The sequence below is a fragment of the Magnolia sinica genome, chromosome 5, assembly GCF_029962835.1.
Source record: "Magnolia sinica isolate HGM2019 chromosome 5, MsV1, whole genome shotgun sequence".
Taxonomy (NCBI): Eukaryota; Viridiplantae; Streptophyta; class Magnoliopsida; order Magnoliales; family Magnoliaceae; genus Magnolia; species Magnolia sinica.
Genome location: NC_080577.1, coordinates 7,951,225 through 8,095,403, shown reverse-complemented (window position 1 = coordinate 8,095,403; position 144,179 = coordinate 7,951,225). Strand labels below are relative to the sequence as shown.

Here is a 144,179-nt window from a genome sequence, read left to right as displayed (position 1 = left end):
ACGCCCCGAACTCGGAAACCGGGCTCACAAAATTCCCGATCACCGAATCCGGTGCCGACAGCCTCCGTAGAACCCCATTCTCGGATCCCGACACCCATTTACCAGGTTCCGATCCTGGGATACTACAAGGAGGGTTTCAAATCATTAGTCTGATTCATAATGAGCATAACAAAAGCATAACCCACAATCAATAAGCACAAGAACACCACTACAAAATCCACTATGATCAAAAACTTTTTAGTACAATGCGACAAAAAGGGAAAATACAATGTAACAAAAGAAGCAAACTCCAGAAGCTCCGCTGCACGCTCCAACTACAGCGAGACTATGGCTGCGACTACGTCCTGGCGTCACCTGCACGCATCAATCGTGCATAAGCTTATGGAAAGCTTAGAGGGTGGTGTAAGTGTGTGCGCAATATAAACGTACTCAAAATGCAAGGTCAGAGTGATGTGGAAACATGGTAATGAGCACATGAATGCAATCAGCCGTACCAAGGCTATGCGGTGCAAGATATGAATGCCATCGGCCAAAAACACGGCCATGCGATGTGAAATGCAACTCAAGCATGCCAATCCTCAACATGTATCAGTACAGTTCTCATTCAGGATAATCACCGGGGTTCAATACACTCCAAATGGCACTGTCGCTCTCCTAGCCGCACAGTCCAAATGAGCGTAAGAAACCTCACTATCCGCCTGACCAATAGTCTGCCAATACCTATCCGGCACGTCGATAGCGGACCCATTCGCGAGCTGGTCAAACTCAGCCTAGTATTGCCCCCTACCCTCGGGCGAGTAAGGCCACACTCCTTCCCAACCGACCACGACACAGTGGGAGACACGGCCTCCTGGTATTCGGCCTTCGTGCGCTCGTATATCCACTCGGTCTCGACGTTGGAGTCATCCTCTGGTACCATCGGGTTTAGGGACTTTCACCCAGGGACATCTATAGTGCCCGTATGCTAGAACCAAACATTTTCCGGTATCCAACCCAGCCATCCACGATGTGTCTGTGGAGGCTATGGCCCTGATGTCGCTAGGGCATATAGTAACTACAATCACACAAATGCAAGTGCATGAGTCACACTATCAGTCATGCAACAGTCCTGTATATACCATGCACTTATATGAGGCAACTCCGCCTATCAGGGAGCCCATAAACAGTCTATCCAAAGGTGTATGCTATGATCAGTCATCCTCACATCAGGCATACATATGATGCGAATGATCATGAATCATGGATCTATACTAAACATGTATAAAGAGATGAGCTCTAGGTATAATGGAGATGACCCTATACGGCCTACTTACCATAATTATGGGCCTATCAGTGGGCCTTAGGGAGAGTTATAATGCGGACATTTAACCAACATTATCGATTCAATGTGGACATCAAACCAACATTGCTCCCAAGGAATGGCCTTCCATAAATCACACATTGTAATGGGCCTTTTATACATCTAATTGGGCCCTGACCCAAGGACCCAAGTACATCAAATGGGCTACATAACATGAGCCCCATATCTATATCAAGGTGGGCCTTAATGGGCCTCATAATGTGGGCCTAATACAAATCAAGGTGGGCCTCAACAAGGACCACTAATGCATGAAAATGGGCCTCCATAATGGGCCTTAAATTATCTCCGCAATAGTTGGGCCGTTGGATGAAACACATACATTATGATGGAGCCCACACTAATAGAGAGTGCGGTTGACAATACTTACCTAAGTGGGGCCCACCAAAATGCTCGGGGTTGATGATCGAAATTCATCACCGTGGGGGCCCACAGCTGGAGCCGTGAGGCCCCTTATAATATATATATTTATTATTATAATAAGTATTATTATATTCACATGGACAGGGGGTCCACTGGGAGGTGGTCCCCAAATCCAGTCCACTCATTATGTGTGTCCCACTTGGCAGAGGGTACGGACCAAGTTTTAGTCGTATCCAAATTTCAGGCAGGCCCCACCAACAATTTTATATGTTTTAGGCATATATTCACCTGATTTTTTTTTTTATTATTTTTTTTTGGATGGTGTGGCCCACTTGAGATCAGTATACGGTCGATTTTTAGGGACAGACCATAATCAAAGGGGACCCATCAAATGCTCGGTGTTGATGTCCGAAACACATCACGTGGGGCCCACAGCTGGAGCCGTGAGGCCCCAGCGTCCGTCCGCCCGTCACTCAGCAGCAGCAGCGCTGCTGCTTTAAATTTTTTTTATTTTTACTGTTTTGGGGCCCACCGAGATGTGATTCACAATCCAGCCCACCCATTATGTGGGTCCCATATAAATGACGGTACAGACCAAGTTTCGGCAACATCTAAAACTCAGGTAGGCCCCACCAACGATTTTTATATGTTTTAGACATGTCTTCACATGATTTTAAATGATGTGGCCCACCGGAGTTCCATATACGGTTGATTTTTGGGGTAAGCTAGTGGGGACCCACCAAATGCTCGGGGTTGATGATCGAAATTCATCACCGTGGGGCCCACTGGCCGTGAGGCCAGCCGTCCGTCCGTCACTCGGCCCGCTTTGCTTTAAATTTTTTTTTTATTATTTTTTTGTTGTTTTGGGCCCAGAGATGTGATTCACAATCCACCCGCCCATTATGTGTATCCCACTGTTCTACCCGTCCAGACCTAGTTTCACCTCCAAACTTCAGGTGAGTCCCACCGAGTACCTTTTTATGATCGGCATGTCTTCACATGGTTTTAGATGGTATGGCCCACACGATTTTCAGATCGCCTCAAAATTTTGGCTCAGCGCCTAAAATGATCGGGGAAATAGGTGGACGGTGTGGATCACATACATACATCAAGGTGGGGCTGTATGAGTGGCCACCACTCCTCTTGGCTAGCCCGTTAGCACAGCCCACGTCAGTTTACACTTCACCGTTCGCCAGCGGACGCTGGACGGCATGCATGAATACATTAATGTGGTGGGTCCCACGTAGATGTGGCCCACCAATACTTATACATAATATATATATATATATATATATATTATATTATATTATATATATAATACATATTATATTATATATATTATATATATTATATAAAATATAACATATATTTACATATATAAAGCATTTGACCCACCTAAACGGTGGATGGTGTGGATCATCACCTACAATAAGATGGGCCGCACCGTCTAATGTAGATGGACGGGTAGATGTAACACATATTGGTGGGATCCACACCATCACAAAGGAAGAGAGAGAGAGAGATAGAAAGAGAGATATAAGGTGAGATAGAGGAACCCCGCCACTATGGGCCCTCTTGAATACATCACATACATCCAAATGGGTCCCACCAACAAGTGGGCCCTAAAATTTAAAATAATGGCAATTCACCCACCTTATCTTCCTTCTTCTTGGTCCCTTAGACTCCAATGCCCCTCAGCTTCAACTTTGATGGAGGATGATGGACTCTTGATGGTGGGGATGAGAGATGGGAGGGTGTAGATGGATGATGGAAGGTGGACCACACTTGAGAGGGAGAGGAGGCTTGGACGTTTGGGGCTTGGGGTTGCTTGGAGAGATATGAGAAAATGAGAGAGAAAATGAGAGGATGGGAGTGATATGAGGTGATGGAGTGATGGGTGTAATTAATGGGGCATGGGTTTGTTTGAAAAGTGAGTAAAGGAGGGATGGGTGAAGAGAGAGAGAATTGACTTTGTGAAGAAAGAGGTATGGGTTGTTGTACTTGAGATAAGGTTGCATTTAATGATGATTGATGGGACTAATTGTGTAGAGATTCCCTCAAAATCCGCAACGCGCGGTATTTCTTCGGAATAAACGCTGATCGGCATCTTCTTACCTGGGTATCGGTTCGGTGCGCAAGTCACGGCGTTGGAACCGCGGCGACGACGCGATCGCCAAGACATAAGTTTCGGATCGAGCCGACGTCGGTGCGCGGGACCTGGCTTAGGATCGTGCGCAAACACCGAATACGGTGCGAAGGTTGCCGGAATTTGACCGGAAGGACCGCGGAAGTTAATGAAATGGTACGGATTAGGACACGGGTCTTACAGCTCTCCCCCCCAAATACAAATTTCGTCCTCGAAATTTAAACAATCATCATAAGAAAACATAAATCATAATAGAAGAGGAAGCAAGGCATCGCCATATAAATACCAGAGACAACCTATAACATACAACATACAATCAATCATCAAAAAGATGAGGATAGCGCTCTCGAATCTCAGCCTCGCGCTCCCAAGATGCCTCATCCACAGAATGGTGACCCCACTGAACCTTCACCAAGGGGATGACCTTGGTTCGAAGGACCTGCTCCTTCCGATCAAGGATACGAATCCGCTCAATGTAAGAAGCGTCCTCACGAACCTCCAACCGCCAATCAATAACAGAACTATGTCCAACCACACTTCCTCAACATAGAGACGTGGAAAACGTCGTGGACGCCAAGACAACCGAGATGGTAAGGCAAGCCGATAGGCCACGGCACCAATGCGCTCGGTGATCTCGAAGGTCCTATGAATCTCGGGGCAAGCTTGCCCTTCGCTCCAAATCTAACTACGCCCTTCATGGCACTACAAGAAATATGGTTTTTACCGACGAAACTTTTACCGACGAAATTAATTTTCGTAGGTAAAGATGACTTTTACCTACGCAATCCTCTGCCTGATAATAGCCTCTGATGTCTATCGCACAAGCTCGGGACCTAGGAGACGCCGCTCTCCAACCTCGGTCCAACAACTCGGAGATCTGCACGGTCGCCATATAATGCCTCAAAAGGAGCCATGCCAATGGTCGCCGATAGCTATTGTTGTATGCGAACTCACCAATCGCAGATGCTCATCCTGCCTACCACCGAAGTCAATCACGCAGTTCGAAGCATATCCTCAAGGATCTGGTTGACCCTTTCGGGCTGCCCATCCGTCTGCGGATGATACGCGATCGAGCCGCAAATCGTCAAGTTTCTCTCAAAACTCCTCCAAAATCGAGACGTAAACCTCGGGTCTCGGTCGAAACGATCGAGACCGGTACGCCGTGCGCCTCACAATCTCCTCAATGAACAACCTTGCAAGCCGGTCCCAAGGCCAAGTCGCACGAATCGCAAGAAAATGTGCCGACTTCGACAGACCACGACAACCCGGATGGCGTCATGACCGCTCCGGCGAGTCCTCGGCAAACCCATAATAAAATCGTGGATACGTGCTCCCACTTCCACATCGGGACGCTCAACGGCCGCAATAGACCAGGGGGTCTCCGATGATCGGCCTTGACACGCCGGCAAGTGTCACACTCGGCCACAAACCTGGCAATCTGGCGCTTCTCCCCGCCCAAAAATACCGCCTCCTCATATCACGGTACATCTTCGTCGAGCCAGGTGGATAGAAAATCGCGATCGATGTGCCTCGGTCATAAGATCTCTGCGCAACTCGGGAATATCCGGACACACAATCGGCCTCTAAAGCGAAGTCCACCATCGGCACCAATCTGCCAATCTGTCTGACTCCGGATGCTGCCTCTGCTCAATAACCTGTAACGACTCATCTGCCACCGAGCCTCGATCACCCTTGCGACAAGAGATGGTTGAATCGACAGGCTCGATAATCGAAGATAGAAGACTGCAGACCAAAATCAAAGTCGTACTCTGCTATATCCTCGAGCATCTTCCATTCCTGAATCATCATATGTGCCACCAGGCCTCGTGGCTGACGGCTAAGGGCATCCGCCACCACATTCGCCTTGCCTGGGTGGTACTGGAGGTCAAAATCATAGTCCTTCAGAAGCTCCATCCAGCGTCTCTGTCTCATGTTCAGCTCAGACTGAGAAAATAGGTACTTCAAGCTCTTGTGGTCAGAGAAGAGCTCGAACCTAACCCCATAGAGATAGTGTCTCCACACCTTCAGTGCGAAGACGACTGCTGCCAGCTCCAAATCGTGCGTGGGGTAGTTCAGCTCATGAACCTTGAGCTGACGAGACGCAAATGCTACAGGTCTACCATGCTGCATCAGGACAGCACCCAATCCAATACGCGAAGCATCGGTAAATACCACGAATCCATCACTCCCAGAGGGAAGAGTGAGGACAGGAGCGGACGTCAGACGGTCCTTCAGCTCCATAAATGCTCGCTCACAGGCATCGCTCCAAATAAACTCTGCGCCCTTCCGAGTCAACCTAGTCAACGGGGCTGCAATACGGGAGAAGCCCTCAATGAAACGCCGATAATATCCCGCTAAACCAAGGAAACTGCGGATCTCGGACGCAGTCGTGGGCTGACCCCACTGACGCACTGCCTCAACCTTCGAGGGGTCCACTGCGACACCCTCCCTCGTCACCACGTGACCGAGGAATCTCACCTCCTCCTGCCAGAACTCACACTTCTCCAGCTTCGCATATAGCTGGTGGGCACGGAGGGTCTGCAAGGCGATCTCCAGATGCTGCATATGATCCTCACGGGTCCTCGAATATATCAGAATGTCGTCGATGAAGACCACAACAAACTGATCGAGATATGGACGAAAGACCTCGTTCATCAACTGCATGAAGATCGCGGGTGCATTGGTCAATCCAAAGGACATGACCTGAAACTCAAAATGACCATAGCGCGTCCTGAAGGCTGTCTTCGGGATGTCCTCCTCTCGGACACGAATCTGATGATAACCAGAACGCAGGTCAATCTTCGAAAAGAACTGTGCACCCTGCAGCTGATCAAATAAATCGTCTATCCTTGGGAGCGGGTACTTGTTCTTAATCGTGACCCGATTGAGCTCGCGGTAATCTACGCAGAGCCTCAACGAGCCATCCTTCTTCCTAACGAAGAGTACCGGCGCTCCCCAAGGTGAACTACTCGGACGAATAAATCCCAACTCACGCAACTCGTCCAACTGACGCTGCAGCTCACGCAACTCCATCGGTGCCATACGGTACGGGGCCTTCGAGATAGGCGCAGTACCGGGCACAAGATCGATCTGAAACTCGATATGACGGCGAGGAGGCAATCCGGGAATCTCCTGGAATACGTCGGGGAAGTCGCAAACAACCGGCAACCGATCAATACAAATGGCCATAGGCTCCTCGACTGCACAGGACATCAAGCAAGACATCGGCTCTCCTCTAGGCTCGGCGATGAACTGGAACTGCGGCAAGCCTGGTATGCAGAATGTGACTGTCCTCGCAGAACAGTCCAAGATAGCGTGATACTCAGCAAGCCAATCCATGCCCAAGATAACGTCGAAATCTGTCATCGGCAGCACAAACAAGTCAGCAGGCAAAAAGATATCACCGACAAGAACCGGGCAAGATGGACAGAAACGGCCCAATACTGCGGTCCTCCCCAAGGGCGTCGATACGATCAATCCCTCACTAGTAGACTCTGTCGGCAATCCAGTCGATCGGCAGAAACCCTCGGACATGAATGAGTGAGAAGCGCCAGAATCAAATAATACTCGGGCGATGCATGAAGAGACGGGAAGTATACCCTCGACGACTCCTCCGGATGACTCATGGTCTCGAGCCGCGTAGAACCTAAGCTTGAGCCGGCCGGGAGGTACTGTCCCTCTCGAGGTCCCCAGTGCCGCTGCCGCCTCTGCGGCGGCCTATACCTGCGCGCTCGCCGCTGCCGGGCCTTGGCCGAGGTGGCGTGGTCCGCCGCCGCCGATGGGGGCCGTGGCCGAGGCCGCCGCCGAGGTCGCCGCCGAGGCGCCGAGAGGCTGCTGTGGTGCTCTCGGCGGATGTAAGTGAGGCTGCTGTGATCCTCTCGACTGCTGGAGATGAGGGCGAGGGCACTCGGACAGCGATGCCCTGACCCACCACATCCAAAACAAGTCCTCGCAAACGGCCCTGGGGTGGCACTGACGTGCCGGGCTGGGGCCCGGTGCTCTAAGCAAAGCGGGTGGCTCCTATACCTCTGTGGTCGCCGCCGCCTGAGCTACCGGAGGGAGTCTCGCCTCTCTCGTCTCCTCCTCTCGATCTCTGTCGGCTCGCGCGCCACCCACTCGCCTCGTAGATCCGAGCCCTCCGCACAACAACAAAGGTCAAGCTCGAGCCAAATCACACGGCCTCGAAGACCGTAACGTAGGCCGCTCTCGAAACGGCGGGCCTTCCGCCCCTCATCATCAATCATATATGGCGCAAACCTCGACAGCGCCACGAAACGAGCCGCGTACTGAGCCACGGTCATGTCTCCCTGCACCAAAGTCTCAAACTCTAGTACTCTCTGACGTCGAATATGGTCAGGGAAGTACTGCTCCTCGAATCGATCTATAAAATCATCCCATGTCCAGACGTAGTCGGGTCCTGCGACGCAGGTAACCGAGGTCCACCAGTGCTCGGCCTCGCCCTGGAAAAGGAACACTGCCAATCGAACTCGCTGCTCGGCCGTACATGACATGGTATCGAAGATCTTCTCCACATCAGAGCGCCACCTCTCAGCTGCTGTCGGATCTGGCTCGCCCTGGAAACGCGGAGGGTCAAACTGTCGGAACTCTCGAAGTAGGGCACTCGCGCGCTCCTGCTCTGCCTGGGCCGGTGAAACAACCGGGTGTCTGCTCTGCCCCTGGAGTGCGGCCGTCACAGCCTGCAGCATCTGCTGCAACTGAGATGCACTCACGGATACGGTCGGGTCCGCACCGGTCTCTGGTGGAGGTGTAGTATCCTCAGGATGGACAGTATGAATCTCTGGTAAAGGGGCGACATCCTCAGGCTGAGCGGTAGGAATCTCTGGTAGAGGAGCGACATCCTCAGGCTGAGCGGTAGGAATCTCTGGTGGCGGAGCAGGTGTCGTAGGTGGTAGTGCGGGAGCCGCAGGTGGTGGAGCTGAAGTCTCAGGTGGTGCGGGAGTCGATCGGGTCACTCTCCTACGCGCCATGTCCTACAGGAAAGAGCGAAGGTGCCTATCAACTTAAAGGCTCTCGAAGGCACGCACGTTAAGGGTCTGTAATAAGAGATCGCTAGGCTATCCGAACTTAGGACTTAAATCATTCATAGCAGACATGTAATGTTGTTCTTGGTTATTCCCGAGTTATGCTCTGATACCAACTTCTGTCACGCCCCGAACTCGGAAACCGGGCTCACAAAATTCCCGATCACCGAATCCGGTGCCGACAGCCTCCGTAGAACCCCATTCTCGGATCCCGACACCCATTTACCAGGTTCCGATCCTGGGATACTACAAGGAGGGTTTCAAATCATTAGTCTGATTCATAATGAGCATAACAAAAGCATAACCCACAATCAATAAGCACAAGAACACCACTACAAAATCCACTATGATCAAAAACTTTTTAGTACAATGCGACAAAAAGGGAAAATACAATGTAACAAAAGAAGCAAACTCCAGAAGCTCCGCTGCACGCTCCAACTACAGCGAGACTATGGCTGCGACTACGTCCTGGCGTCACCTGCACGCATCAATCGTGCATAAGCTTATGGAAAGCTTAGAGGGTGGTGTAAGTGTGTGCGCAATATAAACGTACTCAAAATGCAAGGTCAGAGTGATGTGGAAACATGGTAATGAGCACATGAATGCAATCAGCCGTACCAAGGCTATGCGGTGCAAGATATGAATGCCATCGGCCAAAAACACGGCCATGCGATGTAAGATGCAACTCAAGCATGCCAAACCTCATCATATATCAATACAGTTCTCATTCTGGATATTCATCGGGGTTCAATACACTCCAAATGGCACTCCTGCTCTCCTAGCCGCACAGTCCAAGTGAGGGTAAGAAACCTCACTATCCGCCTGACCAATAGTCTGCCAATACCTATCCGGCACGTCGATAGCGGACCCATTCGCGAGCTGGTCAAACTCAGCCTAGTATTGCCCCCTACCCTCGGGCGAGTAAGGCCACACTCCTTCCCAACCGACCACGACACAGTGGGAGACACGGCCTCCTGGTATTCGGCCTTCGTGCGCTCGTATATCCACTCGGTCTCGACGTTGGAGTCATCCTCTGGTACCATCGGGTTTAGGGACTTTCACCCAGGGACATCTATAGTGCCCGTATGCTAGAACCAAACATTTTCCGGTATCCAACCCAGCCATCCACGATGTGTCTGTGGAGGCTATGGCCCTGATGTCGCTAGGGCATATAGTAACTACAATCACACAAATGCAAGTGCATGAGTCACACTATCAGTCATGCAATAGTCCTGTATATGAATCCCGCCACTATGGGCCCTCTTGAATACATCACATACATCCAAATGGGTCCCACCAACAAGTGGGCCCTAAAATTTAAAATAATGGCAATTCACCCACCTTATCTTCCTTCTTCTTGGTCCCTTAGACTCCAATGCCCCTCAGCTTCAACTTTGATGGAGGATGATGGACTCTTGATGGTGGGGATGAGAGATGGGAGGGTGTAGATGGATGATGGAAGGTGGACCACACTTGAGAGGGAGAGGAGGCTTGGACGTTTGGGGCTTGGGGTTGCTTGGAGAGATATGAGAAAATGAGAGAGAAAATGAGAGGATGGGAGTGATATGAGGTGATGGAGTGATGGGTGTAATTAATGGGGCATGGGTTTGTTTGAAAAGTGAGTAAAGGAGGGATGGGTGAAGAGAGAGAGAATTGACTTTGTGAAGAAAGAGGTATGGGTTGTTGTACTTGAGATAAGGTTGCATTTAATGATGATTGATGGGACTAATTGTGTAGAGATTCCCTCGAAATCCGCAACGCGCGGTATTTCTTCGGAATAAACGCTGATCGGCATCTTCTTACCTGGGTATCGGTTCGGTGCGCAAGTCACGGCGTTGGAACCGCGGCGACGACGCGGTCGCTATGATACAACTTTCGGATCAAGCCGACGTCGGTGCGCGGGACCTGGCTTAGGATCGTGCGCAAACACCGAATACGGTGCGAAGGTTGCCGGAATTTGACCGGAAGGACCGCGGAAGTTAATGAAATGGTACGGATTAGGACACGGGTCTTACATGGGCTATTCATGAGTAAATGGAATGCAATCTAAATTAGACCTATACACAGTAAGTGATCCACATCCACAGGGCCATATCAGACGGTTCGGATAATCCGATCTATCTAATATATGGGCGAGTTATCATCCATGAACAACAGGGTGACCCATGCAATGGGGACGAATCACCACAATTTAGTATTCGTGATAAAATTTTGGTAAGAGGGATGGATTTTTTTTCTATCTTTTGATGCGGCCCACCTGATCAATTTCACGGCCATTCAACCTGCGTTAGAATGGTTGGGACGCTCTTCTTACTGTATTTTTGCGATTTCTTCATCTAGGCCATGATCATAGGACATTTGGGATTCCAATGGACGGTCCGGATCGGACCGTCGAATCATGATAGTGGCCCACAAGAATCTGACGTGAGGCTTTGTTCGGGAGTCGCGGCAACAGGGAGCATTCCCTCTCTAGGAAGCACGGTAGTTTGACCGTGCTTATACTTCTAGTGTAATTCCGCTGCACATGGTAATGTGCATGTGCATCATGGGTGGGGCCAACAGAGCTATGATGAGATAAATCTGTTTCATCCATTTGTTTTGCTGCCTCATTTAAGGCGTTGAGTCCGAAATTGAAGTGTATCCAGAGATCAGGTGGGCCCCACTTAAGGATTTAAGGGGCTGATCTGACCGTTGGGACACTTTCACGAGGATCCGCGGGTTGAAATTTAACGTGTACGGTTCATTTATGGTCCTCAGGCCACGTATGGAGTTTTGAACCGATCAGATGGTGAGAACCCTATGATCTTACATTATGGACGTCTTTCCAGCCTGTTTAAAGTGAGTGGCTGGAATTTCTCTGATCTCCGGCATGTAAATCCTCTATCTTGGTCCCATGGAGTCCCGTCCCATGCCTTGATGATGCTTGAGCGTTAAATTCATGCTTTTAATACTCTTTCTCAATTAAAGCTCCTTATTACATCCTGCAACAAAAACACGATTAAATTATAATATTAGGCATTATCGTGTACGTAAAATCAGGTAGTAATTGGGGTCTGCTATACAATATTCGACCCTCAACATGACCTCAGTATTGAAACAAACTCTATCTACCAGTGGGCCATGAGTAGGAACCCTATTTCACATCAATATTATTGTGACTATAATCCAGATATTCAATTTGGCTCGAACAACTGGGTTCTACATGGTTATCTGAATTGATTGTTAGTTTGAGTAGCAATTCAGTTGATTAATAGCAGGTGCTGTCTGATTGGTCTTTATAAAGTATGGTAAAGGAGACTGGAGAAACATTTCTTGGAATCTCATCATCACGAGGACCCAAACTAAAATAACTAGCCAGCCTGAGAAGTACTTTATAAGAGCGCGTTCAAGGGGCAAGGATAAAAGAAGTGGTGCATTCATAACATCAGGACCATCAATCTCCATGTCATTTGAATCAAGCCATCCAAATGAAGGGGGCAGCATTTTGCACCCAAATGGCACCTTAAACGTATGGGGATCCATTCATGCTGCCTCCTTATGGGATGTCTTCATTGTTAAAATTGAGTGTTGAAAATAGTTTAGACTATGCAAAGTAAAAAAATTTTAAAAAGAAAAAAAGAAAGAAAAGAAAGTTAAAAAAATTTATTAGATTGTTGAGTCGAAGCGTGATATCACTCGGCTTGAAATCGAATTTGCCCTCTTTGTAGAGAGTTTCAAGTGTAACAAGATTGTTTGGACAATCGACCTCTAGGATACAACAACTACAACTCGACCACAGCTCCACTTGGCAGTCATACGTTTGCGAGGAAACGATCCAACATAAATCTCAAGTCCCCCAAAAACTTAAACCTTCTACACCACATCCCCACATGTAACTTCATATTTCTTTTACATTTTTCGTATATGAAACTATTTTCAATGCAAAATACACAAGAGATAAGGAATTTTTTATTTTTTTTAAATGTGGAGAAAGTTTTAGCAGAAAATTTTGAAAACACTGAAAATTTAAAATTAGCTTTAAAATTACAACATTCATATGGGCTGAAAATGCATGCACAAAATTATCAAAGAGCCATCCTTCATTAATCTCTCAGGTCGTTATGGATACAATGAATTTTTTGTTATTTTTTCATAAATTCATGATCCCATTGAAATGTGGAATGTATTATGTTCTATTTGTCCTGGTTATTATGTGAATATTTTAATGGGACTTGGAGTAAAACAGGTGAAAATTTGAGCTTATTGTACAGTACAAATCAGGTTGGCGTGCACATGCTGTGTAGCAATCATGGTGACTTTTGCAGCTTCAGGATTATGTTTTTTTGTGAAATTGTGTTACAGCAATATGTGATATTATATTACTTTTTTAGGTCCTTCCTCATGCCTTAGTGGTAGATCACTCACAAGAGTTTCAACATGAAGTCATGGTCTGAGTACCTATTGTGGTGAAATTCCACTGTAGTGTGACGGTGTGGGTGTGTGTGTGTTTGGGAGTGAGCGCGTGGAAAAAAAAAATGCTGAAATTGCTGGAAGTGTGCCTCAGGCCATCCGAACAATGCGTGGATGGGCTTGTTCTTTCAGCAAAGGGTGCCGGCGCACTATCTGAATTGATAGTCAGGAATGGCTCCTCTGACAAGTAATGGTTGTATGAACTCCAAGATAGATATGTCTGAGGGCAATTTTACTACCTTCTTCACATGTAAGCATGTGATTGTCAATCAGACACTCCAAAGCCAGAAACATATGGTACCATGAGGGCAATCTTACTACCTTCCCACTACAGAAACTTCCTATGGGGGCAAAGGCAATCTGCGTCCGGAAAACAACCTGAGAAACATTATGTTAAAAACTCTGGGAGTTTCCTCTTATGTGTTGGTTTTAGTGTGTGTGTGTGTGTGTGTGTGTGTGTGTGTGTGTCTATATATACACACACACATACATGCATATATGTTTTTGGTAAACAGTCGCCTTGGTCACTGTAACCCCCTTTGTGAGGAGGCACCGCTTCTCCTGAAGTTAGGGGACTATTTTGCCAAGTTTCTTTAAAAGAGTTGTCTCTCGGCTTTTGGTATTCTCTACCTACCCACCTGTGTTGGTTTCGGGTACAGCCGTACAGGTACCCTGTTGTTGAAGGTCGTTCAAGCTTTTCTTGGGAGTATGGCATGGTTGCTTCAGTGCCGCAGCACCTGGCACTCGAACATTGGCTCGAGGAATTTCCTCTACCCCTTCTTACATATAGAGAGAGGGCTACAACCTTACGAGTCTTATTGAGTTTACTTCGAGTTAAGCTAGTTTCTCATAGACCCAACATGAAATCTCATTGAGTTGACTAGGCCAAAATTCGAGTTGAATTGGTGAGTTTTAGAACTATGGTTGTAGTTTATGACTATCTGGATCATTTAATCAAAAGCCGGCCCTTACAACTGGAAACTGGACGCGGATTGGGTACTACCCTGCTAGTCCCTAGCTAGGAATGGACAAGAATTCTGAGAGGCCACTGTGATGTATGGGTTTTATCTACACCGTCCATCCATTTGTCCATATCATTTTAGCATAAAGACCAAAAAAGGAGGCACATTCAAGACCCAAGTGGACCACATCACAGGAAGCAACAATGATAATGACAACTACCGTAGGCACAACGTGATGGTTAATACCCATCCAACCCGTTCATGAGATCACATGGACCTGGATGAAGGGGAAAAAGAAAATCAGCTTGATCCAAAACTTCAGTGGCCCTCAAAAGGTTTTCAACGGTATTATGTTGTCCACTGGAACCTTGGAGCTGCCTAATTTTTGGGCTTGCACCTAAAATGATGTGGAAAAATGGATGGACGGTGTGGATTAAACTCATCACGGTGGCCCCTCAAAGCCCATGTCCGTTTCTAGCTAGGTACGGCAGTGACATGACCCAATCCGCGTCCTGAAATCTCAAACAAGCTGTGCAAAGCCTCCCATCCACGATTTAAAAATAAGAATAAATAAATAAATAAAAGGCAATAGCAGGGGTAAAAATGTCAATAACTTCAAACCTCCATTTTGAAATCACAAGCCACAGAATTCCAAGAGGTTAAGCGGCGAAGTCGTTCCTGAAACAAGTAGAAAGAAAACAAGCAAATCTCAGCAGCTGCCATATGGACATGAGACGGGATCGAGCGAGTATGAGTCTACATCAAATGCTCCGGCAATGATGTTTGAGGGTCAGGCCCACCAAGACTCGGCCTCTTAGACTCATTCTCGCTCGATCCATCTCATGTCCCTGAAAACCTGTCTTGAACATTGCACTGTCAGCCTCCCTTCCAGACGAGTAGGCTCTGCACTCCCAACCAAAACCACAACAAAGAGGAAGCACACGAGAAAAGTTTCATAGTCCCCATTTCACTTAGGCCTCATCAAATGCTGATGTAGAGAGGCATTGAGCATCCCATCTAATATATATATACAAAATTTCAAAGCCTTACTTTCTTAATTTAACTTAGTGGGGGCTCAAAACATGGGTTAGTGGTTTTACTTTTTTACATTACTATGCTTGTCTCAATCAAAAAGCCGCTGTAAAAGAAGGGCCCGACAACCGACAGTTTGTCTTTGCTTAGCGCACAATTCATCAAGTAAAAAGAAGAAGAAAAATCATTTAGTAGACTTCTTTATTTTTAATTGATAAATTATGATGGTGGAAATCGAAATAGAATTAAACGGAGAAAGAAAAAACCAGACTTAAAAGCATGTATCAGATATGCTTTCCGTAAAGTATTATTTGCTCCTTTTCATTTCTCATTTAAACTTCTCTTTGAAGTAAACCTTATAAGAGGATAATAGTTTATTTTTCTTCAAAATAGATTCACGCTTGCAGCTCAAGGCATTTCAGATTCACACACACATACACTTTTACACACACGCGCGCGCGTTACAAGGGCGCTAGAACCCATGGCCTCAATGTTGAAACACACTCTATCTAGTACTACACCATGGATTGGAACCCTATTTCACATCCATATTATTGGGACTATAATTCAGATATTTAATTTGGTTAGAGCAAGTGAGGTCTACATGGTTATCTGAATTGATTGTTGGTTCGAGACACAATTCGGTTGATCAATCGCAGGTGGTTTTTGATTGGTCTTTAAAAAGTATGGAAGAGGAGAATGGAGAAACGTTTTCCGGAATCTCATCATCACGAGGACCCCAACTAAAGTGACTAGCCAGGATCAGAAGTATTTTATAAGGCAGTGTTCGGGGGCAAAGGATAAAAGAAGATGGAGCATTCATAACATCATGATCACCATCAATCTCCTTCTCATTTTATTCAAACCGTCCAAATGAAGGGGCCACATTTTGCAACCCTACGGGACCTTAAACACAGTAATCCATTCATGCTGCCTCCTTATGGAATGTCTTCATATGGGCTGAAAATGCATGCAAAAAATTATCAAGAAGGCATCCTTCATGAATCTCTCAGGCTATCATGTAAGCATGTGATTGTTAGACACTCCAAAGCCAGAAACATATGGTACAAGATACAACCATGAGATGTACTTACATGCAAGTTTACCTAAAAAAGTAAACAGAGGACCTGGATTGCTTGTGCCCCCGAGCACAGGAAGTTCCTGTTATGGGAAAGCTGTGTGGGGGCTTAGAGCTGGATACCGAGCCAAACTAAATCGAGCTTGGCATAGCTCCGCTCGGCTTGACCAACAGGCTACCTAAGCTGGAATTCGGCTCGGCTTGATCCTTGAGCCAGGCAGGCTAGCTCGGCTCGGTTTGGTCACAAATCTAATAAGCCCAAGCTGAGTTCGAGCTCGAGCTTTTGAACTTACTTTGACCTTGAGCTTTAATGCATAAAAGATAAAACCCAATTCATCAACCGGTTAATATCATATATGTAGAATTAAAAATAAAAGATGACTAATTAATTCACAAATTCATTAATATACTAATCAATCCACTAATTCACTAATATACTAATCAATTTATAAATTTACTAATGTACTAAATAACTCACTAATATATTAATCAATTTATTAATAAATTCACAAATACATTAATCAATTCACTAAGGTGATCAAATAGTGGCAAACTAAGGTTTACCGTGTTTTCCTCAGAAAAGGTGGTCGGACAGTGGCTGACCAAATAGTGGGTGTCAAGTCTATGTAAAGGCAGGGGTCTAAAGGCGAACGGACAAGATCAATTCACTAATCAATTCACAAATATATTAATCAATTCACTAAGGTGATAGGATAGTGGTGGACTGGACAATTGTGGCCAAGTCTATGTAGAGGCGAACGACTGGACAGCGGCCCAGAGGCAAACGACTAGGCAGGGGGCCAAAGGAGGACTGGCAAGAGTGAGAGAGAGAGAGAGAGAGAGAGAGAGAGAGAGAGAGAGAGAGAGACTGAGAAAAGGAGATTGAGAGAGTCGAGACTCAAGACTCGAGAGCAGAGGGCCAGAGGCAACAAGCGAAGCAGACAGTCGAGCAGGAGGCTAGAGGGCCAGATGCTTGGGACAAATCCACTCCATCCCTCAGTTTTGCAAGACCACAGTGTAGCAGAAATCTAAAAATCAGTAATATCCAAAACTGAGATACACACACACACACACACACACAAGTAGGATTTCACCACAATGGATACTCGAACGCATATCCTCGTGTTGAAATTCTTGTGAGACAGGGTATGAGTAAGGACCCACTAACATCCAAAACTCATGTAGGCCATACCACATGAAACAGCAGGGACCCAAACATCCACAGTTGAAACCTTATTGAAGCTGACCGTGATGTTAATATACTATTATTCTCGTCCTGATATAAAACTTTTGTGACCTCCACAAAGTTTCCAATGGTGCGCGTTCAATCCCTATTGTTTCATTTGTTGTGGCCCACATCAGTTTTGTATCTTCCTGATTTTTAGATTATCAGCACAAGAGTTTTGGATTTACCTAATTTTTAGATTACCAGCATAATGTGGTCTCGCAAAAATTATGAATGGAGTAGATTTGTCACTGGAATCTTCATGGGCCCCACACAGCTTCCCACTACAGGAACTTCCTGTGGGGTGCAACGCAATCTGCTTCCGGAAATTAACCTGAAAAACAAGATGTTAAATACTCTGGAAGTTTCATCTTCAAGTGCACTGTATTGGTTTTAAAAAAATTGAGATACAGCTGTTTTCCCAAAACAATAAAAAAGAATAAGAAGAAAAGAAGAAAACGACTCTAAAGTTCTTGCTTTTGCAAAGTTACCGGGTCAAGCTGAGTCGTATCAAGTTGGCCAAGTCATCCATCCAATCCTACAAGCCTTGTCGAGTTTAGACCGAGTCAAGCTAGTGAAAAAGTTTTTTTATAAACCCAGTGCAAAATCTCACTGAGTTGACTCGGCCAAGTTTCAAGTTGAATTAGTGAGTTTTAGAGCTATGGTTGAAGTGGATCGATTATCTGAAAGCCCGCTCTTACAATTGAAAGCCAGACGTGGATTGGGTACTACCCAGCCTGTCCCTAGCAAGGAATGAACAACAGTTCTGAGGGGCCACCATGATGTGTGGGTTTTACCCACGCTGTCCATCTATTTTTCAATATCATTTTAGTATGTTAAGCCAAAAAAAAAACCATATCTAAGGCCGAAGTGGACCACATCACAAGAAGCAACTGTGATAATGACACCCACAGTTGAAACCTTCCTACGCCCCAAACATGATGGTTAATTGCCATCATAAGGTCACATAGACTTGATTGAAGGGTTTTTTTTTTTATATAAAGACGAAACAGCTTGATCCAAAACTTTTGTGCCGCTAAAATGTTTTCAACAGTATTATGTTGTCCACTTGAGCCTTGGAACTGGTTCATTTTTGGGCTTATACCTTAAAAATGATATGGAAAAATGGATGAATGGTGTGGATAAAACTCATGCATCACGGTGGCCCCTGTTCTTTCCTAGCTAGGTACCTGCGGATTAGGTACCCGATCCGCATCCTTTAAAACCCAAGCAAACCGTGCAAAGCCTACAGGCCAATATCAAAGGCATGGGTAAAAATGTCAATAAATTCAAACATTCCTTTTGAAACGGCACGTCTCAGAAATTCCATGACGTTAAGCGTCTAAGTCGTTTCCGAAGCAACTATGAAGAAAACAAACAAATCTCAGCAGCTGCCTTGGGACACGAGACGGGATCGAGCGAGTATGAGTCTACAGCAAATGCTCCATCAATGATATTGTGGGTCTGGCCCATCAGGGCTCAGCTTCTTAGACTCATTCTCGCTGGATCCGTCTCATGTCCCTGAAAACCTCTCTTGAACATTCCCTCCCTTTCAGACGAGGAGGCTCTGCACTCTCAACCAAAACCACAACTAAAGACGTAGCGCCAGAAAAAGTTTCAAACTCTCCCATTTCACTTCGGCCTCACCAAATGCTAATTAATGTAGAGAGGCATTGAGCATCCCATCTGATTTATAAACACAATTTCAAAGCCTACTTTTCTTAATTTATCTTAGTGGGGTTAGCTACATCTGGGTTAGTGGTTCTTTTTTCTACGTTACTATCCTTGTCTCAATCTAAAATCCGGCGCCTCAACGACCTTGCTGTAAAAGGACCTGCCAACCGACAGGTTTTCTGTGCTCAGCATGATTGTAAGCACCATCCATTGTTACCACATAACTCATCAGGAATAAAAAATAAAATAATCATTTAGCACAGATTTCTCTGTTTTATCCCTAGCTATTGTCAATCTAGTCAGCTGCATGCATGGTTAACCACATGCATCTTTATGTGGCGTGCAGATTAGGTACGGCTCTGAGGGCCACTGAGGGGCTACCTTGATGTATGAATTTTATCCACACTGTCCATCCATTTTTCATATCATTTTAGATTAGAATCCCAAAAATAGAGAATATCTAAGCCTCAAATGGACCACACGGTGGGGATTAAATTCCTACCGTTGAAAATTTCTTAGGGACCACAGAAGTTTTGGATCAAGATAATATTCGTTTTTTCATTTCATCCATGTGTTTATGAATATATCAACAGGTTGGATGGAAAATAAACGACACGGTGGACCCTAAGAAGGTTTCAATGGTGGGCGTCCTTAGCACCTCTGCTTCCTGTGTTGTGTTCCACTTGAGCCTTGTATATGCCTTATTTGATGTTCAGTAGTTCTAAAATGACATGGAAAAGTGGATGCACGGTGTAGATAAAAGTCATACATCACAATGGCACATCAGTAGCCCTGCCAGGACACGTCAGGAGCTCCTAACAGGCGGGGGTGGCACCTAATCCGTGCCCATTTATGTGATGCTGGAAAGGGTTATCTGATGGGAAGCGGATTGCGTAGTGAGTTACTCACTAAGCTTGGCGTACGGAGTAAATTCTGTGGGGTCCATCATAATTTATGTATTTTATCTGCTCCGTCCATCCATTTTACTAGATAATTTTAGGGCTTGAGCCCAAAAAATGAGGCATACCCAATGTTCAAATGGACCACACCACAGGAAATGGTTGAATTGAACATCTACTGTTGAAACCTTCTTGGGCACACAAAAGTTTTGGATCAAGCTTTGTTTTCCCTTCATCCATTTCTGTATGATCTTATGAATAGGTTTGATGACAAATAAACATCACTGTGGGGCCTAGAAAGGTTTCACCGGTGGAAATCATTATCCCCACTGTTTTCAGTGGTATGATCCACTTAGATCTTTGGATATGCTTCAATTTTGGGAGCAACCCCTTAAATTAAATGGAAAAACGGATGGACAGCGTGGATAGACCACATACATTCAAGGTGGGCCCAACTGACTCTTACAAGGTAGGGGAACTAGTCTTCCACTCAATTCTACTCATTGGTTTTAAATCTCAATTTTCCAAGTTGCTGTCATTCAGATACAACCCTCAGGAAAATTGCTATAGAGGCAATGTAGAGGAACCCACTTAGCAATTTGGGTTTGAAAGATTGCAGAGGAATATTGTCAAAACAGATGTATTCAATCTAAAAAAAAAATTCTTTGGATTTGCTTGATCGGTCGAGGTCCGCTTGACTCAAAGTCCAACGAGTTTGGTTTTTTGGGTGTTGTTGAGGGTCAAATATTGCATACCAGACCCAGTTATTGCCTGGATTTATGAACATGGTACTGTTTAACGGCCCGATTTAATCGTGTTTGTGACGCAAGGTGTACTTACGAGCTTGGATTGAAATAGGATGCTAAAAGCATGGATTTAACCCTCATTAGTTACCAAGGCAAGGGACGGACCACAGGGGACCAAGACCAACGGATTTACACACCCAAGATTCAAGAAAATCTGGTATTTCACGCTAAAGTGGCCCAAAATTCGTCCAGAAGGCAAGATCACAGGATTCCCACCATCTGTTCAACTCAAAACTTTATATATGGCCTGAGGACCATAAATTAACCGTATATATAAAATTTCAGCCATTGGATCCCCGTAGAAGTGGCCCAACGGTCAAATAAGATACTAAATCATTGATTTGGGGTCCATATGGTCTCTAAATTTGACTCAATTTTGGACTCAACGACTAAAATGATATAATAGAACATATGAATGGAATAGATTTCTCAAAACATCAAGGTGGGACCCACTTCATGTGGATGGTGTACACAGCAGGTGTACACCTGCTAAGTACCGAAATAGCCAAAGCCGGTCAGCTTACCCTGACCTGATGCTGGCTCCAATTCAAAACCAAAAACAAACAGGGACTTGCGATCCTCTTTTGTGGCCCACCATCACGATTCTAAGGTCCAATCTGGACCGTTCATTAGACCATCATGGCCCATATTACCATTTCCTAGATGGAAGTATTTCAAATGACAGCAGATATCGATTTTTAACCGTCCAAACGCAAGACAGACGGCAGAGCAGAAAATCGCGTGGGCCACACCTAATCTAACCCAAAACCAGTCAAATCCAACTGGTTTTTCGTATTGAATCTAATGGACGGTGTGGATTTTCAAAACAACAGCCTAAGAGGGCTCCACCGAGAGCTCAGTGTAGCGCCTGCGAACAGAGCTTGCGTCCGTGAAAAGCGAAAAATCTGGGATTTTGGGCCCCACCGTCTCTGATCAATTCGAAAATTTGGACCGTCCATCGTGTAGGCCAGACAAAAACATCCCAAGGGACGTTGATCTTTTGGAAAGAAAGCAAGGGAAGTGGGCAATTTTCGGCTCGTTTTCTTAGCTGCGTAAACATATTTACGCAAGGAAATTCTTCGCTGCGTAAAAGTTTTTTGTCCAACTTCCACTGCTACAGCTGTCCACTGACTCTCCCAGCCGACCAACCTTGCTGGTTCTATATAAAGGAGAGGAGAAAAGAAGGAAGGGGCGGAATCAAGATCAAGGCAGCCGTGGAGGCTTGGACGTGTGGAGCGCCAGAGTTTTCTTTTCTTCCTTCTTTTTTTCTTTAGTTGTTTTGTTTATTTAAGAGTCTTTGGTCCACCATGTTTGTGATAGGCTAAACCTCTTAGCTAGGGCTAAGAGGTGAAGCTTGTAGCGTGATGGGAGACCTTTTTGCTTATGCCTTTTGTTTAGACTAAACCGATATTGATTTTAGTTTAATTAAGGGAAAGTTTTTAGTTTTTAATGGTTTGTTGTGACTAAAATTACAATGGGTCTGCAATAGCTTTAAGCATGTTCCTTTCCTTGTTATGTTTATGACGTCAGGAAGCCTTGTTGTTCACGATCATCTCCTGAGCATGGTCGGATGACGATACCCTTCCTAACCTTCATACATTGTTGATTGGTTGGTAATTAGTTTAATTTTGTTGTTTACTTTGTCTCCTGGGCATGGTTTGGTGATGAAATCCATTCTAATTCATATACCTTTCATCTCTTGAAAACTATATCAAAGGAAGTTCAGTCTTGATTTCCATGGTTACACTCTTCAACTGGATGAAGATGGGACTCTAAGTCCAGTTGAGTTCTTCAAGCAGGCATAAGATCTCCCTGATCTCTACAAGTTAATCCTCTAAATCCCTAGTTTCCTATCTCTGATTTCTCTAAATTTTATATTAATAATTCACTATTATTCCCCCAAATTCAATCGATTTAGATTTCATCTTAGTCTAGTTCTATTTCTACTTAGTTTCAGTCCCTTGGGATTCAACCTCGGTCTCACCGAGTTTATTACTACATTACAAACCTATACTTGGGGAGTGAACAGGTGTCCATCAGGCTCGACCAATTGAGGCTCAGGCTCGACCGGTCGAGCGGGTTGCTTGACCAGTCGAGGCCCTCCTTCGACTAGTCGAGGTTACGCAGATCATGCACGGACTGCGTAAATTTGAGGCGGTTTCTAGACTTTTTCAAAGGAGGTGCGTAAGTGGAGTTTCCTAAACTATAAATAGGGGTCTATATGGCTATTATAAGGTATTCTAAGGCTTTCTAAAAGTATTCCAAGGGTTTTAGGGTTATCAAAAGGTGTAACAAGGGTGAGATTCGAGGTTGTTCGAATCGAGTAACTCCTCTCTCTTATAATTTCTATTTCATAATGGATTTCTGTTGCTTTGTGCCGTGGTTTTTCCTCGCAAGGGTTTTCCACGTTAAATCTTTGTGTTCTCTTGTGATTGTTTGACATTATTAGATTACTATCCTAGATCTAAATTTGTGTGATTCCGCAACACAAATCCCCAACAAGTGGTATCAGAGATATTGTTAGAGCACAGATCTAAATCTGCAGGATTAGTAATAATGGGAAATGGCAAGTTTGATATTCAAAGTACTCGGGCAAAAATAATTTTGAGTTATCAAAGGTTAAGATGATTAGCCAGTTAACCAAGCAAGGCGAGATTAAGGCTCTTGAGGAGCGAAAATCTATCATGAAATATGATGAATGCGAAAACCTTAATAGTAATGCTTTAGCCTCTATCCGTTTATATCTCACGGATGAGGTTCTCTATAATGTTTTGAGGGAAAAAACTGTGGCTAGTTTGTGGGCGAAGTTAGAGAACATCTATACAAAGAAGTCTTCTGAAAATCGCCTACACTTGAAGCTATAGTGTTATAACTTCAAGATGGCAGAGGGTGGAGATCTAGAAGCCCATATCAGCAACTTTAATAAATTGATGTACAAATTGCTGGATATAGAGGAAGTGGTCAAAGATGAGGAACAGGCATGTATATTATTGAATTCTCTTCCTGCATCATATGAGTCTTTCAGGGACACGATGTGCACTGCAAATAAAACCCTAAGTGTTGACACCGTTATCTCAGCCCTTCAAGGGAAGGCTATGAGAAAGCTAAATGACGACATAAGGGCATCTTCCGATGCACTGATTATGAGGGGCAGAGATTTTGAGCGAGGTACAGGATCTTCAAGACCTAGATCCAAATCCAAGATGTAAGCCCCGTATCCTAGACCGTACCATTCCATAGGCTTCCGCGGTCTTCCCGGTCGAATTCCGGTAACATTCGACCCTCATCCGGTATTTGCGCGTGACCTGAATTCTCGTGCCGTTAACCCGAGTCGACTCAACCCAGGACTTATACCTTAGCGACCGCATCGTCGCCGCGGTTCCGATGCCGCGACTTGCGCGCCGAGGCGATACCCTAGTTGGGAGTTGTGGGTCAGCGTTCGGTGTGAGGAAACACCGCGCGTGCGAATTTCGAGAGAATCTCTACAAGGTGTCACATCAATCAATCAATCCCATCAATCCCATCATGTCAAGTACACATCAACTTTCACCCTTTCCCAAGCAACCCCCAAAGTCAAAAAGCTCTTACACAACCTATGCTTTTCTTACACCTTTTGGCCAAAAAAAGTCAAAAAGTTCTTACACACCCATCCCTCTCTCTCCCATCCATCACTCCATCACCCATCACTCCCTCTCTCTCTCCCTTTACAACTCTCTCTCTCCTTCTTTTTTCAAATTCAATCCAAGCAAGAGCTCCTCACGTCCAAGCATTTTCCATGGAGAGAAAAATGCATTTGTGAGGCCCACCTTTCCTACCCCTTCATCTCTCATCTCAACCATCCATTTCTCATCTTCCTCCATCAAAGAGAAGCTCAAGGAGCTAAGGAAGCCAAGGGAGCAAGAAGATCAAGCGGTGGGTGTTTTGATAGGGTAGATTTTCATGTTTTTAAGATGGGCCAAGTGAGGCCAACCGATCAATGGTTTGGATCTCACTTTGGACCTTAAGATGTGGCCGATGGCCCACTTGGATCATCATGATCATTCCATGATGGGGCCATTCTCCATGGACCCCATCATGATGTTTATTTCTTTGCATGCTTAGGGTCATCTAGACCGTCTATTTTAGTGGAGAAGGGATCTCCACCGTTGGATTACGATTTCATGGACCCACATGTAATGGGACCCACTTGATGTATGATTTAGTGCAAGGGAGGGCCCATAATGCCGGGGTCCCTCCATCACGCAGGTCTCACTCTCTATCCCTCTCTCTTTTATTTTATTTTATTTTATTTTTTGTGATGATAATGAGGTTATGTGGCCCACTTGGATGGACCCCACCATGAAGTAGGTATTCTATCCGGCCCATTTATAAGTGGGGCCCACCTTATATGTGTAACACCCACACCATCCATCAGTGGTGGCCCACCTAAGCAGGCCCACCTTGCATGGCCAGACCGTCCAGCGTCCCTGGACGCTGGACATTGAATGGGAAAACACAAATACTAGCTTGGTTCAAGCTTTGGGTGGTCTATTCATGTAGGTCCCACCTTAATGTATGTGTTAAATCCACACCATCCGTTCCTTTCCCAAGCCCTTTTTAGGCGTTGACCCGAAAGATGGGATCAATCAGACCTTCGGGCGGGCCATACCATAGCAAATGGTAGTTTTCACCATTGAATCATTCCCTGTTGTTTCTATATACCGAAACAGGCCCAATATTGGGCTTGTTTTGCTTGTCAGGAGCTATGAAAGGCCGTTGGACGGAGTAGATCATCTAGATGTGGACCCCACTGGTAAAAACCTCAGATATATCAAAATTTTAAAAAAAAAAAACAACTGCAGCTGCTGCTGCTGTGTCAGACGCAGCTGCGCTGCCTGCGCACGCCAGCGCCCGGACGGACGCACGTACAGCCATTCACGGCTGTAGCCGTGGGCCCCACCTTGATGTTTATATACCATCTGAACCGTTCAAAATCAGCCTGATCCAAGACTCAGGTGGCCCACACCGTAGGAAACAGTGAGATTGAACCTCTACCTTTGAAATCCCTTTGGCGTCCACAGAAGTTTTGGATCAGGGTGAAATTTATTTTTACCCTCCATCTAGGCCCACTTGGCCTTATCAACGGGTTGGATGGCATGTCAGCATTGTGGTGGGCCCCACATGGAGCCCACAGGGGTGTGTGTGTTTTAAAGCCACCGTCCAGCCGGACGGTGGAGCCCACTGTGAGGTGTGTGCGTGCGTGTGTGGGTGGGTGCATGCGTGTGTGTGTGTGTGTGTGTGTATATTTATATATATATATATATATATATATATATATATATAATATTATATTATATATAATATCATATGTATTATATATATATATATATATATATATATATTATATTATATCATATTTAATATAATGTTGGTGGGAGGCCCACCTCAGTTTGCTTTGTGGCCTGTGATTGAGGCCCACCTTGACTTAGATGTAAGGCCCATGGGTCGAGGCCCATAGATGTATTAGGGGCCCATGGGTTATGGCCCATTAAAAATGTTTTGGGGCCAATGGGTTTAGGCCCATTTGATGTACATATGGGGCCCAATTGGCGAGGCCCATTTGATACACAAACGGCCCATAAGATTAGGCCCATTTGATGCATTCTAAGGCCCACGGGTTATAGTCCATTGCAATGCACATAAGGCCCATTGGTGCGGCCCAATGATGTGGCCCACTTGATGAATATAAGGCCCATATGATATGGCCCATTTGACATATTTAAAGCCCAATGGGATGTACCTAAGGTCCATTGCAATGTACGATCCCAACATGGGTTATGTAATGATGTTTCATCGGGTTGTACCTTAGGAGCAATGGCGGTTTGACGTCCCCATTGCAAGTATAGTGTTGGTTAAATGTCCGCATTATGACTTTTCCTAGGGTCCATTATTAGGCTCGTACGTGTTATGTATAGGCCGTCTAAGCCCATCTTTGTTATGATTATCATCCATCCTATATAGCATGTTTAGTTCCATGATTCATGACCATATGCATCATACGTATGCTTGATATGAGAAATGACTGATCATCGCATATGCCTTCGGGCAGATTGTTTAGGGGCTCCTGTACAGGGGGTGTTGCCCTACATGAGCGCACGATACGCGCAGGATTGCTGCATGACTGAATAGTGTGATTCATGCATTTGCATTGTGTGATATAGTTACTGTACGCCCTAGCGACATCAGGGCCGTAGCCTCCATAGACGTATCGTGGTTGGCAGGATTGGATACCGGAAATACTGTTCTACATGGGGTGCGATAGATATCCCTGGGTGAAAGTCCCTAAACCCTTATGGTATCAGGAGGTTACTCCAACGTCTAGACCGAGTGGATGCATGAGCGCTGAGTGCCGATTACCAGACGGTTGCGTTTTCCACTGTATCGTGGTCGGTTGGAAGGGGGTGCGGCCTTACCCGCCCGAGAGTAGGGGGCAATGCTAGGCTGAGTCTGACCAGCTCGAGGAATGGGTCCACTATTGATGAGCCGAGCCCGATATTGGCAGGCGGATAGTGAGGTCTTTTCCACTCACCTTATTGCCCGCAATAGGGCGACAATCTGGCTTGGAGTATACTAGACCCCGGTAATATTTCCTATTTTTAGCTGTATTGACATGTGGACTTAGATGAGGATTTGTATGCTTGAGTTGCATTTCGCATTGCATGGCCTTGGTATGGCCGACATCATCCTTTGCACCGCATGGCCTTGGTACGACTAATAGTATTCTTGGCATTCATCAGCATGTTACGCATTAATCTGATACTGCATAACTGCATTACCACCTTAAGCATACACTTTCACCACCCTCTAAGTTTTCTATAAGCTTATGCACGATCGTTGCGTGCAGGTGACGTAGGATCGCAGCAGCGCTGAGGCTTGGGCGCGTAGCTGATCTTTTTGGAGCTTTTGGTCTATCATCATTATATTTCCCTTATGCTCATTGTACTTGTAAAGTTTTTGATTATAGTGGAAATGTGATGGAGTTTTTGGTTGTTGTTTGTGGGTTATGCTTATTACGAATCAAACTGATGTTGAAAATCCTCCTTGTAGCATCCCAGGATCGGAACCTGGCGAATGGGCGTTGGAAGCCGAGAATGGGGTTCTACGGAGGCTGTCGGCGCCAGATTCGACGATCGAAAATTTTGTGAGCCCGGTTTCCGAGTTTGGGGCATGACACAAGAGCAAGGGCAAAGGAAAATTAAAGTGTTGGAATTGTACACATGAAGAAGGATTGTAGAAATCCTAAAACGAAGAAAGAAAATTCAGCAGCTTCTTCCAAGGAGGTCAATGTAGTCACATCTGATGAAGAATCAAGTGGTGGTGATGTTCTGTCTGTTTCCATAATTAGTCACTTACACGACAATCATAAAGATGAGTGGATACTTGACACAAGAGCATCTTATCACATGACTCCTCATTGGAGTTAGTTTACCAGTTATAAGGAATGCGATGGTGGACAGATTTTTATGGAAAATGACAATGCTTGTAATATTATGGCTATTGGTACGGTGAGCATTAAGATATTTGATGGGATAGAGTGTACCTTGACTGACATCAGGCACGTTCCTGATATGAAGAAAATTCTGATTTCTCTCGGTGCACTCGAGGCTATAGGGTGCAAGTTCACCGATATTGATGGTGTCCTTAAAGTTTCAAAAGGGGCACTCGTGGTAATGAAAGTGCAAAGGTACGGAAACCTTTATAGGTTGTTGGGAGCACTTTAGCAGGTGGAGTGGCAGCAGCTATTGCAGACTTCACGTCTCTACGTATGTGACATGTTCATCTGGGCCACATGAGCGAGCCGGGCATGAAGGTACTTTCTGATCGATATTTGATTCCAGCTTTTAAAAATTCTGATTTAGATATATGCGAGCATTGTATATATGGAAAACAATCTAGATTATCTTTTAAATCTGGAAAACATGTTTGTAAGGGAGTGCTTGATTATGTACACTCTGACGTATGGGGGTCATCGCCAGAAGTTTCCATTTGGAGGTCGTCATGGTTTGTTTCATTCATTGACGACTACTTCATTAAAGTTTAGGTTTACTTCATGAAACGTAAATCCGAAGTTTTCACCATATTCAAACAATGGAAGGCAATGGTAAAAAAAAACAGTCAGGGTGGAAAATAAAGATTTTAAGGACTGACAATGGTGGAGAATTTACTTCCACTGAGTTTAATGATTATTGCAAGGATGAAGGGATCATTAAGCACAACACAGTGCGCCACACGCCCGAGCAAAACGGTGTGGCTGAGCAAATGAATCAGACTCTCCTAGAGAGAGCCAGATGCATGTTAAGTAATGCTGCGTTGGGCAATATGGACTGAGGCCGTTAACAAGGCCTGTTATTTAGTGAACCAGTCTCCTTCAACAGCAATTGAATGTAAAATCTCAAAGGAAGTATAGAGTGGTCAAAAAATCAACTACATAGATCTACGCATATTTGGTTGTGAGACTTACTCTCATGTATCGTCAGTTGAGAGAGATAAGCTAGACCATAGAGCCAAAAAGTATATCTTTATTGGCTATGGCATTGGTGTGAAAGGTTACAAGTTATTCGACAAGGTCACACGCAAGGTCATCACTAACCGTGACGTCAGATTCGATGAAAGCTCCCTATTTCGCAAGAATGATCAAAAAGAGCAAGAGGAACCAGAAAGGGTGATCGTACACGTCCAAATTAACACAAATAATACTCAGGTAGAGACAGATGTATAGGATTAGGTGGAGCAGCCACCTGTGAGAGAGAATCCACCACATGATCATAGGTTACCGGCAAGATACAGGAACGACTCTAATATTGCATACGCCCTCATTACAGATGAGGGGAACCCGTTTATTATTCAATAGGCTCTTGATGAGCCTGATGCAGAAAAGTGGAAGGCGGCTATGGACGATAAGATGGACTCGTTGCACAAAAATCACACATGGTAACCGGTGGAGCTTCCTGTGGGCCAAAAAGTGATCGAATGTAAGTGGTTATTCAAAAGAAAACAGGATAGATACAAAGCAAGATTGGTAACGAAGGGTTACGCTCAGAGAGAAGGAATCGACTTTACAGAGATATTTACGTCGATGGTTAAGCAGGTATCTATCAGATTCGTGTTGGCACTGGTTGCCGAATACGATCTCGAGCTAGAACAAATGGATGTCAAGACTGCATTCTTGCATGGAGAGTTGGAAGAGCAGATCTACATGAAGCAACTAGAGGGCTACGAAGTTAAAGGAGCAGAGAAAAAAGTTTACAGGTCAATGAGGTCGTTGTATGGCCTAAAATAGTCGCCTAGGTAGTGGTATAAGAAATTTGATTCTTTCATGGTGAGTCGAAAATTTACTCGGAGTGAATACGATCACTGTGTCTATTACAAGACACTAAGTGATGGTAGATTCATCATCCTAGTACTGTATGTTGATGATATGTTAATCGCTTGTCATGATATGTCAGAAATCAACATACTGAAGACTCGGTTATCAGGGACATTCAAGATGAAAGATCTGAGGGCTGCAAAAGGGGTTCTCGGCATAGATATTCATAGAGACGGGAAGAGGAGCAGGCTTTGGTTATCATAGGCAGAATACCTTGAAAAGGTATTGATCAAGTATGGGATGGATCAGGCAAAGCAGGTGAGCGTTCCCCACGTGGCTCACTTCAAGCTTTCCTTAAAATAATGTCCTAAATCCAATAAGGAAAAACAGGTTATGTCTCATGTGCCTTATTCGAATGCAATTGGCAATTTATTGTATGTTATGATTTGTACGAGACCAGATATTTCACAGGCAATCGGTGTTGTGACCAGATACATGTCAAACCCCGGCAAGCAACATTGGGAAGCGCTGAAATGACTACTTCGATACATTCGATGTACGAAAGACTACGTCTTAACTTTTGAGAAGACAGAGATAAAGTTGATAGGGTATGTGGATTCTGACTACGTAGGCAGTGTGGATTCCAGAAAGTCTACTTCAAGATAACCGTTTGTACTAGCGGGTGGAGCAATTAGTTGAATGTCGAAGCTTCAATCTGTGGTGGCTCTTTCCACGACCGAAGCAGAATATATAGCAGTGACAGAAGCACTTAAAGAAGGTGTTTGGCTCAGAGGTATGATAAATCAGTTGGGACTTCAATAGAAGGCCGTGCCGATTAACTATGATAGCGAGAGCGCTATCAATTTAGGTAAAAATTCTATTTATCACTTACGTACTAAACACATTGATATTTGTTGAGGGTCAAATATTGCATATCAGACCCAGTTATTGCATGGATTTACAAGCATGATACCGTTTAATGGCCCGAATTAATCGTGTTTGTGATGCAGAGTGTATTTACGAGCATGGACTGAAAAATAGCACTAAAAGCATGGATTTGACACTCTGAAGTTACCAAAGCAAGGGACGCACTCCAGAGAACCAAGACTGAAGAATTTACATGCCAAGGATCCGAGAAAATCAAGCCATTCACGTTAAAGAGGCCCGAAATTGGTGAAAAATGTAAAATCACATAGTTCTCGCCATCTGATTGGCTCAAAACTTCATACATGGCCTGAGGGCCATAAATTAACCGTACATATCAAATTTCAGCCCTCGGATCACTATGAAAGTACCCCAACTAACAAATCAGCCCATAAACCATTGATTCTGGGCCCACCTGATATCTGGAACTGTCTCAACTTTGGTCTCGACGGTTTAAATAAGATGAGAAAATGAATGGATGGATCAGATTTTTGAAACACATCACAGTGGGGCTCGTATGTGAGGTGTGTACACTGCACGTGTACACGTACGCGAGCCGCACCGAACCAACTAAAGCGGGTCAGCGCCTGCTGACCCGTGTCTTCTTCCCAAAACGGCAGTTACCATTTTGGCGCTGCAGACGGACAGACGATGCTCAATTTGCGGACGCTAGTGGGCCCCACAGAGCGTACGTACGGATAATCTAAACTGTCCATCTTGTAGAGGGCCATGAATTCTTCAAACCCATGCTGAACTTTTGGACCCATGCAAGCACACGTGCGCGATATAGAGGCCATAAGTGGACTGCCCTGCAACGTTCAAATTGATATTTGAATGATTTCTTCTCTGATTCTGAGTCAATGGACATGAAAAATCATCCGTTTCTTACCGAAATTTTGAGGGCAATCTAATGGACGAGGTGGATTTACTTGAAAACACCTCTGTGGAGCCCACCAATCACGTCAGCGCCGGACGTGCGAAAGGCTACGCACGTCCGCGAAATCTGATTTTCTAGGCAGTTGTGGCCCACCATCTTTGATCATATGGCAGATCTGAACCGTCCATCGTGTAGGGCAGCCAAAATACTTCCAAGAGACGTTGATTTTAAAGGAATAACGCAAGGAACTCGAGAGTTATGAAGCCCCGAACTTGGCTGCCAAAAGGCTTTCGCTGCGTGTGCGATAGCTTCCCAAATCCGATTTTCACCACTCCAGCAGTTATAAAAAGAGTTCCAAACGTGGAGAAGGGGGTGTGCTTGAATAGGGGACATCAGATAGAGAAAGAGAGGCAGAGAGAGAAGTGTTTGGAATTTTTATATATTTTTTCTTTATTTTTCTTCTTTTTCCTATGAATTATGTTGAGATTTAGTCTGATTATTTTAGGATAAACCTCTTAGCTAGGGCTAAGAGGTGAAGCTTGTGGCGTGATGGGAGCTTCTACAGGTTTGATTTAAACTGAACTGATTGACTCTGTTTTGATTTAAGAAATTCTTTTAGTCATTAATGGTTTGTTGTGATTTAAATTACAGTAGATCTGTGATGGCTTGAATAATTCATTTCCTTTTATTTTGATGTTCAGAAACCCTGTTGTTCGCCATCGTCTCATAGACATGGTTGGATGATGGAATCCTTCCTAACACTCATACATCTTTTAGTTGGTTATGGATTGGTCTAAGTTCTGTTGTTTACCTTGTCTCTTAGGCATGGATTTGTAATGGAATCATACCTAATTCTTATACCTTTCATCTCTTGAAAACTATATCAAGTAAGTTCAGTATAATATCCATGAAGCAGGCATAAGATCTCCCTGATCTCTACAAGTGGATCCTCTGAATCCCTAGTTCCCTTTCTCTGAATTTTTTAAGTTTAGATTAATATTTCACCATTATTCCTCAAATCACAATTGGTTTAGATTTCATCTTAGCCTAGTTCTAAATCTGGTTATTTTCAGATAACGTACAGGTTTCAGTCCCTGTGGATTCGACCTCGGTCTTACCGAGTTTATTACTACATCACAACCCTGCACTTGGGGTGTGAACAAGTTTTGGCGCCATTGCCGGGGACTGGCGGTTACGATTCTCTGAAGATTCATACTAGCGTGAATCCAGCAGATATACTCACCAAGGTCGTTCCTACAGAAAAGTTCAAGTTTTATACAACTTCTCTGAGCTTGGCGATGGCATAAAAGAAGGACGAAGTATGCACGAGAAGCGTTGATTGAAGCTATAATACGATGCAGAGATAAGAAAAGAGGTCAAGAAGCTACACGGTTGAAGATTGAAGACATGGTGGAGATTGTTATCAGAACAGATGTATTCAATCTAAAAAAAAATTCTTTGGGTTTGCTCAACCGGTCGAGAGCATAGCTTGACTGGTCGAGGGTCCACTTGACCGGTCGAGGCCCACTTGACTCAAAGTCTAGCAAGCTCGATTTTTTTGGGTGTCCGTCAGGCTCGACCTGTCGAGGAGGTTACTCGACCAGTCGAGGCCCTCTTTCGACTAGTCGAGGTTACGCAGATCCTGCACGGACTGCGTAAATTTGAGGCGGTTTCCGGACTTTTCCAAAAAAGGTGCGTAAGTGGAGTTTCCTAAATTAAAAATAAGGATCCCTAGGGCTATTCTAAGGCTTTCTAAAAGTTTTTGAATGGTTCCTAAGAGGGTTTTAGGGTTATCAAAGGGTATAGCAAGGGTGAGATTCGAGGTTATTCGAATCAAATAAGTCTTCTCTCTTGCAATTTCTATTTCATAGTGGATTTCTGTCGCTTTGCGCCTTGATTTTTTCCCACAAAGGTTTTCCACGTTAAATCTTTATGTTCTCTTCTGATTGTTTGACATTATTGGATTGCTATCCTAGATCTAGATCTGTGTGATTCCACAACACAAATCCCCAACAAGGAAAGTGTTCAGATAAAGAATAACAACATAATTAGAATTGAAAGCAAAGCTCTAAAAAGACACACATGGGCTTTTTAGTTTCTATTCCAATCTTATTGTCCTTGATAATCGAGAGGGATGACACCCAATGACAGACTAGGTTGGGCAAAAATGAGTTGAGCCTAAGGCTAGTCTAGACCTTAATTGGGTTATGCATCAAAGGCCCAAGCCTAGCCCACAAACCAAGCTAATAGGTCCAAATTTGGCCCAAAAATAATCAGGCTCATTGGACTAAGCAAGCCACCCAACCATGGTGGGCCCGTTTTGTGAACAATTTAGATCATTATACCATGAGCTACAATTACGTAAAATGCAAAACCCAAAACTATGAACCCATTGCATGAAAGAATGGATTGCTTTTCTAGGTAAAACTAAGTCATTTAAGGCCGTTTGGTTACTACCAAATAAGTATCTTTTTTGAACTTATGTAAGTTAAAAAGTTACTTTTCTTAAATAAGTTAGTTTGGTTATTAAGCTTAAATAAGCCGCTTTTTAGAAAAAAAAAAAAAAAAGTAACTTATTTTTTTAAGTTATTTTTTTATTGCTTTTCAATTTTAAAAATTAACTTATTTCTTTCATTTTCCTTGGTGGCACAGCAATAAAAGAAATTATTTAAAGGAATATTCTCTATGTGGCAAGAAACTCCTTGTAAGTTCATGAGATTGAAAAATCATCCAAGAATGAGTAAATGATCTAGTGAGCCCCACATGATGATGGCCCATATCAAGATAACCCTACATGATTGATGATCCACATCAAAGGTCTACCTCTAATGATGAATGACTTACATCCAAGGCAAGCCCAGCGTGATGGGCAACCCATATTAAAGGTGGGATCCACATGATGAGCAACCCACATCAAAAGTGGGCTCCACATGATGGGCAATTAATAATGGTGGGCCCCACATAATAAATGATCCACGTTAAGGTGAGCCCCACCTGATGTGCAGTCCACATCAAAGGTCGTCCTAATGATGAGCGGACCATATCGAAGGCGGGTCCCACATGATGGACAGTACACCGCAAAGATGGGCTTCACATGATCAGTGGTAGATATTGAAGATAGGCCCCACATGATGGATGACTAACATCAAAGGTGGGCCCTACCTAATGAATGTGCACATTAAAGGTTGGCCCCTAATGATGAATGGCCCACAACCAAGATAGGCCCTGCATGATGGACAACCCACATCAAAGGTGAGGCCCGCACAATAAATGATCCACATTAAAGGTAGGCCCCACATGACGGATGGTAGATGTGAGGGGGACCAAATAGATTTTCAGGATAATTACTTATGACATACGGAACCAAATATGCCTTTTTTACATTTTGGATGATAACTACATTGATTTACCAAACATACCTATCTACTGATTAACTATAAACCAAGATGAGCTACTTATGCATAAGTAACTTATTTAAAGTAACTTACGATCCAAACATCCCCTTAGAGACTTGAAGGTGAAATCTAAACTACATGCCGGATATCAATCATATCTTTTAGTTTTAAAAATACTCTCAACTTCAATGAAAATGTCTTCCTATGCCGGCCCTTTCAATATGCAAAATTCTGATAAACTAAATGCCAAAACAAAAATATTTAAAAGCTAATTACATTATATAAAACATAATTTGACAAGATTCATGAGATCACTAAAAATTCTCTATAGATGGTAATGGGCCAAGAATAGTTAGTCCATTCATTCAAACTGATACATGGATTGATGACTCATCTGAGTTGAGTGTGACTTGTCAAAGACAACTGAGTCCCGAGTTTGGCACCACAAATAAGCCTTCAAAATATGCCCGACTCAACCTACTCGTAACCCTTTTTTCTTTTTCTTGTTAGTACACCCACTGTTAGATCACACTTCACTGCTAGCCTTAGCAACCCCCACTAGGGAATCGATGCCAAGACCTCAGTGTTGAAACGAGGTATCTTTCACTCAGTCTACCACTTGAGCTATGGATCTGGGAGTAACCTACTTGCAACTCAAACTCCGGACCAAACGAGTTAATCTGAATCACAAATCTTCAATCCAAGAGCTGATATTCAAAATTGTTCTAATAAATCTTTTATCTGAATGATGATAAAGCAGCGCATCAATACAATCATTTGAGGAAACATGAACAAGTACCTCCAATCAATAATGGAGAAACACAGAAATAGCATACACCTTATTTATGGAGAAAACAATAAGGAATTTCAAATGAATTCCGACATACATGATCACCTTAGGAGGGACTCAAACACCACCAACACCATAATCTCCAGGTTTTCCAATCAAACCACCACTCTTTTGTTGCACCGTGAACATTGTGATTGGATGGTCTGATCACCATCCTTTTAAAGATCGAGACTGGTGGCCCAATTTGGAGAGGCAAAAAATAAAAAAGGTTAGCAGCTGCTTAAATCAACCACACATTCCCGAAGATCTTTAATCCTACCAACAGCTAATTAGATGTTGAGCTGGCGAGTGTGCCTGGCCTTGATCTTGCACAAAATGTGAAATGGTATAGAAATCAACCAAAACCAATCACTGGCTGACAAAAGTTTGTTTTTTGCGCCATCCATAGTAGGACAGTTTCGAACCATCCATTTATTGTAAGTTTTGCTGGTGGAATGTAACCCGTTGCTCCTTTTACCTGACAGTTCTTTTTGCAAGCCACTGATATATAGGATGGCCACCAAAACCAATAACCTGGTTTATGGGATACGGCTAATCCACATAGTGGCCCGCCAGATCAACAGTCCTGATCACTACATATGTTTGTCGTGTGTACTATGGGTGGAAGGTGCATAAACCTTCTACAACACAAGCTTTGTAACGGTATTTCTATTAGATAAATGGTAGGTTACTTAAACTTTTGGATTGCTTGAAAAGGTAAATATTAGGATAAGTTAATCAACTATTGTTAGAGGAAAAAGTGTTTTTTTTTTTGGTTTCTTTTTTATTTTCCCTTTTGTGTCATCCATAGAGATAAGTGAGAAAAAGGTCTCACACAAGTCCACCATTTTTATCATCAACCCTATTGATCCCATGATCAGGTGGGCCACAAAGTACAAGATAAACTGAGGCTTTAAAGAATTATTTTCTAGCCATTCTTTTTCTTTTATTTCATTCTTTTTTTTTTTCTTTATATGATCTCTGACATACTTAGTAATGAAGTGACTTGATTTTCAGCCCAGATTATCTAAACAGTGCAGTCCATCTGATGGAAGGCTGTGATTAGGCACACAGTTTCAGTATGGGGATTTGCATGTGATTTGTTAGAAACGTCGTTTCTTATAGAGAAACAAAGATAAAGGAACAAAGAAACTGAAAACTGGAAAAATGGAACTAAAGTTATATTTCTCTCTCTCTCTCTCTCTCTCTCTCTCTCTCTCTCTCTCTCTCTCTCTCTCTCTCTCTCTTGATAAGTATGTTTAAGTAGGAAACGTGTGATCTAATCCAAATGCAAAATCCTGGTTTGAAAATGTAAGATTTAGATTCACACTGCCAAACATTAGCATAGATTTTTCTAATACCTGCTTTTACTAATAAGTACCATCAACATTCCTGATGATAAGGTCTCACATTAGTTTATAATTCATTTCTTTTAAAGCAAGTGCTATATATATATATATATATATATATATATATATATATATATATATATATATATATATATATATATATATATATATATATTTGTTCTGATGTTGTGCATTTTTCTAGTTATGTTTCCGCAATTACCATTTTGGTTTTTGTTTGTGCTTTTTATTTTTTTATTTTTTTACTTTGTTTTGAACTGTTACATGTTTATTTCTCTCACGCACGTATTGAATGTGCCTGGCTGACTGGCACTTATGCATTATGTTAATCAGACTTTCCGCTGTGAACAGCATTAGAAACAGAGGTCTAACAAGCACATGATGATACAATGCAAGCCCTTTGATGGTAATTAGTCACCATGGAAGGCCTCTTACAACATCAAATGAGGGAAATCTCAGCGGGAAAGTGAGAAAGTTTGAATTGAAAATTCTCCTGCCAAAGTTGCCATCATCAAACAGCTGTGAGATGCCCGGTAGGGCCACTGAATGCAAGGCCTTTTATTGTATCATTTCACCTAACACAATCCCAAGCAACAATACAATTGAAGGATGCAACGTCACATGGTTTATTTATTTCAGTCATACAATGTGGAAAACGCGAGTACACCTAATAAAAAGGGACTTGGATCGCTTAGTGTAGCACACAGCACCGATATCAGTACTCTGTGCTACTCGAAAAGCTTTGCGGGCCTGACCATGATGTATGTGTTTTATCCACGCTGTTGACAGGAAACTGGTGATTGGACACCAAACACTAAAAACTACTTGGGGCTACAAAAGTTTTAGAAAAGCTGATGTGTGTTTTCCCTTCAAATGGTCCATGGAAAATGCTCTACTTAGGTGGCATGGAATGATGTTTAGGGTCTGGCCCACCAGGACACAGGCTCTTAGGCTGATATTCGCTCGATCTCGTCTCATGTCTCTGAAATCCTGCCTGAGCATTGCACTGGCACCTTCCAACTGCCGAAACGATTGCATTAGTTCCCTTCCATCTGGAGATTGACCCACAGCCTCTCCATTCCCAACCAAAACCAGAACTACAACGAAGCATGCGAAAATTTTCAAACTACCCATTTCACTTTGGCCTTATCAAATGCAAGTGTAGAGAGGCATTAAGCATCCCATCTGCTTTATATACACAGTTTCAAAGCCTTCTTTTTTTAATTTAGCTTAGTGGGGGATATTCGCTCGATCTCGTCTCATGTCTCCGAAATCCTGCCTTGAGCATTGCACTGGCACCTTCCAACTGCCGAAACGATTGCATTAGTTCCCTTCCATCTGGAGATTGACCCACAGCCTCTCCATTCCCAACCAAAACCAGAACTACAGCGAAGCATGCGAAAATTTTCAAACTACCCATTTCACTTTGGCCTTATCAAATGCAAGTGTAGAGAGGCATTAAGCATCCCATCTGCTTTATATAAACAGTTTCAAAGCCTTCTTTTTTTAATTTAGCTTAGTGGGGGATCTAGACATGGGTTAGTGGTTTTATTTTCTACATTACTCTGCTTGTCTCAATCTAAAAGCTGGAATCTCATGCCTTTTTCTTTGGTTATCTTGCATATATACATCATCCATTACCACATACTTCATCAGGAAAAAAAAAATGATGATTCAGCAGCAGATTTCTCTGTTTTATCCTCGCAATTTTCAATCTAGTCAGCTGCGTGCATGTTTGACCACATTTATCTATACGTGATGCTGGAAAGGCTTATCTGATACGGGTCGTGTGGCTTTCTCTTACAACGAAGGGGCACTCTCCCACTCAATTCTTCCCATTGGCTTTCAATCTCTATTTCCCAAGTGTCAGTCATTCAGATACAACCCTCTTCAAGAAATTGGATTGGAGGCAATCTAGAGAAACCCACTTAGCAATTTGTGTTTGAAAGATTGTATAGTGATCAGATAAATATTAGAAATACGATTAGAATTGAAAGCCGGGCTCTAAAAACACGCACATGGAGTTTGGAGTTTCTATCCCAATCTTCCTATCCTTGATAATCGAGAGGGATACAGGCAAATGACGACAAGATTTATTAATTTGCAATTCAAATTACAGCACATTGGTGAAGAAACAAGCTTTATCCTCACTGCTAAGTTCAAGCTGATCATTGATTGTCCAATGATGGTAAAATAAGAAAAACCAACTTCATTCGACGCCAAGATTCTATTGTGATGGCTCTTGAAATCGAAGTCAAGGTAATTTCCAAGGTTGAATTGGCAAATTCCACTTTATTAATATAAGTTTTTATGGCTAATAAGTGCTTCAAGATAAGCACGACAATACTATTGGCTAAGATTATATGATAATAAATACATTTATCAAGATTATATGATAACAAATACAATTATTAATTGGATTTGAAAAGTGCTAACGGTAGAATACAATGAGAATCTTCATGCTGACTTTTCAAGATACACCTTCAATTACTCATACCAAGCATGAATCTTTTAGGCATTTCATTGGACTGCAGTTTCAAGTAATGAGTCTGGATTGAGGGCAAGAAGATAAATTTTCTTCTGCCACAGACAGCTAAAAAAACATGGTTCTTGGAGGGTTGAAGGTAAAGAAATTCGAGCTGCAACCAAAGATTTAAGAAGCGGGACAGTTGAAGATTCTGAAAATCATTACAATTCCTTCAATCTTAGAAAACACTAGTTTAAAAATGGTCTATGCCAACCAACGCAATAATTGCAGAGATTAGTGGACTCTCTTTAGATCCGTAAGCTTTATTGTAAGAGTTCTTTTGCAAACACTCAAACAGTTTATGGAATAATCTCATCCCAAACAATAAACAAATAAATTCAACCATGAGTCCACAAAGTGCAGTGGGCTTTTAATTTTGATACTCGGGCAGAGTGGGATGGACGATGCACGGGCGCCTACAAATTGCTTTTGTGGCATACAAGTAATTCAAACTTGATTGTCCAAATTATGGGTCCCAGTTCGGATGTAACATGAACCCAAAATTATGTTAGTTTGATTGTCTAATCACTGGTTTGTTGGACATATATTCAACGGTTGAAATGAGAAACATCCAGCAGTCCTATTTCAATAAAAAGTTGGGACTGTTCAACCTATCCGATTTTGGGATTGACTAGGTGACAATGGGTACCACAGCTTAGTGGTTTTGATTTAAGTTAATGAACCACACATGTAAACTTTTGATGTAGAGCGGGTCACAGACACTTTCAGGGCAAAGATGGAACAGAGAAGGTCCGATCGAAGGCGGAAATGATTTGGACTGTCACAACCTTAAACCAGTCGTATCTCGCCAACCAAGATAAGTTTTTCAATATATTATATATGATTTTGGGATAGGAGAACTTACTTAAGCCAACCAACCCCGCTATGCCAGGTTGCCCATGCCGGATTTGTGAGATTCCATCATATCGATTGTCAAAAGTCCCATTTATTTTCATTTTTATTATAAATAATAAGTTTTAATTGGAGTATAACTTTTGATCCTTTGAGTTGTTGAAGTCATGCCCAACATGAAAAGGGCTTAGAAAAGTTTAGAGAATAATGTGGTTGGGCAAATTAGACACTATCTTTGGCTAAAAACCATGAAGCCTAGTAGGAATAGAGTCCGTCTATAGTAAGTCACATTTTTGGGGTGTTTGAGTTGGAGTCTTAAGTCTAAAACTCCGTCGTAGGTTCGAGTTCATTATTTAAAGGGTTGTAATTTCATTTTTTATCATGAATCAAATTATTGCAAATTTATTAGAAATTATTCCTGCTTTTATCCCTCATGGATTGGAAGCCACTCTTGAGGAGTCTAGAGAACTCTGTGGATTCAGAGTAGTTATCCCCTGAAGAAGATGGTGATCGACCTCATCACGTCCCTTTCTGCGCCAACTTTTTGAGTGCCTGTGTGCATCAAGCTTTGCTCTGCTAGAGTATCAGATAACATCTCTTTCTCTATTTCTTGGTAGAAAGCAGTCGCAGCCATGAGCGGTATGCAACTTGTCCTCGTCGACTCGTACTTGGTTTGGTCCAATGCAGACAACACAACAAGTCAGCATTAGCCTATTGCATGAAAGTGCGAGTTATTTTTTGTAGGTAAAATATAAGCCGTTTAAAGACTTATTGCAAGTGAAATCTAAACCATAGATATTGGTTATAATTTTTTTTTTTTTTTTAAGCTTGAAAGATACTCCCAACTTCGTTTAAAATATTTTTCTATACTCCTATTTGCAGAGACAGATGTCTAAAAGCTAGCCACATTATTATATATAGCACAAATCACAAGATTCAAGTGACTAAAAATTTTCCAAGGATGGTAACTGGCCAAGAAAAGTTCAACCAATGGTTCCTACTAACACATGAATTGCTTACTCATCTAAGTTAGATGCGACTTGTCATAGTCAACTTGGATCCAATTCCTCATCATTCAAGTTTCTATGACAAGGGGGCGCCTGGATCATTTGGCCCTTGTGATGGGGAAGCATTAAGAGATGGCTACATTCCTACTGTTAGTGGGTTTGTAGGCCTTGGGTATTGTCCTATGGGTATTCATGGGCCCTGATTATTTGGGCCTTAGGTATTGGGCCTATGGACACTTTTATATTTCTCTTTAGGTGGTCTTGTGGACTACTGATCTTTTATGCATGAAAAGATTAGGTGTGGTTCATTTGATGAGTGTCTTACCTAGATTTTTTATACATGACATGTTCAAAGTGCACCCTATTAGATTGATTGCCTGTGCAGTCAGAATATTTTAATCCTTTTCCTTTGATCATGGACTATAAACCCTTAGCTGCTTTCCTGGAAGATTGATTGAAATTGAGAAATTTTCAATTTTGAAGATTCTCAAGGAAGCAAGGAAGCAGACATTGCAAGTCTTGTGAACATACAAACAAGATTTCCTGCCTGAAACCAACATACAACCCCATTAAGTTGTGGTCCGACCCAACCCCTTAAAATTCATATTGACTGGATCTAACCTGACCTGAACCATTTACTTATAATGGTTCAGGCTCAATGGCCACCGACACAGCATAAACACACTTTTAACATGGAATATGGAGCAAGAGCTATGCACTACACTACCTAATCAACAGATGCATAGATAATCATCTATTGATTTCTTTCATATTTGGAGCCCTAATGGATCAGGTTGCATGGCCCAGCTCATTGATATATGGTCAGATCCAGTTAGATAGGTTCAACCCAAGTCTGACCCATCACAGAAGCAGGCCCAACTCATTGCCACTCCTAGTCCCAGTGCACACCAGCCTTTGATTAACAGTCAATAACCAATGTATGTGATTCAATGTACACACATGGATCACCTAATGAATGGACCGGCTGACATTCAGGACATGGACCTGACGCTTGGGTGACACATGGGCATCTACCCGTAGGTCTCAAGCAAGACCCTATCAAGTGGGGTTGGTGCAGGTCGCATTTTCTCAAGCCCCTTCCCTTCCTACATCCATCCAGACCATGGTTTCAGAACTCGGAGTTAACTGGGTTTCGTCGGTACTGGTACGGTAATACCATGACTCAGCCCACATTCACACCTGACTCGGGCGAGTTCCAACTCGACTCGAGCCTGGACGAGTCGGGACAAGTTACTTAAAAGCCATGATCCAGACCACTCAAATCCTTAGCCATGATGTGTATGGTACTACCGTGCAGAGTTTTGATAGAATGCTCCCGCACCACAACTACCATGAGGTGCTCTTTCTACCATTTGATGGCCAAGTAAAGTGCGACCACGTTTAGGCCCACCTAAGCAGAGGATCCATAATTTAGATAGAGGTGAGGTGGTGGGCCCCACTAATCACCACCACCAGATGATCATAGTAATCAGTGACGAAACCACAGGATCCGGATTCCCACTTCTTATAGCGTTCTGTTCCTTAATCGAAACTGCAAAATCTGAAGTATAAAAACGTATTGGCATTTCATCATTTCCTTTCGTCTAAATAATAATAATAATAATGATAAAAACGCTGACTGGAGAAATCAAATCCCTCCTAATACAGCAATTGCCTCATTGATTACGTATTTTAAGAGAAGGAAAAGAAGCCATCTGATCGCCAATGGACCGACGGATGGCGAAACTCCCAGCTACCCAAATCATCTGAATCCCTTCCTCAATGACGTTCGATTACAACATTTCCCCACTGCATTACCCTGACCATCTACGGCTCTTCTCTTTCGGCGATTCGCAGATGCATCAGTAATTGAAGAGAAATCAATGGTGTATGTGCGCGTGATTGGAGAATTGGACCGAAAAGAAGGGGAGACGGGTGAGAGAATGGATGAATTGATTGATGGATGGAAGTGGTGGGTAATATCATCGAGCGGGTTTCGTGTTCTTTTCTTCTTCAAGTTGGAAGATGGAGAGATTGCAGATAGTGATTTCAGCTGTTTGGGGGAAACAGTCGGGGGAAGATTTTCCTTGTTATTGTGTTGGGAGGAGGACGGGAACTCCATAGTAGAGAGAGAGAGAGAGAGAGAGAGAGAGAGAGAGAGAGAGAGAGAGAGAGAGAGAGAGAGAGATGGGGAAGATGGAGGGATGGAAGTGAGAGTATTTGTAATGGAGGGTTTTGGAGGGGAGATTTGAAGTTCGTTTTTTTGTATTTGGTGCTTTGATTTTTAATATGTGGAGGGAGAAAAGGGATTCTATTCCAACTTCGAAATCTGAATTTTTTGGCATGCATGAGGACCTCTCTCTTTTAATATTTTCGGACCCCAGGTTTTGGGACGAGGGAGATTTGAAAATTGACAAATTCCGTGGATTTCTATTCGTCCCGCGTATATTAGATTTAACGCGCTGTTCGTGGCACACGTGCCTACGTTAACACGAGTGACGGAATATGGCCGCTCATCATGTGAGGCCACGATGAACTTCTCGTGGTCGAAAAATATAGTGGACCGCACGTGTACCAGAGTGGATGTTTATAAAAGGATGGGCAACGCTTGTGAATAGTGTACCAGAGTGTGGATATTTATAAAAGAATCTCATGAATGGACCGGCCTGATTGACGCTAGAGGTTTTACACTGTCTACCCCACCTTATGAGCAGCCCAGATCTCTAAGAAGTGTGCTGCATTGGCACGTGTGGCACGCGTCACCCCTCCACGTCTGGCGCCAACAATGCTTGTACTTCTCTTTAAAATATTGAAAATTAAAAAGCGAGACGGAGGGAGGGAGATGCACATGGTCCAGTGACTCCACTCACTGATGTGCAGGAGAAGAGGTGAAGAGATGCATGTCACTGCACAGGTGCCAATGTGGTACATGTGTGTGAGATCTGGACCAATCATTAAGATTGGCAGTCCGCAAATGGTACGTCTAACTATAAATCAGGCTGATACACCCATCAGGTGCGCCACACTCAATCGAGGAAAATGGATGGTAAAAAAGTAACCAATGGCCTCCACTCAACAACCACATGTGGCCCACCTGATGATTGGAACATCCTGGATGATGGGACAAGATATGAACATGTGGGGACCACCTACTACATGGATCCGATCTTGCACACCTATGTCACATTGGCACGTTTAACGGATTCACCTCTTCAGTCTTTCCTGGCGCGAATTGCGTTGGCATTGTCAGGAGGGATGAAAATAGGCCACAGCTGTTTCCGCTTCCAAACCTCCAGGCGTTTATCAGGAGTGGGGGTACTGCTTCCACCTGCCCCGAGCTTGGCACAGGCCAGGCCTTTGATGGGCTGCCGCAATGTATAGGTTTTATCCACATTGTCCATTCATTTTTATTTTTTTTTACATATCATTTTAAGTTATTGCGCTAAAGATGAGGCAGAACCAAGGCTCAGGTGGCCACACAGTGCATATTGAATTCCCACCTTTAAAAACTTCTTGCTTTCATAAGTTTTGGATCAAGCTGACATTTATGTCATCCAGGTCTAGGTAATCCTGTGAACATGTTAAATGGCAAGTAAGCATCACAGTGGACCTTATGAAGCTATCAATGGTACCGCTCCTTCCCTGGGTGTTTAGATCTGTCTCATTTTTAGGCTTATGAGATAAAATGATGGGCGTGGATTGCAACCCAATCTGTGTAGGGGCTACATCCACACCGGTCATTCCTTTTCTCAAATCATTTTAAGGTATGAGCCAAGTGGACCACATCACATGTGACTCTTGCATTTAATATAACCTAGGTTTGATACTTTGTACATTTAATGCAACTCAAGTTTACTATTTGGTGTGGTTCATTTGAGCGTTGGATTTACCTCATTTTACCTTATAATGAAACGAGATAAGGGATGGGCAGCATGAATAAATAGATACATCACAGGGGGGCCAGACAGATTTGTCCATCCATGGCTAGAGACCATTGGGCGTCCTAGAATGATATGGCAAAGTGGATGGACAGAATGTATAAAACCCATACACCACAGTGGGCCCCTTAGAGCCTCTGCCCAACGGTCCCAGCTTGGCACAGGCTAGAGGTTAGAGGGGCTACTATGATGCATGGGTTTTATCCATACCATCCACCGATTTTACTATAACATTTCAGGCCATAAGTTAAAAAATGAGGTAAATTTAAGGCTCAAGTAGACACACAGTAAAAATTGAATGCCTATAATTGAAAACTTTTTTAAGGCAACAAAAGTTTCGAATCAAGTGAATATTTGTATATTCACTTGATCTAGGTCTATGTGACCTTATGAATAAGTTGGCAAATGGGCTATAAGAATGATTCAACTGTGGGTGTCATATTCCTACTCCTTCCTATGGTATGGTCCAATTAAGCCTTGGATCTGCCTTATTTTTAGTTTATGGCCTAAAATGATAAGACAAAATAAATGGGCATAACCAATAAAACGCATACATACAGGGCCCGTTGGAGCCGCAGCCTGATCCAACCTAGCAATCGCGGATTGGGTACTACCCCGTATCCAGAGCTCCACATTAGCTGAAGTTTTGAGGGTCCCACTGTGGTGTATGAGTTTATCCACACCGTCTATCCATTTCGCCGTATCATTTTAGGGTATGAGTCCAAAAATTAGGTAGATCCAAGACTCAAGTGGACCATGCCAAGAGATAATGACAAATTCATTTTGAAACCTTTCTAGAGCTCACCGTGATATTTATATACCATCCAACCTGTTCATAAAGTCGCAATGCCCTGGATATAGAGTACGAAAAATATAAGCTTGATCCAAAACTTATGCTGCTATCAAGAAATTTTTAATGGTGGGCGTGGTCTACCTGAGCCTTGGATCTACTACATTTTTGAGCTCATTCCTTACAATGATATGGCAAAATAGATAAACAGTGTGGATAAACCTGTGCATCACAGTGGTCCCTCATAGCCCCAGCATGTCCCGCTAGTACCCAATCCATGTAATGAGCTCCGCATATGCAGGAGCTCTAAGGAGCCATCGTGATGTATGGGTTTTATCTACACTGTCCATCTTTTTTTCATATCATTTGAGTATATGAGCCCAAAAATGAGATAGATCCAAGTCTCAAGTGGGGATTGAACACCCACCATTAAAAACTTATTAGGAGGCGCAGAAGTTTCAATCAAGCTGATACTCATGTTTTCCCTTCATCTAGGTTTTATGTGATCTTATGAACAGGTTTGATGGCAAATGAACAGGTCCAAGCACTACCAAAGCAGGTTCCATCCTGACATCTTTCGGAACAACTAATCCACAAACGGCATGAGAAAATGTGAAACTGTTTACGAGTCTAGACTAGAGTCGGAGAAAGGAAGACAATCGCTTGCTACAATCTTTACAGTAAAGAGAAAACAACCAATCAGCTGTGACTTCAATTGCATGGAGCTGAGCATGCACCAGCATGATGATACATGTGCCACAGCATAAGCATGGAAAGTAGAGAGTAGCGATGTAATCTTTCTGCATCCGCCCCCAAGAAGAGCCACTCAAGGTTGATTCTGCTGAGACAGCATGCAGGCAGCATACCTCTGAATTGTTCGGATGTTTACTTGATGAAAGAAAAGCAGGTCGATTTTTCCCACTCGAGTTTTAGAAAATAGAATAGAATCAAATAAGATAAAATAAGGCTACTATGAAAGAAGGCACCAAAACCGAAGAGGAAAAGTTAGGGGAAGGATATCTTCTCTTCATAGATGGGATGATTCAGCATCAGCAGTTGGTTGTTGTTTACGATTGCACGAACCAATAGCTCCTTGGCTTCCTCATGTTTCTTTCTCAGCATGTTGCATATCTGCATGGACAACATCAGCATCCTCCATATATCTTTAACCACGTCTTAGCAACAGTACCCACAGATTTTGTAGTTTCAGGAGTCAAGTTGGCTGACAGTTCAGTGATCCAAATCATTGGTCTGTTGGACCCCACCAAGGATGGACCATGCCGCAACAACGTCCTTGATAGAACAATCCTGATGTTTTAATTTGTAGCTTGCATACAAATAGTTAACAAGAGTAATGCATCAAGTGGTCCATAAACTGAAAAAAGGCCCTCCAAAGTCCAACCGGTTCGGCATGGTCCACGTACACCCACAGTGGGTCAAATCAAACCACTGATCTGGAACGCTGAACCACAGGCCCCACTCTTTGAAACTGAAAGACTGAGGATACATTGCATAACCTCGGGTTGAGGATATAACTCCCTTTCAAAAAGTTGTATCTATTCAGTCCTCACGAAGTAAAGACTGCATTTGGATGCAAAAGTTAGAATTGCAAGAATTCAGTGTCGTCAAGAGGAAGTGACAAAAATTAATGATGAAACCTTAGCATTCACAGCGAGTAGTAGCCGGAAAATAGCACGTGCGCTGTTTCCAGTTCCACCTTGAAACTAATGCATTGAGGATATGACTCCCTTTCAATGTGAATGCTAAGGGATGAAATACAATTTGGTCATCTTCACTTCTTCAAGATATAACTGCAATTCAAGTTGATAGTGCATCCAAATGCACCCTAAATGTAATATGAAATCTGTAATTCACTTACATCTTCAAGCTCCTTTGCACAGGCTTCAGCCTTTTCTACATTTCCATCACTCTCTGTCAGTATCTGGACTTCCAAATCTGTCATGCTTGCCTCTAGAGGAAGATCAAGTGGAGAAGTCGGCTGGCCGTAGCAAATATCTCCATGTTGATCTTCTAGATTCTCAGCCTAGCCAAAATAGTAATTTAAAAAAAAAAAAAAAAAAGTAACAAGTTCATTACAACCTCCTTCAGTACAAAGCCCCAATCACAAAATAAGCTAGATTCAGATAGGCATGCTATGGCTACAAACAGATGCATGAAACTCTTTTGATAAACTTGCCCTTTTCTCTTCAGTTCTTTGGGGATCTTCCCATACTTTCCTGCGAAATTTGACGGAGTAAACACATTCACTATAACTAGGAATTGCCTGGATGTTTCACTTAAGACTCAATGATGAATATTAAACCTGCTTTCTGTGGGAGATTCTGTGGCACGTTTTAATGGATTGAAGGTCACTGAATCTGCATTTGATCCCTACAATATGCAATGGCAACTTAGAATATGGCTCGAGAAATAAGGCATCAAACTGATTTTTTCTTTTCTTTGAAAGGCAATGCAATTTTGTTGAAGGCACAGCAGAGGCAAGGAATCAATGCCAAAAATTACACTACAGAGAGCCAAAAACAATCAAAAGAGGCACAAGAAACTCCAATGAATATCTTAATGCCCAAGGCCCACACATTTCTATCCAACGGATGGTCAAGTAGAATTTAGGTGTTGAAATGCAAGAGATGATCTAGTAGGGAATTCTAGTCCAAATATAGGTACAGAACCTGCACCTTTTTTAAAAATTATATGTAAGGAAATCATAATAAAGATGTATTCTACCTGTAGTAGAGAAGGCAATTTACCTAGAAGACTACCCAAGCAGACCTAGGTTAGCCTGGGTTTTTTTGGCCTAGGCAATTGCTGAAGGTTTTAGTTGATAGCCTAAGGCCCCAGGCAACTGCCCAAGAATGCAAGCATAGCCTTTAGCCATACCATCACCTAAGGTTCTCAACAATTCGGGGTTTGGTCTACAATGCCTGTTTTGCCAATCAGTCCTACCTAAGGCCCTGTCCTCAGTAAATGAATAAGCGTCCATATCCCTTCTCACAACCTCCATACAAGTCATTTCAGATCCTCTCACCCTCTTTTCAGAGCTAGGAATCTCAATCTCTGTTGTTGGGAATCTCCTTTTAGATATGTTATCCTTGTTGGAGAGGGTTTACATTCCTGTTGGGGCAGTAATAGGAGATGTTGGAAGTTGGTATCCAATGGATTATTCTCAGACAGCTTTGTTTTATATCTCCACATGCAGGGCTGGGAAGGAAGGGGCAGCTACAGCTAGGATATGGTCCACGCCAGAACCCCCAAGGGTGATAGCCTTATGTTGGTACTCACCATTGACAACCTTCAAAGTAGAAAGAATATTAATTGATGCTTGTATAAAATGCCAGAGGGCTGCAGAGTCCGTCGATTGCTTATTCCTTCACTGCCAGTTCATCTACAGGATCTGGACAAGCTTTTGGAGCCTTTGTTGGGGTCACATGGTTTATGACCCATAGTATGGTCAAGCTCCTGAAGATTTAACAATAGGTTTAATGAGGTTATCGTGGCGATAGATAGTATTCGATGTGGAATTGTAGCTTGGTTGTGGGCTATAAAGGATTATGCCATTGGTTAAGAATTAAGAGGGATGACCTTACAAGAGGACGGTAGGAAGTAATAGACGGTTGAAGTGATGCACATCCTATGGCAGCCACCTCTAGAGGGCTCCTTGGAACTCAACTTTGATGGATGCTCATGGGGCCCAGCCAATGCAGGAAGCATTGTTCGAGACAAAACCGAATCAATCAGGACAGTGTTTCTGCGGCTCATTGGCTATTGTAATGACAATGGAGTAGAGATTGGAGTTGTGGACAGGGATGAACGAGTTAAAAGGTTTACACTTTGGGCTGGCTAGCATTGAGAGGGACCCATCCATCACAATACATTGGGTGAGTGTCACAGGGCTGTACCCTTGAAAGTTGGTGGGCTGGGTTGAGGAAATCAGGGATAGGATATGCATATTAGTCTTCTACTTCTCCCCCGTATGAATTCTATTGTGGATTCTCTTGCCTGGAAGGGATTCACATGTTGTCCTTGGTGGTGGTAATAGCATCCCCTTGTAGCTTTTTTCCTTATTTTTTTTATCCTATAAAGTATTCTATTACCAATATTTTAAATAAATAAATAAATAACACCAACAATGCCCTCATTATGGTCAAAACACGTGTGCTAGAAATCTAGATTTCATGAGACTACAACATACCATATCAAATTCGAAGGAAGCATCAGACTTGTTAATGTGGAAAGAAAGAAAGGGAAAAAAAAAAAAAAAAAGTTTAATCCTTTTTAATTCAATATATTCATGCAGTCATAGCAATTTGAAAGATGTTCGGCATGAGGCATTGACGTGGCGGCCCCTGATAGCCCAAACCTCTGATGCATCAACAGATGTGTACTATAATCTTCTAAATTGCTGTAAACTAAATATCAGAGAACTAAATTATGTCATACAAAAAAAGAAGATAGTGATGTAATAAAGTCGACCCAATGTAAGTATACATCCTGAAAATGGTATTGAGAACTAGGTACAACCATCTACATGTTTTCAATACAACAAGAAACTTGTTTCTTAGAAAATCTGAGAACATATCACAACAATGGTGAAGGAGATGACATATAAGTTCACCAATGGTGTATCTTTTTTATCAGAGGTTCTATCAATCATCATCAGAAGTACGACAAAAATTACGATACATTATGGGAAAATTGAACTTCCATGGAAGAGAAGCAAATAAAAAGCTTTTCATAAAAATTCTTGTAGAATCAAGGATGAAGTTTTCATTTTGTACATGCCAAATCATGAATTAGTAACAACCAAAAGAATTCTTTGTACTGCATCACTTCACTATTAAACTTCTAATAGAACCTGCATCACATTTTTTGTAATTCAGGTCTGCCAACACATAATGAGCCTAGAATTCCAGTCTCACCTTGAAGCAACCAAGAGAGAACTCCTAAAATATATCAAAGGAACAATCAACAATAGAATAGGTTGTAAGAGATCACGACGTTTAAGATATTTTGCATCAGATGTCTGTTGCACTGTCTATCCAAATTCCAAACAATAAAAGGTCTAATTTAGGAATCTGTGTTTCTATGGGAGAATTCTTATATCCAGGAGCAGTAAGAACTACAAAGAAAAAGGACAGTGGTTAGCAATAGAGATCTTGTGGCTTCAGCAATAGAAAGAACTTTCTTAAAAGAAACTTCTATGAATCATTACACACAAGGGGAGGCATCCTATATCTGAACCAAGTTCCATAGTTCATCAGACTGGGTATATCACTTTCAGACCGAGCATACTGAGATTTCCTACCATTATGTTCAAGAAAATATGTGACTAAGAAAGATAAAGGAATGACATGTTCTGCCTAAAGAGCAAGTTGCCAAGCTCATGATGAAAGCCCTTTGCAGGATGGGCATGATTATCCTCGGGTAAGATTTTGCTGCATAGCTGTCAATATTCAGCTTGGAAATAGTGGTACTCATGGCTCAGTGGTAGACAGTCTGTGTTTCAACACTGAGGTCATGGGTTCAAGTGCCCATGTGGTGTGTGTGGGTGTGAGTGTGTGTAAAAATAATTATCAAAAATAAAAAATAAAAAAAGATGGAGAGAGAGAGAGAGAGAGAGAGAGAGAGAGAGAGAGAGAGAGAGGATATGTTGCATTTGTTTCATCATATTTTCTTGGGCAAACAATGGATGATCAATCTTTTATGAAGGATAGGTATTTCAGACATTTAACCAAAATCTCTGCAATTTTATGGCTGAGAACTGCAGTTATTTATCTTTCTTTTCTTTTCTTTTTTCTTTTTCATTTAGAAATTATTCTATCATCAACCCAAAATCTCTGCAATTGTATGGCCGAGAACTGCAGTTATTTTTATCTTTTTCTGTTCCCCTTTCATTTAGAAAATTTTCTACACTGTTATTTAGTCCGTCAATGTTGTGTCTGTAACTATATGCATATCGTTTCTGCAGCCAGAGTCACTACGACAGTTCATTGCTGAAGTTTGAATGCAATTTCAGGAATTAAATATTATAAAAATGAAAAAGTACCACATTAGTTTGTTAATGGGCACAAAGAACAGATAAGTTTCTGTAATTTCATATAACACATATATCACATCCATAAAAATATTTTGTAGGCATCTTTACAAAAAAGAGGAAAGAGAACATTCACTATTGAGGACCTCAAATGATTTTCGCTTCAAAGATGTGCTTAACAGTGCAAGTTTGTCCATGTTCACAGAATGGACCATCTTGCATCCCATGTTTACATATGTCCCCATATTTCTCTCTGAATGCTTTACTGATTCCCTTTCTTTGTTAAACATGGACTTTGAAGGCTCACTTTTTGATGTTATATTCCTATATTAAGAAGCATGTAGTTACATGACATTATGAAAAAATTACCGTCAAAAGGAAAGGCACAAATCAAGATAAACGAAAAAGGGCATCATACCTTGAAATCTTCAAGCTAGCAATTTCATTTTTTTTCTTATCAACATTCAGAGGAGAAAGCTTAGGCCTCTCAACAGAAGTAATCTTAGGGTTTTTTATAGGCACAATGCTTGAGAGTACAAGTTTAGTATTGATACTCTTTGGAGTGCTTGATGGAACAGTGTGTACTGGTAAGTTGACAGGATTAACTTCAAAACTGCAAGAAAATCATGTCAGCCAATCTAAAGTACAAGAAGTTTATTAGAATAACATGATAACGATATCAAATGCAAAGAGTGTGATTGAAGAATATTATTGCTTAGTTGAGTAAACGACTTGGAGAAGTTTATAACCATGAAACTAAACGAGTGATTTTCACTTCCAGAAATGAAATATTGAGAACATTTAAAAGTTTGTTAGTTCTTCAAAAAAACAATATTATACTATATTAAAAGATAATGGGAAGATGATATAGTGTGAAATATTTCACTAAAATCTTTTAAAATGAGAAAGAATGCATAAAAGTGAACATCATGGTATGATGAACAGCAGGATAAGAAAAATATCTTGCTGAAAAATTCAGTCAATCAGCCCATGGTAATAAGTTAATTAAGTGACTACTATAATAAATGCACAGACCTAACAACAGTATGCCCCATAAGGTTAAGTCCAAAAGGATTATAAGATCTAATGGAATGAAAGCAGCGAAAGAGATCATTGCTTTGGTTAACATTAACCCGATCTCGACTCTAATGCACACTGAATTCATCTCATTTTAGATAACAATAGTTATATATTAGAGATCTTGATCTCTATTACATAATTACGGTTAACTAAAATGAGATGAGTTCATTTTTTAAGTGGCAACCAAACAGGGCCTTAACCTTTCTCCCAGCAATTTGGGGTTGGATTTTAGATGGTAGATTGGCAAAAGTTTGCCAATCACCTGCCCAGCAGACATCAACCTTCCTCTTTTGCTTGCAACCAGCCACGGGAGAGCCTCATATTAGCACCACTCAAATGACAACCCCCACACACCCTGATCCATAGCTCAAGTGGTAGACTGAGTGAAAGATACCTCATTTCAACACAGAGGTCTTGGTATCAATCCCTAGTGGGGGTGGCTAACAGTGAAGTGTGAACTGACAGTGGGGTGTACTAACAAGCTAACCCCCCCAAAAAAAAGACAATCCCCACTCCAACTATTATACCAAGGAACTGAAGGGCAAGCAAGCAATGTGTTTCTGTGTCTGTATTTCTGCCACTTCTTGTTATTTCCACAGAAGGGTTCATGTTTTAATGTATCATAGAAGCTCTTTTAAAGGGTATTCAGCATTTACTCTACACAGCCAGTCAAAACTCTTACTGTTGGTCAACAGATAGGGTTGGATCATCCATTAAGTTGCTACAATCATCCATGCCAATGTGTCACACTTTTTTAGTTCCTTGCATCAGAACGCAATACTAGCTACATTAGCAGTCTATGATCCAGAAAATACCACATGGGATTTTCATTAGGTGTATTACAACAGCACCAAATCTTGATATTGGTACAGAAAAAGAATATGCACTCCATGTCTAGATTCGTTACCGCGATGTATCGCGCTCCTTTTCATTCTTTTCACTTCCCAATATAACAGATAAGCCTTTTGTGACAGGTCTGCTTAATGACTTCAATGTACCGACCTTTTGAATCCCGGCTTGTTCATCACTTTCCCTAAATTCATGGCTGTACAAAAACACACGATGAGATGTAACTTGTCAGAGAGTTCATCTTATGATAATATCCATTCAAGAAAATGGCTAATAAAATATTCGGGCACCTTTTCCCATCAGTGGGGCCTAGGTGCATGCCTTCCATTTTTTTGCCACAGAATGCATACATTTTCTTTGCAGCTGGTGGTGAAGACAATTGAGATTTAGTATCTTCTGATTTGCTGAAATACTTCGAGTGGACAGCATCAGTTTCTTTTTCTTTCATTGTCACAAGTTTATCAAGTCTTGATTCCCTGCATCAAGTGAATTCTAACAGTGTTATACAATTTTACACAACCAAAGTAGTTATGAACCTCAATCACATCTCATGCCCAATGCTTATTGAAAATTGCTAACCATGTTCACAGTAAGTGCACGGCTTTTCTCCAGCCAACTGAAATTTAAACAATATATATATGTATACTGAGTGCCTGTGGGCATGTGTTTATTTGTTGGATAGGGTGAGGTGAGAGCAAACAGCAGACATTGTAGCAAGGGGTTAAGTAAGAAGGTATCAAAAGATTCAAAACTGCAAGCATGATATCATTGTTGCAGAAGGAACAGCCAATGAACTAAGGACATGCGTGAATGTCCTTAAAAGAAATTCCACAAAGTAGTATGGGCTTGCAGAAACAGATGTATCATCATGTTCTCCTGGTTGGGGATTTCTCTTTAAAAACCATTTTAAACTGGCATGAAAGAAAAGTGGAAAATGTATGGTTTAGCAACAACATATATGCTTCAGCATAGTGCAGTTTCTATACTCAGATTTTATGCCAGTTTAGCTGTTCATACTTTTTATAAAAGCAGAATTATGATGAAAATCAACTCAATCCCATGCGGTAAATTCAATATAATATATCAAGAGCAGCAGAACTTTTTTCCAATATAAACATCCAGCTTATGACCCCATCTTACCTACGCAATGGTGTTAGAAGAACCTTTGGAATTGAATTCAAGTTTTCTCCAGTGTCTTTCATGGCATGCAGTTTCTGTGAGATAGGCTTAATAGGAGCATCTTGAACACTTATTTTGGCTTGGGTTGATTCAATCCTGGTTTTATTTCCCCTGGCAACATGATTTTGGCTCCCTGAATCTTTCTGGAACTCAGTATCAGAGTTCTGTGATTCTCTTGTACCTGTCGGTGTCAAACCCTTTGGATTATATGAATTAACAGGGCTAGAATTCCGGGACTGTGAACTAACTATCGATTTGACACTATGATCTGGTTCTCTGCATGACTTAGTATCTGCTTCTGCATCTAAGGAACAAAGCCCTGTTTGTAATTTTGGAACATTTTGAAGTACTGAATCACCATCAGAAACAGATTGAGCAGATGTATCTTGGATAGCGTGTTGCGCATATGGTTCCACAGAGGCTATCATTTCCGATTTTTCTCTATGCAGCTGGGCTTCATTACATTCTCTACTTCCTTCTTGTGCAGCTGTAGTTATTTGTTTCTCCGGAAAAGTTGCAGCATCAGGAGACACATTTTGATTTCCAGGATTTTTACAACCGGGAAAAGTATCAATGTCCACATGGCTGCTAACAAGATGGTCAAACTTTGATGTGGTTCCACTGTCTAACGTTGGTAATTTCTTAGTGCCACTGATTTCAAGCTTATCACTACTTGTAGCTGCATTGCTTATGGAATGTTGACCCTTCACATGTTTAATTGGTGAATCAAGTGCCTTATTAACTGCAACTTTGTCAGATTTCTTTTCCCTTTTCAGCAAGCTTGAATCCAGATCAAAACCATCCAGCCTGAACTCCAGGAAGAAAAAAAACAGTTAAAAATTGAAGCAGTAAAGTGTGCTAAAAATCACTCACTAAAAAAATCATTGGCTTCTGTTATTGGTACAGAAATTCCAGTCGGCATATAAACCAGCATGAAATAAAGATATCTATGGCTGTGATTGATAATGATACACCTACTCATTGAAATCAAAACTGAAGGTGAACCGATCTTGCTTTCGTTCCTCTTTCCCTAAGAGTGATTCTTTTCCAGATCTTTCCTTGGGCTTCTCAGCCTTTCTGGGTGGGCTGGAGAAATCCAGGTCGGACATGTCCATCTTGAAGGATGATATTTTGTCAAAATCACCATCAAGTGCAAAATCGATATTCCTGGAGAAAGAATATTGCATTATCATTGACATCATTCATCAAGGATGCTGTTTTGGTTGTATTAAGTACCAGAAATTCATATCTCAAATTCCTAATTAAGTACAGTTTGATTATCCTGTATGCATCTTGGACATTGAAGCATGGATAGTATAAACATTAAGATGCAAATAAAGTGCCTATCATAGAAGTAAATAAACAGATAGTTAAATAACAGGAAGAGCAAAAATCATCAAAGGAGCCCAGGAATTTGCTGCTTGAAAGTACCGAACAAGCACCAAAAAATTGTGGACTGAAATATGGGAAAACCTGAGGTCAAACCTTCATCCTCAAGCAGATGAAACAGGGAATGAAAGCTGCCTTTTTTGTGCATATTTCATCCATAGAGAAAGGTATTTCCTTAAGCAGTTCATCTGATCTTCAAGATGATCCTTAAGCATTCCTAATACCAAATTAATCAAATACTGAGAACTGTTGAGCACTTACATCTTGTCAAAATTGAAGGTATTTTTCCTGCCCTGGGGAACCGCCTCACAGTTAAAATCCAATGCACCTTCCCCAACTGTCGTTGATTTCCAGGAGTTGAGAAAATCCCCTCCAATTTCTTCATCTTTTTCACATAGAAAGTATCAAATGCTCAATAAAACACTGTAACACAATAATCTTGCAATATGGGAAGGCCTAAGATTCAAGTGAAGAAACTACGAAGATATAAAAGAGAACACCTCAAATACTTCATCCTGTTCTGCATAACTCACTTCTGTAAATCATGTCCACCATTGGCCAAGTTCTGTGGCAGTTGGCACCATAGGCTATGGTGCTAAACATATTCTTTTTCTTGTATAAAGTTATCAGTGACTTGCTTTTTCATGCCTATGGGAAACATGAGCTCCTGAACCAACCATTAGGTAGACTATACCACTGCAAACATCACCCATCTGACAAACCTAACCATACTATTGACGGACCTTTGGGGCATGAAAATAGATGGTTGCAACAAAAATTAAATTTTAAAAAATAAAAAATTAAAATTAAAAATTAAAAAAAAACTAGAGTTTTACGGTCATTTTTTTCCTAAAAGAAAATACTCTCATCTAAGGGCTAGGATTGTCCAATCAGTGTGATTTTGGGATGCGGCTCATTCAAGGTGGGACCTACCTGATGATCTGATCAGATCTTCCACACGTTTTCCATGCATACAAAAAGTGATTCACTGACAGATTAGGTGAAAGAAGTACAAATATTCTAGGTTCTCTCCTTCTCTATTTAGCTTTAACAATTCACTTGAACCATGATATCCACGGCCAACAGAAGGAAAAACATTACGTAGTAGACATTCCTTGAACTAAAGGGAACTAGAAAGCCATACCTAGCAGAGGACTTTTCTTTTTCGAACCAACAGTTGAAGAAGTGCCATTCTGTGATTCTGCCATCTGCCTCGTGGACAGCTTGATTGAAAGCTTGTTCTCTGCAGCAATTTGAAATTTTCACATTATCGAGCCCATTATGGTGTGGAAATCTTTATACAATTTATAATTTCAATTAAAATTATAACCCTGCAGAGTTACCAAACCAGCTATTCCGAGAAAATTCACCACTAAAACGTCAAACATACAAAGATCCTTTCTTCCTATTTGAATTGCAGATCTAAGCCATACAGAGCACAATTCCATCACAGGAAGCTAAAAGGCGTGCGAAGTTCATCCGATCTCACCAAAAAAAAAAAAAGCTGCGTGAGAATGTAAACCGAACAATTTCACAAACGAGATCAACAAAATTCATCAACAGCTATCTAATCAGATTTTCCACAACAATCAGCTGCTGCAAGCCTGGAATGGAGAAGAATACAGATTTCTACAAATCAGATTTAAAAAAAAAAAAAAAAAACTAGGCCATGTGGAGAAGATTTCCATTATACACAGCATAAAACAAACGATCTTCATCTAATCTACTGGGATAATCACGTAAAAAGGTAGAATCGAGACGATTTTGAGTGAAAACAGAAGGAGAACGAAGGGTTCTCGTTCGAGATCGAGACCGGGAACGATAGAGAGAGAGAGAGAAGAAGAAGACGAAGAAAATCGCACCTTCAAATTGATATGTTTCTCTGCTCCCGGAGAAATGAAAGCAGCGAAAGAGATCATCGCTTCCGCTGTAAGCTGCATTGGTATTTATAGCTGGGGAGGCGGGAAATGAACCGTGCTCTCTGAGTTCGAAGCTTGGTATCGGTCCTGATGTTGGCGGGAGGGTTCTCTGGTTAGAGGACAGGTTCCGTAGTCTGCCGGATCATCTAAAGAGATACTCCGCCAGAACTCCTTTAATTTACGCGGCGCCCGCTCGCTTTGATGGGGACCGCTCATCCTGTAAAGCCACTCCCATGGATGGAAAATCCTAACCATCTAATTGTTGGACGTCTTATTGTTTCATATGAACTGCCTTGTCTTGTCTTATACACCCGCTGATAAGACATCGATAGCAGGGCCCACCGCATGGAGAGTGCCGATTTGATGCAGTGCGGGTCGCGGATGGCCAAGATGGACCAGAAAAGGCCTGGTTGGAGGCGGTGGTGATCCGTACCATCAGAACTTGAAAAGAGTGTCTCTCGCAAACCTCAATAAGTAATGGGACGTGCCATATATAATTTTGGAGGAACTAATTTAGCCTCCCAACCCTTCTTATGCTGGATTGTGCACACCAAATTTGTGAAATACCATCCGATTGGTGGCAGAATTTCTATTTTAATTTCAATTTTACTATTTATAATAAGTTTCAGTTTTAGTAATTTCAATTTTACTATTTATAATAAGTTTCAGTTTTAGTATAAATCTTTATCAGGATTGTGCCAAACATGAAAAATGCTTAGAATACTCAAGAGAATATAATGATTACGGAGAACAGGACACTTGCTATTTTTGATATTTTTGGCCAAAACCATGCGCACTCTATCAGGAATAACAAATTACTGTAAATAGGAAATTTATTGTTTACAGTAAGTCGTGACTTTTAAGAGTTTCAGTTATAGTATGAGTCCCAAACTTTTCCCCGAGGTTCCTAGTCTTCTTTAAAAAGGTGTAAACTCATTTTTCATGATAAAGTTATTTTGAATTTTTTAAAGTAATTTTTATTTTTCCTCGTGAATTCGACGCATCTTCGCCGGATAAACTCGGTGCATCAGGAGTGGAAATCTTTGAGTAAAACAGTGCTCGACCTCTATAAGTCCTTCCCTTTTTCACGAGTGCTGATTTCTCCCCGACAAAACTAGGCAAGGGTCGAAAATCTGCAACAGGTTCACCACAATTTTTATTTTTATTTTATCGGTGATTCGTCCTCGGCAGTGTGGAATCTGGACGGTAGATATTACGGGCCTAATTGAGGACGGATAATAACTGAAATTGAACTCACATGACGACCTAACCGTATGATATTGCCTGTTGAATTTGGCTCATTAGCGTTTTTATTTTCAACCGTCCACCTGATAGCCATTAATTGAACGGTGGGAAATGAACGATGTGATGATTTAGTACGACTCGATCCACATGTGTGCGATGATCCGAGACAGGCATCCCGGGTTCTTTGCCTCGTGATAAAATTTATATATATATACCGTTGGATTATCTGCACCATCTAAATGTCCCTTTCCACTAAAGGGGACGCATTAATCACTTTTGTTTTTTTTAATGTTCATTTGTATGCCACCAATTAAAAGGCTAGGATCGTCCAAGCATTTTTTTAAAAAATTTTGGAATAAGGTCCATTCACCATTGGAGACCGAATGGATGGTTTTGATCGGTCCAATGTAAACCGTAAGTGCAGAAAAGGCATGGAGGCGCAAAAACGAGGCCCTGCATTTTTCTTTCAGCTACATCAGGACACTTGGATTGGATGAACCAATCAACCAATCCGAGTCGTCCATTAATTCGAGTGCAAGCTTCATGAGCTGCCATCTAAAAATCCCACCAGTTAAATTACTATAACCACCGATCATTTATCACCGTGTATAACAACGTTAATAGATAGATTGATATATTAAAGATCTATGTTACCATGTATGATAACATTGTCTACAATTGATGAGGAATACATAACTATGATAGAGGCGTTAAAAAATATATTATAGTTAAAAAGTCTAATAAGAGAGTTCGAGTTAAAGTAGGAAGTGATTTGGTTACATTGCAATAGTCAAAATTTTATATATTGATACATCAGGTGTATCACGCAAGAATCAAGCACATTAACGTAATACTCGATAAGGTATAAAAATTTATTATTTTAGAAGATATTCATTTTCAGAAGATTTACAAGGACAAAAATGTTGTAGACATATTAACAAAGTCGGTAACCACAAAAAATTCAAGCATTGCTTGAGTTTGATCAATTTCTCCAGCAATTGATAAAATTGAGCACTCTTGTACATGAGTGTGGATGAAGTCGTGTTACATGTGAAGAATGCAGAGAGCGGTCTACATCGCTCAAGATAGAGGTTGTATGAGGGTTCTTTAGGGTGACTTAGCATAATGAAGGATACCTTGGATTCTGCCAATCTACTAGTGTAGAGAGCTATGTTTTGACTCAACTGAGGTCTTGTTTAATTCAACCAAAAATTTAGTGGATTCTGAAATTGCACACTATGAAGATTTTCACTTTTTCAGTTTGACCGAAATATGCAGTTAGTTTGATTTAGTCCAACCGAACAAGTTATGCAAATTAGTACAAATTATGATATTTTAGTTTAATCGTAACTACGGCTTAATACAATGTCAGTATTTTTTTCTAAGTGTTTGCAGGGTGAGAGAGTTCTAAACACCTATAAAAACTTAGGAATTATTTTTTTAAGGGGTTGGGGTTTTCCTAGTGTTACACATGCAAGTGTAAATCAATTTTATATATAATTAAATAAGGTGGGTAGTGTAACTTTTTTTTTTTTTCCATAATTTTCACGTTAAATATCTTGTATGTGGTGTGTGATTGTTTTATTAGTTATTGTTTATTCAATTATTTTATCTTTGTTGGACGTGATTTTGCAAAGCACATGAATTAACATCAGCATTAAATTCAATTTTATAATATATAGGGTTAATCAGAGTTCGCTCGAAATTACATTATAGTAATATGAGATAAGAGCCAGTACTTCAACACTTATCTTTTTAATATTGAGGCCTTCTATGGATGGGTAATAGGGTGTCACTGAAAGAGCCTTTGGAAATACCAAGGGTGGCATTCTCTTTTCAAATCGTGTGAACCTCACGATGGTGTGCTTACCATCATTTACATGGATTTTCCTCATTTTAAATAGACCTTAAGTAATTCAAAATAAATTATTTATGTTATAAGCCCAAATATAAATGAATTATAAACCAAAATTAATCTCATTTGATTATTAGAGAGCATGGGATTGATGGACATTTATCATTACAAACATCCAATGGTCCTATTCCAACAAATAAGTGCTCAATAATGAGAGATTAGGATTGCTCTGTATTGAAATCTAGTGACAGTCATTTCCCTAATTTAGTTGGTTTAGTTTGAGGTAATCCATGGCAAGTGTGCAATTTGTGTTTGGTTTTCCTATTAAAACAATAATGTGCTGTAATCTGTAGTAAATGAGTAATAATTATTATCATTATAATAATTGGAAGTAAAATATCATAATAATAATACATTACTTATCTTTCACTCTTCTTAGGAAATATAAGTATATTTTTCTGTTATATACACCTAGTTGTAATTTTATTAATGTCTTATATCCCCATCATAATAATAGTACATTACTTATCTTTCACTCTTCTTAGGAAATATAAAGTATATTTTTCTGTTATATACACCTAGTTGTAATTTTATTAATGTCTTATATCCCCATTGTTAATTATTTTACAATATCATTTCGGAGCATGTATCGAAAAATAAAGAAAATCAAGAGCTCAAGCAACTGCAAGCGTGAAATCGGCACTGCGCCCGAGCTATGGTATGGTTGGTCCATTTCTGCTTTAGATCTGCCTAACTCCATGATGAACAGTGGGGATATAACATATGCATCTAGGTGGCTCCCCCGAAACTATATCACCGAAAAACACTTCGGCCGATCCATGTTGTGGAGAGATTCCCAAGAATACGGTAAATGATCAGGCAACGTCAAATTACAAATAAAATGTAATAATATGCGTTTTACACCGTATTAATGTAGTAGTGCATGAACAGGACAGTAAGCACTTACACATCACGTAACCTACTTTGTCAGAGTATAAAAAACCTACCCTCCTACTGAGCAAGACCAGGAAAGGTTAGGTGGTAGATCGAAGCGCCACTTGGCTGCCAACCAACCACGTGGGTGCGACGTTAGCCGTAAGGTGGGGATATGTGCATTGTACAGCCACGCTATCCACATGTTTTTCTAACTGATTTTAAGGTTTGTTATAAAAATTTAAAGTGGATTGAAATTTTAAGTGAACCACAGCACAGTAAACAATGGTCATAGAAAGCCAATCGTTAAAAACTCCCTAGCATTCACCGGAATTTTTATTGGCAATCCAACCGATAGATAAGGTCACACAGACTTTGGATAAAAGGAAAAATAATAATATCAGTTACCCACAAAAGGCTTCTAATGGTCATTAACCACTGTTAACTGTGGTGTGGTCAGATCAAAAAAATTTTCTACTTCATTTTCAGTACCATGCACTAAAATAAGCTGGAGAAACAGATAAACGGCGTGATATATAATGCATACATCGAGGTCGGCCGCTACGGTAAGCGTCTCACCCACATCGCTGGTTCCCGGGTCGCAGCGACGTCGCGCTCAGTAGATCCGGATGCCTGACTGGTTCAGGCTTCTTGGGCCCCACCAGGCTGTATGTGTTGTATCAACACCGTCCATCCACTTCCAGAGACCATTTTAAAGCATGATCCAAATATGGTGGCAGATCTAAAGCTCAAGTGGATCCCACTGTAGAAGACAGTGAGAATTGAAGGCCTACCATTAAAAACTTCTCGAGGGCCGAAAAGGTTTTCAATCAAGCCGATATTTGTGTTTTCCCTTCATCCATGTCTGTGTTGAATCATATACAAGTTTAACATCAAATAAACATCATGGTGGGCCTAAACGGTGAGCGTCACTATCTCCACTGTTTTCTATGGTGGGGTTCACTTGAGCTTTGGATCTGCTACATTTTTTGGCTCATGTCACAAAAGGATCTCTCTAAATGGATGGACGGTGTGGATAAAACACATACATCATGGTGGGGCCTACAAAGTCAGTATCTAATCCTCGTCCGGTAGATCCACGGGATACGAGGCTGTGACTGGTCCACGTTCCTTTTCCAGCCTTCATAGGCCGCCAGACGCCCACCGAACGCGCAGACTGTATGAGAACGCTGTGTATGCTCGCACGAGTTCACTTTGCAAACATACGCAACTCACATGCGCAAGCACACGTACGAAAATATTTCAGCCTCTAATCAGACAATCTCCGTAGCAGAAACCACGTTCCGTAAATCAGGCCAATATGATCATTAGGTAGGTCACACGTACGCATTTAGTTAATCTATCTAGACCGTTAGTTAATTTCTTTCATCACCCATTTATTTTGTACATGTTAGACCACGTGACGATGATATCAGCCGGATACATATAGCTGTTATCACCTAATGAGGCCACGACGGACTCGACCACGTACACGCGTGCATCATTTCCACGTGTGATGCGAGTACACTCCAGTGAGTACAGTCAGCATTCCTTGCTTTTGGCTGGCTGGCATGCGGAAAAAAACCGGTGGGCAGCGGGTTGGGTGAGTTAAGGCCTTTACCGTGGGGCCCACCTAGATGTACTTGTTATATATCCACTCCGTCCATCCATTTTTCCATCTCATCTTAGATTAGGGAAAAGAATTAGGTGGATTTAAATCTCAGGTGGGCCACACATAAGGGATTGAATTCCCACCATTAAAAACTTCTTTTAGTTCACTATAAAAGTTTTGGATCAAGATGCTATTTTTATTTCCCTTCATCCATGTCCGTGAGACGTTATCAACAGGTTGGATGGCAAATAAAAATTACAGTGAGACCTAGGAAGTTTTTAATGGTGGGCGTTCAATCACCACTACTTTCCTATGATGTGGTCCAGTGAGATTTGGATCTACCTCCATTTTAAAGGCACACTCTAAAATGATCTGGAAAAGCGGATGAACGGCGTGGATGGACAAAAGATACATCGAGGTTGTCCCACTGTCAGGCCTCACCCACTAAGCTGTTACCGCACCGTGATATAAAGAACCCGACCCGTCCACAGCCATACAGCAAGCAAGCAGCTAATCAAACCAAGAATGGATGTGCAAGTGTTAGAGAAGTTCCTCGTCTACCCCTCTCCCTCCCCATTCCACCAACGGTCGGATGAATGCCACGTCCTCCCTCTCTCCCACCTCGACAACGATCGCAACGTTCACGTCCCCTTCCGCACCCTCCGCGCCTATGCCAATTCCAACCCTTCATCTCCACATCCCGCCGATCCCGTCCACGTCATCTCCCAAGCCCTCTCTAAAGCCCTCTTCTACTACTACCCCGTCGCCGGCACTCTCCGACGCCGCCCAATAGACGACCGCCTCGAGCTATCGTGCGCCGAGGGGCAAGGCGTGCCTGTCATCCGCGCCTCCGCAGACCGCTCTCTCGCAGCCGTCAACTACCTCGACGAACCGGGCGCGTCTTTCCTCGAACGGCTCGTGCCCGATCCTAATTCGGGCGAAGAGCTCCTCCACCCGCTTGTCATACAGATCACGATCTTCGCGTGCGGTGGATTTAGCCTCGGCATGTGCGCCCACCATTCCTTGTTCGACGGCATGGGGTCGACGCATTTCTTGGGCGCGGTGGCCGGGTTCGCGCGCGGGGCGGCTGAGCTGGCGATTGAGCCCATCTGGGACCGGGCGGTTCTGCTCGGGCCGAGAGATCCTCCGCGGGTCGAGTTCCCTTTGAGCGAGTTTCTGAGCTTGGACAAGGAATTCTCTGCGTACTCGACCGTGGAGTATCCGATTCTGCGGGAGTGCTATCACGTGAGGGACGAGTGCGTGGAGCGTTTCAAGGGTCTGCTGCTGGAAGAGTCGGGCTCGAGCTTTACGACCTTCGAAGCTTTGGGTGCGTTCATATGGCGGGCCAGGTATGTTGATTTTGAGAAGTCGCGTCTGAGTCGACGAAAACATAGAGGCTTCATTAGGCAGGAAGCATGAGTTGGTGGGGCCCACCCAGTTGTTGCGAGTGTGGACGGACGGGAGTTTCCTGTAACCCCTGTACATGGAGTTCCTGTGACGCAAAGCTTTGTGGGGGCCCACAGAAATGTCCATGTGACAATCACTCCAAAACTCAAGTGGTCCACACCAGAAGAAACGATAGGGATTAAACACCCACAATTGAAACGTTCCTCAGTTCCGTGGAAGTTCTGGATCAGGCTGATTTTTGTATTTTCCCTTCATCCCGGTGAGAAATGGGAATGAGTGGTTTGGATGGTATATAAACATCATGGTAGGCGTCAGGAAGGTTTCAATCAAGGTCGTTTCCATCTTCACTGTGTTTCCTCTAGTGTGGATCACTTGAGTTTTGGTACTCCCTCATTTTTGGGATCACATTCTAACACGAGCCAGCGAAACTGATGAACGGATTAGATGTCACACGAACATCAAGGTGGGTCCAAAAGAGCTTTGGGTCACAGGAACTCCCTCCAACTGTAGTTACAAGAAACTCGAGTCCGGAATGGACCTGAGAAACCACCTACCCCAAGCTTTCCCTTCACAAACGCTTCCAATAGCAGACATTTCTCGTTTCTGTACCCATCAGGTCCTGCTTAGGTCAACAGTCAACACAGATTGTTGATACTCGGGCAGCGTAATTTGATACGCGGCACTCATAAATCATACAAGTGGCGTACGTTAACCAAAGCTAAACCGACTAAACAGTGAACCCCACTATCGTTAAAGTCAGTCCCAGGATCATATTGGTCTCTGATTCGTGTACACTTTTTGTTGAAATCGGACCATTGGATTTTTTTCAATTTTAATGTCCAATAAATGTCCACTAGTCCAATAGTTACATGATCAAATTTTAATGTCATAAATGTCCACTAATCCAATAGTTACGCGATCAAATAAGTTTAATTTTTAGTTCATATAACTCTAAGCTAGGTGTTGATGCAAAAATCTGGTTCACCCTCTCCAAGCTCTGAGCACTCGCGCAGAGCCCCGTAAACCCACATAGGAGAAGGACAAAGGAGACCTTGGCTAGAGCAGGGGACCCTCCGTTGCCAAAGTCAGGATAAGTATCTGGGTCTAAGTAGTGTAGGTAGGTTTCGGGTGAGAGATTTTGCGTACCTGTCCCTGTAGACATATCTCCTATTTATACCTTCTAACTAAAGTGAACGTGTTCGTCATTCTCGGCATGATCTCTGCCATTAGGAGTGAACGGTGCTTGCGTTGATGTTGGCAGTTACCTGGAGATTGTGTGCCGGACATTACTCCTTATGTGCGCTACCGGAGTTGATTCTTTGGTGTGATTATAGGTTACGTCCTCGTCCGAGCCAACCCTATAGTCTGGGTCATGCCTATGACAATCCGAGCCTATGAGCGGGCTGAGCCAAGTCGCTTGTCGACGAGGGTCTAGTCGTCGTCAACGGATGGGGTGTGTAATGAATTCTTCTGGGTTCCAGGCTGATGTGAAAGTTCTACAAAAGAACTTGGTAGCTGGACACGGATCGTCGGGACTTAGAATAAATGAGCTAATATTGTGCCACGGTCAACTCATCTAGCTTTGCCGTCCGACCTGTTTTGATAAGGCCGCTCAACTGGTTGAGCCGAGCTTACCTCAATTGGGGTCGGCTCAAATTCTCCCATAACACTAGGAATCATAATTTGGACAATTTAATTTGACTTGTATACTACCGTGTAATTTATAAGTAGGGTTGAAAGTTGGGTGGGTTCAACCCGACATTGGGTTGGGCTTGGGCAAGATGTATCGGGTTTGGTTTCGGGCTTGGGCCATACAAATGCCAACCCGATAAAATTTGGGTTGGGCTCGGGTCGAGGTCTCGGGTTACCCAACCCAACCCGAACCTGATCAATATATAAGTTCCTTATAAATTAATTATAATTGTGTGTGGATCATCTGTGTTAAATGCATAGGAAATTCCAATGTCGTTGGGTTTCATTGGTCGGTGCCATTTTTGATGACTTAAGCTAACAAGATACACCGGATTTCTCTCTCCCAAATAGATTGCTTGATACAATATGACTTTTAAAAGTGTACTTGTACTATATTTTAGATTGTTTGTTTAGAAAAAATATTCTTTATGATAAATAACTATATATATAATTAATAAAATTATAGGTATAAAAAATAAAACTTGTATTGAAAATATGATAGACTAATGTAATAATGAAAATATTAGCATATATTTACCCGACCAACCCAACCCAACCCAACCCAACCCGCTTGGGTTGGGCTTGGGTTGAAAATTCCCAACCCGAGGTTGGGTTGGGTTGAGGTATAGGAATCTTGGGTTGGGCTAGGGTTAGCACCAACCCAACCCGACCCGCCTGACTTTCAGCCCTATTTCTAAGTGCCTGAGTATCAACCATCACACTGTCAGAGTATCAACGTGTTCACAATGAGTTCTAGCGTACTCAGAGCTACGTGTAACCCAAAGTTTTCTGAGGCCCACCACATGTCCATATTACACTCAGATATTTTAAATATGTAAGCCCAAAATGAGCCAGATCCAAAAATTAAGTAGCCTACACCACAAGAAATAGTAGGGATAAAAGCACCGGCAATTGGAACTTTCTCAGGGCTACTATGATCTTTATATTCCACTCAACTCCTTGTGACTTTTACGCAATGTATGGACAACACAAATATCATCTTGATCAATAACTTGTGGGCTCAAATGAAGTCTAGATAGTGGGTGTTCAAACCCATTGTTTGTTGTGGTGTGGCCCACTTAAGTTTTAGATCTGCCTCAATTTTGGCTCACATCTAGGGAACTTGGACTGGATGTCGGATGTCTCATGGACATGTCACAAGCAAGTCGCCTCCAGTTTCAGCCCTTTGCAACTCATTGAACTTTGGCATCCATGCCCATCAATATGGACCGTCGAAATCATGCCACATTTTAGATTGTGCGTATGCTAAGCTGATTGAACAATCTTGATTGTCTTAACTCTGCCTGTCAATTTGGATGGCCAACCGTGTCATGCTTAACCGTAAGTTTGTTTTTGCCTAATTGGATGGTTAGGATTTCCTGATCAGTGTGATTGTCCGATGCAGCCCATGCACCGTAAGGTCCACAATTTAGACGGCCTAGATTTGTCTTGTTTGTATACCACTGCACATCGTAGTGCAACCGGCCTAGGCTTCTGGGCCTGTGATGGACAGATAAACCTCCGTGTCCTTGACCTAAAACTGTACATGTCGCACACTTGTGTGAAATCTAAACCGCTCATCAAGTAGTAGGTACCAAAGCTGGAAATCATGCTGATTATCCTAGCCAATGGATTGGAGGATTTTTGTCGATACTCCATTGAATGGAGACCATTGCTTATTTTGGGTAGTAGTGTCATTTGTAGGCAACCACAGACAAGCATGAGCTAATCTATGCGGCCTTCATACTTGAGTTGCAGGGGCCACCTGATGAACGGTCGTGAATTTCCTTTATTCAGTTGTAATATTCATTGTCCAGTGCAACGAAGCAGCCTTTTGTTTTTGGCTTGATAAGCAACTGTGCTGAGGAGCATTGTCAACCGTACATCGTTCATCTGGATGGCCAGGCATCATCTAATCCTTCATTACTCTGTTTGCTAATAAACAGAGTCAAGGCCTCAGGCGTTCCCAGCGATGCGAAGGTGAAGTTTGTCTACTCTACGAACATAAGAAAGCAGGTGAAGCCAGCATTGCCCGCCGGTTACTGGGGCAACGGCTGCGTTCCCATATACGTGCAGACGAGCGCCGCAGAGCTGGTGGAGCAGCCCGTTTGGCAGACCGCTGAGATGATCAAGAAGAGCAAACGGAACATCACAGATGAGTATGTCCGTTCATTCATTGATTTTCAGGAACTCTACTACGCCGATGGAATCACGGCCGGGGAACGTGTGAGCGGGTTCACGGATTGGAGACACTTGGGCCATTCGGCTGTGGATTTTGGATGGGGCGGTCCTGTGACTGTGCAGCCATTGTCATGGAACTTGCTTGGGAGCGTAGAGCCTTCCTTTTTCTTGCCTTACTCATCTGCGAATGAAGGGAAGAAGGACGGGTTTAAGGTTCTGGTGTCTTTGCCCGCAGCTGCCGTTCCGGCTTTTAAGGAGGAAATGGAGATTTTCAACAGCAAATAGTAGCTGCTTTGATGTATTTTAATTTTCTCATATATGCTTCAATGAAATATTGTGAAGCCCATCTTTCACCATCCATGGTTTGTTATGTAGTGCCTATACAACGAGACATGATGTATGAGGTGAATATAAATCCCATTTGCTCGGATCAGACGGTTAGGATTGCCTGATGCGTTTTTTGATTGGCCCATTAGAGTAGAGTAGCAGAATCTGAGCCCTTGTGGATCAAGGCCCAGCTAACGCGTGATGGCATAATCTTAGATGAGCATTCATCTAGTTTCGTATACCGCGTATGGATTCGACGTACTCATCTCAATTAAATACTGCAATTCACGATGTAGTCCCCTCAAATGTATTTTGGCACCTTTGCTATGGGGTCCCGAAGTGAGAAACTCTACATACTTATGTGTGCCACGTGTACGGTTGAGATCAGGTTGGAACACGGTTTGTGATGGAGGAGCGAGAAACCTCCAGCTGCTTATAGCTAGTGTACAGGTGGAGCCCATCTGGATGGATTATTCTAGACACCTAATTGGTTCTCAGAAAATGTATGGATCAAATAAAAAGGATCAACAGTCCAAACCCGATAACAAATGATGACCGTTAATCAGACCAGTAGGGTTTGGGTATGTGCCCATTAGCATTAAGACCACTATTTGGACGGTTTCGATTCATGTTCATGCGTGCCAAGTGTAAAGTAGCAAGTTGCGCACGTGCGTTACTACTGGCAGAGTATCGAAACGAGACTGCACCAGAGTCGTATATAATTGCTTTTCAAATAAAAACTATTATGCTGTTATTTTTAAAAATTACAATAACTCCTCCTTAACAACCCTACTCCCCCTTGGTACCTTTCACCTGGTTATTAACAGTCTACCATGTTGAACATTGCATGTGGATTGTTCCTCATGTGTAGTCCACCTTTAACATGGACCATTCATGCAAGTCCATATCACCTTTCACCTGATTTGCAAATCAGGGCCATCTATTTGTAGGGCCAAATCAAGTCCATCTATTTCCAGGGCCCTACCATGTCTTAAAGGCCTCTTCCAGCATACAATTATCTCTATTTAATCTATAGCAATTAAATTGATGGTGTTAAAATTTGTTAAAGTTAACAAATGCTACGTGTCAAACGGTAGAAAAGTAATGGATTGAATTGTTTTGTGAGTGATATGTATATATCTATAAAAATGTATGCATTACCGAGATAGCTATGCCACATTATGAGAAAATTAAGTACTCTCTACATCGGATCAAGCGTGTGGGTGGGACCTACCGTATGCTCACTTCAATGTATGTATTGGATATCCACACCATCCATCCATTTTTCCAGCTCATTTTAGAGCATGGACTCAAAAATGAGTCGGATTCAAATCTCAAATGGATCAGATTATAGGAAATATTGGTAATTGAAGGCTCATCATTAAAAACCTCCTGAGGTCAACTGCAATGTTTATTTGCCATTCAAATTGTTGAGAAGTTCACGTGGAACTTGATGAAGAGAAAACAAATATAAGCTTGATCTAAATATTCTGTGACCCACAAAAAGTATTTAATGATTGAGAACCTCTACATCCTGTGGTGTGGTCTACCTGAGATTTGGATATGTTTCATTTTTTGAGTCCATTCCAAGAAATAAGATTAAAAAATAAAAATAAAAAATGGACAACATTGATACACAACCCATTCATCTAGGTGGGCCCAATGTTCAAGTTGACACCCACATCGTTGGACCTCGAATCGCAGCTAAGTCACATTTGCCGAAACCCATTGGGCGCGGTAAGAGAGCGAATTGCGTGGGATTTGAATGGGACATGAAGGGGCTCCGTGGGGTCCACCGTGATGTATGGGTTGTTTCCACGCCATTCATCTATTTTCCAGGTCATTTCAGTGTATCAGGCCAAGAATGAGGCAGATCCAATGCTCAAATGGACCACATCACAGTAAGCAGTGGTGATAATGATACCCACCGTTGAAATCTTCGTAGGGTCCACCGTGTTGTCGTCCGCTAATCAAGTGGATCACGAAAAAGGGAATGAACGGTTAAAAAGGAACATGCCGACGGTCTCTCTTCGACATAAGCCTGTGGCTATACTTCTTTGCAAAGGTACAGTGGCCCTCGTCGAGTAAGTGGCCCTGATCCGATATACGTGTACAACAGTAGCAGCCGTGCGAACTAGCACCCTTCAAGAAATCGACAAGCAGAGAATCGGACGACTTATCCTCTTATCAGCAAATCATGCCGCCATAAAAAGGCAACGAGAAACAGAGACGGGAAGAAAGAAACTCTTTACAAAGGAGCAGAACCCATGGCCGGATTACTCGGATCGCCTTCTTCTTCAGCAGCAACCGTCTTAGCTTCTAGAAGATTCCCCAAATACGCGTCTCGTTCTTTCCCTTCAACAGCCGCTGGTAAAACAAAATTCCCTTCCCTCTCTTTCTCTCTCTCTCCCTCCCTCCCTCCCTTATTTTCCCTTCTTCTTATTCTCTTTTCCTGAATTTGCACGAGATAACAGCAGATTTTAAGAAAAGATGTTTTAAAATTTCTACAGGCTGTAATTACGGGAGGAATTTCCACGGAGAGCTTGGAATTGAGAGTAGGAAGAAGAACAGATCTCGTTTCCATGTCTCTGTCGCCAATGTCGCCACTGAAATCAGCTCAGAGGAGCAGGTACGTGACGTATTCTGCATTTTACCATACTGCCCCTCATTTAGTTCCTTCTTTCTTTCTTTCTTCCTTTCTGTCTGTGATTTGTGGTTAGGGCAGCTACTACAGTGAAATTGTAGTCCGCCAGCTGGTCCATGTGGATCAACCTAAGACTCGCTTCAGGAGGTGGGCCTCACCATGGAACCTAACCATTGATCATTCTATGATTTGTAACTGTCAATGGCTCGGATCAGTTTTATGGCTACTTTATACTTTACCCATGACATATTCATCATGGATCCTGCCTCTTGAACGGCTCCGATCATCCATACGAATGGCCTGGCTCCAAGAGCAGGCCTATTTCCATTATAAATGGAATTTGGAATTGTTATAAGGGCCTGTTTGGGTGCCACTTAAAGAATGAGCTCATCTCATTTTAGTTAATCATAATTATGCTTCAGATATCATGAATGTTGGTTATCAAGATTATTTCTAATCCTTACTAGAAGGAAATGTGATATTGGATGCATAAGAATTTTTTCTAATTACTATTAACTAAAATGAGATGAGCTCATTTTTTAAGTGACACCCAAACAAGTCCTAAGAAATTTTCTAGGGGAAATGTAAGATGAGCATGGCTGACCAATCTGTTCTGTGTCGCACTTAAATATGACACATGGTACAGAAGCCAATCATCCAGACCACTCATCTGGCGGGTCTTACAATGGATGTCCCACAGACGAAAAATCTTTTCTATGGCACAACCTTAACGGTCCAACCATTGATCTACAAATGGACATTAGAAAAGAATATCAACTATGATCAGAATTGAGTAGGAAAAGGTCCAACATTTGGGTAGTTTGTCCGAATGTGTGGGCAGTGGTCCATCCCAGTGGGATCGACATGATGAATGGTTTGGATCGAGATGCTGTTGCCATTTGTCTAATTTTTGGTGCAGCAGCTCAAGATTGGTTGCTGCCTCATCTTCAATTCATTCTCCCATTCTGCATAATGAACCTTCAGTCATTGACAAGAATTCCCTTCTGAGTAACTAGAATGAATTTATATGTTATGCAATCTTCTCAGGCTCAGAAGCGTGCTGCTGCTAAAGAAAGCCAGCGACCTGTATATCCATTTTCTGCAATTGTAGGACAGGATGAGATGAAACTCTGCCTTCTGTTAAATGTCATTGATCCAAAAATCGGTGGTGTCATGATCATGGGTGACCGTGGGACCGGGAAATCCACCACTGTCAGGTCTTTAGTAGACTTACTTCCTGAAATTAAAGTAGTTTCTGGTGACCCATTCAACTCTGACCCAGAAGATCCGGAATCCATGGGTGTGGAAGTTAGAGAACGTGTGTGGAATGGTGAGCAGATCCCTGTCATGACGACAAAGATCACTATGGTTGATTTGCCACTTGGTGCAACTGAGGATCGTGTTTGTGGGACCATCGATATCGAGAAGGCACTCACAGAGGGCGTCAAGGCATTTGAGCCGGGCCTGCTTGCTAAGGCCAATCGAGGGATTCTTTATGTTGATGAAGTTAATCTCTTGGATGATCACTTGGTCGACGTGCTTCTGGATTCTGCTGCCTCTGGATGGAATACGGTTGAAAGAGAGGGGATCTCGATTTCACATCCTGCTCGATTCATCCTCATTGGATCGGGAAACCCGGAAGAAGGTGAGCTGAGGCCACAGCTTCTTGATAGGTTTGGAATGCATGCACAGGTGGGAACAGTGAGAGATGCAGAACTGAGAGTGAAGATTGTGGAGGAGAGAGCGCGGTTTGACCGCAATCCAAAGGAGTTCCGGGATTCATACAAGGCGGAGCAAGAGAAGCTGCAACAGCAAATTGATGCAGCTAGAAGCTCTCTTTCTTCTGTTCAGATTGACCATGATCTCCGCGTGAAGATCTCCAAGGTGTGTGCCGAGCTGAATGTTGATGGGTTGAGAGGTGACATTGTGACGAACAGGGCTGCGAAAGCTTTGGCTGCTCTAAAGGCGAGAGACATAGTAATGGCTGAGGATATCGCAACCGTCATTCCCAACTGCTTAAGACACCGTCTTAGAAAGGACCCGTTGGAATCCATCGACTCTGGGTTACTCGTCATTGAGAAATTCTATGAAGTGTTTAGCTGAGCGTGGTAACAAATCAATCCTTTTTTATTTTAAGCAGGATTGTCTTCCTTTTTGGGTTGTTCGTTACCTTTCTTGTGATATGTTTTCTACGTTGTGATACACTTTTGGTGTTTGATATTGAGGGAAACTGGAAACTTCAAATGGCTTATTTTAAAGGTCAGGATTCAAGAAGAGTTTAGTTTTCCTGCCTGTTAGGGTTTTCTTGCATCTGTAATTTCTCTGGATCCTAACATTGTATACGAAACAGTGGTATGTTTTCTGTAATTTTGGTCATTTTCTTGCATGATGAATCCTTGGAATGTATCCGTTACCATTGAGCAGGATACCCCTTTTGCGATTGATTCATTGTATGGCTCATGTATGTTAATCATCTTATTCAACATTTGTGCATAGTCAGATGCCCTGTCGAATTGAATTGCAATTATTGATTAAATTGCAAATTTCTACGCATTCGCAGCAAGGTTTTATGCTCCTGGAAAAAGAAACATAACTGTAATTTGTGGGCTATCATTAATTTTTTTGTCATTCCCTCTTGTTAAACCTTCTGCAGTTCAATACATAATGTTAATTGCTGAGTTCATCAAGACCAGATGAACTGACGGAATGGCAGTTAAAGAAATGACCAGATGAACCCAACAGAACCATTTAGTTCATTACTCAAAAAAAGGGCAGATTGGAGGACAAGGGCAGTTCATCATCATTGTTGTCGTCATCATCATCACCTAAGCCTTATCCCAACTAATGAGGGTCAGCTACACGAATCCTGTCCCACCATTTTTTGATAGGTATTCGAATTTTGTTAAAAAGAAGCAAGGAAACGGCTAAAGAAACCTTGGGTTTGAAGCTGTAGCTCAATGTAGACAGGGCATGTTTCGAGATTGAGTTCTCGGGTTAGATCCCAACTTAACTAAAAGAAAAAAGAAAGAAAAAATAAAAAGAAAAAGAAAAAAGCCCACCCCCAGCAAAACTATAACACAACAGCAAGACCCAAAACTGGGGCTGCTACATATCCCCAAGGAGTCATCTTCCGACATTCCACTATCATGATATCCACAGTTAAATCATAGATCATCAAGCCTTTTCTTGCTACATCCACCTACATCCTTATAGGCTTCCCTTGCCCTTTTAGACCCTTCAACTTTAAACAACTCACTCCCGAAGAGTGCAGTTCTTGGTCTCCGTTGCTTATGGCCAAACCATCTAAGTTTACTCTCTCATTGCATTTCCTATTGGTGCTACTAAGGGTGCAACTCAGGCAGGTTGGGTTGGATTGAGGGTCAACCTAAGACCAGCCCAACCTGCTACCCGAACTGACCGAATTCCAACCTGAGGTGCCCAACCCGAAGTCCTCTATGCTCAACCTGACCTGACCCGACCCAAATACAGGTCATTATTCCCAATCTGATCTAACCCAGCTCAAACCGAACCCAACCTGAATTCAAATTGGGTTCACATTTTTCAACTCGAATCCAACCCAAGGACCTTGTCAACCCAACCCACACTCGGGTTAGTTGGGCTTGGGTTGATCCAAACCCAAGTTGCAGCCTTAGGTGCACTCTTATGTGCCCCCAAATACATTTGCTATTCCATCCTTTCTTGCCTTGCTACTCATCCATCTCAACATCCTCATTTTAGCTATGCTCATTCTATGAACATATTATTCTTTAACTGCCCGACATTTGTGAATTGCTCATTCAACGAGCATTCTCAATATTATGCCTAGAAGAGGACTTGAACTTCCACACTTTTTAGCATGAGATTTTGAGTCTCGCATGTCTACCATTTCACCGTCAAGGCATCCTGAAAGTCCATAAAGCATGGCTGGTCTTATAGCTATCCTATGAAATTTCCCCTTGGGTTTGATTGGTGCAGCAATCACGCAGAACTTTAGAGGCACATCTCCACTTCATCCACCCAGTTCTAACTGTATGAGCGAAGTAATAATTCTATGACCAAAAGGGCATTTCAGTACCTAAAATTAGGGAAAACTGAACCTAAGAACATCCTACACCAGTGCAGCCAGGTTGACTGGGCCAACCTGGTCCAGTATCTAAAAATTGCTTCAATCATGCAATTCGCAACATGCATGCAGTGCGCTATTCTACCTAGACAAAATACCTGAAGAAACCATCAGTGATTTTCAATGTTCCATTATAACAAATCCTTGTGGCTGATGCATATAGTACATGGATTTTCACAATAGTAGAACAATCAAGGAAATTTTACAATGGCACCGATGAGATGCTTTAAATTTTGTCCCTAAAATAATTGATAATAAGATGGTTCTTGGTTCACGCCTCACGGCAACACATTCCCTCCACTATGAGTTCCGACCTTGATATAAGGCCACCGTGCATTAAATGGTGGTGGCCGCTGGTATATAACTGATGCAACATGGATCAAGATCGCAGAAGTTAACCCCCATATCACAAATTTCTCATTCCCCACTTGGAAATTGAAGTGATGGTTGTGGTGCTTGATACCCATCCATTCCATCTCCACTGACCAATGATTTTCATCCTGTATCCACCATGAAATGAGTCTTAGAAGAAAACATTGAAAAGAACAACTAAAAGCTCAAAAAATAAAAAAATAAAAAAATAAAAAAATAAAACAAACAAACAAACAAATGAAAGTATGCTAGAAAAGACCTTAAGAAACATCTCCAAGGGAACATCAAATATCACTTCCACCTCAGTAGGATTTGCGACAGGCTTGACTGCCTGCTTATCATAAAGCATGCCGATCACAGGAGTAACTCTTGTATTTTTCTGCAAAGCACATAGAAATGCACCCAGCTGCTAAAATCAGGAACCAAAACTGAAAATAGGGCCTTTCGAACACTCAAAACCCATTCAAATGAACCCGCAACTATCAACGCTTTAATTTTTGGAACAATTGCATCTGTTGTGGGGTCATTGTCGACTCTCACAGATTGAGAGTGATTGCCTGACCATACTAGAATGTTATGCTGAAATGGGACAAGTTCAGCTGGTTGCACTGTTGCAGAGGAATGGATCCCACCCTTAGAGACAACTAGACGGACTTACAAAGTACATATTGTGGCATTTTGCTTGTTATTCTGAGGTTGAGATTGCTGTAGCAGTAGAAACATTGTGTGATGCAGGTGATGAGGATGACCGTTGGATGGGCATCCTCTGCTCACAATGTCCAGTCTCAAAACTTGTAGAATAATAATTGTAGGAATGAAAGAATTACTAATTCAGAGATGCAGAACTTGCCTTGTTAATAGGGATAGAACCCCAATCACACCATTCGCATTGAGCACAGCACCAATAGGTTTCGAGATAACACTTCCTGGAGGTAAGAGAATCTCCCTTCAGAGAAATGCCACCTTTTTTTACGTTCAGAATAATCATTGAAATATATTTTTTAAGGATAGATAATCATTGAAATATTGACCCAGAAGGCTCCAAAACCTAAAATTCCTTCAAAATCTAGATCATTCATCCACTCAAATCTCAAGTTCTAAAAGGCCCTCTTTAGTCGTTTTCCCTGAGAAAAACGGGTGTTTGGGAATGTCGAGCACCTTAGAAATGAAAAAGGTTTTCTATGGAAATCTCATTTCTCCATTTGCGGAAAAGAAAAGGAGTAGGTCCAGAAATTGATTTCAATGTCCAAGGATTTACTAAAAAACCATGGATATAGATGGGTAGACACCCCACCTCATATGAAATCCTGACCATTTGTCCCACTTAATTTTGAGAGAGGGTCAAATCTTAATCATGTTTTTGCAGGAATTCAGTTAAATACCCCAAATTAACCCAAGACGGCCCAAACTCAACCAAAATCCAGTCCCAAATCTGACCCCAAAACCCACCTAAATCTTCACCAATCTAGTCCAAAGATGAGGGTGTGGGACTGAACCCAGCTTTGGTTTGGGGCCACCCACACATTTTTTATGAGTCCCTTTGGCTGTGGGAATCCTATTTCCACTGGCCAGAGAAGCATTTTTCTGAAATCTCTCAAGTTGGTGGGAAAGATTTTTCTTCTCATCAGAGAACTACTAAAAAAATTTGTGCTCGCTAGTTGGTGGAAAAATGATTTTCGCTACCCTGACAGCATTTACAGAAAACCTCCATTTTTTGGGCTTAATTTGCTCGTCTTTCCTGCCCAATTGTTGTGATCTTTGAGTCCATTTTGAGCCCTAGATCGGGTTTGGAAGATATGGGCCGGAGAAGATAGTCACCGGGCCTAATTCTCTGCAATGAATTTCAGCAGAATACCAAGATGCCACTGCAAGAATTTCAAATCTTGAAACTCTTCTTCAGTGCCATTATATTTTGAACTTGTTTCTTACTGAATACTCTAATGATTCCTAGTTAGCCGCTACTTTACCCCATAATTGCAAACCTCTCTCTCTAACTCACCTTGTGAAAATCCCAATTTTGCCCTTCCAAGTCCCAACCTCTAGGATCTATGCAAGTGGATAAATCTCAACTATTCAAATTCAAATCTCTCTATATTCCCCTCCACCTCAGTTACACTCCAAATTCTCCCAACTTACGCCCAAGCCTTCGGATCAACATCTTGTCTCATGCCACTTATCAATCATACATAAGGACACTACCTTTAGAAACCCCCTTTGATTCCTTCAAATTGCCACTCAACCAACTTCGATATCTATATACAGTCCTCCCATCTTTGAAAATGGATTCTTGCCTCTTTGAATTCAAAAAATTCAAGGTTAAGAGAACTTCCTCACAGCCCTTTTCATCATATGTTAGCTAGAATTCCTCCAAGAAGAAGGAAAATTCATAAAATGTCAGCGAAAAGGACAAGGACTGGGGTTTTGGTCCTAGATCTAGAGGCCTCAGAGATTTTAGCTTTAAGATGGCCGAGGAGTACACCTCAGCTTCCAGGCATTGAGATGAAGCTCCGGTAACCATAGTTCAAAAACTCAAAAACGCAATTCTTTATCTAGCCGGGTCAGGTAAACTCCAAGACTCAACTGAGTCTTTATTAGCTCAACTTGATACTTGATAAGCAAATCTGAAAATTTATGTAGGGGAGAAAATCTTGAAGTTCTTAAAAACAGATAAAGCTCTAAAATATACATAAGAAAGCAAAACTGTACTCAGTGGTGCAGTTGTAGCAACAGAGAACTTCCTTCACTGAGGCTACCTGTTTGAATCCTGTTGCCAGCAGTTTTGCCTATTTTTAAGTCAAACAGTTAGCTGGTCAAGTGACTCGACTCGAAGTCTGGTCGATTTGAGTTCCAAAGTTTCAAGGCAACCCACCGAGTTTAAGAACTATGACAGTAACCTTCTCCTTGATCTCTAAGAATTCAACATCCTCTGGACAAAAATTCAAATTCAAAGAAAGTAAGAACAAGACTCTTTGGCAGAAGAAGAGATTTGGAATCAGACCTTGAGAAGACGATCCCCATTTAAATAAGCTTTTCTTCCTTTTTTTTTCTTCATTTCCTGCCAGTTACTTTCAATTTTTGTAGCACTTCAAGTAATGCAAAAATTCGTTTCAACAGAATTTCGCTTCCTTTGAACTGAGTAGAGACTGCATTTTTTGGGTGCGGGGAAGGGTGCGTAACTCCCTCATTTCCCAACTGACGCTCTTGCTTGTATCTCTAGTTCATAGGCTGTTTGGAGTAAAATCTGTAGCCAATTTTTCTCTAAATGAGCTAGTGTCGACTCCTCCACTTATCACTTGCTGGTGTGCATTGGATGTGACGTACGACAGTTAAATGATGACTCAATGGAGGGCCAGGATAGCACAAATTTGGGCCGAAGGGCCCCGATTGGAAAAAAAAAAAAAACATCTTAAATGGGCACTATAGCTTTCGATGGCCATAACTTTGTGACTGATTATTTGTTTTGCACGTATAATATACCAATGAAAAGTTATTGACAAGCTCTACACCTTGGCCAACAACCTAAGGTTTTTATTGACCCCACAATGGCTTCACAAAATTCAATTATTGTAAGGACCAAATTAGGATTTTAAGTTAAAAAATATTATTTTATAAAATTCCCCCTCTACTTTTAAAGTTTTAAGAGTCCAGTTGTGGTAAAGAGTCTTTGTTTTAGTCATCTAGGGGTTGTTTACAAGTTTTACTAGGATTAGATGTAATTATTTTTTAGTGTTTTTTACTATTTTGAGAAGTGTCCTATTTCAAGTCAAATTAGGAACCTAGGGCCTCTTTTGTTAATCAGCACTTCATTCAATATTATCAATTTTATTCCTTGTTTTTAGTGATTTTCTCTTTTCTTGTGGATTCAAGGCCATGCTTGAGAAGATGGTGATCTCCTCTTTCTCCACGCTCAGCTGCATTATGATAGTCTCCCCAAAATCTATTAGATATGGATTTTCAAAGCTACCAGAAACAATATAGTAATTTGATTGTTGACCTTTTAACATTTCCATAAACAATCGCACCACAAACCAAACAACAAAATCATTGTTGGGTTGTCCTTTTAACAATTCCATTTACAGACCAAACAATAAAATCATTGTTGGAATTTGCGGTTTTCCATTTCCCAAGGATTTCATTTTTGTTTTCCATGTCTATGATTGGATTTCTCTATAACCAAATACTCCCTTGGTTTCCCTATTATGTTGAAGGCCAAAACTACTTCAAGTACTCTTTTTCTTTCTCATTTTCTTCTTCTTCTTTTTAATTCTCGTCCTCTTTTGCCCCATTAGAGGAGTGTGGTTAAAAATGGCTAAAACCCGAAATTTTGATACAGTAGTGAAATCGACCCGTGTTTTTAGCTATGATTGTAGTTTGCATTAGGAGGCTCCAAATAAACTGTTTGGATCACCCAATTAAAAGGTTTTACAGGATCCGAGACTTCTCATAGGAATACTTGAGTTTTCATTTTTGACAAGTGTCTATGGTCCACTAATCCATGCCATTGATTTTTTGCATCCATCATGGATGGATCATGCCCTACAAATTTCATCAATAAGTCAACTCTTTACTACAATGATGGTTAAGAAGAGAAATACACCAACAAAATACATTCAACTGAAAAGAGTTCTGTGATCGGCGGGTTGGATCTTCCAATTTGGGAGAATTCTGGGGCATGCTCGATCCATGGTGGGAAACAGCAGAACAATGATCTGGATAATCAAACCATAGGATCCACTTGCAAAGCCTTGTTTTGGAGGATCCTCTAATACCTCATAACAGTTAAAAAGACTCGGCGCCTGATCGACTTGTTGAGCCCTGAGTCAAACAAGTCTTAAAACCAAGTTCCTCCCCACTAAATAATCTCCAAATTGTGAATTAGAATGGATATCTAGCTCACCTTAGCAGAGAATGGATTGAAGACAGTCACAACTGTGACCAGCGACGGATCCAATCCAATCTCTTCTTTGGCCTCTCTCAATGCAGTCTCACAGTCATCGGTGTCGCCCTCTTCAGCCTTTCCTCCAGGCAGTGCCACTTCCCCTGCAACACCAAAAACCGCAACAATGCAAGAATCCAAATCATTTTAAGAGAATTCTCTCACAATCCATCTCTAGAGGAATGCTAATGTATGAGTTCTTTTCAGTTGCCTCATTGCAGTACACATGGCAAATGAGTCCGACGATCAGGATTCTTGTTCTGGTGGGCCATCAGTTGGATTGTACTTCTGTAGTCACATGATAAGTTGACATCATCTACGTTGAACTTGTAAAGTCACTGTGAGTTCTTGGCTTATAGCCGTTCCACGCAGTGGCCCACCAGCTCAACAGTCATGATCACCGAACACTTTCCTACGTGTACAGTAATGAGGGAGCTGCATATTAACATTCGTCTTCCTGTCATCTTCGTCGATTCTAGGGACAGCAACCTGAGTATGAAGAGAGGTTCGAGGCGCGTTTGGTGAGGATGACGCGCAGATCTCCGGCGTCGCCCTCGAAGATACAGACGAGAACGGCAGCTCTCTTGGCCGTAGATTCTGCAAGGCTCACTTTTCCTGATGCGGTTTTTCTTTCTTCTTTATCCGCGTCTTTTGGAGGGGTTCTGTACGAACGAATCTGTTGAGCTAGATTTCTCAGCCTTCGGATACCGCGGCCTGAATCCATCATACACATTCAACTGAAAGGATCGAAAAATTGATTCGAATCAGGCGCTGACAGGGTCTCCATTCATGGCTCTCACATGAGTTTCAACACTGAGACTCGGGTTCGAATGCCCATGTGGTGTGAGTGGGTTTGCGTAAAAAATTAAAAATAAAAATCCGGCGCTGACCTAAATCTGGGGTGTACACGAACCGAGTTAGTTCGGTTAGCTCGCTCAACTCGACTCGAAAAAGTTTGATTTGACTTGGTTCGAAGCTGAGTTTGAGCCTAGTCGAGCTGATGTTTTGAGCTCGAAAAAAATTTAAACCAAGTTTGATCTTGCCCGAGTTCGACTCAACTCGGATCGAACCCCAACTCGAATTGAACTCGGATTGAACTAGTTCGGTGACTCGGTTACTTTGATATTGATGTTGCTCATCAAGTTTTTGATGAAATGACTCAACGTGTCGGCTGGTGGCAAGGAAGGTATTTATATGAAACAAATACCATTTATCCTTGATTTTGATGTTGCATATAAGGTGTTTGATGAAATACTAAAAAATTTTACATACCATGAGAAATTAAAAATGCACTGCATGTATTTGTGAAAATGCTGCATAGGCTCGATTTCAGGTCAAATTGGCCCGAGCTGCTGATTGAACCGAGCGGAGCTGAGTTCGAGCTGGGGTCAGCTGGTGGTTGAGCCAAGTCGAGCTGATGCCAGCTTGGTGTGCACCCCTAAATTCATGGATAGTTCGATTTACCTCCGTCGCCAATCAGGATCCATGGTGTGGTCGCCGACTGGTATCCACATGAGGAGTGGTTTGATGATCAGTACCGTCCATGTTGTTGACTCAAGAAGTTACACCGTACTTGGATGAATTTAGAGCAATGAAAGAGAATTTTCAATGGCTTACATTCAACTCTAAAATTCAAAGGTTAGGATTGTCGATGAGGTGTCAAGCCGCGACAAAGGCAAAATTAACTGGAGATCATGGTGGTGATTTGCAGGGACCCTGCCGGACGCGGATTGCATGCTATTTGCTGCATGGTAATTAACAGACGTTCAAGCTGTGGGGCCCACCCATGATGTGCATGTTGGATCCAAATGGTACATCCGGGGAAAAATAATTATGGAAATGTTTGGGCTTTAATTGGGTTTCAATCATTTAAAAAGACAGTTAAAATTTCTGTTAGAAAACAAAAATTCAAAAAATACATTGGATTTAATAAAGTTCCAATTCAATAAGAGGGAATGAAAAACAAAGGCTATATGTATGTGTATTATACTTAAATAAGGTTCAAGTAAATACTGTTAAATGCACAAGTAATTCTCTATTGGGGAGCTTTTCAAAAACCTTTTTGTTAAAAGTGCCTGAATTTACGTTTAATATTAATCAGCAAGTTTTATTTATTTATTATTTATTTATTTTTAATTTTTTAATTTAAATTTCCATTAATTAAAATCGAGAAGGCCTCGAGGCCAACCAGTTGGACTCATTTTTTGCAAAAATCAGCCACATCGGTTCATTGAGTGGAACAAACTTATACTTTACTTTTATATTTATCAATGGCTATTTTTATTTTTATTTTTTAATGGTGTGGCCCACCTGATGAGTAGATAAGGCTGATTTTTGCAGTAGGTGATGCTCATAGTGAGCCAAAAACCTATTGGAAGGGTTGGATGCAATGTGCACTTAATAGGTTGGAGGTTATCCACTGGGTGGACTGGGGTTCCAACTAGTTAGTACTTGATACCTCATTAAAATGAGATTGAACATTTTTAAGTGGCATCCAAACGGGTCGTAGGCTCTCTTGCCATGGAATCTACTTCCTGCCCTGAGAACGCCTTACCAAAACTATGTAAAGGGAAACCATTGAATCTCCATTTTAGTAGAAAGGCATGAAATAGCATCAACCACTTATCCAATCTATATTTATAGACTAACCGAAACACATCAAGAGTTCACATGAGCTGGCCCCACGTGCCCCAATTAACCCAAAAAAAAAAAGAGTGGGTCTTATTGCCAAACATGAGGCATCGACGATGACAACCGTCCAATCCTATCAGCAAGAAAATTCCTCATCCCGTCAGCAGAGTATATCAAGGGACTTAACACTCTAACACGGCCCAGCATGTGGGGGGTGGAACTCTACATGGAAACATATGGGGCGAGGGCGGAGGAATACTCACTTGATATCTGCTATGATACAATGTTAAATAACCAGCTACTTAAAAGGCTCCTGCTGATAGAGGACGGTGTATCAATGTATATCAAGGGACTTAACACTATAACATGACCAATGCCTCCGATCTCAAACGAGTAAGCCAAATTTAACAAATGTACATAAGAACACTCACCTGTCGTTAAGGAAGATACTTGAAAGAACACGCAACAGTTTTGATGTGGTCTGCATATAAAATTGGCCATTATCACAGTTACATGCCCCACAATCTCTGTTTGTAACGCCAAAAAACAACAGGTAAGATACGAGTGCTGCTATATCAGTTCATAACATTTTTGGCCTCTCACCATTACGATCCATCATAACAGGACTTTTATCTACCTGTTTGGTTGCTGAGGAATTCATTCCCTGGTTTTTATGCTTCTTGGAAAATGACTGCATTTTGTTTGGTTGATACACCCGTATTTTTCAGGAAACCTCAGAGAGGCCCGAGGCCCTATTCGATAGATGTCTAAAAATGACTTAATCGTAAATTTATTAACAGTATTGATGTATTAGAGATCTTAACCTCTCATTATTGCTAACATGAACTTATAGTGTATTAGAGATCGAGGAGTAATGCTCCAGTGCTCTCAGTGCACTGTAAGTTATAGTGCTCCTGGGTGCTTACTCTACTCCGGTGGTAGACTCTTAGGAGTTTCAACACCTGGTTGAGGGTTCGAGTACCCATAGGTGGTGAAATCCCACCATGGCGTGAGTGTGTGGTGGTGTGTGTGCATGTGTAAAAAAAGAAAAAGAAAAAAGAAAACTAGAAGTTATAGTGCTCCTTGTTCAGCTGCATTGGGGCACTTGGACTATTCAATCCATTGATTTAGACTGTTCAGTAGGTCCAACACACATTTCATGGGCAATCATGCAAGCATTACACCAATCTGCATCACACCAATCTGACAAGTATCAACCATTCGATCAATGGTCTTTAATATAGTGGTCGAGATCATTTACACAAAAATAAGTCTAATCAACAATTTGATCCATCTATTTGTTAAAGACCATCATGGATTGCTTGTGATACTAAAGAATGCTTTTTATAAGCATTCATAGCCATCCTACCCATAGCTCAGGAAAAGGACAGGTATAGAAGATACAGCCAAATCAAGGACGGATTGGATCACCAGATTGATATGATTCTGTAGCCTTAGAAATGTGTTCTGGACTTAATAGGCAGTTCAAATCATCTGATTGAATTGTCTAATTGAACTAATGCAACTAGGAGCACTATAACTTAGCAGTGCTCTCTGAGTACTGGTTGAGGTCAAGATTTCTACTACACAATTACTATTAACTACAATTGTAAAGCCTACTGGAATGATAATGATGTGTCCCGAGCTCATTAGGGTAGAGATGGAAGAGACAGTGGAGCATGCTTGAGTGATCGAAGAGGTTTCATCCCTGGTTGTCATACCTTGTAAACCTTACTAGTATAAACAATAATAATAATAATAATAATAACTATAAAAAGAAATCAACAAATTAATTTTAGGTGTCTACCAAACAAGGCTTAAAATTCTGTTTTTATTCCCTAAGATCTTCGTTCCGCCCAAAAAGCTGGGGCTTAAAAACTGGGTAATTTACTAAGCCAGAATTATATATATATATATATATATATATATATATATATAAAGCAGCCAAACGCCCCCCAAACTACAAGCTAAGCCCACACACTATGAGTGAAATCCAAGATACTCATACAATCCCTTTGGGTATGTTCCTTGGTTCAATGATCAGGACATTCCACTGACTAAGAAAGCCACACATGCAAGGAAACCAATGGTCTGCAGTCAATGTGCATGCTTCCCTCTATATTAAGGCGACGGGTCAAACCAATTCATACAATTGGTCCATGAACTCCAATCTGAGCTTTGAGGCAGACATAATAGATTTCAAATGCTGTATTGTGTTAAATCTTTTTATGTTGATTCATTCAGTACATGAATTTTTACAACAGTACAACAAGGGATATGACTTCACAATGAATCCTTTGAAGACGGGTATTCAGATGATTCTTAGGTTTGCTGCAACAGATTCCCTTGAATTATAAGTTACCAATCTTGAAATAAGGCTTCTGTTCATCGAAAGGCGGTGGGCGCTGGTATACGACCGATGCGGCACGGATCAAGATCCCAGAAGTGATACCCCATATTACATATTTCTCATTCCCAGATTGGAAATCAAAGAAATGAAGACGGTACATGATGCCCATCCATTCATGCACTTCCGTCCGATGATTCACATCCTGCATCCACCGTGGAACAAATGTTTGAAGAAATATATCTGAAAAGAACAGAGTAGAAACTGAAGGAAGAAAAGCATACTAGAAAAGACCTTGAGAAACATCTCCAAAGGCACGTCGAATACAGCATCCACCTCAGTGGTATTTATGACGGGGTCAAACGCTCGTTTATTGAAAAGCATGCCGATTACAGGAGTGACTTTGTTGAGTTGCTGCAGAGCAGGTAGGAAATGCATCCAATTAGTAAAATTAGGAGGAAAAAAAAACAGCAGCTCATCAGCTCTTTAAAACACATTCAAGTGAACCCACAGCTATTAATAGTTTTAAGTGTTTTGGAAAGAGACCTCATGGACTGGACTAAAGGGAATACTTGATTTGCCTGGGATGATTAGGTAGCATCTAATCACAGCTGTTCGATTTTAAATTGGGACATCATTCATCCATATGGGTTATTCTTTAGAGCTGTTTTTTGTACAGCAGATGATTCTGGCTGAGAATCAGGCATCTCCCATATTATATTCTTTCTCATGTTTGGCAGCACTTTCTTCTTCTTGCATGTTTTATCGAAAGGATTAGAATATAAGAAGGTCAAACGTTTGGTTTCTCCAAAATGTTTGCCGCTGAAGCAGAAACACATCAAAAGGTTAGCAGTTTTATAGTGTTTTTGGTCGTCTCCCATTGGAAATTGATAGATTAAGACTAATCATATTCTATTCCACCAAAGCTATCGGCACACAAACAACCTCAAGACCCTGTTTGGATTAGTGGAATCCAAAAAGTAAATGTGGGAATGAAAGCCTTTTTCTGCAGATGTGATGTTTTCCGCCTAACCTATGGAATGGTTTTCCTTTCCATGGTGTTCCTAAAAAGGGGCCATTTCTCTTTTCCTTCCCAAACCTAATAATCCTCTTTTCCAAAAAAAATTTAGAGCCAATACTTGCCTTTGGACTATTGAACCTTCCACCTAAAATAAATAAATTTTCTAGGATTCTTTTACATGAATTTTCTTATCCCTAATTTTCCATAGATGTGATGTTTTCCAAATCTACTCTTTGGATTCTATAATCCAACACAGGCCTTTGGATAGAATACAAACTGGGGAAATGCAACTAGTTGGGATCGACAAGACATTTGCACCTGTTTGGAAGTAGCAGATGCTGCAGCAAAGTGTTTGCATTTGTTTTCATCTCCTTGGCAAAAGAGTACAACCTTTGTTTCAAACAGTCAAATGGACTGGAAAGAGTTTCCTTCTGATGTGACGTTTTAAATGGCAATTTAAGAGAGAGAGATTTTCCTTTCTCAGATTGCAATCCAATCAGCTGCAAATGTAAAGAAAATTTTAGGATTTTTCTTTAGCGAAACAAACAATGCATAAGATTTGCTTTCCTTGGAGCTCATGTCAAGTTACCTCCCACTTGCATTCTCCTAACTTACCTTCTATCCAAACAAGCACTAAATGTTTTACAGGAATAGATTGAACTATGATGATCTGCACAATGCAATGCAATGCAATACTAGTTTCATTAAATCTATTATGATCCTATTATGATCCATCTGATAGACGGCCCACTGAAAATAATCTTACCTCATCTATCAAAATGTTAATCAGAATCTGATAATTGAAGCATCAATTCAAACTTACCATTGACAAGAAGGGCTGGAGAACAGTGACAACCTCTACAAGCAATGGATCCAATCCAATCTCTTCCTTTGCTTCTCTCAAAGCCGTCTGGCAGTAGTCGGCATCGCTCCATCCACCATTCCTCCCGGCAATGATATTTCCCCTGCGATGATCAGAGATCATGCAGGACAACACAAACCATTAAAATTAACAGAATTCACCAACCAATTCCTGCACGAGGAACTACCCAATCCTCAACCGAGGCTCTGCAGTTCCGACAAGTGGGACCCACATAAGTTCGTCTGTTTTGGGGCCCAAAATTATTCTCGATAGGACAATCCTAACCTTTTGTTTCATTAGCCTGCGAACGGATGAAGTAGAACACAGCAATGGTCAACGTTCAACTGGAAAAAAGAAAATTTCAAGATCAATGGCTGAGATCTTACAAGTGTGGAAGGATTTTACGCCCATGTTCCATCTGTGGTGAGAGAAAACAGACCAATGGTCTGGATTACCAAACATGGGACCCACTTCTCTGGTTCACAAAGGCTCGGAGTATCTTACAATTCTTTAATTACTATTCTAAAATGTTTGAATGCAAAATCTTGAATTGCAAGATTTCGGTTTATTCGGAGAAGAGAAGTAAATTGCAATTCAAATCAATAGTGCATCCAAACGCAAATAGAAACCTGGATGATTAGTAAGATTCGAAGCGCGCTTGGTGAGGATGACGCGAAGGTCCCCGTCTTCACCCTCGAATAGACAGATCAGAACAGCAGCTCTTTTCGATCTGTACTTGGGTTGGCGGCGAATCGAAACCGTTGATTCTGCAGAACCTAGAATTTTCTTTTCGTCTTCTTCTTCGGTGTCGTTGTCTTGTGAGGGCGGAGGTTTGTAGGAACGGAGCTGTTGAGCTAGATTTTTCATCCGTCGGATTCCGCGGCTTGAATCCATGAGCTTTCTCCACAGAGGATTAAACGAAGTAGCGCCTCTTGATATCTTTCTCAGAGCTGAGGTGATGGTGCTGAGCCGTTGACGAATCCAGGCCCAGAGAAAGGTTTACTTAGCACTGTCGCTTACGTTAGCATTATTATATTGGAAACTGCTAAATTACGCCGTCCCTCCCCGCTTGTTCGACTCGGCTCAGGCGGAAGCAGATTGGCTGCACACCATCGACGTGGCTGGTGTGTTAACGTCACAAGTTCTTTGTATACGTGTCATGAGACGAGGATCGCTGACGCGAAAGCGGATTGGCTGGTGTACTTCACACCAGCTATATAGCAGCTGTATTGACGTCAGCGTATTGTGGGTCTGATCATGAGTTATGTGTTATATCCAAACCGTCCATCCATTTGACGAGCTTATATTAAGGCTTGAGACAAAAAATAAGACAAATCTATCTATCAATTAGATCACAGTGAAAAAGGCAGTGAAGGATTGAACTTCTACCATTAAAACCTTTTTTGAGGTTACAAAAGTTTTGGATCAATATGGAATTCCTCTTAATTTAGGTCTTAGTGACATTATGAAAAGATTGGATAGAAAATAAACGTTATCATGAACCTATGAATTTTTTAACGGTAAAAATTATTATATGCTGCTATTTGTAGTGTGGTCCAAATGATCTCTAGGTATGATTCAATTTTTGGATAATGCTCTTAAAATAAATGAACTCGGTGTAGATATAATAAATACATCACTGAAGGGTCATGTAGCTTTGATTTCCTTTTCCTAAAAGCCGGAGCTCGAGGAGCCTCAGTGCTCGCGGATTGCGTACTACCCCGGCCCGTCCCTAGCTCTGAACGGGCAGTTCTGTGGGCGGGCCTACCGTGATGTATCTGTACATCCAAACCATATATCCCTTTTATCATATTATTTTAAGATATAAAAACAAAATTTAAGTAGATCCAAAGATCAAATGAACCAAATCACAAACAACTCTTGCATTTAATGCAAGTGACATTTAATGCTTTGTGCATTTTAATGCAACGAGGCTTATTATTTGATGTGGTCCACTTGAGGGTTGAGATGCCTCATTTTTGTTTTTATGCCTTAAAATAATCTCAGAAAAAAGATAGACGGTTTGGATGTACAGACACATCACGGTGGGCCCGCCACAGAACTGCCCGTTCGGAGCTAGGGACGGGCGGGGGTAGTACGCAATCCGCGTCCTCGTCGTCGCACGACACGTACGTACAGCAGCTATATAGCTGGTGTGTGGTACACCAGCCAATCCGCTTCCCGCTGACGTTCCTCGAGTTTCGAATTGTACGAACGGTTCAAAGGAGATCAAAGTTTGGGCCATAGGATGATGTATTTATCATATTTTACACCGTTCAAAAATTTTGAGAGATCATTTTAGATCTTGATACAAAAAATGAGCAGTATCCAAAGCTTAAGTGGAACACACCACAAATAGCAGTGGGACCATTAAAACATTAGTAGGGCCCACCGTAAGGTTTACTTTCCATTCATAAAAAGGCCTGTTTTACCTTATTATTTTTGGTGTTGTCCAATAGAGCATTAGATTTTATTCATTTTTATACACATGCCTTAAAAGGCAAGAGAGATGAACAACATGGATAAACAAACGCATCACGGTTGGCCCACCCATATTATCTGCCCATTCACGGCTAGAGACGAGCTTTTAGCCTAGAATAATATAAAAAAAAAAAAAATGGATGAATGGTATTGATAAAACCCATAAAATCATTGTATCCGCTCGAAGCCCCTGCCAGGCCGGCTGTGGTTCGGGCAGGATAAGTACCCAATCAGTGGGTCCCTAGAAGTGATGCATGTTGCCCGCTGCGGTGTATGTAAGGCATCCAACCTGTTAATAAGGGTCCCTGAAGGTTGGACCCTCAAGAGTCAGTTTGAGCCAGCCACCATGTAAGTAACCTATAACCACTTAAATATGAAAATTTATGGATGGTTGTCTATTATTTTCTATGGTTGGACCCACTATGTTATGTTTGTACATATCATCTAAGATGTATATTAATGAGACCCTTCAAAATCAAGCCTATGTTGTTGATGCAAAAATCTGATTAGCCCCTTTTCTGTACCTGTTTACGTGCACAAGGAACAGCTAAGGAAGACCCTGCTTAAGTAGGAGACCCTCCGTTGCCTAAGTCTGAAACAGGATCTAGGCTTATTCAAATATTAAAGGTTTGGAGTTAAAGATAGTGCGTACCTTTCACCATTAGATATACTTTATTTATAGCTTTAGGAGAGGCGGTGTTGTAGAGGGAATCTCTCTATTTAGTAGGTGAGTATTGGAGGTGGATTCAGATTTCGGATTAGCAAGAAGATCTTCTTAGATTCTTGGCGAAAATCTCGGGGGTCTGAGTGTATCGCGGATTTCCTCTGAGATCCTTGGAGAAGGTCTCCAAGGATCTCTCTTGGGTGAGATCTAATTATCTTAGACGAGTGGAGATGTGCAATGGGAGGCCGAGGTGGCCTTGGACAACCTGACCTGGGAGTGGTGTGTCACTTTGAGCTATGCCGACATGGGTCGTGAGGACCGGGGTTATACCAATCCGGGCTAAGCTAACCTGTCTCCTTAGTCGAGTAGAGGAACGGGATGTTCCTGATGAACTCTAGAGATTTTGGAATCGACGAAGATAGTGCTCTTTTAGGTGTTTGGGCAGATCGATAGGTGTTTTGATCTGGTGACGAGATGCCGAGCTCAATCTTACTTCTTGCTCGGGTTCTAAGTACGGAATCGAACCTGTTGTTGTGTCCGACCTGCGGAAGTATGCAAGGTTCTGACTTGACCTTTCATTGTTGGTCAGCTTATTTTCCCTATAACACATGTTATCGTTAAATAGGCCACACCACACACAACAATGAAAAATCCTCCAAAAACTTCTAAATTCATACCATGATGAAGTTGCTAACATGAGTGTTGGATAGTTTTGAGCTTTTGGAGGTGTACAACTTTCATGGTAAGCCAGAAAGCGGATTGTCTACAAAGTAATTTGGTAGGCCATGGGTACTGAGTAAAAGTTGTGGGGCCCACCATGACTTATCTATTGTATCCGCTCCATCTATCATTTTATAAGATAATTTTATAGCTTCAGGAAAAAAAAATGGGAACACATCCAACGCTCATATGGCCACACCAAAGGAAACACAGTGAATTGATCATCTACCATTGAAAAATTCTCAGGGCACAGAAGTTTTGGATCAAGTTGAAATTTGTTCTCTCTTCATCCATGTCGTGATCTTATGAACATGTTTGATGGAAAATAAAAATCACCGTAGGCCCTAGGAAGGTTTCAATGGTGGAAATCATTATTCCGCTATTTCCTATGGTGTGGTCCACTTGAGATTTGGATATGCTTTAATTTTGGGCTCAATCCCTAAAATGAGATGGAAAAATAGGTGGACGGCATGGATAAACCACATACATTCACGGTGGGCCCAACAGAGTTTACTCGGTAGAATAAAAGGTTAATGAGATACGCCATACGCAATCCGATTTCGGTGAGACATTCCTTCAGACACTTCAGATTCTATACAAACAACCGCAACACTTGTATTATGACGAGGTGTGGGACATTTAAGTGGATTCGACTGTTCAAATCGTCAGATTTATTGTGGATGGAGCAACGCTTGAAAATCACACTAAGTATACGTTCCTGACCATCTGATTTCATCTTTTGTTAGTTGCCCCTTTGGTGGCCACTAATTGGACAGTTAGAATCATCCGGTCGTTGCGATTTTTGGGCTATGATCCACCCACAACGGTGACCACAAATCAGACCATGGATACATAGATGGAACGGGTATGGTTGCTGAATCACTACCGTCCATATTAAAGGATATTCATCAATAGTTAATATTTGTTGGATTGTTGCGTTCTTTGCACGGTAGCCCATGGAATATTTGTTGGACATAATGAACAGTCTGGATTAATGAATTAGACTGTGGTGTGATCGACTTGAGATTTGGATTGCCTCATTTTGGGATGTTACAGCATGGATATATAAAATACATACATCATTGTGGGACCCGGTCACTACCTACTCCAAGTCTGTCCAAACGGTCCTAAGGAGTCGTTTAGCACCATAGATTTGAGGGAATCATAGAGTAACTGAGTTTCAAATCCAAGGGTTTCAAACAGGTGAAAGCTTGGATTACATCTAAATTAATCCTTTCAAGAGTTGCACGTGTAACATGTGTATCACTAGACTACTAATCTATTGGACACATGGCTCACTAATGATATCCTAAAATAATTAGATTATCAATTGCATCACCATAATTACTTTAATACGATGATCAACACCGTCCAAACATTGTCCATGTAAATCAATGGTTAAAACTCGTTGGTTGGTCATTCAGATGTGAACTTGTGCTTGTGGCCCATCCGAGACTTGTAATTTCATCATTTCCAGGTAAAGTATATATTTTAGCAGGTTTATTACAAATATTGTGTCAAATATTACATACATTCACTAATTAGAAATATTAAAGTTGATTTAGTAATTAAATTAAAACCCCCATAAATATACTATGCATAGCTACTTTTGAATTAAAGTTGATTTTGAATCCATGATGCCAAACACAGTAGAAGAATTTCAAATCCAGGGGGTTCCGAATCCAGGGGTTCCAAATCCACGCTCCCAAACAGGCCATAAGTTGATTTTTTTCCCCATTACATTAGATATGGTGCATGAATTTTCACAGTATTAGAACAAGCAATTAAATTTCACATTGAGATGCTTTGAAGATGGCACTCAAACAGTAGTTGAGTTCGCTGCAACAGATTCTCCCTTCATTACTACAAGTTACGAATCTTGAAACCTGACCTCTGCTCATCGAAAGGCGGCGGCCGCTGGTATACCACCGATGCAACACGGGTCAAGATTCCGGCTGTTAAACCCCATATCACGTATTTCTTATTTTCTGCTTGAAAACGAAAGTAAGGAAGATGGTAGACGACGCCCATCCATTTCACCTCCTCTGTCCAATGATTCTCATCCTACATCCACCATGAAAAGAATGGTTGAAGAAATATATCTGAATTCTGAAAAGAAAGAGAATAGAAGCTGAATAAGGAAGAAATCCAAGCTAGAAAAGACCTTGAGAAACATCTCCAAGGGCACGTCGAATACAGCTTCCACCTCAGTGGAATTTATGACCGGCTCGAATGCTCGTTTATTAAAAAGCATGCCGACTACAGGAATGACTCTTGTGAATTGCTGCAGAGCAGGTAGGAATCACACACCCAGTTGCTAAAATCAGAAATCAAAATTAAAAACAAAGAAGAATAAGAAACAGCAGCTCATCGGCTCTTTAACACATTCAAGTGAAACCGTAGCTGCTGATGGTTTATAAGCTTAATTTGCCTAGGATTAGGTGGCATCTATCCACGACCGTTGGATTTTAAATTGGGACATCATTCATCCATCTGGGCATTCTTTAGAGCTGTCCTTCATACAGCAGATAACTCCAGTGTAAGAATTCTATAAGGTAGGCCTTATTGATCAATGGTTTGGATTGTCCTAAGGGTTGGATGGTGTGATCGGGAATATTAGTGGACCCCACTCACTTGTGATAAATCTAAAAATCGTGCGAGGGGTAGTGTGCTACAACTTTGTTACACACACTGTTCTAGTTGAATTAGGATTATCATATTCCAGTTCAACTAGAGGGGTTTTGATGGGTTCCAAACTACTTAACCCTTTAAACTATATAAACATGATTGAGTGCCAAAGCATACATACAAAAGAAACTTCCATTCCCATCCTAGTGCTTCTCTAAGGTGTAAGGTTCAGAAGACTAAGGCATCCCAGCCAAGTATACTGTTTAGTTTATTTGATTTCCATATGGATGCATAAGACGGTCCTTTGCAATTTCGCATGTAATTTACATCCAGATGAGATTTAGGCATCTAGTATATCTTCTCTCTTCTTCTTCTTCTTGCTGTTGCATGTTTTATTGAAAGGATTTGAATGTAAGAAATTCATGTTTGGTTTCTCCAAGACGTCTGTCACTGAATCAAATCAAATTCAAAGGTTAGCTGCTTTGTAGACTTCTCAGTTCATTTCCCATTCTGAACTAATAGATTAAACGTTTATAGGTTTATTGAATAAATTGGATGGTGATGATCTGCACGATTGGATACAATCCTTCGTTAAGAAGTTAAAGATAAACTGGTATGATCCGTCAGGTAGATGGCTTACTGAATAAAATCTAATCTCATCTGTCAAAATGTTGATCAGAATCTGTTAATCAAAGCTTCTGGTTCCATCAGTTCAATCTTACCATGGTAAAGAACGGTTCAAGAACGGTGACGACCTTGACAGTCAACGGATCCAATCCAATCTCTTCCTTCGCCTCTCTCAACGCTGTCTCGCATTCGTCGGCATCGCTTTTGTCCACCTTCCCTCCCGGCAACGACACTTCCCCTGAGATGCATCAGAGATCATGCCAAAAAAGAAAAAGAAACAAAACACAAACCATTACAATCCAAGCATTTTCTTATTTGGCTGGTGCGTATAATGAAATTTCATGATGTTTAGTAAAACCAAACGCGCCAAAACAGAATCCACAAACCAATTCCTGGACGAGGCATGAACACAATCCTCAACCGAGGCTCTGCAGTTCTGACAAGTGGGACCCACAGAAATTGAACTCTTGTGGGGCCCCAAAATATTCTCGATAGGACAATCCTAACCTTTTATCTCATTAGCCTACGAACGGATGGAGAAGTAGAACGCAGAAATTGTCCACGTTCAACTGAAAAAAGAATCTCAAAATCAGCAGCTGAGATCTTACAATCTGGAAGGTCAACGCACATGGTCCACCTGCCATGAGAGGAAAGATACCAATGGTCTGGATTAACCAAAAATGGGCCCTACTTGTCGGAGCTGAAGACCCGAGTGTAGTTTGCGATGACTCGGATCGAGGATCTTACAATTCCTATATTCTTGTTCTCTTCGTTTGGATGCACATGCAAATTGAACTGCGAGGTTTCGGTTTATTCGGAGAAAAGAAGCAAATTGCAATTCAAATCGATAGTGTATCCAAACGCATCCTAATGACAGAAACCTGCATGACTAGAGAGCTTCGGAGCGCGCTTGGTGAGGATGACGCGCAGATCGCCGGCGTCGCCCTCGAATAGACAGACTAGAACAGCAGCTCTTTTCGATCCGAAATTCGATAGGCGACGACGAAACAAGTCCGTAGGTTCTGAAAAACCCAGGTTTTCTGCTCCCTTCTTTACTTCTTCTTCTTTGGTGTCGTTGTCTTGTGGAAGGGGAGGTTTGTAGGAACGGAGCTGTTGAGCTAGGTTTTGCAGCCGTCGGATTCCGCAGCTTGAATCCATGAGCTTTTTCGAGGGAGGATTTACCAAAGGAGCGGCTTTGGAATCCTTCTTAGAGCTGAGATCATGGTGATGAGTCCCTGCGGGACTCCCAAGGGGGGAGAGAGGTTTACGTCGCACTGCCGCTTATGTTAGCATTATTATATTGTAAACGGCTAAATTGCGCCGTCCACGACGTAAGCGGATTGCGTGGTGACACGTTGCCACCACCGGAAGGACGGACCTGCTGATGGCAGGACTCTCTGGAGCCCGCCATGATGTATGTGTTTTATCCACGCCGTCCATCCATTTTCCCAGATCATATTAGTGCACAAGTCCAAAATTGAAGCATATCCAAAACTCAAGTGGACCACACCACAGGAAACAGTGATGATTGAAGTTGAAATCTTCTTGAGGCCTCCGAAGCTTTCGATCAAGCTGAGCCTTCAACACGTCTACCCGACGTTATGAACAGGTTGGATGACAGATAAACATCACTGCGGGCCTTTAAGGTTTCAACTGTCATTATCCCTACTTGAGCTTTGGAAGCGCTTCGATATGGATCATGCTCTACATCGAGCTGCTGAAACGGATGGACCGAATAGATAAAAACACATGCATCACAGTGGGCCCACAGTGTCCTACCACACCACGACGTGCTGGGCTTCAATATCATGGCCTGGGGCACCGTACTAAGCACAGCTACAGGTGGGCACAGGATGGCTTGATCCAGCCAACTTGACTCGTTCATATCCGTCTCGACTCGAACCGAATAGGTGAGTCAGTCCAAACCGAGTAGGATTCGCACAATCCGAACTCAAACCGAGTCGAGCTCCAGTTACCTAGTAACTCGATTCAACTCAACCCGAAACTCGATCTCGTTATATCCGACTCGATCCGAAATCCGACTCTCTAACCCTATCCAGCGCATCCTACCCCTGATCCGATCCCAAAATCTCTCTATCCCTCTATCATCCTCCTTATCTTCCAAGCCCGACCTCTCTCTCTCTCTCTCTCCCCCTCATCATCCTCATCTTCCAAACCCGGCAACCACCCACCACTATCACCCTCCTCCTCCTTTTTCTCCTCTCCAATCTCTCGGTCTCTCCCTCCCTCATCTCTCAATCCAACTCGATGCCAACTCGACCTGACTCGATACTTCTGACCGGATCGGAGTCGGTCCGGATCAGGCCAGACCGGACTCAAATCGAGTTAGGCATGCTGGACTCGGTATCGAGTTCGGGTCAGGCCTATTTCAAAATCAGAACGAGTAGAGTCAACCCTAACTCATTCTGACTCGACTGGATGTCTAGCTTTAAGCACAGCCGATTAAGTTGGCCAAGCACAGTCCATAACACAACACACTGCACAACAACACGATTAACGGCCAGCCTTACACGCCTTACATGACCCTCAAACAACTACTTCCGTGAAATTGACTTTTGCCTCTCCCCTCCCTCACGTGACACCTTTTGTTACTTGTCCCTTGTGGCCGGTCATTGTGATTTTTGGGTTATGATCCATTCACAATGATGCCCACAAATCAGACTCTACATACATGGATGACAAGCTTATGGTTTTTCAATCAGGGCCATCCATTTGGTGGGACTGCGAGCAGTGCATGCCCATGTACGCAAATCACACCCATTGAAGATCCATATCCATTCAAGTAACACAGTTGTCCTTTTGAATGAGGCCTATCTCTGTCTACTTTCTACCTCGCCACAAATCGGATAGCTACTATTCTACCTCACTAAGGCTACGGAACTCTACGTACAACTATTACCTCTTCAAATCTATAAAATCAGTATAGAATAAAGAACCTATGTCTCATGTTAATATTGTTAGACAGCTCACATACCTTGTATAACTAGTATACCTTGTATAGTTTATTTTCATAGGTAGAGGATTCTGAGTTTATTGTTTTCCTTGTATAGATGGTTGCAATCTCTATATATTCAACCACATTGGGTTGTCTCAAATACAGAAGAAAACATTTTGACTTCACAGTTTACATGGTATCAGAGACCTAATGATCCAAATCCGACCACCCCATTGTCACTGGCACCACCACCTGTCAGATCCGACCATCCTTGGGTCCGGTCATCATCTTTGCTGCGTTCGGCCCCATCCCTGCTGGTCCGACCACCATCCCTGCCGCGTCCGGCCCCATCCCTGCTGCGTCCGGCCACCCCCTGCTCGATTTTGCGTCGTCCAGCCACCCCCTGCTTGATTTTTCAATATTCCAGATCCAGATCCAACACCCCTGCTCGATTTTTCTGCTCCAGATCCAGCGCCCCTGCTTGATTTTCCTGCTCCAGATCCAGCGCCCCTGCTCAATTTTCCTACTCCAGATTAAGATCCAGCGCCCGTACTCGATTTTCTAATTTTCCAAATCTAGATCCAGCACCCCTGCTCAATTTTCCAGATCCAGATCCAGATCCAGCGTCAGTGCTCGATTTTTCAGATCAAGATCCAGCGCCCCTGTTGCCTCTATTGTTGATTGCTTCCGATCTCTCTTTTCCAGATCCAGAGCTCCTATTCCTGTTGCTATTCCGCCTTGGGTATCTCCTGTTGTACGGTACTTCTACGACCTTCTTCTACTGTAACTCCTTGCGTGTTTTACATTATTTTAGATCAATGGACAAGAACCTGTCACCTACAGAGGCCCCATGTTATAGTTTTGATGGTACCAATTATTCTCTATGGGTCATCCATTTTCAGAACTTCCTCAAGGGTCGTGGTTTGTGGGGACTAATTGATGGATTTGTTACTATCCCCACTTCTACAGATGCCGAAAAATTAGCTGATTGGGAAATGAACAATGAACGAATTATTACCTGAATTTTTGATTCTGTCGATTGGTGCATTGCTGTTGGCCTCACACCTCATCACACTGCTAAGGCAATGTGGGAGCATCTCCAGACAATTTATCAACAGAGTAATGCGGCCCGGTTATACCGCCTAGAATGGGATCTCATTAACCTTACTCAGGGTGACGACAATATTCAATCATTTTACTCCAAAATTGTCACAATTTGGACTGAGATGACTATGATGGATCCAACATTTTCTCATGACTTTAAGATATTCCAAACTATGCGCGAGAGTGCGCAAGTTCAACAGTTTCTTATGAAGCTGTGTCCGAATTTGAGCATTGTCGGGCTGCTCTCTTGAACCGTAGCCCTACTCCTTCATTGAATTCGGTTATTAATAATTTATTGGCTGAGGAACAACGACTGAAAGTTCTCTCTTCCTTCCTTAACTTTGGGATCATCTGATATGGTGCTTGCTGTGTCCACCACTACACCAACGCGTGATTCTACTCCTTTGACTTGTCGCGGCTGCAACAAGGTAGGTCATGTTGTCGTTCAATGTAAAGAATAGTGCGCTTATTATCGACGGATTGGTCATGGTATTGAGGACTGCCGTACACGTGCCTCTGCATCTTCTTTCGGCCATGGACGTGGTGGTTGTGGTCGTAGCCGTGGCCGTGTCATGCTCTTTCTGCTACTGCTGTCACTATTTCTTCCGGGCCGTCTATTAGTAATTCTACATCTACTGTTTCTGTTGAAGGTCTCTCATCTCTGTTGACTCCTGCGATGCTCTAGCAAATCGTTCAGGCCCTTTTTGAGGCCGGTATGTCAGGTATATCCCCATCTTCTACATGGTTCTTCAATTCGGGTGTTTTCATTCATATGACCGATGTTGTATTCCATCTTCGTGACATTCGTCCCTACATCGGCAATCAGGTTATTTCTACTGCCGATGGCACTAGACTACCTATTGAGTCTGTTGGATCATTGACTTTCTCTCTTTCTGCTTATCGTTAGTTCACCCTTCGTGATGTGTTTCATGTCCCTAACCTCTCCTCCAATTTAATTTCAGTTGGTCTACTCACACCCAATAACTGTTTAGTCATATTTCTTCCCAATATGTTGTTTTGTGGAGGATCTGGCAATGGGGAAGGTACTTGGAAGGGGTAGGCGGCATGGTCGTTTGTACGTGCTGGATTTTGATCCATCTGTCACTCCGGCTCGTTGTTTCTTTTCTCCATCTTCATCAGATATTTGTTCGGCAAATAAATTGTGGGAACTGTGGTACTTTCGCCTGGGTCATCCACATTCCGATCAGTTACTTCAGTTAATTTCGTCTGCCATGTTAAGAAATATTTCTCTTAATAAAAATGATTTGGATTATTCTTATTTTTCCTATTGTCTTTCAAAAAGTAAGTGTATTCTCTTTTCTCTAAGTACTACAAAATCTTCTATGTTTGAACTTGTGCATACAGATGTCCGGGGTCCTTCACCAATTATGTCTCTCTCTGGGTTATGATACTATGTTATATTCATTAATGATTTCACACGTTACACTTGGATTTACTTTCTGCAATCAAAGTCACAGGTTTTTGAAAAATTCAAGTTATTTCACTCTATGGTGGAGATTCAATTTCGGGTTCCAATTCAAACTCTCCGCTCTGACTCAAGGGGGGAATATCTCTTAACCGATTTTCATACATTTCTTCAAGGGCATGGGATTATTCATCAGACCACCTGTTCTGATACTCCACAACAGAATGGGGTGGCTGAACGCAAAAATCGTCATATTGTTGAAACTGTAAACACCCTGATGACAACTATAAGTGTTCCTCGTTATTTCTGGGCGGAAGCAACATTACATTCCATCTACTTGATTAACCGGATGCTAACCAAAGTTCTGAACAGTAAATCTCCTTACTTTGTTCTCACCAGCTTACCTCCTGCATATTCCACATTTGGTGTTTTTGATTGTATTTGTTATGTTCACCTAACTTCACGTGAACGTAATAAACTATCTCTAAAATCTGTCAAATGTATGTACTTGGAATTTGGAAAAACTCAGAAGGGTTTTCGATGTTATGATCCGGTTTCTCGTCGTGTTCGGATTTCATGACATGTTGTTTTTCTTGAACACATTGTCTTTCATTCATCTCTTCCTCCTCCGCACACTCCAAACTCTCCTGGTCTAACCGCCTTTCCAGAAATTCCGTTTGCCTCAAGTACTCTCCCTCGTCCATTGTAGGTTTACTCACGTCGACCACGTACAGATCCACCACTTATTACTCAACCCGAACCTACTGTACCTATTACAGATCTCGAACCTACCTCGATACGTCATTCCGCTCGTGAACATCGAGCGTCTGATCGCTTAATATGCTTTATGTCTATCATGAATGCTACTCTGGATACTGTTTCTATTCCTACTTCATACTCTCAGGCAGCCACTCATAATTGTTAGAAGAATGTTATGGCAGAAGAACTTACGGCATTGGATGATAATTATATGTGGGACATTGTCACTCGACCTGCTGACCAACAGCTAATTGGTAGCAAATGGATTTATTCTGTCAAGCTCAAGTCTGATGGATCATTGGATCGATACAAGGCTCAACTTGTCGGTCAGGGATACAAACAGGAATACGGAATTGATTATGATGAGACTTTCGCTCCTATGGCCAAGATGAAAACTGTTCGTACTCTTTTGGATATATCTTCTGTTCGCTCATGGTCACTCGTTTAGATGGATGTGAAAAATGATTTTCTTGATGGAGATCTCCAAGAAATCGTATATTTGAAACCTCCTCCTGGCTCTTTAATCCCTGACAATAAGGTATGTCGCCTAAAGAAAGCCATGTACGGCCTCAAACAGGCACCTCGGGCATGGTTCCAACGCTTCACGATGTTGTTACGGGTACTAGCTTTACTCAAAGTGGTCATGACCCATCCTTATTTTTGCACGCCACTACTCACGGAATTGTCATTGTTCTGGTTTATGTTGACGACCTCCTCCTGACTGGTAGTGGTGCTACTGGTATTTCGGCTTTAAAGAAAGTTTTGCAATCATCCTTCAAGATGAAAGACCTCGGCCATCTAACATTCTTTCTTGGACTTGAATTTTTACGTTTCAACCATGGGATCCTGGTCAGCCAGCGTAAATATACCAAAGATTTTCTCGCATTGGCATCATTGATGGATCAAAAGACAGTTCAGACTCCTTTAGAACTTAACATTCACTATGGCCGTGACGATGGTGATCTACTTGCACAGCCCGACTTATACCGCCGTTTAGTTGGGAGTCTGGTTTACTTAACTATGACTTGCTCTGATATTGTTTCCGCTTTACAAGTTGTCAGTCAGTTTGTTTCTGCTCCTCGGACTCTTCGTATGACTGCGATGTTGCGCATCCTACGATACCTTCGTGGAACTCTAGATTTATCCCTGTTCTTCTCCTCCATGACGACTCTGGACCTTCGTGCTTATTCGGATGCTGATTGGGCCGGTTGCGCTCTTACACGAAGATCTACCACTAGCTATTGTGTCTTTCTCGGCACTTCTCTCATCTCTTGGAATTGTAAGAAGCAGACCACTATTTCCAAATCAAGCACAGAAGCTGAGTATCGGGCGATGTCCGCTGCATGTAGTGAGCTCGTCTGGTTACGTGGACTTCTTTCAAACTTGGGCATTCCTCTACAGAATCCTACTTTACTCCATGTCGATAATCTCAGTGCTATTCAGATTGCCTCTAACCCGGTTTTTCATGAACGGACAAAGCATATTGAAGTTGACTGTCACTTTATTCGCGGAAAATTTCAGTATGGGCTCATTTCTCTTCCACATGTTGCATCCCATGATCAGATTGCCGACACTCTCACCAAGTCTCTCACTTCTACACGTCACTCTTTTCAAATTGGCAAGCTATTACTTGTCGATAACCAGCATTAGCTTGAGGGAGGATGTTAGATAGCTCACATACCTTGTATAACTAGTATACCTTGTATAGTTTATTTCCATAGGTAGAGGATTCTGAGTTTGTTGTTTTCCTTGTATAGATAGTTGTAATCTCTATATATTCAGTCCCATTAGGTTGTCTCAAATACAGAAGAAAATCTTTTGACTTCACAGTTTACAAATATAATCAACACAACATTTTTTTCAGCTCAACGCTACCTATCATTGACATTTATCTCAAAACACAACTCTTTTCAGCTCAATGCTGTCATAGTTCACACCTTTTCGCTTCTGTTCGGCAATCGATTAGCTTAATGTAATTTAGTTTCTGCTTTTGTCCAATACATCATTGCAGCAAGTCGGATTAGTTTTAGTTAAATATTCATGACTTTATTATCGAATTCCCCAAATCCCCTAGTCTTTAGGGATTCAACAGACACATTCTGTTGATCAACACCACAACCATTTAGGTTTGGAAGACCATTCGGTCTACCAATCATTTCACCAACTTAACCGCCATCCGTAATTTATTTTGCTCTCATTACTTTTATTTGCCCATTATATTGCATCTACGTCTAGATTAATCTCTTTTCCTTACATGGGTTAGCTCAGCCATCCCCTGCAGCTACAGGGCTGGGTTAGGCCTAGACCATAGCCAAGGCCATTTTAGCTCAACTAGGGATGGGGCCAACATCACCCAGCCTTCGCCCAACCAATTACTAGTCAGAAATGGGACGCAGGAGCCTCTCTACACACTGCCCAGCCCTCACCCATGGCTGGCAATACGTTAGGCGAGGGACGTGGTGTTGACCCCAGCACTAGTCAGGCCAAAAAGGCATTGGCCCTGGTCCAGGCCTAGCCCAGTCCTATAGCGACTGGGCCTGACCCTCACCCATGGCTGGCAATAGGTCGGTAGTGACCTGTATGTGCAACTAAGTGAAAATCCCAAGTGTAGTTTGCATATTCCAGGATCGAGGATCATAACACAAGTAATTACACGACACGCAACACGATTTGTGCAGTCAGGTTCAAGTGGACACCATGGCCGGGCAATCCAGACCATTGGTAATGCTATGTCCCACCAATGGACCATGCCCAAAAATATCCGGCAATGGAAGTTCCCAGCAACCAATCATGGGGACCCTGTTTCTTTACAGTTCAATCTCACATTAACCATCTCTCTTATCCATAGGGCACAAATTGAAATGTTATGATTGTCCCATTGACGATACTTTCAGACAGCCCATCCACAGTGGTATGAAACAAACCGGAGCTGAAACCTGCATACCACACGAGCTGTGCGTGTCATCTTCCACAAAGAATCAATTACACAAAAGCATACCTTGTGATGAAAGCAAATACAGAATTCAAATTGCTAAATTTACATAATAAATAGATATATTTGATCAGGCTACTTCCACAAGTGTGGCCTGTTCTTTTTATTTTGCACGCTTCCATCAAACCCTCTCTCTCTCTCTCTCTCTCTCTCTCTCTCTCCACACCAACATTTCTATATATGAAACAACGAGAAGACAACCAAACAAGGCTGCTAAGGAAATACCCCTCTTCCACCCACATGTTTCGCCTTGTCTTGCATTGAACCCGGCAGTAGATCAGTGATCGGTCCCATGGCCCACCCCGGTACCGGCATTGCGTCAAATACCTTTTTCACTTGTTCATGATGAAACTGCCTGCTCTTGCTTGCCATTTGTTTCACCGGCTTTGGTAGAAGGAGAAGAGCTTACCACTACCTTAGTCTTCACCTCCTGCATTACAGGTTTCTCTTTCTCGGTGGGCAATTTTTTCATCTTTGGTAGGTCAGCAACGCGGGCATGTCCTTTCCCATTAGAGGAAGGAGTTTTTACTGGGACGGAGGTTCGCGTCGCTGATGGGCTTAGATTTTTACTCACCTTGCTTGCTTGCTTGCTTTGGTTTTTAGTGGGGCTGGACTGGACGGGAATCCTGCTTTCCCACGGGCGTGCGGAGATCCAACGTTCCATCCAGCTCCACCCCCAGCCTTTGCTAAAGTCATAGGTGACATGGCCCAGGTTCGGGTTGGAATTGGCACGCCACTGCAAATCACAGGATTTGAATCATGCTCTTCCCTAACACCCAGCCATTTAGGCTGCATTTGGCTGCTTGATTCAATTGAATTGCAATAAAATCAAATTCAATAAAGAAGGAAACTGTCGAAGTCAGTGGGGCACCATTTCTTTTTATTTGCAATGACGAGAACAAACACCTGACTGCGATTCTCCGTTTTCCAAGTCCAACTTGAAGCAATCATAATGGTAATCTGGAGACTGGTCTTTCATTGTGAATGGAGAGGGGCAGCCCACTTCACTGACTTCAGTTATTGCAATTCATTACAACTGAGCATCCAAACACACCACTTAAGCAATGGAGTGAATGCTAAACGAACAACATACCTGATGAGAAAAGGCATAAGCCATTGCCCGTTCACGCTTAACTGCAGCTTCTTCTCTCTGTTGTATTCTAGCAAGAATTTCCTCCATCGTATCAGAGCCGCCACACCATTCAACCTGTTGGGCTGACAAACTGTTATTGCTCAAAAAGGCGGTATAAACCGACGGCATGAGAAATGCAATGGCGGCAAGACAGTGCGCTTTATATGAAGTGCTTTTTTTTTTTTTTTGAGGAAGCAGCAAAAACAGAGTTTTTCCAGTTTGGTTCTCTTGCCAGCCCTAAAATCGACATGTAGCAGTTGCATACATGTTGCTCATGTTTAATCAAATAAAACCATAGCTGCACGGTTCTTCTTACAAGGTGTTGCACCCTTTTCAAGTTGTGCTTCCGACTCATGCGCCCGCTCCCTCTCCCTGGTTGTTTTATACTTGCTTACACCTTAAAACAGATGCTTCCCCACTCCCACACCCAAATCTATTCCGCTTCACTTCCTGCTTCGTGCAGCTATGAATAAAACCCACATGCAGGAAAGTCCAGAATGCACAAGGTTTAAGCTTCCAAATTAGTGGCATTGATATTACACTAAATGAGATGTGCTCTCCAATTTCAGGTGATCGGGATGGCCCACCTTTATAGTGCTATGATTTCAGGAAGAAGAATTATACAGTCCTTGATCAGAGAATATCTACAGCACATTGAGGTTACCAGTTGTGCAAGTGGGCCCGTCATTCGGGTGATCCGAACTTATTATATGGTGGGTCAAACTATTGGGGACCATACGCCAAAAATCTCCTATTTGGGAAAAGCATGACCCTTCAAGCTGTAGCCAGAAAATGGGCAATTAAAAAAGGGTCCAGGTTCAACCAAAAAGGGCCAAAATCTAGTGGATGTGATCTTCTAATTTGGGAAATTTTAACTGCATGGGGCATCTAGTGGGGCCAACAATATCAACAATTTGGAACACTAAATCATGGGCCCTACTGGTACAAACTGAAAACCTGAGTGCACTGTAGATATTCTCGGTTCAAGCATTATATAATACCTCCTTAAAAAATAATCAGAATTCTCTTTCCATCTGTAGTTCAAGAAAAGAAAAGAAAAAAACACGGCAATGAAGACTGGACCCTTGAGAACACAAGCATGTGACACTCGAGTAGGGATGAGTACAGGCAGGTTCGCCTGTCTAGAAAAGCACAAAGAACACGAATAGCTGAAAGCAAGAAGCTAGTGATAAAGAGAAAGTCTCTGTGTTTGATTACAGCAGAACTAGCTCCCTCCCATGGACCTTTCCTGCTAATGTCTTGTTTCTGTGAATGTACCCTATGAAAGATTACAAGCAAATAGGTAGAAGATGCTGTTCAAATTCTTTACCGGTGTGTATGTAGGTCCACCAAAATACAAAATTTAAATTAACTAACCAAACTATATGTGGTCAACAGAAAAGAGAAAATCCCCAACACCATCTTCGGCAAATACAAATACAAATTGTAAACCTATGGTTTGGAGATTAGACCACTGTTAACAGCATCCGTGGTACACTGAAGCTTCTTGAATAGGAAAAGTCCACTCAATTAATAATAGCGAAAGCTGGTACAAATACAACTACCAAACTGCGAGAAATCCATTGTTTTGCATCACTAATGCCTGTATCATGCTTGCATATGAGAGAACTACAGCTTTAGTTCTTTTTAATTTTCTTTTTTAAACAAGAACATCTCAAGTCCAACTGGTTGGACTACAACGTGTGATCCACCCAAAGGACAACTTCCAACCTTCAAGTGCATGTGACAGCCAAATCCTTACCAATAAGCTGGCCCCACCATGAGGATCACCTACTGCAAAAAACAGTCCTATTGACTCATCAGATGGGCCACACCATAAAACAAATGTCAAGTCACTGATAAATAGCAAAATACAAGTGTGGTCCATTTGCTGAGTGGATATGGTTGAATTTTTCACAAGGTGATCCTCATGATAGGACCAACCTACCAGGTAGGTTGGATGTCACATGCGCTTAATAGGTTGGAAGTTGTCCGCTGGGTGGGACCATACTTTGTGGTCCAACAGGTTGGACTTGAGAGCTTCTCTTTAAAAATACAAGAATATGAATAACTAAATGATTTCAAATCTCGACAGGGACACAACAAATGAGAGGAGGACCACCAACATAATATAATTTAAGCACCTCAATTCATTACAAGAGCACCAGTCACTCTTACCTCTAGCTCGTGGAGCTTGGCCTCAAGCTTTAATTGATTGTCATGCTTCTTTTGTCGAATTCGGCCTTCTGTTACCATACAAATCCGACGAGCTCTAATCTGGGCCTGTATTTTGCTCCATGATTTGAGATAGTTCAAGGTGGTCAATGCTTGCTTGTTGACGGTATGACCTTGTGTAACGACCTGTAATCTTACTGACCCTTTCAAACAACGTAAAGCTTTCCTTGCCTGTCATTAGTGAAAATAGTTCCAATAAGTGGTATTGATAGGCAAAATACAATATGATAAACAGTTTGATGACGACAAGAAAGGGAGGCACCAGAATCACAATTTTCTATTAGATCAGCACCCATTCTGACTCATAAACACACCCATTCCTTTCCATTTTTTCCATTTTCCATATAACAAAGCAAAGTTCCTTCTTTTTTTTTTTTCTAATAATGGAATAATTATTAAAAGCCTGAAAAGAAACAAGAAAACAGATGACAACGAATCATCATACAACAGAAGGAGAATATCTTCTCTGTTACAATGCTTCAAGATTGAAGATCCGCAGGTCAATTCAGTAACTTTCTTCCGCACCCCACGGACCACATCCTCAAGCATGGGCAAGTTTATCAATCAGAGCGTAATGGTGACATCTGGCGCATACGTGCATGTACGCCGCCTCACCTACGCACGTACGCACGGAGTAGGAGGGCCCCACCATCGATCTGTCTCAATGACGACGTCCAGGGAGGGCCTCCTACCTAGAAGACGAAGTTTGGTTCAAAAGATTGGGCCCGATAATCAAGACAAGCCCATCATCGGATCTCATGATCGTGGCCCACTCGTATTGATTTCATATTTTAAGTTTTGTTTATTGTTACTATTTAGAACATTGTGAATGCTTTAGATTTCTCTGTTTGGTTTTTATTTTATTTTACTTCATCCCCAAGTAATAGGTTGTGCACATGGTGCAAGTTTTGGGGTATAGGATTTTTCCTATAAATAGGCACCCCTTGTAGTTATTTTGATTGATTGAAGTTAATAAAAAAATTCCTGCTTTATTTTTCTGCTCTCTTCGTGAGTTGTAGAAGAATTCAAAAGTAGGTGCGAAGCCCTCCCTTTTCGAAGGGCTAACTACCGTGGTGCGAAGCCACATCGATCCCGATTCACCCCCATCCTCCATCATTTTTTTTTCCATCTTCCCCCACCATCCGTACTTCGAATTCGTCATTTTGTTGCATCAGATTTCTTCATTACAGCAGGTTTCCAGATTTCAGCCTGCAGGCGAGCTGAAACTTCGGCGGAGCACCACGCACAAACCGTACATCGGATCGAGCTGAGATTTGGAGGTTTTGGAGACCATCCCTGACCGACCAGGGCCAAGGTGGCCTTTTTCTAAATAGTGGGCCCCACACACGTGCGGCTGGGATCACACGCACGTCCATCTGGGCCATTGTTGCTGTCCACACACGGGATCGTCTTTTGGCTCAGGTTTTTATCCTCTTTTATCCTCTCATAACCGTTTTTCATGAATCCTAGCCCCAGATTACGTTTTTCCTAAGTTATTTGCCAATTTTCTTACCCTAGGGTTCCCCGAATTGGAATTTCTGAATCCCTTGGATTAGGGACTGATTACTATGCATGCGTGGATGATTATTCCTTATCTTTGAGTATCGTTTGGTTCATAATTTTTATTGATCCAGCCCTATCATGTGTAGGCTTGGACCCGCATAGATTCTCCTTAATTGAATGTTTGGACTTTCATGTGGGATATGGAATTTGTGTAATTGTTTCTGAACTAACGTGATCTTAAGCCTGAAATCTCGCATATCATATTTAATTTTCATGTCCTGCATCAAATTTGGTATCAGAGGCTAGGGTTCTTGTAGGGGAATTCACCACATATTTAGGGTTTAGTTTTGTTTGAGTCATTCATGCATCCAGTCCATCATATATAGCTGCCAGAAAACCGTAGTCCCTGATATATAGCTGAATTTTCGTAACGGTGTGTAGTCTCCTTCATATAGAGTCTCGTAGATCATTTAGTTTTTAGATGCATATAGTCGTCATAGAAAGTCCTTAGGTTGTATGCCCACACGTACGGGTCATGGTTTTAGCTTGCACCCTACACTAAACATGGAGCAACTGCTAGAGTCAATGACAAGTTGTCCCAGCAAATCGAGTATTTGGGTAAGTGCTATGAACAATATATAGACCAACGCTTTGATCAATTTGATGCGCGCATTACCCAACTAAAGGCCTCCACCAGGACAAATCCCAGCATTGGGGTAGATGTCCAATCTCAGGCAGGTGGCCAGGAAGATAGACTAATGAATGGAGGTGGCCACGGAATCAGTCATGGGCAAGCACCCGTGCACCCACCCCAACAGGGGCATCAAGACCACTATTTTGAGTGGCACAACACGTACGGCCTTGTGGCTAGAGAGAGTGCCCCAAAGGCTAGTATAGAGTTACCCACTGAGGCCATTCCGGTAGTAGATGAGTTTCGTGATGTCTTTCCTGATGATCTATCAGATGAGCCTCCCCCTAGGAGGGATATAGAGCATACCAGAACATGGGACACCGTGATACCTACAGCCAACTTTGCGTTTAATAGTTCTGTCGATAGGTCCACAGGTCTCAGTCCTTATGAAGTCGTTACTGGTTAAAAACCTGAGAAACCTATTGATCTTGTCCCTATGTCACTATCCCATAAGCCGTCAGAGCCTGCAGAGTCTTTTGTGCATCACATTCATTCATGGCATCAAGAAATCAGGCAAAAGATCACTACTAGTAATGAATATTACAAATTTTCTACAGATCAGCATAAATGTTTCAAAGAATTCAATGTAAGGGACTCTATGATGGTCCACATCAGGCCCGAGCAATATCCTCCGAGAGCTGTTCGTAAGTTAAACACGCGTAGTACTGGACACGTCAAAATTATAAAACGAAATGGTCTCAATGCGTATGTGGCAAATCTTCTACCCTCCATGGGAATTAGTTCCACATTCAATGTAGAGGATCTAGTTGCATTTTAAGGGGCCATTGATGCATTGTCTAGCCTTTCGCCTAACCATCCTGATTCATCAGACCTTTCCATTGATCCATGGTCCCGTCCCGACCCATTTTTTCAGCCTCTACCTCCCATACCTACCCGTCCCGACCTATTTTTCCAGCCTCTACCTCTCATACCTACCCGTCCCAACCTATTTTTCCAGCCTCTACCTCCCATGCATATTCTTCCTGACATTTCTTCTCAGTCACTCCCTCCTATACCTAACCTTCACACACCCAGAGAGAAAATAGAGGATATCGTGGACCATCAGATAGTTTTAACGTCAAACGGCAAGTTTCAGAAGTACCTGGTCAAGTGGAAGTCACGCCCAGCTTCAGACAGCACGTGACTCACTGCGGAGGAGCTTAAGAGACTTGATCTTGACATCCTGGAGTGGTTCGGGAGTTTTATTTCGCTAGTGGCGAAATTTTCACAGCCGAAGAAAATTGATGGGGACATCTCGCGCATACATGCACGCACGCCGCCTCACCTACGCACGTATGCACGGAGTAGGAGGGTCCCACCATCGATCTGTCTCGATGACGACGTCCAGGGAGGGCCTCCTACCTAGAAGACGAAGTTTGGTTCAAAAGATTGAGCCCGATAATTAAGAAAAGCCCATCATGGGATCTCATGATCATGGCCCACTCGTCGGATTGATTTCATATTTTAGGTTTTGTTTATTGTTATTATTTAGAACATTGTGAACACTTTAGATTTCTCTGTTTGGTTTTTATTTTAGTTTACTTCATCGCCAAGTAATAGGTTGCGCACATGGTGCGAGTTTTGGGGTATAGGATTTTCCCTATAAATAGGCACCCCTTGTAGTTCTTTTGATTGATTGAAGTTAATAAAAAAATTCCTGCTTTATTTTTCTGCTCTCTTCGTGGGTTGTGGAAGAATTCGAAAGTGGGTGCGAAGCCCTCCCTTTTCGAAGGGCTAACTACCGTGGTGCGAAGCCACATCGATCCCGCTTCACCCCCATCCTCCATCATCTTTTTTTCCATCTTCCCCCACCATCCGTACTTCGAATTCATCATTTTGTTCCATCAGATTTCTTCATTACAGCAGGTTTCCAGATTTCGGCCCGCAGGCGAGCTAAAACTTCGGCGGAGCACCACGCACAAACCGTACATCGGATCGAGCTGAGATTTGGGGGTTTTGGAGACCATCCCTGACCGACTAGGGCCAAGGTGGCCTTTTTCTGAATAGTGGGCCCCACACACGTGCGGCTGGGATCACACGCACGTCCGTCTGGGCCATTGTTGTTGTCCACACGCGGGATCGTCTTTTGACTTAGGTTTTTATCCTCTCATAGCCGTTTTTCATGAATCCTAGCCCTAGATTACGTTTTTCCTAAGTTATTTGCCAATTTTCTTACCCTAAGGTTCCCCGAATTAGAATTTCTGAATCCCTTGGATCAGGGACTGATTACTATGCATGCGTGGATGATTATTCTTTATCTTTGAGTATCGTTTGGTTCATAATTTTTATTGATCCAGCCCCATCATGTGTAGGCCTGGACCCGCATAGATTCCCCTTAATTGAATGTTTGGACTTTCATGTGGGATATGGAATTTGTGTAATTGTTTCTAAACTAACGTGATCTTAAGCCTGAAATCTCGCATATCATATTTAATTTTCATGTCTTGCATCAGAGCGGGTGTAAATAGTGGCCAACAGCAAGTAACAATTCATTTCCACACAAAGATGATTTATTCAACCACGGACCAAATTACAGAAAGCCAAACAAAAGATATGTAAATGAGGGATTAAACCCAACTACAAAGATCTGAAGCTACCAACCATAACTTGGTCTCCCAATAAGTATGCAGAAATCAAACATCATCAACACCACTACGAATATCAAAGGTTTCATAATACACATGGAAAGCTTGTTTTGATCAAATTATAGTCACATACCATAAAGCTTCGAAAAGCAGTTTGAATCCGAGTAGCTGCTATGTCTTCAATTGGCATTCCAAGAATCCTGGCATTTCCACTAGAGGCACCATTGAAAAACTTAATTGATGATTTACGAGAGCGATGCCTCCATTTGAATCCATTTGATTTTTCAGTAGCAGAAGACCCCTGTGCAAATGAAGTCAAGATAATTAAACAACTGTTGACAAACAACCACTGGAAAATTCACCGTAATTCGTGTATGGAATAAGCATGACGCACAGAGTATCAATTTATCATCCCAGAAGGCAGTCAACTACCATAAAAGTGTAACCATTTGTATAACTGTCATAATGGCTTGTGTTTGGATAATCAATTCAATAAAGAGAATGAATGACCCAAACAGGAGTTGAACCATTTCAATTGATAATAACTACCAGATCCCTAATAGCAATTCCATGACTTGAAACATCCCATAAATAATGGAAAGGGGCAAGCTCCAGACTGGCATCTTTATTCAATTCATTTCAGTTGAGCAACCAAACACACCCAAATACAATGTAATAAATTTCTCATGTAGCTTATTTTGGTTATAGCTTCCTGGACAAAAAGAAAGAGCTCTGCAGTAGCATGGTGGCTTTATCTCCACATGAGCCTACTGAATTAAGAACTGGAACAGAATCCCATGAAGGATGCCAGGATGTATATGGAAAACTACTCTAGCATGAAAGCCAGCCAAATTGCATAGACATGACACATAGGTGCCCAATGAAGAAGGACAAAGGAGATAAATAAGTCTTTCTTCCCTTTATCTTTTTTTTTCTTCTTCTTTTTTCTTTTGAAGAAAAGATAAAATATGTATATGAATAAGAAAAAGATAACATTCATAAGACCCAACAAAAGATGAGTAATGACAAATGGAGCAACATGGAAATTTTGATGATGCCATCAATGTTCCTACTTGACATGGCAAGCAACAAGTGGTTTGTGTTTATTTGGTGTTAGATGCACTTTATCATTTACAGTAAGCCTGCAGGGCCATATTTCTCTTTATTTTGGGACATTTCTTGTTTCCTAGTGAACTGCATAATTTTCCCCCTTTTCATTCTCCTCGTCTTAACTGTATAGTAGGGGGTTAACCTTCTTAGTGCAAAAATCATAATTTGTTAATCTGGTTTGCATGAGAGAGAGAGAGAGAGAGAGAGAGAGAGAGAGAGAGAGAGAGAGAGAGAGAGAGAGAGACCCTTGTTAGAAGTCTCTAATTGCACATGTTAGTTGATTACTCCTCTATTTTTTAACACACACACACCACAATGGGTGACCTCGTGTTGAAACTCTTGACAGTCTACCAATTCTAATCAATTGGAATATCCCCATTAAGCACCCTCATATGCATGCATGCACCCACGCACAAAGAGTTGTAGCATCACCGTCGTCATCTTCATGTAAGCCTTATCCAACTAATTGGGGTTGACTACACAAATCCCATTCCTCCATTCCACTCTATCAGGGCTTGTATCCTCTATGGGCAGGGAGGAGACATTCAACCATCTCTTCATCCACTGTCCCTTTGTGAGGAAGATCTGTGTGGATATTTTGAGGCGCTTTCAGGTGTCTTGGTCCTTTCTGCTGTCCGTGGGAGAGCTCTTGTTAGCTTGGCACAGTGTGGGCATTGGAAAGATGAGAAAGTTGTTGTGGAGAATGACTTTCTAAGCGATATGGTGGGCTGTTTGAGAGGCAAGAAACACAGGTGCTTCAGAAATGAAAGGAAATCATCGGAGGGAACCTCTCAAAAGGCTAGATCTCTTGTAATTGATTGGGTTTCTTGCATGTCTAAGCTTAATGGATGTAATCTTTCCTTTCTTGGGATGTAATTGGGTCACCTTCTCAGCGCCTCTGCTTTCTGTTTTCTTGTTGCTTTGTTTTTCTTATGCTTCTTTTTAATAAAAGAGCATTATCTTTCAAAAAAATAATAAATAAAATAAAATAAAAACAGACACAGCTGAAGTGTAAGTATCAAAGTCATTGGGATTTATATATAACCCAATGGAAGTCTGAGGCGACAATCACACATTGAAAACATGCTGGAAAGGCATGCCCACTGACAGCACACAACGTACTGCTTAGAAGGACACTTTCCACTCCCTCACATAAATAGCCACCCTTAAAAAATGTTCCACATCTTTTTCGAAACTGGATCATTCCCTCTATTCCATAAAAGTTAAAAGTGGTAAAGTAAAATAGCTTCGGTTTCAAGAAATGAATAATCAACTAATGCTGGCAGAAATCAGAACTCTGCAGTACAAATGAGAAGTGTTTTCGGGCAGCTTCACCTGTTTTGATTTGTCCTCCTTTGCTTTCTTTAGGCTGATTATCGCCTTGAACCAGTCACCAGAACCCATTATCTTTAATCTAAGTGTCCACTAACTCAATACCATCTAGCAAAACCTGGCGCAAAAATTTCCACAGTGATGACATCTCTCTTCAAGAACATACATTTGTACATACGTGCAAGCATACATACACATGTATAAGACTTATCCACATCCAAACCAGTAAATAGAGATGACCTATCATAATATTACATGTTAAAAATGCCCGATGGAGAAGTGAAGTGGATGGTTGCTAACTAAAATGCCTAAGTATGAAGTCCATCATGGACTCTCTACCATATTCACACCATGTGAAGCATGCATATTCATGAACAATGGTTAGCCATTGATAAAATAGAGAATATGGAGGATAGATTGCCTTTCTAGCAAGGCTACTCATTGATGCAGCACCCACAAGCAACAGCCACAACAATGGCCAACCAGTGTCCACTGTGATAATTACTGTGGTCCATCCATCAGCCATTCAGCTTCTCCAATTCACTCCACAGCTCTGAACCTACTAACTGTACTGTCATTTATTATGTTTTATACAATTTCACCTTGTTCGTTTTGTTCTTCTTTCTTTCTTTTCTTTTTATTTTTTTATTTATTTATTTTATTTTATTTTCCTTTTTGCCAGAGTATCAAACCTTCAAATGGGGTTGTTGTCTTGTTGAAATCCAACTTTGTAACATTATACTTGCACAATCTCATGAAACAAGATGAGGAACTGTCATTGCCAAATACTAGGAAGGTTGTGGATATCAGTTTTCTGATCAAACGATACATATCGGCTGCATTGGTCAAATGATCAATACATTGGCCAAATCAACCATATTGGTTTTTTTTTTTAAATCCGATATGTATTGGCTAATATTTTGTTCCAAGTCGCCAAGAACCAAAACCTTAGATAATGGTCCATTCAACTTCACACCTTTTTATCTGTGCTTTTGGCTCTTCTACTTGATGGTTTCATCTCACAGTTCTCAGCTTGAGAAAAAGGGAAAAGAAAAAAGTAAAAAAGAAAGAAAGAATGTTGCCTCCACTAGCGAGTAACAATGACTACTTTTTACATTAATGTGGACTAAACCACAGGCCAAGATGATGACTAATTTCCAACGAATAAAAGAGTCAAAACTTCCAAACAACAAATCTTTTGGCTCTTCTACTTGATGGTTTCATCTCACAGTTCTCAGCTTGAGAAAAAGGGGAAAGAAAAAAGGAAAAAAGAAAGAAAGAATGTTGCCTCCACTAGCAAGTAACAATGACTACTTTTTACATTAATGTGGACTAAACCACAGGCCAAGATGATGACTAATTTCCAACGAATAAAAGAGTCAAAACTTCCAAACAACAAATCTTTGGAACTAGTATTGATTCCAATCAAGTTTGAAATTTCTCAGCATTATCAATTCATTGCTATCGTTAGAAGTTCCAACTTCGAATTGAAAAAAAAAAAAAAGAAAAAAAAAGAAAAAAAAGAAAGGCATCATCATAGAGACAGGACACCAAATCCATTGGCGCTTGAAAGAGCAGGTATCATTCTTACAAGCTGATAAGTATCTGATGCTGCAATGATATAAGCAAAACTTGGATATTTTTGGAATAAAGAAGAAGCAATCTTTCCATTAGGCTATCGAAAAACAGGACATGAATCAGTCACAGTGCACAGATCTTATTATCATTTGCTGCCCCACGATTTGGACATGCCGCATGAATTCCCAGAATCCGAGCCATTCATCTGGTGGGCCTCGCCATGAATCAGCCACTGATCAAATGATCTCAACCATCCAATCAATGACCAACAAAGATTGGGTAGATAAACAGTATACGCGACTATTAGCATCAAATGGCCAAAACCCACCAACAAACAGTATACGCGACTATTAGCATCAAATGGCCAAAACCCACCAACAAACAGTATACGCGACTATTAGCATCAGTCCAGTCCATAAGATTACTTGAGAGTGATCCATCCAAGATAGAACCCAGCCAGTGAACAGCCTCGATCAACACCCTGTTGCGCACATGTCCTGTTTTTCCGCAGCATGATATCAAATACAAACCTCATCTAAGAGAATCATATATCTCTGGTTCCACCAAAAAGGGGAAAAAAAAATGAAATGAAAATTAAATTAAAAAAACAGTAAATTTACAAATAATATAAAGAAAAGTTAAAATCAAGATTTTTTTTAACAACATATCCACTAAAAGAAAATACCATCAAAACACATCGAAATTGAGAGAGAGAGAGAGAGAGAGAGAGAGAGAGAGAGAGAGAGAGATCATATTCACAATGAAATTTGGAGCAGAATTCGCAGACCCTCTTCTTCCTTTTTCCTTTTTTGGTTTTGGCAAGAACTCTCTCTCTCTCTCTCTCAGAAACTATCTATAGAAACCAGGAAAATAGCATGAGAAATAACAAAAGAAGAAGATGGTTGCATTGCTTTTGGTTAGATAGAAAAGATTTGGAATGCCATTCATACCTGAGGAGGAGCAGAGGATGAGATGAGGCTGTTTTGGGAAGATATGGTCTTCTTGGATTTTATTTTTCTAGAACAAGGTTAGCAAAAGGCAGGGTGAGAGAGAGAGAGAGAGAGAGAAGCTGGTGGATTCCCATGGCCCAGCAGCAGCACGATTTTCTCTCCTCCAAAGCGTTTATAATTAAAATAATAAAATAAATAAAATGAAAAGCTGGGAAGCTCTTATCTGTTTGGATTCAGGCATCAGTCCACCTCTATTTCTAAAACGGTGGTGGCTGTTAGGATCTACTTGTCCAATTTTTGTACATCAAAGTTACATTCGGACACGACCCATGTGGTAACCATTGGTGTCTGATCAAGCTTTATAGATGGACTATTTTATTATATTTGTGTAAAACACTAGATTGAACAAATATAAATGTCTCTTATACACATTAAGCATATTGGCATGTTAATATCTCGCATACTTGTAAATTGACAATGACATTTGTGGCTCACTTAAATATACATGATATTACATCTTATTTTTTTTTACAGAATCGGGATCCTTTGTTTGAGACGCTGCACTATTACATTTCAAAGATGATGTATCCCAACCACAATGCAATCAAGCACCCAAAGTGTTGTACACACAACATATCAGCCCAGTAGACAGTAGTAGAATGTGTTATGTGGGGTGGTTGAATAATGGTCTCACTTATAACATAATGATATGGCTTATGTGGTAGATGTAATGCATGTGCCATACATGTGCATAAAAAGTCACTTTTTTGCTTATTTAATGAAAAATAAGTTAAAAATAACTTTGCAATTGAATTACCCAATCAGCAAAAATAACTATTTTTAAACAAATGTCTTTATTTCTATTAAAATTAGTAGTGTCTAAATAATTGTTGTTGAACATTACAGATATAAAAATGAGTATATAGACAGAGCTGTTGGAATGAAACATTCTGAATCAAACGTCCTGACACATGCTCATATCCCAACCTGAGAATTTATAGAAGCTAGTTGGAATACAAGTAATTTAGAAGGACACAAATTTCTTCTAACCTCATATATGTGGAAATTCTATGGAGCCTATTATAATTGTGTGTGACATCTATTATATTATTAGTTTCATCATCTTATGTTAGGATATATGTCTAAAAAAATAAAGTAGATCCAAGCCTCAATTGGGCAAGCCTTATACAGTGTGTATCAAACACCCACCGTTGAAAATCCAAACTGCAGTGGTCTTATGAAGGTTTCAATGCAGGAGACTCGATCACTGCCTACTTTGAGTTTTGGATCTGCTTTAGCTGACTTATTGTAGGAAAAATATAAGGAAAGTTGTAGGATATTGGGATATGGTGTTGTCCAAAAAGGTGGAGGAAAAAATGTCACAATTGATGGAGTGATTTTTAAGCATTTGATTAGTGGCTAATTAATAGACGGTTGAAAATAAAATGCCCGGCTGTCAAAATTCTCTGAGTGCAAATAGATTTTAATGGTCCGGATTTGTTCTGGGTGTGCCCCACGTTGGGACGGATCCACCATTTTAAGTAGAGGAATTATAAATGAACTCCTTGTGTACACATACGTATCAGAGTTCCAGAAAGTGTACTCGCTCGCCTATTATTGAGTTCGTTTTGCCTTTTGCAACTCAGGATCCAGCATGTCGCCACAGTGGGGGCCACATACCTTGAGGGTCTGATGATTTGAACCGTCCATGTTGTCTTTATTACTTTTAGTGATGTTCCATTGATGATCCTAACCTTCGATTTTTAAAGTTGAATGCTTCTCAATACTTCTATACATAGTGATGGTCGTAATAATCCATCCAGTGAAAGTTTCATATGGTATCCTTATAGAGTATATTCCACAGAATGGACGGATCAGATCATTCGAACGCTAAGCATGTTGGCCCCAGTGGGCGGCGGCACACGCTAGATCCTGCCTCGCGACGAACTCCTTATCATTCATATCTTAAAATGGTGGTTAACTATCAGCGTTATTACCATCTATCGTAAAACTCTGATACTCTGGCAGAGCGTGTAGTATGCTACGCATGCATTCAGGAATTGCTTTTAAAAATTACACGTGGCTTACAAGTAATTCAAAAGAAACGTTCCAAGATATATGTAACATTCTAGATATATCATAATCCAAAAAATACCCTTATTTGTTGGTGGACATTTACTGGACGGTTAAAATTGAAAAATATCCCATATTCTTCTTCGACAAACAAGTGTCCACAGATCAGAGACTATGTTTTTCTAACCAATCTGATTTTCGGCATGTAACTTAAATACAGTGTATTCCACAATTTAGTCGGTTTATTTTTAGTTAATATACTCAATGTGTACCATTCCTCAGTGCCTGCGTATCAAGTGTCACGGACACACAGAGTATCAAACAGGTAGCCCTCTCCTTTTCTCCCAACCGACGGTTCCATCCCAACTCATTTGTAGCTGGGACGGTTGGTTGCTGATTTCGGACCCCAACTATGGTTACAGCGACGGGGGAACAAACGGTGGCCCACCTGATGATGACGGTCCTCCTTTCTTTATTCCACATCGAATCCACAAAAGTGGAAAAAAACATAAAAGACATTCATGGGCCCGGATGGAATACAAAGCCTTCTATGTCCAGAATGGAGGAAAGATGTACAACCCTAAAAGGTTAAAATCTACTGGTAATAAAACTTGCTTGTGTGTAATAATTATGAAAAGCTCTATGAGCAAATGAGACTATTATTAATGGTGAACATGAATGGAAAAAATAAAAATAAAAATAAATCTATGCTTGGTTTATGTATAACTCATCATAACCATTCATATGATGGGCCATACCTTAGATGTTTAATGTAAAAAAAATTAAATAAAAAATTTGATAGTTTGATTGGTTGATAACTAATATCTAAATAATGATAATCATGACTTCTAATCTTTGACAAATGGCCCGAGTGAATTGTTGATTTATTTCTAATATGTTTGACTCGATCATCTTCAATATCAATGAAACTAGACTGTCTATATCTCACATTTGCATAATTTCATTGTTCTTATGAAAAATTATTTTGATAAGACGGTTCATCATTCATATGAACCTTTGGTTGCATTTAGATGTACTTTCACAAAATTAATAGACTTCGACAAACTTGATAGACTTATTGAATTTTGGCATATTTTAACTGACTTCGATGAACCTCGTCAACATACTTGGACAAACTTTGATGCATTTTGTGTAACACCTGTTATTTTTCTTTAATGGCGAATACTTGATCTAATTGTTCCATATGATGTGACCCACTTGAGCATTGGATTGCCCTCATTTTTGGGCCCTTGCCCTAACTTGACTCGACAAGATGGATGGGCGGAGTGGATTTTTCATGCCATCTTTGTGAATCCCACCGTGTAAGAGAGAGAGAGAGAGAGAGAGAGAGAGTGATGTCCGGCAGTCACCCACGGACAACCCTCCTCTCCTCGATACTCTCTCTCTCCTTCTTCTCCGCAATACAGTTGCAGACATGAACCCATCTGTCCATGCATGCTATCATCATGGTGGGAGTCACTCCTCAATCTAAACCGCCCAATAGATTCGGACCCTCGAGTAACCTTATCCCTTGAAATCTTTTGCCTAAAAACCTTTGATGCGGCGCATTAAAGATTCGGATCTTCTTCGTTTTAAGCTCACAATCTATCCTTATCTTGCAAAATTGATGAACAACTTAGATCTCTCTAACCACCACTAGTGGATACTACCTAGCCTAGCCATCAAAACTGGAAACTTTAGCATCCAACACAAGTTCCGTTCGAAGCGGAAACTCGTTTTGTTTTTGCAGGCACAACCTTCCTTCTCCATAATGGCTTTTGATCTCCACTGTTCATAGCCTCAGATTTAACCTACATTCAATGGTTTGTGATCCTCCAACACTCCTCATTCACAAGTAGTCAGTCCTTATCATCCACGCAAAAATCAAAATAAAAGAAAAGTCATTCATCATAAACCTGTTATTAATAGTCAATCATCTTCCACACCAAGAACCCACCACAGGCCGTTATTTACTAAACTTGTTTCAACATCCAAATCATCACATGAGGCCCATCTAATCTAAATATGATTATTAGATCCATTAGATCAATCTGTTGTTAGAGATAAACTATTCACAAGTGCAACTTACTTTTGTACGCAAGACGTCAAAGACTCCTATTACCACCCAACTCCAGAGCCGTGTTTTCTAAAGACATATGTGTATGTCCATTGAGACTTCAGATAGCCTCCATCACAAGAAAGAGATCAGATATATAAATAAAAAGAAAATTGAAAGAAAACGAATCAGTGAAAGGAAGAGATAGTCAAGTTTTCTTAGTCGCCTGGCTCATTGTTTCATCCCATCTGAGTTGTTGTTTTAGTGTATTTTTGACAAGATCAGAAGAATGAATCAGAAGAAAAAGCTAGAGGAAATGAGAAGAAAAGAAAGAATGAAGAAAGAAAAGCAAGTAGTTTCATTGAGTTAACTTAGTGAGTCAACCCGATGACTCGCTGGCCCAATCATTCGAACTGATTCCATGTTCCAACTTTGAGCCATTTATTAGCTAAGTTTTTGTCTCCATCCTTTGATTTTATACGTTAAAGTAGCCTTGATTCGAGTCGACTCACCTAGTCAACTCAGTAATTTAACGTGTTATATTTCTTATATTTTAAATATTAGATAATTAGAAACATTAGTGTAGATCTTAATAAATCAGCATGTATGATTTGTGTAGGACGCAATCGTTTTACGTTGAAAACATTTTCTGAGTACTACTAGTTTAAATGCGTCAAATTGAGTTTATGAGAAATCGGACTCAGAACATCTACATGTAGAATCCATCATAACATCAAATCTATCACTCTAATAGCAGGTAGGTGATTTTCTGTGTTGAAATTTTTAATTTAACATATAAATTGATTTGATTATTTATTATGTATTAAATTTATTTGATCATTGTCATTAATTGCATGTTATTTTATTTGATTTCTTAGTTACATATTGTAGAGATAATTTATTTGAGTTATTAATTTATTGACTTCATTTTATTATCGTGGCGTACTTAAATTACAATTATTTGCTTATTATTACATGATGAATAATGTATTTCAATTTATGGGTGCTCTATCCTAAAAGGATCGTTGTATTTTTATGGGTGTTCTGCCTAGGGTTATTCCCGAAAGGATCGACATAGTATGGGTGCTCTGCTTAGGGTTATTCCCGAAAAGATCAGCATGGGTGCTCTGCCCTTGGTGATTTCCTAAAGATATGCACACACAGGTGCTCTGCTTAGGGTCATTCCCTAAAAGGATTGACACTGGTGCTTTGTCGATGGTCATTCCATAAAAGGATCAACACACATGGGTGCTTTGCCTTGGATTGAACCAAAAAGGATTTTAGATGACTATATTGTCTTATTTTGTTATTATGAAAAATAAATTGCTATTGTTGTTACGTACAATAATGATTCAATACTCGTAATTAATCATATTTATTTTATTGAGTCGTATTTGTGTTAACGTATAATTTTTAATTTTGGGAATGATGTGACCCTACAAGCTGTCGCGCTCACACCCATATAGATTATTTTGCAGGATTTGTATATGAAGAATCAGTTGAGCAAGATTGAAGATTTTTATCCTATTTATTTATAAATTAATTAAAATTCAATGTATGTTATTATTATTTATTTTTAAATGTTAATGTAATTAAAAATTTAAGGATTGATTAGTAAATAATATTTAATGACGATGATTAGTATCCTTTTAGTTGATTTAATTACCTTGAAAATGCAAGAAATAATGTGGGTTGCAATGTATATTTTATTTAAATACAACTCACAGTCTTAAAATTTAAGTTCAGGCCTGGCTAACTCAAATTTCGATTTTCGGGACGCGACATTTTGACATGCTTGTATATACTTCAATCAATTTTGATAGACATAGAATTTTACATATTTCAATAAATGTTGATGAATTCCAAGAGAGTTTGACAAACTTTGAAATGTGAAGTCCATCAAATTTGTCGAAGTCTACTAAATTAAGTCTATTGAAGTGCATCCAATTTTATTTGGGTGCTTATAATTCCTATCCAAGTCGAATTACATATGTTTAATTGAAGGGATGCTAAAGTAAAGTTGAATGTGTTGATTGGGCTGATATTGAAATTGAATGGTCGAATTCAGCTCAATATTTTAAACACATAGTTTAGGTTGATATCGATGATCAAAGTTCTGATTTCACAAATATTAAAATGAAGAGTTTAAACGCCTCGTGATAAAGTTTAATGGTTTAATTATGCCGATGTTAAAGATAAACATTTTAGTTAGGTTAATATTGAAGGTGAATGTATTAATTAGACTGTAATTTATGACGAATAATTAGCTTAGATGTTAAGAAAAACATGAGTGGTCTCACGTGATGAATGAAGATTTCAAAACATGCACTCCATTGGAATAAGTAAACAATAAACATGTCACTCTAAAAATCACATAATACACACCCCTAAACGTATCAATATCTCTAATATAGTCATTTTGGGGTGTTTGTATTCATTGTTAATGGAACTATATCATTATTCTTTAAAACCTACTTAATCAAGCCATTCTGTTACAATATTGGCCTAATCCAACAACACTTCTTTCATATAAGCTACATATGAGCTTAATCAAGTTGTTTACATTAATATCAACTTAATTGGATTGACTTATAAAGACTTTGACTAACTTCAATGGATTTTAATAGACTTTTATGTACTTCAACAAACTTCAACACAATTCAAAGAATTTGAAGGACTTCGACTAACTCTAACAAACTTTGATAATGCTAATAACCTTTGACTAATTTTAATAGGCTTTGATAAACTTCGAACACTTCAACCAACCTATATGCACTTGGATAGATTTCAACATATTTTAATTAACTTCGACAAATTGTAATGAACATCAATAAACTTTGACAGACTTCAATAGAGTTTAAAGCGCCGAAGTTCATTTCTATCTATTAATATCCATCGTTTATGTCTATTTGAGTATGCCAATATTTATAAGGTATTGTTGTCAGAAAGTCTTCACCGCCTACGACCGGTCGTAAGGATTACTTGACCGGTCGTAGCCCGCTCGACTCAAAGTCCAGGGAGCTCTCTTCATTGGTGTACGGGATTCACGACCGATCGTAGGGATTGCTCGACTGGTCGTAGGTGTCCTACGACCAGTAGTAGCCTCGGCTCGACTAGTCGTAGTTACGCAGATTCGTTTCTGAATATGATGCAGACTGCGAAAATTTGAGTCGGTCTTTCGCAAGGTGCGAAAATTGGTGTACGGGATTCACGACCGATCGTAGGGATTGCTCGACTGGTCGTAGGGGTCCTACAACCAGTAGTAGCCTCGGCTCGACTAGTCGTAGTTACGCAGATTCGTTTCTGAATATGATGCAGACTGCGAAAATTTGAGTCGGTCTTTCGCAAGGTGCGAAAGGAAGTTGCCTAAACTATAAATAGGGGTCCCTAGGGTTTTTTCTAGGAGGATGAAAAATTATTCTAAAGCTTTCTAAAGGGGTTCTAGGGTTATCAAAGGGTGTAGCAAGGGTAAGATTTAAGGTTGTTTGAATCGGGTAAGTCCTCTCTCTTGTAACTTTCTTTTCATAGTGGATTTTTGTCACTTTGTGCCGTGATTTTTTCCCTCAAGGGTTTTCCACGTTAAAACTTTGTATTCTTCTGTGATTGCTTGTTACTATTAAATTGCTATCCTATATCTAGATCTGTGTGATTCCGCAGAGCAAATTCCCAACAAGTGGTATCAAAGTAATCGTTGGGGCACAAATCTGAATCTGCAGGATTAGTAATAATGGGAAACGGCAAGTTTGATATTGAGAAGTACTCGGACAAAAATAATTTTGAGTTATGGAAAGTTAAGATGATAAGTCTGTTGACCAAGCAAGGCGAGATTAAGGCTCTTGAGGAGCGGAAATCTACCATGAAAGATGATGAATGGAAAAACCTTGATAGTAATGCTTTAGCCTCTATCCGTTTATGTCTCACGGATGAGGTTCTCTATAATTTTTTATGGGAGAAAACTGCGACTGGTTTGTGGGCGAAGTTAGAGAACATCTATACAAAGAAGTCCTCTGAAAATCGCTACACTTGAAGCTACAGTGTTATTCCTTCAAGATAGCAGAGGGTGGAGATCTAGAAGCCCATATCAGCAACTTTAATAAATTGATGTGCAAATTGCTGGATATGGAGGAAGTGGTCAAAGACGAGGAACATGCATGTATATTGTTAAATTCTCTTCCTACATCATATGAGTCTTTCAAGGACACGATGTGCACAGCAAATAAAACCATAAGTGTTAACACCGTTATCTCAGCCCTTCAAGGGAAGGCTATGAGAAAGTTAAACGGTGACATGGGGGCATCTTCCGATGCACTGATTACGAGGGGCAGAGATTTTGAGCAAGATACAGGGTCCTCAAGACCTAGATCCAAATCAAGGGCAAGGGCAAAGGAAAATTAAAGTGTTGGAATTGTGGGTTGTCTGGACACATGAAGAAGGATTGTAGAAATCCTAAAACGAAGAAAGAAAATTCAGCAGCTTCTTCCAAGGAGGCCAATGTGGTCACATCTGATGAAGAATCAAGTAGTGGTGATGTTCTGTCTGTTTTCATGATTGGTCACTTACGCGACAATCATAAAGACGAGTGGATACTTGACACAGGATCATCTTATCACATAACTCCTCATTGGAGTTGGTTCGCCAGTTATAAGGAATGCGATGGTGGACAGGTTTTTATGGGCAATGATAATGCCTGTAATGTTGCGGCTATTGGCACAGTGAGTATCAAGATGTTTGATGGGATGGAGCGTACCTTGACTGACGTCAGACACGTTCCTGATATGAAGAAAAGTCTGATTTCTCTCGGTGCACTCGAGGCTATAGGGTGCAAGTTCACTGGTATTGATGTTGTCCTTAAAGTTTCAAAAGGGACACTCGTGGTTATGAGCGTGCAGAGGCATGGAAACTTTTACAAGCTGATTGGGAGCACTTCGGCAGGTGGAGCGGCAGCAGCTATTGTAGACTTCATGTCTCTACGTATGTGGTATGCTCGTCTAGGCCATATGAGCGAGCGAGACATGAAGGTACTTTCTGATCGATGTTTGATTCCAGCTTTTAAAAATTCTGATTTAGATATATGCGAGTATTGTATATATAGTAAACAATATAGACTATCTTTTAAATTTGGAAAACATATTTGTAAGGGAGTGCTTGATTATGTGCACTCTGACGTATGGGGGCCATCGCCAGAAGTTTCCATTGGAGGGGTCGTCATGGTTTGTCTCATTCATTGACGACTACTCTAGGAAAGTTTGGGTTTACTTCATGAAACGTAAATCCGAAGTTTCCACCATATTCAAGTAATGGAAGGCAATGATGGAAAAACAGTGAGGACGAAAAATAAAGGTTTTAAGGACTGACAATGGTGAAGAATTTACTTCCACTGAGTTTAATGATTATTGCAAGGATGAAGAGATCATCAGACACAACACAGTGCGTTACACGCTCGAGCAAAACGGTGTGGCTGAGCGAATGAATTGAACTCTCCTGGAGAGGGCTAGATGCATGTTAAGTAAGGCTGTGTTGGGTAAGGACCTATGGACTGAGGCCGTTAACACGGCTTGCTATTTGGTGAACTAGTCTCCTTCAACGACAATTGAATGTAAAATCCTAGAGGAAGTATGGAGTGGTCAGAAAATCGACTACTCAGGTTTACGCATATTTGGTTATGAGGCTTACTCTCATATACCGTCAGTTGAGAGAGATAAGCTAGACTATAGAGCCAAAAAGTATATCTTTGTTGGCTATGAAATTGATGTGAAAGGTTACAGGTTATTTGACAAGGTCACACGCAAGGTTATCACTAGCCGTGAAGTCAAATTCGATGAAAACTCCCTATTTCGCAAGAATAACCAAAAGGAGCAAGAGGAACCGGAAAGGGTGATCGTAGACGTCCAGATTGATATAGATGATACACAGGCAGAGACAGATGCGAAAACAGAGGTACAGGGTCAGGTGGAGCAGCCACCTGTGAAAAGGAACCCACCGCGTGATCGCAGGTTACCGGCAAGATACATGGACGACTCTAATATTGCATATGCCCTCATTACAGATGAGGGGGACCCGTCTACTATTCAGAAGGCTCTTGATGAGCCTGATGCAAAAAAGTGGAAGGCGGCGATGGATAATGAGATGGACTCGTTGCACAAAAATCACACATGGGAGCTGGTGGAGCTTCCTGTGGGCCGAAAAATGATCGGATGCAAGTGGTTATTCAAAAGGAAACAGGATAGATACAAAGCAAGGTTGATAGCGAAGGGTTATGCTCAAAGAGAAGGAATTGACTTCACAGCGATATTTGCGCCGGTAGTTAAGCAGGTATCTATCAGATTCGTGTTGGCGCTGGTTGCCCAATACGATCTCGAGCTAGAACCGATGGATGTGAAGACTGCATTCCTGCATGGGAAATTGGAAGAGCAGATCTACATGAAGCAACCAGAGGGCTACGAAGTTAAAAGGGCAGAAAAAAAAGTTTGCAGGTTAATGAGGTCGTTGTACGGCTTAAAACAGTCGCCTAGTCAATGGTATAAAAAATTTGATTATTTCATGGTGAGTCAGAAATATACTTGGAGTGAATACGATCACTGTGTCTATTACAAGACACTGAGTGATGAAAAATTCATCATCCTAGTACTGTATGTTGATGATATGTTGATCGCCTGTCATGATATGTCTGAAGTCAACGTACTGAAGACTCAGTTATCAGCGACATTCGAGATGAAAGATCTGGGGGTTGCAAAAAGGGTTCTCGGCATAGATATTCATAGAGACAGGAAGAGGAGCAGGCTTTGGTTATCACAGGCAGAATACCTTGAAAAGGTATTGATCAAGTATGTGATGGATCAGGCAAAGTCGGTAAGCGATCCCCATGTGGCTCATTTCAAGCTTTCCTCAGAACAATGTCCTAAATCCAATGAGGAAAAGCAGGTTATGTCTCATGTGCCTTATTCGAATGCGGTTGGCAGTTTAATATGTGCCATGGTCTGTACGAGACTGGATATTTCACAGGCAGTCGATGTTGTGAGCAGATACATGTTAAACCCCGGCAAGCAACATTGGGAGGCGGTGAAATGACTACTTCGATATATTCAAGGTACGAAAGACTACGTCTTAACTTTTGAGAAAACAGGGATAAAGTTGGTAGGGTATGTGGATTCTAACTACGCAGACAGTATAGATTACAAGAAGTATACTTCAGGATACTCGTTTGTATTATCAGGTGGAGCAATTAGTTGGATGTCGAAACTTCAGTCCGTGGTGGCTCTTTCTACGATCGAAGCAGAATATATGGCAGTGACGGAAGCTTTTAAAGAAAGTGTTTGGCTCAGAGGCATAATAAATCAGTTGAGACTTCAGTAGGAGGCCGTGCCGGTTAACTGTGATAGCGAGAGCGCTATCAATTTGGTTAAAAATTCTGTTTATCACTCACGTACTAAACACATTGATGTTCGTTAGCACTTTATCCGACAGGTGCTTGAGGAAGGAGGCGTCACATTGAAAAAGATACAAACCAGCATGAATCTAGCAGACATGCTCACCAAGGTCGTTCTTATAGAGAAGTTCAAGTTCTGTGTAACTTCTCTGGGCTTGGCGATGGCGTAAAAGAAGGACGGAGTGTGCACGAGAAGTGTTGATTAAAGCTATGATGCGATGAAGAGATAAGAGGAGAGGTCAAGGTGTTACACCATTGAAGGTTGAAGACTTGGTGGAGATTATTGTCAGAAAGTCTTCACCGCCTACGACCGGTCGTAGGGATTGCTCGACCGATCGTAGGGGTCGTCTCAACCGGTTGTAGCCCACTCGACTCAAAGTCCATGGAGCTCTCTTCATTGGTGTCTGAGATTCACGACCGGTCGTAGGGATTGCTCGACCGGTCGTAGGGGTCCTGCGACCAGTCGTAGCCTCGGCTCGACTAGTCGTAGTTACGCAGATTCGTTTCCGAATCTGATGCGGACTACGAAAATTTGATTCGGTCTTTCGGAAGGTGTGAAAGGAAGTTGCTTAAACTATAAATAGGGGTCCCTAGCGTTTTTTCTAGGAGGATGAGAAATTATTTTAAAGCTTTCTAACGGGGTTCTAAGGTTATCAAAGGGTGTAGCAAGGGTAAGATTCAAGGTTGTTTGAATCGGGTAAGTCCTCTCTCTTGTAACTTTCTTTTCATAGTGGATTTCTGTCGCTTTGTTCCGTGGTTTTTTCCTTCAAGGGTTTTCTACGTTAAAACTTTGTGTTCTTCTGTGATTGCTTGTTACTATTGAATTGCTATCCTAGATCTAGATTTGTATGATTCCGCAGAGCAAATCTCCAACAGGTATATCATCTTCAATGAATTCCAATAAACTTTGATGCACTGACAAACATTGAGATACTTCAGTGAACTTAAATAAATTTTTACAAATGTCAACAAACTTCGAAGTTTGGATAACTACTTCGAAGTTCACTGGAGTACATCACAATCCATTGAAGTCCAGTTAGTTTATTGAAAACATTTGAAATTTGCTAAAGTATGTTGAAATATATTGAAATGTGTCAAGTTCATCAAACTTTGCTGAAATATATAGAACCCAGTTGAATTGTAAATGCAATTGCCAAGAATATTAAATATTAACAAGAATTAAAGAAAAGAAAAACACACAAAACAAACCCTTATAATTGCAGTCCTTTTGTTTTAAAGGCAGTGCATCTACATCACCTATTCAAGAAAATCTCATTTAAAAAAAAAAGAGGTCATCTCCCCTCAATCACCACTTAGGCTCAAGCATCAGTTGCCCATTACTGGCCGTTAGATTAGAAAAGTAATTTAAAATTAATTGCTTTAGTAGTTGCTAAAACGGAATAAGACAAAAGCTAAGTAAATAAATAATAATTACAAATAAATTAAAAGAATTATTATTTTTTTTTTTTAAGAGAAATCTTACTAGTCTCCCAACAACTTCCATTCTCATTCATGTTTCTTCTGCCATATCTAACTTCTCTCCATGATAGTCTTTTACACAAGTGTGCAACAATAAATCTCAGTAGCCCCACCATATGGCATGCATGACATCCACTCACTTCATCTGGTGCCTTCTTGGATGATATCCAAGAAGCTAAAAAATCAGCTATAATCACAACTCAGGTGGGCCACACCACAAGGAACAATGGAGATGACACACTCATTGTAGCTTTATATGTGTGGCCACCATTGTGTTATCTTTCATCAAATTCGTTAATCAAGTGTTATTGCCCAAGATGAAAACAAAATACAAAATTTTCCTGATCTAATACTCAGATAGGCCACACCATATGAACATATAAAAGTTTTAGGCGGAAATTTTATTTTTTCCCCATTGATATAGCCCATCCAATCCTGTTATCGGGCTAACATTTTATATATACGGTGAACGTAAGGATTCTCACCTGATGGACGGGTGAACATTTTATATATACGGTGAACGTAAGGATTCTCACCTGATGGACGGGTGGATTTTACACATACATCGTGGTGGCCCACAGATTTGATTTTACATATAGAACATGTTGGCCTACGTACAGAAGTGGCTTGATTTATAACAGGAATCCTCTCCATCATCAACGGATTATCTCCACTCCTCGTATTATGTTAACCTGGGAATCTCAAATTACCATCTCAGTACTGCAATTTGTGGTAAAACATTATTAATTTTCATTTGTAGAAATTTTTACTGTTTTTGTTTTTTTGTTTTCCCTGTAAAACCTATACATGATAGAGTAGTTGAACGGTCCAGATCTAAGTATGTATGAGTGGGGTCTACGGTTGATGATCAAGACAACTGACCTCATGCGTCAAAACCGCGTTCTTTGATTGAGACACTTGATCTGATGCATTGCATTGTGGCAATGGTACAACGATGAAGGTGATCCGTACCGTACGTTCGTGAGTCTGGATCACGAGGCCCAACAGAGTTCGAACTCAGGACCCAAGGATGGAAAGACCCGAGGATCATTTAATTCCTCCACGGCTACCTACTAAGGATGTTCTTGACAGGGCTGAGGATCATAAAAAGGATCGCGACTAAGATCGAGCGAGTTTCGCCATCCACTGGGGCCCACATGCTGAGATGGTCCAATGATTTGAACCGTCCATATTCTCGTTACTATTAGAAAGAATCTGTTCTAGTGTAACGACGCTACATATAATATCCTAACCTATAGTTTTTTAGTTGAACGCGAGCCATTGAAAATATTATTTTCATTGTTGTAAAGTCATCTACAGATAGTGATGGTCAGAATCATCCGTTCATTTTCTCATGGACGGTTCTGATCATTGGAGAACGATCCCAATGCGCTGCGACATAAGCTGGATCCTGACTCGTGACTCGTGAGCCACTGGGGCAAAACGAATTCATGGAATTCGTTGCGGTGAGATTATTCATTGCCTTGCCAGGTTTTGAGTACTTGCAGGGTGTTTGATGATGCAGACTATCGCTTTGGTGGGCCCATTATGGATTAGAAGGGAAGATCGCAGCCATACAGTGTTTGGCATTTTTTATTTTTGAATGTGGACCACTGTTATATTTTCTTGATGGACAATTAATTACCCACTGATTAAGAGGGCCAACAAATCAAGAGTATGGATCTCAATTTCATGGGCCCTTCCTTCATCGATCGAGACCGTTTATCTATATTGGCTCACCTTTAGATGGATCATGAGCCTGAAAAATCTAGAATTTAGAAATTTCTAGCCACCCATTTTCGGGTTTTCTTTTCAGTTGAATATGAACTATTGCTGCATTTCCCTTTCCTGCCATCTACTCACAGGATAAAGAATGTAAGGCTGAGATTGTCCGACTGAGATTATATTTAGTAGATGCTCCATCCACAGAGATTTCCAACTGACCAACGGTCTTGATTTTTGATCCATGGACCCTAATTGAAGAAAACTAAGAAGCAGTAGTAAACTGTGCAAGAACTCAGTCGCATACTGTAGGCGAGTGGATGAGGATCATACGACTTCTCGTTTGCTTAACCCCCATGAATCATTTTTGAGACCGGATCTAATGCAAGTGGATTGCGTCCTGCCCTCGCCTGAACGGAAATCGGTCCAGGCAGGGCCTCTGTGGGGCCCGCAGTGATGTATGGGTTTTATCCACGCCATTCATCCATTTTTACAGGTCATTTTAGTATATTATTCCAGAAATGAATAGATCCAGGGCTTGAGTGGACCATACCAAAACAAGCAGAGGTGATAATGATGACCACCGTTGAAGCCTTCTTGGGGCCCACCATGATGTTTATTTTCCATTCAACCTGTTCATAATAACACAGAAATAGATGAATGGAAAATACAAATTTCAGCTTGATCCAAAACTTCCGTGGCCCCGAGAAGGTTTTAATGGTGGAAGTTAAATCCCCTTTGGGTGGTCTATGTAGGATTTTATCTGCCTTATTTTTGGGCTCAACTCCTAAAATGATATGTAAAGATAGATGAACGGCATAGATAAACCCCATGTATTACAATGGCCCCACAGGCCCCTGACTGGACCGATTCGGTCCGGACGGGAGCAGGACGCTCTGTATATACAAAAACAACGGTACGAAGCCTCCATCGGCCGTTGACTTACCATCCTGCATCTTGCGCGCTCCAGAGGGGCATTTTCGGTCTTATAAATAGTAGGTGCGAGTACGCCGGATGTATTTACGTGCGTGTAGGCGGCACTCACGGCGACAGCCTGGGAAGAGAGTTGTGCAAGAAAAAGCTCTGTGGGGCCCACTGTGATTTATGTCTTTCTTCTTACCAAATCCATTCCGTCCATCATTTGCGGACCCAAAAATATGGTCCACCAAAAACTAAAGTTGGCCATATCATGGCGAAAGTGAGGATGGTATGCCTCCAATCAAAACGTTTTTGAGGCCAGAGAAGTTTTAGACAAGGCTGTTATTTGGTTTTTCCCTTCTTCCAGTGGGACACACCTTACGGATGGGTTGGATGGCTTATAAGCCAAAGGTTGAGGTTCTAGAAAAGTTTCAATGGTAGTCGTCCCTTATACCCCTGTTCCTGTAGTGTGGCTTACTTAAGCTACAGATCCATCTGATTTTTACGTTCAAATACTAAAATCATTTCACACAAATGATGAACGGATCGGATTTAATAATCAGATCATGTTGGGTCCCACAGACCATTCAGTTATTTGGGCTCTCCACCGTAGCTATTTTACTAAGAGAATGACCTTGATACTCTGGCAGACCGTGATGTATGATACACAAGCCTTCAGAAAATAATTAGAAATTGGGTAAGTGGAATATAAGTAGTCAAATTAAACCGTTCAATTTATGGTACCAAAGATCTAGTATATTTTATTATCAACGGTTAGGATTTTTCAACCAATGTGATCTTCTGTTTGTAATTAGAGTTAACATATACTAGGTGTAAAATTTCTGAGTGACCGAGTATCAATCTTCATACACAGACTCCGTATCATATAACCTCTTTAACCAATCAACGGAATGGTTTTCGAAGGCCATCTTTGGCAATTGCGGTGGGCCCCAGTGGATTAATTTGAGATCCCGGTAATCACCTATTTCCAGGGAATCTCAGCGTCTGGTCACTCTCAAATAACCTGTTTAATCTCCGCATGTGGGCCCCAGTGGATGGTGAAACTCGCCCGATCTGAGTCGCGAAAAAGGCAAAAGGAACTCATTTTATGAGGAGCGGATTAGGAACGGCCCTGAACGTGGGTCCACCTTGATGTATGTGTGTATGTGTAGTATATCCACGGCTCAGATCATCTGTCTCAATCAATGAACGTGGTTTTGGCGGAAGAGGTCAATGGTCTTATCATCCACCCTGGCCCCAACTCATACATGCCGTGATCCAGACTTCTCAACAACTCCAGAATGGAATCCGTTCTACACAAAAAATCGCGACCTAAATAAAAGAAAAAAGACCTTCCCAAGAAAATAAAGAGGGCAGAATCCGGCTTCTGCTCCATTAAATGCAGACGTGATGATATGTCCCGATTAGATCGAAATAAACAGAATACAGATTCAAAAAAGTATTACATCAACAGTCAGAGCTCAATGATGGAAGTGGACTGAGTACTGATTAGCGTACTGAGTGAACTCCATCGGTCCACCATGATTTACACATTTTATCCACCTTGTCCATCCATTTTAACAGGTAATTTGGGGGCTGAGGTCAAAGATGAAATATATCAAATCTCAAGTCTACCTTCCCATGGGGAAAAAGTGTGAATTGAAATTCTACTGTTAAATTTTTTTAAAAAGTCTTGGATCAATATTTGTGTTTTCCTTTCCTCTGTGTCCATGTGATCTTATGAACTCCTTTGATGACAAACAAACATCACTGTCAGCATTAGAAAAGTTTTAATGGTGGAAGTTATTATTCTCATTTTGTCCTATGGTGTGGTCCACTTAAGCTTTGGTAATACTTCAATTTTTGGGCTCTACCATTAAAATGAGCTGCTAAGGGTGGATAACCAACATACATTTATGGTACACCCAACAGAGTTTACTAGTAAAATAAAAGTGTACTGCGTAACTCAGTATGCAATCCGATTTCCCAGATGAACTCTACATGTTCAACGTGAGCCGTTTGGTGGACTTATTTCCTAGACCATACTCCTCTAATCAGTAGCTCAGATTACCTCACTAGTGTAATTTTTGACTTATGCACTCTTAGAGCACGTATCAGTAGATAAAGGGTTTCCAACTAGTGGTTAACGCTTATTGAAGCATAAAAATTGTAAAAATAAAAGTTAAAATAAGAGAGTGGTTACAATAATGAAGTGCACATATCTTGATAGTTGATCATGCATTCTATTTGTAAAATAATTAATAAAAGAACTGGGAGATTAGAAAAACAAACAAAAACATTCATAGGAAAAAAGATTTTTACACAATACATCCTTGATGAAATATATAATGCCTTGGGACTTTAGCATTTGAAGCTGAGTCATATTCCAATGTTCCAAACCATTTATAAGAAAAAAATATATTCTCAATTGAATTATTTCCGAATATCTTAATGTTGTTTAGATGCCTACGAAGCTTTAAGTTGTGAACACTTTATATCTGAAAAATAATTACAAATGTAAACTAATTATGTGTTATTCTTCTTGGCTTCTAAGTTATAATCTATTTATATGTAAATAAATTGTATTGGCCAACTCACAAATTATTTATATATGAAGTTGCTATTCACACGCGATAAATCTTATTAAAATCAGTAAATTATGTGAAAAATGATTTTTTTAATATATTTTTTTTGCCTTAAAAGAATATCAAAGCATGTACGTACAAAGACTTTGTTGTCCTTTAATAAGCCTCAAATGCGCACGCATCCCTCCATTCACTATTCAATCAAACACAGGACTACATATTTTAACCAAGATTGTATTAAATCCAAGTAGACTTTGGACAAGTTACAATAAACTCGGGCTAGTCTTAAATCATGTGCTCTGCTAGGACATAAAAGAAGTTATAAAAAAAAAAAAAAAATTATTAAAAAAAATCAAAGTTATTAATAGAGGTAGCAGTATTGATAGCAGACACTGGTATGTTTCATCAGACAAAATCTCATAACTGACCGTGGATTGTACTTGTGCAAAAGAAATCATTATAGAACTTATAACCAAGTTCTAAAACAGTAAATTAGGAAAAGAATGATTGGAAATAATAAATAAAGAAAAGAATATAATAGATCATTAGGTGGTCCAACAAATTGAATGATTGGCAGCTCCTGTAAAACAAAATAAAAAATAAACGAATAAAGCAAAATTAAAAAAAACTGAATGATTAAATATCTAGAAATAAAAGTACATAAAAGTATATATATATAGTGAAAGGCAAATATAGAAATTAAATCAAAATAAAATAAAAATTATCTATAGAAATTATAGAAAAATAAAATAAAAACAGCTGTAAATGCATGCATGAGTCTGTAAATGAAAGGCAACCATGAGTCGATAAATGAAAGGCAACCATAGATATTATAAGAGTATTAAATGGAAAAAAAAAAAAAAAAAAAAAAAACTTCAGGAATTAGAGAGAAGAAAAAAAAAAAACTATAGGAATTATAGAGAATAAATTTCTTTTTTAAAAAAATTAAAGATTCAAAGTAATGGTCCCGGCGGGGCTCGAACCCGCGACCTTCGGCTCATAAGACCAACGCTCTAACCAACTGAGCTACGGGACCAAGCACATTAGATTTAATACTTAATTTAAATAAACCATTTACTTAATTCCTAAAATTAAATATTGCTATTTTATACTCCTATGTTAGTTTGCGACCCATCCTAAAACTAGTGATGACTCAACTTTCTCAGGCCGAGCATTGATTGAATCCCGTCAGACCATCCAAGCGGTGGGTCTTATTGAGGACGGGACATATTTCTTAAAACCATACCGATCAAGAAATCCTAACCATCGGATTAATGGCTAACAATCCAACGGTTAAATGTAAAATATCAAGCATTAAAAAATAATAATAATAAATCTGATGGTTAATATCATCTCTTTAGTGCAACGTCTAAATTATGCTCCATCCATAGCTGCGTCAGCGATTTGGATGGCGTGATAAACTATGGTGTGGGTACATTTGAAGCGCCACCATCATTTTCTTAAATGGTGCAAAACTAACACGGAAGTGGCAATGACCGGGCAGGCCAACCAACCTCGCTGGCTTTGGACTTGGGTCGGACCTGTTAGCTTGGTCCATGGCCCGGCTTACATCCGCCGACCCCACTTCATTCACACGTGGTTTATTCTAATAATACACCGGTTATTGTTTAGGCAAGCAAGCAACTTACATGTGTGGCTTTGGTTTCATTTTCTAATGCTCAGTTATTTTTGCAGTCCACCTTATCAAGGTAAGCATTAGGAGTGGGAAATAGTTATTTGATCAATTTTCTTTTCAATATATATTACCATTGTGCACATGTGGCCCACCTGATCAAGGAATGGATTGAAAATGTTCACCTTAAAAGGCAGAGCTTTGACCAATTTCCAGATTGAGTTGGGAGGGCCCACCAACATTTTTTTTAACCCTGGACTTGGGCTTGTTGAACTAAGCTCACCGGGACCTTATTTTAGGTTTTACTGTGCCCACTGCCACCAGCCACCTTACAATTAGACAAGTGTATATAATAAAGTGTTGTACACATAATCTATAGTGATGATGTGTTGGTAATAAAAAAGCATCATGTATATATGTTAGACATCCGATACTGATAATAAAAAAAGAAAATTTATTATTTCTAAAAGCTAATTGAAATATGTATGTCAAAGATCCAACATTTTATCTTATCTTGGGATTCTTGTAAAAGTAAAAAAAGTAAACCTTAAGCAGCCAAAGGTCCACCTAATTACATAAGGAGAAAGTATTTCATCAACCATCTGATTTTATAGTTAAGGTGGGTTGAGGTAGAGGTACTCTCATCTTATCCTGTATACCTTCTTTATACGGTTGAAATTAATTTAAAATAAAAATTTCAATTTATTTAATTCCAAAAGAAGTAGAAAAGAGGATTCCAGGGAGAGACATGAGCGCACGACGTATGTTGAGTGAGTAGGTGATACATGGAGACCATGGACTGTCGTGGTAAACGTAATTGTGAGGTCTACTTTTAGACGGCTCAGATTTTCTACTTCTCGCGTGTTGTGGGCAAGAAAGCGTTGTACTTAAAAAGTTCTCCGATGCTCCATGCAAGTCGCACCTTTCGGAAAGAAGCGTTGTGTATGAAAGTTCACATACAACGTATAACACGTTATCTGTTGTGGATATATTAGAATTGGAGTTATTTGATGAAGCATGATCATCTGTGCACAGCCACGCAGTCACATTATCTGCTGTGTATGTCCACCTCAATCAGAACCGTCCAAATTGTAAGACCCACTACAGATGGGACAGAGCCTTATAACCGTACGAATTGGACGGTCCTCTTATTCTTTGAAATTCATTCGTTGATTTGGCCCCATCTATGTAGTTCCAGGATATGGACGGCCTGAATCGGGATACATGAATGCCATGTGTACATTAGACGATCATTCAATGCCAGAGTAACAAATTTCCTTTCTTGGGATTTCGTGCCCAAAAAAAAAAACGAAGTTTAATCATTGTAACATAACCACCATTTTATTTTAAAATCAAATGCTAATAAAATATTAATGCATTGATTAGAAAAAAACACAATGAGATCCGTGGATTATGGCCCAAATGAATGCAGATGTGATGTTTGACAAGAAGAATTATAGTAGGTTGAGTGGTTTGCAATTAAAAAACGAGGTAGTTTAGATTCCGTGGATACGCCATTTGTACATTTATAATAATTTTAATACACGGTGGATCGTTTGGCTGCCTTGCAAGGGCTTGTATGGGGAGTGTGTTTTTGAAACCCCAGGATCTGAAACCCCCTGGATTTAAAATCCACCTATTGTGTTTGGCATCTTGGATTGGGAATTAACTGTAATCCAAAAGTTTTTGAGGATTTTTGGTGATAGCTCTAATTAGTGACATATGACGTGTTTGACACAATAGTTGTAATAAGCCAACTATAGTATATTCCTTGCCCGAAATTAATGAAATTCCAAGTCTCGGATGGGCCACAAGCACAAGATCATGTCCAAGTGACTAACCAACAATTTTAACCGTTGATATACATAGACAATGTTTGTGCGGTGGTGCTGATCATTATATTAAAGTAATTAATAGTGATGCCATTGATAATCTAATTATTTTTGGATATTATTAGTGAGCCATGTGCCCAATAGAATAGTGGTACGGTGGCACATGTTACAGCTCTTCGAGTGGATTTGAAACTCCCAACCTTTTTTTTTAATACACACATCCCACACATGCACGCCCACGGCCACCCAGTAGTGAGATTTCACAGCACACACACACACACCCACACTTAGTGGGATTTCACCACTCATGGGTATTGAATCCAACCCATTGTGTTGAAATTCCTATGAATCTACTACTCAGGTAAGGATAAGAATTCAAAATAAAAATATTAAGAAGATAAGTGCAGGTAATAAACAATCTACTTATTACCTTCTCCTCTCTTTTATCTTACCAGTAATTTATGAAAAGTATAAAAATTAAAAAAATTAATTAAAAAGATTAAATACTTTTAAGTAAAAAAATTATTTATAAATAACGATAAACTAAACTTATTTATTTGAAATAAGTTACCTATTCGCTGCTGTAAGTAGAAAAAGTAACTTATTAGACGGTATCCAAGCTGCCCTTATTCGACCAGCATATCCAATCAACAACTTAAAAGTTTTATAATCATGAGTTGTTCCAGTGGTACCTTATGTCGTTACCGTACAGATGGTACAAATGGACAAGATCCGAACCGTTCATTCAGTAGGTTGCATGTAAAGTAGTGTTGTCTGGGCCATCCAAACCGTTTAAGTGATGGATGAAAATTAAATACAGTTCACATTTGATGAGAAAAAGCTCATTTTCTTAGATGGATAAGATTTTTTGCTGAAGGCAATTTTTGGTTAGCGGCGAAGGAACGGTGGATCCGGCAGGATGCATGGTTCGTATGACTACGAAGGGAATCCTGGAATTCCATCATGCGGGCCCACTATTCCAAACACAAGGCTTGGAGACACTTCGCAAAGTTCCTATCTCGGACATTCATGTAATGAATAATGGTCCGTCAGGAATGGTGGATGGGTTATTCCGGTGCTGATCCCTATGAGGGCCTTGTTGGCCCACCTATGATAATTTGTGACCGTTGGATGGGTAGGATCCACTGCAGATTAGTCATGATCCCAAGATCAACATGACCTATCAATCAAACGACTCGGATTAAGGGCATGCAAATGCATAGTAAGAATAAGAATTGCCTCAGCGTCCATTTTGTGGGCCCTTAATCAGATGGTTCTGATCATCCAATCAGGCTGATTAGAGGATCATCTACCACAGTGTGTGGATTACTTCTATTGAGTGTTACAACATGATATTATGTGGGCCCAGCTGCCTCCCAAAAAGGAGTTGGAACAAATATAAGATGACACAAAGCATTCGCTGTGAATCACGTGCGCATATAATGACACCTTTCATTCTACCGTCCATTGGAAGCAAGTGATTGTCCGTTGTCCATCAACCATCATGAATGGGGCTACGTCCTACCAAAATTCCAAAATTAGAGAACACAATTTGGGGTGGAGCCACGGGATACAGGACATTTTCCCAATGAAAATCTGATTAGTAAAGAGAGTACGTGGGAGCGAATTCGTGCTTTTGAGGTAAATGAAATGCCAATTTTTTATTCCTCAATATTCTGGTTAGATGTGGGGGCCACGTGAAGTCAATCAGACGGAAATTGAGGCTAAACGAGAGAATCACCGTACAAACGCCAATTTGTGTTAGATGTCCCATGCAATAGGAAGAGAACTATAATGTATATGATATATCTGTTCCGTCCATCTATTTTACTACAATATATTGAAGCATGAGATAAAAAATGAACACACCAAAAGAAACAGTGGCCTCATACAGTTTTTAACGGTAAGTATTCGATTTCCTTTTTCGCATGGTGTGGTCTACTTGAGTTTTGGATATACCTCATTTTTTTGCTCATACTATAAATTCAAATGACATAATAGATGAACGGTGTGGATAAGTGAAATGCATCACAGTGAGACCTATATATATTTTGTAATATTTTCAATTTATGGATAAAAAAATAAGTGGTCAAATCAAGTATGCCCTGAATACATGGAAAATAATTATTACTCTTTTATCTGGTATTTACTGGTGCACTAGAAAACCAAACAGGCCCTTAAGGTGTACGGGAAAAATGCCTCAATGGTGTACTCAACTCTATTTGAGCTTGAACTTGGTTGAGTTCGCCCGAGTTGTTGACCGAACCGAGCTGAGCTGGTCAATCAAGCTCGAGAACCAAGCCAAGCCAAGTTAGAGTTGAGCTGCTTGACCCGGTTCGGTTCGATGTACGCCCCTACCCACAAGCAAAAATAACCGACGGAATGGTTACTGCGAGTTTTTGGTCCATTTGGCGGACCAATATGAACGGTGGGGTAACATTTCATGGGAATAAATAAAACAATATTCTCGTGGTATTTCCATTTCAAAAGAATAATGCGGTGGAAAAAGGTAAACATGTGCTACCACCACATGAGACAGGGCACTTTACCACATGGTTTTTTAATACGTACATATATTGACGAACTTAATGCAACGTGACCCCATCTTTATGTGCCATGCGAGGATAGACTTTCCATACGTGACAAAGCTTCCCAGGCACATCTTCCACATATTCCTCTTTGGCTTTTTTGGGTTGCATTCCTCTTTTACATTTTCCAACTCTTGAAGAAGAAGAATAAAAAAAAAAGAGATGTTCCAGTGCTCTCAGGTCACCGTAAGTTATAGTGCTCGTAGTTGCATCGAGACAATTATAAAATTTAATTGATTGATCTAGACCATTCATTGGGTCTAACATGGTTTTCATGTGCTCCATGCAAATGTTATAACAATCTGACGATCATAATTCTTTGATGATTCACCTTTAATATGAACGGTCAAGATCATTTAAAAAAGGGTTCAATTAACAATTTAATCAATCTACTGCCCACCATATGCTACTTTTATTAGGCCATCCTAACCGATCCATTGATGGCTTCGGATTAAAGATAGTTTCAAAACTATGGACAGTCCAGATGCAACCAGGAACACCAGAGCACTGGAGCATCAAGAGGCCAGGTGGGTCCCACCACCATGAATAAATGATCCTAGCCATTTGATGGATGAACAGGTGAATTCACAGAATGGTCAACATGTTCAATTTTGGAACGGCTAGGATTGATGGTCCACCCATGGTGGGCCCTAATTCACCAAGTGGGTCTTACACTGACACAGCTAGAGGAGTTGGATTTTACTTCAATGGTCCGAGGAGTACATGCCCTTTGCCCTTCATTGAAAGATCACGTGGCCCACTTGGCCGAAAGAGACTTACACCAATCTAGAGAAATATCTTAGTATAAATTAGAAAAAGAGGACGAGAGCTCCACAGAATTTCCGTGATCCAA

At 41.3% G+C, this 144,179-nt stretch overlaps 6 protein-coding genes, 1 non-coding gene and 1 pseudogene across 15 annotated transcripts; 2 read left to right on the top strand and 6 right to left on the bottom strand.

Moving 5' to 3' along the window:
* Nucleotides 1–47,458: 47,458 nt before the first annotated feature.
* LOC131245333 (uncharacterized protein At4g18490) lies at nt 47,459–59,468 on the bottom strand. 3 transcript variants are annotated; one of them, XM_058244706.1, is made up of 14 exons: nt 59,297–59,460; nt 58,579–58,677; nt 57,696–57,819; nt 57,024–57,212; nt 56,007–56,852; nt 55,157–55,342; nt 54,925–55,062; nt 53,356–53,550; nt 53,084–53,261; nt 49,209–49,276; nt 49,083–49,122; nt 48,765–48,929; nt 47,906–48,016; nt 47,459–47,760 (listed from the first exon to the last, which is right to left on the bottom strand). In XM_058244706.1, exons 2-14 carry the CDS (start codon nt 58,640–58,642, stop codon nt 47,521–47,523), a joined length of 2,544 nt encoding a protein of 847 aa, XP_058100689.1. In that variant the 5' UTR covers nt 58,643–58,677; nt 59,297–59,460; the 3' UTR covers nt 47,459–47,520. The 3 variants fall into 3 exon arrangements, 2 of the variants coding, with proteins under 2 accessions (XP_058100689.1, XP_058100690.1); XM_058244707.1 differs by having other exon boundaries at nt 47,489–47,768; nt 49,053–49,122; nt 59,297–59,459; XR_009170828.1 differs by lacking the exons at nt 47,459–47,760; nt 47,906–48,016 and having other exon boundaries at nt 48,821–48,929; nt 49,083–49,276; nt 59,297–59,468.
* A 5,932-nt stretch (nt 59,469–65,400) lies between these two features.
* Nucleotides 65,401–70,727, top strand: LOC131245332 (taxadien-5-alpha-ol O-acetyltransferase). The gene is made up of 2 exons (XM_058244705.1): nt 65,401–66,347; nt 70,044–70,727. Exons 1-2 carry the CDS (start codon nt 65,524–65,526, stop codon nt 70,561–70,563), a joined length of 1,344 nt encoding a protein of 447 aa, XP_058100688.1. The 5' UTR covers nt 65,401–65,523; the 3' UTR covers nt 70,564–70,727.
* A 2,082-nt stretch (nt 70,728–72,809) lies between these two features.
* Nucleotides 72,810–75,635, top strand: LOC131245330 (magnesium-chelatase subunit ChlI, chloroplastic-like). Its single transcript, XM_058244702.1, has 3 exons — nt 72,810–72,975; nt 73,116–73,234; nt 74,297–75,635. Exons 1-3 carry the CDS (start codon nt 72,873–72,875, stop codon nt 75,350–75,352), a joined length of 1,278 nt encoding a protein of 425 aa, XP_058100685.1. The 5' UTR covers nt 72,810–72,872; the 3' UTR covers nt 75,353–75,635.
* A 1,836-nt stretch (nt 75,636–77,471) lies between these two features.
* Nucleotides 77,472–83,508, bottom strand: LOC131245331 (nudix hydrolase 15, mitochondrial-like). Of its 2 annotated transcripts, XM_058244703.1 has the most exons (4): nt 83,170–83,505; nt 82,642–82,784; nt 78,004–78,123; nt 77,472–77,872 (listed from the first exon to the last, which is right to left on the bottom strand). In XM_058244703.1, exons 1-4 carry the CDS (start codon nt 83,411–83,413, stop codon nt 77,651–77,653), a joined length of 729 nt encoding a protein of 242 aa, XP_058100686.1. In that variant the 5' UTR covers nt 83,414–83,505; the 3' UTR covers nt 77,472–77,650. The 2 variants fall into 2 exon arrangements, with proteins under 2 accessions (XP_058100686.1, XP_058100687.1); XM_058244704.1 differs by lacking the exon at nt 78,004–78,123 and having other exon boundaries at nt 83,170–83,508.
* A 3,919-nt stretch (nt 83,509–87,427) lies between these two features.
* On the bottom strand, nt 87,428–90,569 carry LOC131247194 (nudix hydrolase 15, mitochondrial-like; annotated as a pseudogene).
* Nucleotides 90,570–95,102: 4,533 nt separating this feature from the next.
* Nucleotides 95,103–98,350, bottom strand: LOC131245328 (nudix hydrolase 15, mitochondrial-like). Of its 2 annotated transcripts, XM_058244699.1 has the most exons (4): nt 97,543–98,315; nt 96,757–96,899; nt 95,571–95,690; nt 95,103–95,470 (listed from the first exon to the last, which is right to left on the bottom strand). In XM_058244699.1, exons 1-4 carry the CDS (start codon nt 97,817–97,819, stop codon nt 95,270–95,272), a joined length of 741 nt encoding a protein of 246 aa, XP_058100682.1. In that variant the 5' UTR covers nt 97,820–98,315; the 3' UTR covers nt 95,103–95,269. The 2 variants fall into 2 exon arrangements, with proteins under 2 accessions (XP_058100682.1, XP_058100684.1); XM_058244701.1 differs by lacking the exon at nt 95,571–95,690 and having other exon boundaries at nt 97,543–98,350.
* Nucleotides 98,351–105,888: 7,538 nt separating this feature from the next.
* On the bottom strand, nt 105,889–119,192 carry LOC131245326 (protein IQ-DOMAIN 10-like). 5 transcript variants are annotated; one of them, XM_058244694.1, is made up of 7 exons: nt 119,015–119,192; nt 118,824–118,917; nt 116,490–116,604; nt 114,178–114,345; nt 109,209–109,436; nt 106,992–107,105; nt 105,889–106,634 (listed from the first exon to the last, which is right to left on the bottom strand). In XM_058244694.1, the coding sequence occupies exons 3-7, from the start codon at nt 116,556–116,558 to the stop codon at nt 106,239–106,241; spliced, it is 975 nt and encodes a 324-aa protein (XP_058100677.1). In that variant the 5' UTR covers nt 116,559–116,604; nt 118,824–118,917; nt 119,015–119,192; the 3' UTR covers nt 105,889–106,238. The 5 variants fall into 5 exon arrangements, with proteins under 5 accessions (XP_058100677.1, XP_058100679.1, XP_058100681.1 ...); XM_058244696.1 differs by having other exon boundaries at nt 118,824–118,913; XM_058244698.1 differs by lacking the exon at nt 118,824–118,917 and adding an exon at nt 118,490–118,618.
* A 19,043-nt stretch (nt 119,193–138,235) lies between these two features.
* Nucleotides 138,236–138,309, bottom strand: TRNAI-UAU (transfer RNA isoleucine (anticodon UAU)). Its single transcript has one exon. It is a non-coding gene; the product is annotated as a tRNA-Ile (tRNA).
* Between the last annotated feature and the right edge of the window lie 5,870 nt (nt 138,310–144,179).

Excerpts from the sequence above, each read along its gene's own strand:
- LOC131245326 (XM_058244694.1), bottom strand. The coding sequence starts at position 116,558 with ATGGGTTCTGGTGACTGGTTCAAGGCGATAATCAGCCTAAAGAAAGCA. Across the intron at positions 109,437-114,177 it reads CTGCTTTTCGAAGCTTTATG|GCAAGGAAAGCTTTACGTTG; the intron begins GTATGTGACTAT and ends CACTAATGACAG. Across the intron at positions 106,635-106,991 it reads CTTATGCCTTTTCTCATCAG|TGGCGTGCCAATTCCAACCC; the intron begins GTATGTTGTTCG and ends TGTGATTTGCAG.
- LOC131245331 (XM_058244703.1), bottom strand. The coding sequence starts at position 83,413 with ATGTGTATGATGGATTCAGGCCGCGGTATCCGAAGGCTGAGAAATCTA. Across the intron at positions 82,785-83,169 it reads GAACCTCTCTTCATACTCAG|GGGAAGTGGCACTGCCTGGA; the intron begins GTTGCTGTCCCT and ends TTGGTGTTGCAG. Across the intron at positions 78,124-82,641 it reads TCAATCCATTCTCTGCTAAG|AAAAATACAAGAGTTACTCC; the intron begins GTGAGCTAGATA and ends TGTGCTTTGCAG.
- LOC131245330 (XM_058244702.1), top strand. The coding sequence starts at position 72,873 with ATGGCCGGATTACTCGGATCGCCTTCTTCTTCAGCAGCAACCGTCTTA. Across the intron at positions 72,976-73,115 it reads TTTCCCTTCAACAGCCGCTG|GCTGTAATTACGGGAGGAAT; the intron begins GTAAAACAAAAT and ends AAATTTCTACAG. Across the intron at positions 73,235-74,296 it reads AAATCAGCTCAGAGGAGCAG|GCTCAGAAGCGTGCTGCTGC; the intron begins GTACGTGACGTA and ends CAATCTTCTCAG.
- LOC131245332 (XM_058244705.1), top strand. The coding sequence starts at position 65,524 with ATGGATGTGCAAGTGTTAGAGAAGTTCCTCGTCTACCCCTCTCCCTCC. Across the intron at positions 66,348-70,043 it reads GCGTTCATATGGCGGGCCAG|AGTCAAGGCCTCAGGCGTTC; the intron begins GTATGTTGATTT and ends GCTAATAAACAG.
- LOC131245333 (XM_058244706.1), bottom strand. The coding sequence starts at position 58,642 with ATGGCAGAATCACAGAATGGCACTTCTTCAACTGTTGGTTCGAAAAAG. Across the intron at positions 48,930-49,082 it reads AAAGAACTGAAGAGAAAAGG|GCTGAGAATCTAGAAGATCA; the intron begins GCAAGTTTATCA and ends TATTTTGGCTAG. Across the intron at positions 47,761-47,905 it reads ATCCCATCTATGAAGAGAAG|AATTCAGAGGTATGCTGCCT; the intron begins ATATCCTTCCCC and ends AAACATCCGAAC.
- LOC131245328 (XM_058244699.1), bottom strand. The coding sequence starts at position 97,819 with ATGGATTCAAGCTGCGGAATCCGACGGCTGCAAAACCTAGCTCAACAG. Across the intron at positions 95,691-96,756 it reads TTGAACCGTTCTTTACCATG|CAATTCACAAGAGTCATTCC; the intron begins GTAAGATTGAAC and ends CCTGCTCTGCAG. Across the intron at positions 95,471-95,570 it reads CCTTGGAGATGTTTCTCAAG|GATGAGAATCATTGGACAGA; the intron begins GTCTTTTCTAGC and ends TGGTGGATGTAG.